At 35.3% G+C, this 144,179-nt stretch overlaps 1 protein-coding gene across 1 annotated transcript; it reads left to right on the top strand.

The window, feature by feature from the left end:
• The first annotated feature begins 43,281 nt into the window (after positions 1–43,281).
• Positions 43,282–114,322, top strand: LOC149554615 (uncharacterized). Its single transcript, XM_089828665.1, has 10 exons — positions 43,282–43,371; positions 45,071–45,226; positions 69,419–69,604; positions 69,783–69,959; positions 70,048–70,114; positions 70,210–70,298; positions 70,599–70,724; positions 70,835–70,969; positions 112,888–113,106; positions 113,596–114,322. The coding sequence occupies exons 2-10, from the start codon at positions 45,092–45,094 to the stop codon at positions 113,698–113,700; spliced, it is 1,239 nt and encodes a 412-aa protein (XP_089684791.1). The 5' UTR covers positions 43,282–43,371; positions 45,071–45,091; the 3' UTR covers positions 113,701–114,322.
• The last annotated feature ends 29,857 nt before the right edge of the window (positions 114,323–144,179 follow it).

The following is a 144,179-nucleotide window of genomic DNA, read 5'->3' on the forward strand; positions in this document are numbered from 1 at the left end:
GGGTGTAATAATATTTATTTAATTTAATAATAATATATTTAGGAGTTCATTTTTAAATAAATGCTAAATATTATTATTACTTAAATTAATAAATATTATATTAAAAATGTCTTGAATATTTATTTAAAGAGATAAAGGAATTATTTAATTAAGATATTTTGTAATTAAATATCTAAAAGAGTTGTGCATGAAAATGTAACAGATAATAAAATATTAAAAGTAATTGATCAGCGAGTTCCCTCTTGTGATTGCACAATCAGAGCCCCAATTTTAGGGGAGAACTCTTTATTAGAGATCTAGAGCTCATTTTGCGATCACACAGGTTTTGGAGGAGCAATTTCAGAGAGGAAGGTTTTCAGGAAAAAAAAGGAATTGTTGTGTGTTCTATACGTCTGTTGTTTTAGCATCAAATCCAGGTAGGATCTTGTGGGTTATTTGTATAGTGGATTTTTGTTCTTCAAACTTCTGTCTTCTCCATGTTTGTTATGTTTTCTATTTTCAGAATTCCTCTAGGTTGAAACCCTTGTTTGCATATTTATTATTCTTTATTTTCGAAGACATCTATGAATGAATTTCATTCTTTTGAAATCATTGTTTGTTAATTTAGAATTGAAACCCTTGTTTGTTGAAATTATTGCTCTTTGTTTCTTGAGAATATCTTTGAATGAATTTAATTTGAAACCTTTGTTTGATTGATTGAAAAACCAGAATGTGGGTTTTGAAAGGAAAACCAGTTTGTTTTATTGTTTTTGACTGTTTGATCCAAGTTTGTATACCAAGTTTATTTTGTAAATTTATTTTAAAATATATATATATATATAATAAAGTAATTAGATAGTAATTTGTAATTAATATATAATTACATTATTATATATATTAAAAGATGAATTTGGGGGGGTTTGTTTGCTATGATTTCTTGTATAAAAAAAGGGGTTTTAAAATAAATAAATTATTATAAAATAAATTTGGAGAGGGGCAATGACTTTCCCCCCCTGTCGATGCTTGGTTGGATGCTTGGTAGTGACTCACGTTGCCATGGCAGTCGTGAGCATTGCTTGACAGTGGCTCATGCTACCATAGCAGCGTTGAGTGCTACCACAGGAGCCTCATGCATCACGTGAGAGCCCTTTGGGCTTTTAAAATATTTTTTATAGTTTTTTTTATTTACTATTTTTTTGTTATAAATTATAATTATTATATTTTATAATTATTAAATGGTTAATATAGTTAATTCTATAATATTATTTTGATAATATTTAATATTAATAATTAATAATTATATTGTTATTTAATATTATAAATGTTATTAAATTAGTATTTTATTAATTGAATAGTAATTATTTATTCATGATGTAGTATAAATTAATAATTATTATCATTATTAAATTAATTGATTATTGTGAGTTTTAATAATATGTAAATTGAAGAATTTTATTATTAAGACTTATTAGAAGATAGTTTAATAATTGAAAATGGAGTTTTATTTTAAACAACTATTTATGGAATGTTGAATCTTCTGAGATTCTTGTGAACTTAGAAGCCTTTATGAGTCTGGCATCTAGAATATGGAAACTGAGAGCTCTATCAACCCAATATACTTGGAAACAAAAACTAAATCCCCACTTATTATCGAATCTTGTTTTTTGGAAATGAATTGAACTATGAAACCATGTTTAAACTATTTTTTATGGATTGCTAAAACGTCTAAGATTCTAGTGAACTTGGAATTATTAGCAAATTAACACTACAGGGAATTTTATGATTTGGAGAACTAAGTAGTTAACATACTTTGATGAAAATGAAAACGTGAACTTGAATTGGAATTGAAAACTCTGTAAACAATAATACTTGGAAAAGAAAATTGAACCTTGGTTATTTAATTTTTGTGTTTTGAAAACGAAAATGAAAACTAAAATCTTGGTGGTTTAACGAACTTTTGTGTTTTCAAAAACAAGATGATCTATGAGAACAATTGTTAAACTTTTGATGAAATGTATGATGTATCTTGTGTTGAGTTTTGGGTTTAACTTAGTATTTATGGCACTTGGAAACAGGAATGGAAACTTGAAAGCCTATAAGTGAAAATCGAACGTTTATGTTTTCAAACCTAGGGAATTACGATAATGACTTTTGTATGTACTCTTTTTATGATGTGTGATTTTACTATTGGGTGTCAGGTTGACTTAGTATTTTGACCAAATCAGGATGTTTACCAGAGGCTTAGGAGTTTTGTTTTGTGATATCATGATGATGTTTTGATCACAATATTTTATACTCAACCATGGTAATGTGTCTTGTATGCTCTATAAGGTGTTTTAATCTATTGATTGTTATTGCTTTCCAGTGTTCTTGTGTGAAACTGAGGTGAATGGTGTGAACTTTCTTATATAACTTTTGAGTCTTTGATCAGTTATATTTGGATTGCTTTCCAATCACTTGTATAGGACTGAGGTGTTTTGTATGATTTGTTCTTGGTGATGTCATTTTATGACGTGGATTAGTTTATGTGTACTTTCTTGGATCGGTCCAATTAGGATGATCATTTTGGTAATGCTTGTATTTTAACCAGTGTTTTCGGTACTTTCCAGTTGCTTGTTTTAAGAATTGATGTGTGGTTTGTGGTCTTTTGGGATCTTTTTGCTTTACTGAGATTAGGGTAGGTTATTTGTATGTCATGTTGGAAAGTGTCTTGCAATGGAGGTTGAGGCCCTAAAGAGGGTGATGGGAACCCATTGTAGGTTATGTTAATAAGTGATAACATTTCATTATGGGTTTAAAATGGATTAACAAGATATTGGTACTACAAAAAGTCACTAGGGGGATGGAGGATTAAAAGACTAGTCGGGTAACCTTAGAGCTGACTCGTTAGTATGCCTTGTTAGTACAAAAGGATACTAGTGCCACATAGAGTCACTAGGGGCTGGAGGATTAAAAGACTAGTTGGGTAACCTTAGAGTTGGCTCATGTGCTGACACTTGCCTCCATGCATAGTAGATTCCCTACGTGTCATTGTTACCTTTGGGTTTAGTTGATACTTGTGTCTTGGTACCCTTTGAGATAGTTTTCTTTCAAGTGATTCCTTGAACCTAGTTGTTGGTTTTGACTTTTGAGTTGTTATCCTGTTTGGAACTTAAGATTATCTCCTCAGCATGATGGGAGTGGACCTTTTTTGGGGTTAATGCAAGGTTGGGTGGTAGTGATTTTTTCTTATAGCATTGAGATCTAACCATCAAATATAATTGTTGTATGTGTTTCTGTAGATGTTCCTTTCTATCTAATCTTGTACTGCTATGATGGATGGTTATGCTCTAAGTGTATTGTATTTGATTTCATAGATCTTACAAGATGATGTAATCTATTTCATGATGTATATTATTTTAGCCTTTCATACCCTATGACTTGTGCAATGGATGATTGTGCATTCTGTTTATTGCTAAGTGGCATCCTATAACTGTATATTATTTAAATGGAATTTGTACTTGTAATTATTCTTGAATATGGATGTTTTATATATTGGAGTTAGTATTAATTAAATTAAAAATGATTAAACGTCATGGGACCCTTAAGAATTGCAATCTATTTTATGGTATGTGTTTATGTGTTGTTGATGCATGAGTGTATGTTAATTGTTTTCACCATTCTATAACTGTTGGTGTATCTTTATCTTTTAAAAAGGTTAATTTCTTTTGGGTTCCCTAGAGGGGCATTACACTAGGTGCTCCCACACTATGCTCTCGACAAAATTAAATCATGTTACTCCTATAGAAAAGATGTCATCAAAAAATCCCGACTTCTTGAAGTTTGTAGCTACAACCCATGTTGCCTCTAACTCTAGTCTAGCTTTCCACTTGATGAGGTGTTCCATGTGTCTAGTTGTCTTCTTGACCCTTGAATCTTATACTTTCTCTACCTATAGTTCCAAATAAGGAGGTAAAACATTAGGTTTTACATCCATTCCAACCTCTTGGTTTGTTCATATATACTTCTGTTAGAGGTCCCTTAAATTTGGTTAGGTTTACCACATTAAAGATAGATGAGATGTTCAAATCACTAGGCAGATCCACTTTATATGCATTAGCTCCAAAGTTAGCTATGATCTTACAAGGTCCCACTTTCTTCATCTGTAGTTTCATGGGTACTCCTTTCTAAAACCTAAACTTATTCAAGTGTACCATGATATAGTCACCTACTGTAAACTAAACATCCTTCCTTTTCTCATCCACTTTAGCCTTCAATCTTTGTGTAGTCTCTTGTATAGTCTTCTTCACCTGTTCTTGAATCTCCTTCATGGTTTGAGTGAAGTATTCTGCCTGACCAACCCTATACTCCATAGCTCCAAGATCTCTAAGTTCACACATACCCCTTGGATGCATCCCATAAACAATCTCAAATGGGCTCCTACATGTGGTTTTGTTCACACTATCATTATATGCATACTCTACCTGAGTAATAACCACATCCAATGTCTAACCATACTCTTTGGTTAGGCATCTTAACAAGCTACCCAACACCCTATTAACCACCTCAGCTTGGCCATCAGTTTGAGGGTAGTAGGTTGGACCAAAAGATAGGTTAGTTTCCAACCTATTCCACAAGGTTTTCCAAAAATGGCTCATTAGCTTGAAATCCCTATTTGATACAATGCTTAGGGATAGTCCATGGATCCTCACGATCTCTTTAAAGAACAGATGTGCAATATGGCTAGCATCATGGGTAGTTTTTCAAGGCATAAAATGACCCATTTTACTAAATCTGTCCACCACAACATAAATACTATCACAACCCCAATTTTTTTTAGGTAACCCAACAATGAAGTCCATGCTAACATGCTCCCATGGCCTATTGGGGACTAGTAAAGATTTGTACAAACCTACATTGCTAGGTCCTCCTTTTGCCTTCATGCACACTACACATTTTTCCACATATCTTGTTACATCTCTTGACAATTTTGGCCAATAGTAGAACCTTCGAACTAACTCTAGGTCTTATTGATGCCAAAATGACCATTAAGGCTTCCATTCTATTTTTCTTGGATAAGGTTCTCTCTCATTGAACCCTTAGGAACACATAAATGGTTCCCATTAAAAAATAGCCCACTTTGCAAGGTGTAACCAACAAAAGAACTATGAAAATGATTCTGAAACTCAGAACATACCTTATACACTTCAACAAAGTCTTAATAATCCTTGTAGAGGTCCTTGAAACTCTCTATGCCAATGTTATATATTTTGACTTCTTGAATGGTCAACATCCTCCTTTTTAGTGCATTTGAAACCTTATTCAATTGCCCCTTCTTGTGCTTGATAGTGAATGTAAATGCTTGAACATATTCCATCCACTTCAAATGTCTATTGCTTAACTCTTCTTGGGTATTGATGTAGCTAAGGGTTTGGTTGTCAGTAAATACCACAAACTCCTTGGGTAGAAGGTAATGTCTCCACTTCCTTAAAGATTGAACCAAAGCATGCAATTCCAAGTCATAAGAAGAATATTTCTTCTTGGCTTCATTTAGCTTCTCATTAAAGAAGGCTACTGGCCTACCTTCTTGGCTTAACGCACCCCTTACTACCATCCCACTTGCATCACACTCTAGGGTAAACAGTTTGTCAAAACTAGGCAGTTTAAGAATTGGTTGTGTGGCTACTTGTTCTTTCAACTTTTCAAATGCATTTCTTGCTTTAGAAGTCCACCTAAACTTGGTCTTCATCCCATCCTTGATGGTGTCTAGTAATGGTGCACAAATATCACTGAACTTCCTGATAAATTTCCAATAAAATTGAGCTAACCCATGGAAACTTATTACCTCTGTTGTTGTGGTGGGTGGTGGCCAGTTTAAGATAGTTGCAACTTTGTCTTGGTCCATCTTCAAAGACCCCTTGGATACTACAAATCCCAAGTATACAAGCTCTTGCTTCATGAATTCACATTTCTTCAAATTGATTGCCAACTTCTCTTCATGCAACTTCCTTAGCACCATCTCCACATTTTCAAGGTGGTCTTCACTTGTCTTACTAAAGATGAGTATATCATCAAGATATACCACCAAAAATCTTCATGTATAATCTTTCAACACTTAATTCATGAGTCTCATGAATGTGCTAGAAGCCTTTGAGAGCCCAAATGGCACCACAAGCCACTCATACAATCCATCTATGGTCTTAAAAGTTATCTTCCACTCATCACCTTCCTTTATCCTTACCTAATGATAACCAATTTTGTAAAATATTGAGCTCCTCCAAGACAATCCATCAATTCTTCAATTTTAGGTATGGGAAACCTATATCTTATAGTGATCCTATTTATGGCCCTTAAATATGTACAACACCTCCATTTTCTTCCTTTCTTGGATACCAAAAATAGTAACACTCCACAAGGGTTGATGCTCTTCTTTATTAGACCCTGGTCCAAAAGCTCTTGCACTTGCCTAACTACCTCTCTGTTCTTCTCTGGGGTAAGCTTATAGGCTGCTTTATTTGGCAATGAAGCACCAGGTACAAAGTCAATCTAATGACTTATTACTCTCCTAGGAGCTAAAGTTGAAGGTGTCCCATCACTGACAATATCCTTATACTTCACAAGCATCTCTTGGATTTTAGTGGGTAAGGGATCCTACTTAGATTTCTCTTCTTCCTTAGGCTTAAGAAGGATAGCATACCCTTCACTATCTTCATTCTTAAGGGAATTTATGAACTCCTTCCCACTACTCAATAATACACCAGGAGTCTTGGACTGTGATTCATCTTCCTCCAATAAGGACTGAATTATGAAATTTCTCCCATCTTTCTTGAAGGAAATGGAATTTTCCTTCCCATCATAGACAACACCTCTATCATATTGCCAAGATCTACTCAATAATATATGACATGCATCTATAGACATATCACAAATCAATTTGTCTTTATAGCCTACAATTGAAAACACAACCCAATTTTGCTCATTCACCAACACACTCTTTCCTTTATTCAATCATGTTACCTTGTATGGATTAACATTACCAACTTGAGCTTGTCTAGTACTTCCTCTAATATGATGTTATTTGTGGAACCTAAATCCACAATAACTTTACACACCTTGGCCAAAATCTTGCACCTAATTCTGAACAAGGCCCTTCTATGCTTGGGTTCATCCTTGGCTAGTTGTCTAATCAATAATCTCTTGAACATCAAGTTCTCTCCTCTCTCTAACTCATTATGATCTACCTTAGATACCTTAGAACTCACTGTATCCTCATGAGCAATGCAACTCTCTTATCATTGTATGAAGAAGTAGGTTTGTTAGGACATCTATAGACAGGGTAACCCAACTGACCACAAGTGTAACACTTCATACTTGAAATGTATGAGCTACTCCTACATTCACATCTTCCTCTATTTGAGTTACCTTGAGTACCTCTTCCTCTTGTATAACCTCCCCTTGAAGTAGTTTGACTACCCTGCTCAGCAAGTTCATACTTGTCTTGATTTCTTTGATCATTACATTTGCCTTGGTATACACCTCTATGCCCTCTTTGGTCTCTTCCTCTACCTCTTCCTTTGAAATTAGAGTCCCACTTCTTCCTATTCTTTTCTTCCACCTTAAGATCCAATTGATGGCACTTCTGAATAGTGGTAGGGGTCCATAGGCTTAATTCTTCTTGGATGTTCCACTTTAGTCCACCCAAATAGCTTGCCACTTTAATAGGTTCCTCTTCTTGAATCTTGGACCTTAGTCATAGTTTTTGAAATTCCTCTAAATAAGAGGCCACATCTAAGTCTTTCTACTTCAGACCTTACCTCTTCCTATGTAATTGTACCTCATAGTCTTCAAGTAGATAATTCTCTTTTACTTTAGTCACCATGGCATTCCAGTTAGCTATAGGCTTTTTGTCCATATTGATCCTTTCATCCTACATGTATTTCCACCATGTCAATTCTAAACCTATGAGTCTTGATTTTTCAACCTTTAACTTTTGTGCCTTTGTGACACCTTCACACTCAAAGTGATTTTCCATTCCCTCAATCCATTCCATCACTGTATTAGTGTCCATCTTCCCACTAAACAATGGGATTCCTACTAGGGATTTTCCTCCTAGTGTCTTGATGGCCTTCAAGAATGGTTCTTCATTCAATGGAGGATCTGGTTCAGGTATGATGTCTTCCTCATCAATCTTTATTTTTCCTTTATCACTAGCTTGACCTTTTTTGTCTTTATTCTTAGTTGCTTCAACAACTTCTTCTACCTTAGTCTTCATTTCTTTTAGGGCTTCTTCAAGGACTCTATTTCTCTCCTTTTGGTCAGCCATTTCTTTGGCTAACCCTACATTAGCCATCATTATGGTTTCACCTATTGATTCTTTTGCAATCTAAAACATCTGTCCACAATCCCAAATCTTTTGGGGCTCTGATACCACTCTGATGTAAAGACAATTCTTTCTCTCCAACCCTACCTTCTTCTAGGGTCTTCACTAGGCCACTTCTTTAGCCTATTAAGATGTTTCCCTAGCCCTAACTCAAGAAGATTCTATTCCCAATCCTCCACCTCTTCAACTTGTCCACGCCAATGATGAAATCCACTCAATCCCTAACATGCTTCATGGATGCTTTCTTACTTCACCTGAATCATGTGTTCAAATATGACCAAAACCAATTACCAATGGAGAGGGAGCTTTTTTCCTAGGGAATTGAATCCCTCTCAATTCTCAACAACCTAAAATGCAAAGAAATCCCTATCGATTTCAAGAAATTGCCCCAAACTAGGCCTAATAGGGCTCCAAGGAATTAGGCCTCCAAACTCACCTTTTGGCATACGACTTGGAAAATTTTTAACAAGGTGGAAAACAAACTTCATATCCTAATACACTCTTGGAATACCTTTGATATTCACCTTGTCTCACTTCCCCAACCTGTCTATACAATGGGTTGTTGATTTTATGCCTAAAATTAAGGGTTTTCCAACATGCTGATAGAATTCACAAGGGTTTGTTCAAATCCCTAACAAAACATGTCATTGGGACTTCTCCTTAGGCATAGGACTTATCCACCCTCATATCCTTCTCTCCATCTACTTGGATTAAATTGACCAATGCACTCAACCCCATCAAATGTAGTTCCAACCACTGTAATCCCTAACCATGCTCACTTGACTTGCCTAGGGCATCACTGTAAAAAGGCCAAAATTTCTTTCTAGGTCCCCCACACTTGCACACCTATATCATAAGGATTCATCTCACACATTCCAAGAGACTATACAAATTCCACAGTGGAAAGGCGAGTTATGATTCCATCTTCCAAAACTGCCTGGTTCAGGCCAACAATAGTGTAAAAACCAAAATATTTACAAAAGTGCAATGAAATGGAAAAAAAAACCTATCTAATATCACACATAATTAATTACTTACATCTTCCAACTTTGAAACTAGTTATAGTATAGGTTTTAATCCATTAAGTACCCTAATGAAGAAAAAGACTCTAACTGTGGGAAAACAACTCAACAAAAATGCTTGTTCATTAACCAAATTTCATCAAAGCGTCATCCAATGCCTATCACAAGTTGAGGGAGGCCTTATATAGGTCCAACACACATATTACAACTACTTTGAGGTGGTTATTCCACCTAGTGCTCAAAAATGCACTCTTTGCAATAAAAGTTGTCATGCAACTTCACAACTTTTTTCCTAGTTAGACCAGACTTGGTCAAAATCCAATGAAATTATACCAAGTGCTAGGATATGTCACTTATGACATAAAACCATCATTCCACCCCTCATTTTTTCAATCTAGCCCTCTAAATGTGCAATTTCCACCTTTAACAGTGATGACATCAAATTTCACATTACCTGGCAACTTTGGACAAACAAGTAGTATTGAGAACCTAATTAGACCTCCTAATGGCTAAGTCATACTCTAGGACTCATTAGCCTCTTTATTACACTAGTGGCTTGCTTAAGGCCACTACAATCCAAAGCTAGGCTAGAAACCCTAGGTTACCAAGTAGCCTTACGTAGGTGCTCTTGCACCAAGTAGCCTTACGTAGGTGCTCCTGCACCAAGTAGTCTATGTTGCTATGAAAGAAGAGTTTGATGAAGATGAGAAAATTGCATTAATCTCTTATGTAAATAAAAGTGATAGATGGATAATTGATAGTGGTTTTTCTAATCACATAACTAGTGATATAAGGAAATTTGAGAACATTGGACCACACAAAGGTAGTTGTGTTAAATTTGGTAATGATGTTCTATGTCTTGAAGAGTAAACGATCAATACAACTAACTGATAAGATAAAATGTGATAATATTTATTGCATTGAAGGACTTAAATATAATCTACTAAGTGTTTCATAGTTAAACAAATCAGGGTACATAGTTGAATTCCATCATAGAAAGGCCAAAATATTTGATGCTAATGGTAAACTGATTGGAAGTGGTGATCAAACAAGAATTAATTTTTTCTATCTAAATTTATCTAATGAGACATGTTTGTTTACACAACATGAAGATATTTGGTTATGGAACAAGAGGTTATGTCATGCAATTTTTGACAATTTGGTTATCATTAGCAAAATGAAAAGAGTAAGAGGTTTGTGAAAACTGAAGAAACCTGATAATGCTATTTGTAAAAAATGCCAATTGGGAAAAATGAAAAAGTCTAGTTTCAAGAGCAAGACATACTCATCTAATGATATTTTGGAATTGGTTCATACTGACCTATGTGGACCTATTTGTGTTCAAAGCTATTTTGGAGACAAATATTTCATTCTATTTGTTGATGATTATTCTAGAATGATGATTGTGATATTTCTTAAAGAAAAATATGATATTTTTTAGTTATTTAAGTGATATTTAGCCAAAGTGAAAAATGAGATAGGGAAGAGTCTGAAGTGTTTAAGATCTAATAGAGGTGGTGAATTTGTTTCCAACAAGTTTAGCACATTCTGCAATGACAGAGGAATCAAAAGATAGATGTTTACACCGAGGACCCCTCCTCAAAATGGAATAGCTAAAAGAAGAAGTAGATCAATCATGGACTATGATAGAACATTGATAATGGAGAAAAATGTGTCACAAAAACACTGGTGATAAGCTATAAGTACAATTGTTTATACCCTAAATAGAGTGCAAGTCAAGAAAGGTACAAATGTTACACCTTTTGAATTATGGTATGGTTATGCTCCCAATGTTAAGTATTTAATTTTTTTTGAAAGCAAATGCTATATACTAAAAGGTAATAGAAATGGAAAACTTGAAGCTAAAAGTGATGAAGGAACATTCCTAGGTTATTCCACTAAGAGAAAAGCTTATAAGTGTTTGAAATCTTAACACTAACAAAGTTGTGGAAAGTACAAATGTGAAAATGGATGAGTATAGAGAAAGGAATGAAGTTGAATGCAAAATAGAACCTAAAGACTACAATTCATTCATGTATATGTGAATGATAGTGCTTCCAGGACTGCACTTGAACAAGAACAAAGTTACAAATCTACAATAGACTGGGAATGCCAAGTTGCAATAGGCAATTACCGAGAAACAGACTATGGGTTTCGAGTAATAGGGAAATGATGTTGAGTCACAGACAGAGAAAGTCAAACATTAGGATCGTAAGAATTTGCCTTAGGGCAAAACAACACCAAGATCAAGAAGCTCAAACACTAGCACAATATGGACTAAAAAGGGATGATCAGAATAACAATAATGGAAATATCATATGTGTATACACACTAGAAGTGCTTGTATATAAAGGCCTCTAGAATTACTAGGAGTTAGCAAAGTGATAAGCCTCACAACTAAGTACCTGTCCACCAAGAGTGGATTATCCTCCATTGAGCACAGAAGTTAGTGTGATGATGAGAGGATAAGAATACCAAGGTGTATCTCATAAAGAGATGCTATAGACACCATGTGCTTAATTAGAGTGTGAACAACTGTATTGTCTACATGACAACTCGGATGATTATGCAAACTCATGTGTTGTCAACAAGACAACTCATCTAACTATGCATACTTCTAGGTGTCTATATGATAAATAATAAAATAATGTATTTAACCTAAGTAAACTTAAGTAAAGTGTAATAATAATTAATTATTTACACTAGCACCCCTCCTTAAGTGCAAATTAGGGGAATGCACTTAAGCTCACAAAAGCTATGATAAAAATTCATAATGGGTCCCAGCTACTAGGCCATGTTAGATACCCATGTACAAATGTAATTCGATGCAATCCCTCTGAAAATGGAGAAAGAGGGAAAACTTCATGGGAAAAACCCTCCCCTAAAAAGAGAGATAAGTACAATGAAAAAGTATGAGAAGGACAAAACCTCATAAGAGGAAAAGGTCTCCCCCCCCCCCCCCCCCCCCCATATGAGAGAAGAAGTAGAATAAGAAAGGCGACAAGATAGTCCCCCCCACAATATAGAATGCCCATCAATGATAGCTACTCCAGGATGAATGTAGAAGTTGATCCGTGACTGCTTAATAATATTCCTCCCCTTAGGAAGAACAATATCATAGGTACATATGAGATTCTTCCCCAGTGTGTAGAAAGAATCCTAAAGATGAATGGTGTCTCTGAAAACTTCTCAATTGTCCCTATGTTGATACTAACAGTCTCCCCTTCCAACACTACTAAAAAGAACAAGTTTGGATCCAACAAGGATGGATGTAGAACATATCCCAAATAATCATCTCCTCAAATGATAAAGAGACCTCCTACAACTATTGTACATAAGGATCCACAATCATATCAACTGTGAAAGACTGATCATGTAGAGAATGGACAAGAGGGTCAAAGTGTTCCCTCGCAACAACTAAAGAAGGGTCATCTTCATCAAAGAGAAGATGTATATCATCATTAATGTCTACCAGATTTGCAATGTGGGACTCTACAAACAAACTTGAAATATCTATCAAGTAGTCATCCCCTGATGCTGGAACTAGAACACAAGGTGTACCCAACTATAATAAATTACATGAACCTATCACTATAGCAATGTATGCATGCAGAATTTGCTGATGTTGTGATCGTTCCTCTGAGTATATGAAGGATTCCCCACCAATGAACCTATTAAATCAATTGTTTGTTGTGCCCAATGAGGTCTAGTGGAAGAAGAAGAAGGAATATTCTCAACTATTTGTGGACCCTGTGAAGGTGGAGTCCTTTGAGTAAACATAGAAGGAATATCATCTTCCAAGTCACTATCATCACTATTATCACTTTCCATGAATAAGAAAGAAGGAGTTGAAGGAGCCAAACTTGCACAAGTTTCTTCAAACTGAACACTCCTCTCAAAGAAGATTTCATGTGTCTCTAGATCCATGAGTTTGTATACCTTAAGGTGGTCAAGGTATCCAATGAATATTCAAGGTTTTCTTTGAGGTTCCAATGCCTTATGTCTTTGTGGAGCTATCATTGCCCATGCTAGACAACTAAAAACTTTAAAGTGTTTTACACTTGGTTTTCTTCCACACCAAGCCTCAAAAGGTGTAATTCCATATAAGGCCTTATGGAGACTTCTGTTTTGGATGTAATTGGCACAACGCATGGCTTCTACCCAAAAAAATTGATCTAGAGACTTATGTTGTAGCATACAAGTGGTCATCTCCTTAAGGATTCTAGTCTTCCTTTCAGCAACACCATTTTTTTGTGGAGTGTTTGCAACTGAATGTTGAAGATCAATACCCTCATGAGTACAAAAGTCTATAAGCCTTGAGTTCACATATTCCCTTCCATTATCTATTCATAGAATCTTGATGGCTTTCCTTGATTACTTCTCAACTTGAGCTTTGAAGGTGATAAACTTATCAAACACTACACTCTTATGAGCAAGAAAGAAGACCCAAGTGTAGCGTGAAAAGTCATCAATGAAGGTGAGAACATAGTGAGCCTTTCCAAATGACGGTACTAGAAATGGGCCAGCTACATCACTATGAACCAATTCAAGAACAACAATAGCTCTCCAAGACTTCCCCTTGTCAAACTTCTCTTCAGGATGCTTGCCTGCTTTACAACCTATACATACACCCTCTGAATACTTGACTTGAGGTAGATATATGACCATATCCTTGTTGCTAAGTTGTTGAAGGTAGTGGTAATTGAGATGTCCAAACCTATCATGTCATAGTTTACTTTTTGAATTTGAGTGGGTCAACAAGGCAAGGGAAGTGGACTTAGGCACAAAATGAGAAAAATAATAAAGTCTTATCTCGTGATTGGCCTTTCCAATTGCCACCATAGAATCATCCTTTAGATTTTTCACCACAACTAAATCAGGAAAGAACTCCACTTTGTTGCCATATCGATAGTGAGTTATTTGGTAGATTGAAAGAAGATTGGTGCTAAGGTTGGGAACATGAAGAACATGCTTGAAGACTCCATTGTCCAACTCAACATTCCCTTTTCCTTCAACTTCCACCTGTGTGTTGTTTCCCACATAGATGTAAGGTACATTTGATGGTTTCAAAGAGGAAAGATGCTCCCTTTAAGCACCCATATGATGTGTATCTCCTAAATCAGTAACTCATTCCTCAGAATTGTTTGTACTTGCTATCAAAGCTTGTCCCTTACCTTTTGAAGTGGTTAAAGATCCCTTATCCTTATAGGCATTTGGTACATCAATTTTATGTTTCCTCATTAAGTTTAGCAACTCATCAATTTGCTTATCCTTACACTCATATTCATCATGACCATTCTTCTTACAGTAGGCACAAGTCTTCTTCTCCCTTTTGTTGAAGTTGTTTCCCTTATTATTTTTGTAAAAATACTTACCTTATTGTGAGGAAGATTTTTGTGTGAAGGAAGATTGATGCAAGAAGGTAGATTGATGTGTAAAGGAAGATTGTTGTGTGTCATCTTGTGGCTTAGCCTTCCACTACTTTTGCTTCTTGTTGGAATTTTTACCACCTTGATTCCATTGATTAGCTACCAAGGCTTTGATCTTTGAAGACTGCAAAATTCCCATACTCACTAACTTTTCATGTTCTAAGACCAGCATTCCTGAAAATGACTCGAATGAAGGTTTAGTGAAGGCACTACCCATTGTTAACTTGTGAGTATTATAACTGGAAATAAAAGTTGCATATTTAGGAGGAAGATGAGTCATCACATGTTTGATCAACTTCTCATCCTTGATGGGTTCACCACAATCCTTAAGTTGTGCCCTATACATGTCTACATGGGTAAGATAATCTTTGATGGTGTTGAAATTCCTAGGATCCAATTTGAGAAGATTGTCCTCAATGGTATAGGCCATATCTTCATCGACTATCCCATACAATGCTTCAAGTTTATCCTAGACTTCTCTTGGATTGTTAAGGTTCCTGATGTGATATTTGACATGATTTGAGATATTCTTTAACAAGGTTCCTAGGGCCATTTCTTGTTTGGATGCCCAGTCTTCTTTACGAGACTCGTCAGCATCATCATCAAGTTTCTTTGCTGCACTAGTTACATAACGCAGTAAACCTTTTTCAACCAATGGTTCCTTTATCTTTTCTTTCCAAGTAGCATAATTATGTGGTGTTAACTTAGAGAAAGAACCCATAATGCAAAAGAAAGAGCACAATATCAAGGAGACACAAGAACACAAGACACACCCCCCTTTTCACTCAATCAAAGAACCCCCCCAAAATGAATACTTTTGGCACTTTATACTTAGTGTGATTACAATAGGCCACTTGTCAAAAAAGACAAAAGTGGACTTTTGATTTTGTTGTTTACAACCTCCTCTTGGAGTTCAAATCTAGTACTTATCAATGTAGCTCAGATATACAACAATTTTGAAGTTTAATTAAAGCAATACAATGCAAAAAAGGACCTATTTTTGAAAGTGGTATTTTTGTCTACACAATCCTATAATCTAATTGTAGATCTGGAAAGTAGACGAAAAATTATGCACTTTCAAAAAAAATGGAACTTGAATATGTGTCCAGATGAGCCCGAACTAAGCCTTTGAAGTTGTAAAAATTGGGATTTGCAATTTGAAGAAAAATTCAAGAACAGAGTTCTCAAACATCTTGCACCAATGTGTAGATCACGAAATTCTACCCCAAAAACAAAGAAAAAATTGCTTGGAAAAAGGAGTCTGTATGAGGGAGACATCGCTATTTGAAAATCACCTCTGCAATTATTTTTCCTGAATCACCACCATCGCACCTCCAAAAATCAATTGACTTTAGATTTCACCTCAGATGTCCAATTTTACTGGAAAAAAAAAAAGGCAATTTGGGGGGTTTTTTGACCTTTTGAATATGATGCCAATATCTGATTTGCACCAGCAAGCTCCAATCTTGTCCTACAAAAAAAAATCTTGTACTAGCCTAAAAGGCCAATTTTTTTTGTAGAATTTCAGAAATAAAATGCAAATTCGAAAAGCAAAAATGTAGATACACAAAAATATTCAAATTTGAAAAATTAATTGCACAGATCTAAAGAGATCATACTAATTTCACAAATCAAGCCTTTGGGTCTCGGTTTGCAAAAAAAATTTGCCTCAGATTTGACTATGGCCTAGGGTAGGCAAATTTATAGTTTCAATCCTCTAAATGCAATGGTGAGGTCCACTTTTTCTCTAGATGCTCCCAATAATTGCAGATACTCCAGATCTAAATCGTGGTCCTCTGAGAGGTGAAAAAAAAATGGTCTCCAATCAGCTCTGATACCATGTAAGAATTTGGCATAGCTCTAATACCATGTAAGAATTTGTCTTAGGGCAAAATAACACCAAGATCAAGAAGCTCAAACACTAGCACAATATGGACCAAAAATGGATGATCAGAATAACAATAATGAAAATATCATATGTGTATACACACTAAAAGTGCATGTATATAGAGGCCTGTAGACTGATTAGGAGTTAGCAAAGTGATAAGCCTCACATCTAAGCACATGTCCACCAAGAGTGGATTATCCTCCATTGAGCATAGAAGTTAGTGCGATGATGAGAGGATAATAATACTGAGGTGTATCTCATAAAGAGATGTTGTAGATACCATGTTCTTAATTAGAGTGTGAACAATTGTGTTGTCTACATGACAACTCAAACGATTATGCAAACTCCTGTGTTGTCAACAAGACAACTCATCTAACTATGCATACTTCTAGGTGTCTATATGATAAATAATAAAATCATGCATTTAACCTAAGTAAACTTAAGCAAAGTGTAATAATAATTAATTATTTACACTAACAAGGATAATAATGCCAAACACGCAAAACATGAACTAGAGCCTGAACAAGAAAGAGATAATGAGCTTGAAACAATCTTTCAAGATGAACCTCTTGAAGAAAAAAGAAGAAAAAAGCTTGTATTAACAAAATATGTAAGAAGAAACAAATCATTGGAGACAAAGAATCTAGTGTTATGACAAGAAAAAGACTCATAAGTGATACATGCTCATTTTGTGAGTTTGAGCCCAAATCTATGCAAGATGCTTAAGATAATGAAGACTAGATACAAGCAATGAATGAAGAAACTGAACGAATAAAAAAGAATAAAACATGGACCCTAGTACCTAGACCAAAAGACAAAAATATTATTGGAACAAAGTGATTATTCAAGAGCAAGCTGAATGAAAATGGTGAGGTCACAAGAAATAAGGCTAGATTTGTATGCAAAGGATGTGCACAAGAAGAAGGTGTTGACTATGGGGAAATATTTGCCCCTATAGCAAGACTAGAAGGAGTTAGAACACTACTTTCATATTCTACTTATAAATGATTTAAGGTATATCAAATGGATGTCAAATCTGCATTTCTGAATGGGATACTTGAAGAAGTAGATATAGAGCAACCTGAAAGATTTGTGGAACCTAGCAAACAAAATATGGTGTTTAAGTTGCACAAAGCTTTATATGGTTTGAAAAAAACCCCTAGAGCATGGTATGAAAGACTACATAATTATTTTGTGAAGATTGGATTTGCAAGAACAAATGATAACAACAACCTATCCTTGAAGATTGGTAAGAATAATGAGATATTACTATCTGAAAATTTTGTTGATGATATCATATTTGGAGACAACAAAGCATTATGCAAATCATTTGCTGATGAAATGAAGGAAGAATTTGAAATGTCAATGTTTACCGAGATCAAATTTTGTGTTGTCTTACAAGTGTATCAAATGAAGCAAGGTATCTTAATTACTGAATCGAAATATATCGAGGAGATACTAAAAACTTCTAGAATGGAAGATTCAAGACCAGTTAGTACACCTATGGTTATAGGGGAAAAAAAAAATCAAGAATGATGATTCTACTAATGTGTACCATACATTATACAGATCAATGATTGGTAAACTGCAATATGTTTTTCATAATAGACCTGATATTGCATTAGCAGTTGGGATAGTTGCAATATTTTCTTCAAGTCCTAAGAAAAATCACATGATGGCAGTAAAAAAAATAATGAGATATTTGAAAGGAACAAAAGACTATGGATTGCATTATAAGAAGAACGATAGGTTTGAATTGAAGGTATTCATTAATTCTGATTGAGCAGGAAATGTTGATGGCAAAAGAGCACAAGTGGAGGTGCATTCTTTCTAGGAAAAAGCCTAATTTCATGGACAAGAAAGAAACAAAATTGCATTTCTCAATCAATAGTTGAAGCTGAGTATGTGGCAACAACAGTGAATTATTTAAATATCATATGGGTCAAGCAATTGTTGAAAGGCATGAAAGAAGAGAGCATAGATCCAGTGGTTTTGTATTGTGATAACACAAGTGCTATTAACATATCAAAGAATTATGTAATGCACACAAAAACCAAGCATATTTCTATCAAGTATCATTTCTTGAGAGAGTTAGTTCAAGACAAAGAAGTGAAATTTGAGTATGCGAACACTAAAGAGAAAATAGCTGACATATTCACTAAAGCTTTACCTAAAGATTCACATGAATATCTTAGAGGTAAATTAGGGGTGATTCCCCTAGATAAAGCTACTTAAGCTAAAGTGAAGCTTTGCATCAAATGTGTTGATTAGGCTATCTTATAGATTGATGCAGACAATTCTACTTTAGGAGATGTCTAAGGTAGAAGTGAAGAAGAATAATAGAATAACATATTGGTCATACAAAGATGATAGATGAAGAATTCAAACCTGACATGAAAGTATCCACATGAAAAAGATGCACAAGTTAAAATGTCTTTGGCATTGTTGTCAAAGAGGGAGATAGTGATTATCCAGTAGATTCAAGGTTATTCAGAAGAAGGATCAAGAAGAAGAAGACAAGAAAAAAGAGGGAGAGATTAGAGAGATGGAAATTAGAATGAATATCTAATATGTAGAGTGAGTTGCTCAAGTTAGTAAAAGTTTTGGATTGCATGGTAACTAGAGGTGTTGCCATCAATGCCAAAGAGGGAGATTGTTGGAAACTACAATTGGAACAATTGTTGTGTTATCACTGATGTCAAACCTATTGGTGAGACAATTTTCTATCCGATCTAAGTTCCATATCTATTTGATTAATGAAGAGGATTTGAGAAGTTGTTCATAAAAAAACTATCTAGAGGAAAGGTTGAGTTATGAAGGGGAAACTATGAATGGACACTTGATTAGTTGGACTTTGACAAGATAAATTAATTATTTAAATCATGTTGCAAGAAGAGAAGATAGTAATGCTAAAGCCCTGAAGATGTGATCAAAGAAAGATCAAATGCATAGGCTTGACTGAGTAACAGAGCAGAAGATTAAAGAACTTGAAGTTTATGTTGAATAATGCTAGTGTTGACCAAGCACCAAAATAAGTTGAGTAGAATTAGTGTTGACCAAGCATACGTAGCAACTGAGTCACAATATATATGTCAATCAAGACATTTAGTGATGACTAAGTAACCCAATGATGAATGAGTGTCAAAAAATAGTGTTGACCAAAGAACACCATTTTAACAGTTTATGAGAAATCATAATTTCCAATAGACTAAGTCGATTTCTTGGGATATGGAAAGCGTGTTGAAGATAAGGATTGATGAGTTGGATCATTTAATGCCAAGAGAGAATTAGGTAAATGACCCAAGGAATGGATTTCAAGAGAATTTTCTAGAAAAGAAGAGAATAAACTAAATGGTGATCAAATTTATTGTATGTGGTAGATTTAATCATAAACCTTGAGATCTATGGTGATGTTTAAGAAGAAAAAGATCAAAATTACCTATTTACAAAGGTGAACTTTGAAGGCATTCCATAGAGTTTGAAGGTTGGAGCAGTTATTGATGTTATTGACTGATGAATCAAAGTAGAAGATTGGAAAGAGGTGAATAGTGATTGGTTGAAGGGTTGCCAAGTGAATTAGAGATAGAGATGAGAATGGAGGCCAGACAATGGTTCAGTGCATGAGAGTCGAATTGAGATCTGTACATGCAAAGTGAGTTGTACTTGACAAATCAAAACCTTTTGTTTCTTTATAACCATTGTAAATAGTATTTGAAATCCTTTTAATCAAGGTTGGCCTAGTAGTCATATTGACCTAATAACCATATGAAAATCCTTTAACAAGGTGATATTCTAATGGATTGTTCTAAAGTCCTCTAATAAGGCCACTCCTAATAGGGTGATTAAATCCTTTAATAAGGTCACGCTTAACAATGTGTTTTGTAAACCTTTAATAGGGTTGGCTCCTAGCAGAACTCACTTCAAAGGAGTGAAAATCGGTGACATGTTGCTGGTGGTTTTTTCCAAATTGGGTTTCCATGTTAAATCCTAGTGTCAAACTTGTGTGGATGTTATTGTTTTACTGATTAATTTTTACATCCTGCAAGTCTGTTATTGTAGGACAATGAACAACTAGTTGATGTTGCTAATAGTTGAATACAGAGACTAGGCTACGGAATGATAAGATCTGAAGTTGATAAGTGTTTTTTTGTTCAATTGGTAGATCTAGACCTTGGATAACTTATTCACCCCCTCTGAGTTATTCTAAATATTCTAACATAAAAGATGCTAATGATGGGAGAAATGTATTTCACACATTGCATTACAAGTCATTTCAAGTTTTAAATGAGTTTATAGTCAAGATTTTGGGAACGAGATGCAAGACATTTTGTTTTTTAGAAAAAATGACTACATTTAACATTATCATCAAGCATTTTATATTACAATGCATGCTTATCAATGTTTTAGTTTATGAACTCATATATGTAGCTAGGCTTTAAAAGCCCAACTAAATTATCAATGTCATTTTGATAAACACATGAAACACTTTGAAAAACTAATGCCTTAGAGGATGAATGAGATTTAAAACATTACTTGCAAATATTCATGTTTTAGAGAAGTCATGCAATTGGGCTTAAAAATCCCACTTACATATTTAAAATTCCACTAAATTTTACATATTCCTTTAAAAGATGCGATGGTAGACTTTAATTCCCTTGTTGCAAGTGAATGATACCCAAGGCAATATATAATGAGTCATGAAAAGCCCAACTAAATAACTTAAGAGGACCTTTGATTCCATATCGTTGGCTTTTTAAACAAAGAAAATAGAATTACAATCAAGCTTAAAAGCCTCACTTGCATGTAGCTTAATTCTCTATGATCTCTTAAAATATTGCTTCAAATTAGGCCTATAAGAACTCAACACATGCATAATTAAAAAATAAATAAATCCAAGGCAAAAATAAAACAAAATATCCAAGAAAAAATAATCAAGGACATGAAGATTATAAAAAAATGAGTACTTACAATAAAGATGAAAAAACCTGTTTTGCAAGAGTGATGAAGAAAAATTTGACATAAACCTTTAAAAAAATGTTTATAGGATGAAAGACCTAGGAAAATTTGAGTGATAGTTAATTGGTTATACAAAAAATTAGTAGGAATTCCTAACTCAGAGAATTTGAACAACAACTTAATAAGAAATTGTGTATGGTAGTTCAATTTTATGAATACAAAGTTGAGGACAACAAAGTTCACATCTTTCTTATTTGAACTAAGTATTGCAAATGGAAGATGATGATAACCATTCGTGGGATCAATTAGATTGAATTAGTGGGAAAAAAAAACCATACCATATGGGTGTAATATATACGAGGTGTGGGAAGCCTGCTATATAATTACATTGAAGAACTCAAGTCATATTGACATGGTGGTGTGTGAGTGGAAGTGGATACTATAAAAGTGGAGATAAAACTTGTATGAGTATAGTAACATTGTAGTAAGGTACAAGCCATGTGTTGAAGAGTAGTGCCATATAATATGCTTTGTGTATGGAAGACTAGGGAGCTATACAAAGGCATTGACACATTAGACCATACTGATGACCAATGTGTGGAGATTTCTCACCAAAGGTAGAATATTTAGTGATGCTCTAACACTCACACAAGGGGGGCCATTAACCCAATGCTGACATAATTCTTTCAAGTGGGACACCTTGTTATTAGCTTGTACTTGAATATGCATTATGACATTATTACATATACATGCATTAACATATAAAGAAACATTAATAATAATAAAGTTGTGAGTAAATAACACCACATTCTACATTTCTATAAATTGAAGAGAAATTCCATCTTGAAAGCATGCCATATTTATGAGAATTTATAAGCAAGTCCAAGTGAATCTCTCAAAAATACAACATGTGAGGAGAAAGGTTCAGTCCTAAAGGATCGAAAAAACCATGATCCTAAACCCATAACTATTAGGCTCTCTTGCAATACCTGAAGAGGTGTATGATTGTCTCTAATTGTCCACAAATAGTACAAAGAGGGTCTGGCACACCTAGATGCAAATAAAATTATACTTAGGTAAAATGAGTCACTTTAGGCTAAACAATGACATGTTATATGATAAAACATGATCCCTTACATATTAAATAAAATCTATAATTATTCTTTTTATTATTAAGTAATCTTATTATTAAAAGATCTATTTTAATCACTTAAATACATATTTTTATGTAATTCTCTACATCTAGTTGTTGGAATTCTTTAGAATAACTAAGAGGGGTGAGGGGGGTGAATCAGTTATCCAAGGTCTAGATGTACAGATAAAAATTTTCACAATATAGTGAACCCATATCCATAAAACATTTTCATCATGCATGCTTCCATTAAATCATGTAATTACTTAAACTTGTAGGCTATTTTCAAATCAACTTTGCAGGAATGTAAGCATGAAACATAACATATTCAATAACACATTTAACATAATGATTTAATGTGGAAACCTAATTTGGGAAAAACCACTAGTAACATGCTACTCATTCTCACTCTCCTAAAGTGATGCCTTGTAAAAGGCCAACCCTATTAAAGGTTACAATGCACACTGTTAAATGTAACTTGGTTAAAGGATTTCAATCACCCTATTAAAAGCGAACCTTCTTAGAGGACTTTAGATCATTCACTTGGAATGTCACCAAATTAAAAGATTTACAAATGATTGTTAGGTCAACCTTAATCCAAAGGATTTACCCTAGACTGATACAATAATTATAAAGTAATAGTAAGGCTTGATCTAATAACAACTTAGAACTCCATTTTACAAATTACAAATCTCTTTTTTCAGTCCTCCATTTTTCTTGGCTTTCACAAACTTCAACTTTGACAACTTGTTCACCCTTCAAGCATCCATACCCTTAAGCCTTCTTGCTTTGCTTGCCAATAGCAATCTCTTCTCTTAGGTCACTGAATGAAGCAATACCCTAGACTCCTTATCTTCCTTAGGTTCTCGCACATGACAAGCTTTGCTTCTGACCAATCATCTCTATAAATAGAAAATTAAGATATTTTTTCGTTCATCCTCCATCATCTATTTTAGGATTAGGTTGGATAAGGCAGGATTCAATGAATCTACCCATCATTTCATTTTATTCCCTTCTAGAAACTTCTCCTTCATTCCTCTTTGAATTCACCTCAAAATGGTTCACCTTGAATTCTATACCACCAACTCATCAAGCTTATCTTCCAAACATTTCACACAAGTCGAGAAATCAAACTTGTTGGCTCAGATTCATCACATTCACAATCTTTCTCATAATGTTGACACTCAGCATTAACTTTCTTTTGATGCTTGACACATACTACGTTGCTCGGCATCCACTATCAAAACACTCAACACAAACTAAAGTTTACATGCTACTCAACATCAAGTAAACTTTACTCAGCTTACACTATATCACTTGGCATACAATGAACTTTGACTTTGCTCAGCTCCAATTGATTTTCTACTCGACACCTACTATGCAAATTGTTAAACTTGGAAGACATACTTCATTTAACTTGTTCTTCTAAACTTAATCAATGTATCCATTCTTTGCAACCTTAAGTAGATTATCAATGAACTATAATATCACTATCTTAACTGATCCTTGTACTCCTTTTCCATATCATAACTCAACCTTTCCTCTAGGTGCTATTGTTACCTCATTTGATCAAATCCTCTTCATCAATCAAACAAATGATAGTACTCAAATCATCTGAGCAATTGTCTTATCAACAAGTAGAAGGTTTGACATCAGTGACAAAATAATGATTAAAACACATCTTCACACTTATATCAATCTGTTTTCAATGCTAGTATCATCTATATTTTAATAAAAAATGCAAAATAGTTCGCACAAAAAAGAATTTCTAACTAAACTAAAATAAAAATTAAAAATAATATCTTATTAATCTCTCATAATAAATAAATTTAAAAAATTAAATAATTTCTTATATTTTTTGTATGTTATTTTAATTAAATAATTTTTTAAAAAATACAATTCTCTAGAACTAGTATGATCCATACTTTAACAATGATGCATAACGTTGTTGGAAATAACAATGGGAAAGTAAGTTTTGAGCGGGGAGGAGGGGTGAATCAACACTTAAAATTTTTGCCTCTTAAAACATATCACCAACATCAATCTCATAACTTAACATGTAAATTGAAATAACATAACGTGCATCACATCCATAACATAAAGTAAATAAAACATAACACAATAAATTTGGTTACCCATAAACCCTCCAATGAGAAGGTAAAACTGGGGTGGGGATGACACCCACAAATCTTCACTACTGCAATTGTAAAGTGTGGCCTATTATGGCTACAATGTGCTTGATCATAATCTATGATGTACCCTATGAAAGGTCTACCCTGTTAAAGGCTTACAAAGATTGTTAGGTCTCACCTTGTTAGAGGATTTAAACTTACGATAAAGTAAGCACTCGGTTAAGAGATTTACAATAACTTGTTAGGACTACTCAGTTAAGATTTTTTCTCTATATCACCTGTTAGAATGATTCAACACCATGATCCTTCGGTTAGCACCTTTTTGCTTAATGTCAGATCTTCCCCTTGTTGTTTAAACCTTGATCATTCTGATCATATATGTCTCCTCTATCCTTTCACTTCTTTACTCTATTCTTCTCAAACTGATTCTGCAATGCATAGCTCTATCATAGCCATCTCAACTGCCATGAATGCTCTTTGAACTCTTAGCATTTGTCTCCTCGCTCACACACTAAACTTCTTAGGGTTTAGCCTTCTTTTGTAAATATTGATGGTGATGGATTAGGTAAGAATCAATGGTTGTGGTTGATCCTTATTGCCGCCTAATGCTTCCCTCAATCTGATTGGTTGCATCTATTACATAGGGATTCATACTATGACTCCATACTTATCTTTCATAATCATAAAATATGATTATGTCAGATCAAAAATGGTTTACATAGAAGTTTGTGCCATTACAAACATCTATGTCATACACTGTGCACTTGGCATCCAAAGGCTCTGATGCTCAACCTTCATTGTGCTCTTAATGTTGTAACTCGACTTTTGAATAGCTCGGCACACTCTATTTGCTTGACACCTGAATCACTCGACACATACTATTTACTTGACTTCCTCTACTGGCTCAACACCTAAATGACTTGACACACACTAATTGCTTGACACCTACTAGTTTTCAACACTAACTTTCAAATTGCTCAACATGTACTATCTAAACAATTATGATCAACATGTACTCTACTCTTGCTAGATAATTACTAAGTGTTTTGTCACTACTTTGTCAAAACCAATGTGAGATTAACAATCTCCCCCTGTGACATGAGTGGAAAAAACACTTTTTCATGGCATATACATTCTTATCTAATGCATAAGTCAAATAATGTTTCTTTGTTACTTGGCTTCAATGCAAAACTTCAAAATTTGCAAAATTTACTATATATCCTTATTACTCCATTACTCCCCCTTATTAAATGCTTCATTTTTGTTTCTCTATTGATTATTCCTTATGATTAGATATCCAAAAATTCTTCATATCCCAAAAACTTAATAATCCCCTTTTTTTGACACTTATGTCATTTGGGTTGTACATTGATAGTGTGTTTATCCAAGAATGGTTTGTGTAATTCCATGATAATCTTTAATGTTTCATCCTAGTTATCACATGCTACATCTAATGAATGAATATGTATTTCAATAGTAGTAGCTAGGTCAACTAAGCCTTCATGAGTAGAAAGGTATGAATCTTTCTTCATCAAAGTATCAACAAAGGCTAGTTCCTTGTGTAACACATCCATGTGAGGAGATAACATTGACTGGATACTAATCAAAGTAGATATGGTATTAGCATATATTGCTTGCAACTCGGCAAGCCTACTCTGAGTCGTCAGTAACCTCTGAAAGTGTATCTGACTATTAGCAGGAGATAATTTTAAAGTACTACTTGCGAGTTGTAGATCTCTTTGCAGTTGGTCAATAGCTTATTAATTTTCCTTAGTGAATAGATCAATGTTGCATAGCTTTGTGTAGATATTGAAAATGTTCTCTAACACCTTCTTCACACTTTCCATCTTGGTTGCTAAATCAACCTGTCTTAGTGCAATAGCACTAGATATCTTCTCTAAATCCTTGGTATGAAACATTATTTGTAACCATTCTAATAATTTGACATTAGAATCTAGGTCTTCATCCTTTATCTTGTCCACATTAGTGACAAGTTGCTCTATTATAGGCTTATCATCATTCATTTCTGGGAGACTAAAAGCATCAAAGAATGTCTTTAATTTCATGCAAAACTTGTTTTTGCTTATGCTCTCTCCTTAAGATTTCTTGCCTATTTTTTCTCTGTAAAGTGTCTTGTAGAATGCTCATCTCTTCAATAGTGATTATATTTAGACCAAACTTTGGTAATTCAATCACTTCATCTAAACTTACATCATCAAATAATGTAACTTCAACACTCTTGGGTGTGTTGGAACTTGGCCTTGAGATTTGTAGTGGTGTGACATTTGTACTTGGCTTTTGAAGAGTGTGATTGCTGAGAGGAGATGTAGATATTGGCATTGTAACCAAATTCTGTATTGCAATTTTCTCCTCAGACTTAGGAGTCAGCTTTAACTCTTCAGTCTTCCTTCCTTCCTTGTGGAATTCACCCTATGATGGTGGTATAGGTACAAGACTTTATTCCTGACCCTTATGCACTTCACTTCCATCCTTCTCAATAGTCACTACTACTGCTAAACCTGAACTATATAGGCTTGGCACTGATGTGTCTAAAGGTTGTGCTTCTACCTCTTTCATCTAAATGACAATAGTTGGCATGACAAATGGTGTTTGAGTTGTATCATCCTTCTATTCCAAATTTACACTTTGATATCTTAGTATATCATGTGATTCCTTATCTTGTATCTTTGTAGTAGATATGGGCACAATTGATGTATCTTTTTGTATCTACCCTATAGATGTAACTTCTATTTGTTGAATTTCATTTAGTCTCACCAATATAGGGTTACTACAAAATAGTGTTGCATTGGTGGAGTCTTGCAAAATTTTCTTCATGTCATCCTCAATCAAAGGATTTACATTCAATGTTGTTTCATTAGGAATATCCTTGATTCTCACTGAATCTTATTGACTCTCTTGGTCCTCGTATGGGGGACTGGCACTTGGCATTTGTGTGTCCTACATATCTTGTTGCTCTTCTCCAATTGTTCCCTCCTCTATTAGTTTTGTTGTTTCTTTAGTACCCTCCACATTACCTTCTTTGACTGGGTTTTCCCCTTTGTCTATCTCTTCCTCATTCTTCTTAGGTTCTTTTTCATCATGCTCACCTTTCTCTGTAATGGTTTGAGTGGATAACCCATATATTGATTTGCAAATTGATGTACTTTTGTTTACCATGTCTTCTTTATTTTTCTTCAAAATATGGAAAGCTTTGTATTTAGGGGTAAATTTACCTTTATGATTCTCCACAAATGTGGCAATCATCCTTTATCTAATTCAGGCATGACTTGGGCTAGTATTGTTTCCCTGATTTGTCTCTCAGTTTGTAACCTGAATTGCCACTTTTTCTCAACTCTGTCATAAATACTTTTAGGTAGAGAGTTGGCAATCTCTAGTGGAGTATTCTTGAAAGTAGCCACTATATCATATATGGCCTCTTCAACCTTATTCTTATCAACACTTCCTAGCTTGTCAAAGTCAACATGTGTGAAACTTGACAAATCTACATTAGTTTTAATGTTTTCACACAAGTTGTTAATGTTATAAGAGGGATTGTGGCTTACCACTTTGTATTGACTCAAGTCACCAAACTTAGTCTTCTCCTCATCTGAATCCTTCTGAGGTGTGTACTTCTTCCTTAATCTTTTGAATGTCTTTGTAGTAGGCTGGCTCAACTTTGTTGCAGTGCTGGTTCTCTTTCCTTTAGCCTTTGTCACTTCCTTAGTGTGTATAGTGGTTGCCCTTATGCTTGACCTAGTTATAGGTATAGTTGGCTTTTGCTATGACTTCTTCATAGGATTTTAAGTTTTCTCCACTATTTGAGTCTCTATTTTCCTTTTCTTTTCCTTTTCCTTAGGTGCTTCCTCGACTTCTTCTCCCTCGACACCTTCAACATCTTCACCTAGGCCTTGGGTTAGTTTTAATGGTGCTTGGCCTTATTCTTCATCATCATCTTCTTCTTCTTTACCTTCACCTTAACCTTCACCAAATCTCTCCTTCAACTTTTTATCAAATTTATTTTTATTCCTCAAAACTATAGTTATTTTCATTGCTCGACTTTGTTGCAGTGCTAGCTCTCTTTCCTTTAGCCTTTGTCACTTCCTCGGTGTGTATAGTGGTTGCCCTTATGCTTGACCTATTTATAGGTATAGTTGGCTTTTGCTATGACTTCTTCATAGGCTTTTAAGGTTTCTCCACTATTTGAGTCTCTACTTTCCTTTTCTTTTCCTTTTCCTTAGGTGCTTCCTCAACTTCTTCTCTCTTAACACCTTCAACATCTTCACCTGGGCCTTGGGTTAGTTTCAATGGTGCTTGGCCTTATTCTTCTTCTTCATCATCTTCTTCTTTACCTTCACCATAAACCTTCACCAAATCTCTCCTTCAACTTTTTAACAAGTTTATTTTTCTTCCTCAAAATTTTAGTTGTTTTCAAATCAATAGTTATTCTAGATTTAGCCTCATCATAGTTACCAAAAGATGTAGCATCTTTATCAATTTCTTCTGCTTGTAATGTTGTGATTGCTATAGAGGCTTCATCCACATTGATCTCATATGGAAATGGTTTTAACCATCTAACCCTAGGTATTGTTGCTTGCACATATGTATGATCTTCATCAACTAGGAAACACACATCATTGTAATGTTGTTCCACTAAAGATACAAGAATCCTCAATCTCCGTTTCACAGATTTCTTAAAATCCTCAAAATAACTAGTCATCATTGACTCAAAGTTGTCTCTAGGTTACTCAATAAATTCTGAAATATGTTGTGTAATTGACCTATTGATCTTCCAAGTAACTTTGCCAAAGGTGGGGAATGAGTTTTGCACATAGAAAAATATGCAAACAATCAAAGAACCAAACTTGCAAGATGCACTTTTGGATTTCCTAATAGCTTCCAAGCTTTCAAATATTTGTTGTAGTTGTAACTCGACAAGGTTATAGGAATGGTATCTCTTCACAAATTTGTAACCTAAGTCCACTACCATACATTAAACATTGTTCAGTCGACTAGATTGAAAGAACTTATGGGCAATGACTCTAACTACAAAGGCAATAATGGGATATAAAATAGTATCTATTGACATCCCTCTCTTATTCCACACTGCACCTGTATTCTTTTCTATAACCTCCTTTGCATCACTATGCATGCTCTTAGGTCAATCAAGGGTAGGACACCCTGATACCCTCTGCACAATCCTCTTAGAAATCTTGATTGGTCCACCCTCTACCACATATGGGTGTCATGTATGCAACTTAGAACAATTTGAATCCATTCAGTTTAAAACATTCGAGGAAAATCTAGGGCACGCATTAACCCTTTTTGTTCAACATAGAAAAAGCACAAACCTGTGTCACCTTTTATAAAGGAAAGTGATATCAGAATTTAAACTCTTCAACTTTAACGACATAAAAGTGGCATTTGTGTTTAGAATTTGAAGATGATGTAAACTAATGAAATGTGTAAAATTGGATGAAGTTTATGTTTGTAATTTTATTTTTTTTAAATTGAGTGAATTTTTTTTTAAAAATTTTAAAGTCTATTTTTTAATTTTTTAAAAATGCTGAAAATATAGAGTTTTTTTCCCTTCAAAAATATATATGCAAATGATCATATTATGGTCTAATTATGGAATATGTTAGAGTTGACATGTATACTTAGTGCACCAAAAAAGAAAAATTGAAATTCGGCTAATATTTTTCAAGTTATAATTGGTCAAAGTCAAAGTTATCAGAAATTGACAGCTTTTTTCTCCCATCAAACTTTTTCCATCAAATCTACATATTTTTTAAAACAAATTACATAATCTTGGAGAAGACTCTCTCCTCTAGTGCAACATTAAAAATTAATTTTTTTTTAACATGATTTACTATTTTTTTTCTATTTTTGAATAGACATCTTCCTGAATCTTAAAATACCTACTTGTAATATTTTCAAATTATAACATATTATCCATAATCAAAATAATAAAAAAATTATATGATCCTAATCTTGACTCTTTAACCTACAAAAGTATATTTTTAGTTTTTTTTTAAAACTTCATTTTAGTAGGTCAAATTAGCCTTCAAAGTAAGATGTTTGCAAAAGTTCTTATTTTTGCTTATGTGGTTGCCACTTAGGATGCCACATAGACAATTATGGCCGAAACGTTTCGGTCATAACCCTTTCAGCCGGAAGGGTTTCGGCCATAACCCTGGTCAGCCTATCAAACTGCCAGTAGTTAATTTGGTGGTTTCATATAAAATAAAATTTGTCTTTTTTTTTTTTTTCAATACATATAGAAAATAGTGAAAAATAAAAGAGCATTTTCAGAAGACAACAATTTTTGAAGCCATTTTTAGCAACTATTTTGTGGATTTAATCGGAACTGCAAAGGATTGAATATTTTTAAGTTGTTTTTTCCCGTCTACTTATTTTTATGTATTCTATATTGAAGCATAATCTAAATTAATTTTTTTGTTTCTATAGCTTAAAGTATTCAATGGGCAATAAAAGGAAAAGATCAAGGATATATGATAGAATAAGAGATGACAAAGTAAAAGGTCATACAAAACATAACCAAAACCAACCTACTGAAATTCTTGAAGAGGATCAGATTCATGAAGAGAGTGAAAGTAATGAAGAGGAAGAAATTGGCACTTCTAATGATAGAAAAAAATTAGAAGGCATAGCAAATTTGATGGATTTGGATGAGGAACTACTTTTTAATCAAATTCCATCTAAAGATATGATAAATGATAACACTATTACAAAGCATTATCAAAACATGTGGGATGAATATTTCGAAGATAAAAGTATTTTTACACAGGCACAATTATTTGTCAAATTATTTAGGAGATAAGATATGAGACTTGTTTTGGAGTTGTTGGGTGTTGATAACAGGAAAAACCATGCACCTAATATTAATAAAACAATAGTTGAAAACTTGCAAAATGCTTATAACAAAATTGACAACACAACTCGAGGAGGTGATTTGAGTAATGCAAGTAGAGCATTGATGACTACTATATCTAGTAGAAAATTGACACATAGAAAATAGGTATGTGCAATTTCCGATGTACTACATATATTTAGAAGAACTGTTCAGATATACATCAAGAGGAGAAATATGCTAGATGATAACATTAAGAATAATTGGGTGAATATTTGTAGAGTTCCTCAAAAAGATAGAATTTCTGAAGATGTAAAAAGACAAGTTATTGAATTTTGGACCACACGTTCTCGTGTTTCTTTCAACATACGTGGTACTATACAAATTAAAGATCAAGAGACAGGGGCCAAAATTGAACATCCAAAACATTTCATAGATATAACTCAAAGTGAATTATTTCAAACATTCAAACAAGAATTTTCAAATGTCAAAATATATCAGAGAATGTTTGAGAGTTTGCATCCTTTGTTTGTACACATAAATAAGATGTGTGAAACTTGTTGTTGTCGAAATCATGTTGAATTTGGTCTACACTTGCAATCATATAAAAAAGTTATGGCAGTACTTGATCCTAATTTGGTCATCCCTAGCAGTACAACGCAATTTGTAAAGTCCATATTATGTGATAAATTAGAAGATTCAAATGAGTTCAAAGTGCAATGCATCAAAAATCAATGTAAAGATTATGGAGATTTACACAAATTTTCAATGCAAATTGAGAATATGAATGAATCGACACTAGTTTCATGGATGAGATATGAATATGAGACATACCCAAATAAGATAGGAGATGAATCCAAAAAAATTGTATTGAAGGAGAGTGAATTGCGTTATGATGCATTTATGACCAAGTTTCGTCCATTGATATATCCACATATCCAACATTGTCATGGTGCATGATGGCAAGCTAAATAGTTTCATGATTCCAATAATTGTTTTCCACCTGGTTGTATACTTTCAGTTGTAGATTTTTCGGAGAATTATATATTTGCACCTCAAAAAAAGATTCAAGGGAAATATTATCATTATGAACAAGTTGCAATATTTGTGCAAGTGACCTATAGATATGCACAATTTGAGGTGGATGAGCTAGAAAGGTTGGATGAAAATGAATGCATCATCATCAACGAGGTTCATTTCTATATTAGTGATGATAGAGTTCATGATAGGAATTATGTGGCTCATTGTTTTGCAATGGCCTCTAAAGATCTTAGAAATCGTGGAATAAATGTTTCAGAGCACTGAATTTGGTCTGATGGATGTGCAGGTTAGTATACATGAGCTTACACATTTATTTAACTTTATTTTAACTTATATTTATTTATACATGCCTATTTCAATTTGATACATGTACACAAATAATTGTTTCTACTTATCATTTCATGTTCATAAGAAAATTCAAATTTGCAAAAGCATTTAATTGGTTAGAAATGCAACATGCTAGAACCAATGTTAGGTTTTTATAGAATTTCTTTGAAAGTCAACACGAAAAAGGGAAGCATGATGGAGCAGGAACATGTATAAAGTGTGAGCTTTGACAACATGAACTTGTAGGTAAATATGCATTTAATTTGCATGTTTAATACCAGTAGCATATATTTTAAATTATATATATGCATGTTGTATGTACATAGAGGGAATAGGATAGAGAGTGCAAATCAAATTGTTGAATGGTGCAAAGTTCATTTTGCTACTCGAGATACTGAATACAATAAGTGTTACTTTTGGGAAGTGAAAGGTGAACTTTATGTTTATTTTTAATGTATTTTTCAAATTCTTGAGTTTTTTTATTAAATATTTATTTTGAAATATGACAATTACTTTTTGTATTTGTAACATATATAGATCGATCTAATCCTTACAATTGTCAAACGATTCCTCGTATTAGAAGTTTACATCAAGTGATGACTATAGGAAACCATAAACCTCCAGTAATTAAAGTAAGAGAGAAAACATGTTTTTGTGATGACTGCATTAAGGGCAATCCAGTGAGTGTATGTGAAAATATTGTGAATGGATATGTTTCACATTGGGATTTGAAGGAGATTGTGAATGGATATGTTTCACATTGACATTCATGATCTTGTATATTCAGCTGATTAAGAGCGCATTTTTGATTTAGTTATGGCAGATTTGTGCACACACACACACACATATTAATATACATGTACATTCATTTTAAAATTAATTTATATTTATCTATTTTTATATACATGCAGGAGATATTTTTGCAGTTCAAGCCTTACTAGATAATGCATAAAATGTGGACTATTATCTTTTAAGATGCACAAAAGCAAAACACAAGTTGCTAGAGGGAACTATAGAAGCTGATGAACAATCATATCCAATTGGATTAGTTGTTATTGAAGGAACATATTATCAACAATAACTAATAGGGGTATTGAATTTATTGAATATAAGCCTGGAGGAAAAGTTTTGCATTACAGTAACCATGTTATATCAACAAAGTTACAATTTGAAGCAATACAAAGAAGACGATGTCATGGAAATCAAAAGTGGAAACTGTCTATTGAAGAACATAAAAAACTTCTAGAGATAATAAAAGCTAGAGAGGATCCTAACAATGCAATGTTTGTGCCGCTCTAGTTTACCAATGTACTTATTGTGGAGCTCTAGTTCAGCTATGTCTATATAGCTCTTATACTTTCACATTTAATGTTGGTAGGATATTTGTTTTTTAAATTTGTATACATTGGATCATTTATCTTGGATATGTGAAATTAGACATGTTTTGTTATTTTTATTTAAATTAGACATGGATATCTCATTTAAGACAACCTCTTAGGACCTCCCCTTAAGACAACATCTTAGGACCTCCCCTTAGGACTACCTATTACCTAATCTCCCCTTAAGACCACCTATCAAGACATCCCCTTAGTACCACCTTTTAAGACCTCTCCTTAAGACAACCCCTTTAGTATTTGTATGTATTTGTATACATTGTTTATGTTTTCTTATGATTGTTAATGCTCTTATGTATTTATGTATATAATCTTTATGTTCTTATATGATACATTCTTTATGTTTGTATATAATCTTTATGTTCTTATATGCATTAACTTTTATTAATTAAATGTTGTAACATGCATTCTTTAGGTCATACTCTTTATATGTTCTTATGTACATGTATATGTTATATTCTTACCTGTGCATTAATCTACATTCTTATATATGTATACTTTAGGATCTCCCCTTAAGACATGTCATTAAATATAGTTAATTATACTTAGATTAAGGCATTAAAAACAATAACATCTACATAAACATGAATATTGAAAACATACATGTCTCCTTTTAACATGAACATATATACATACATCTATGAAATAAAAAATACATTTTAATCTACATTCTCATGTATAATTTAGGATCTCCCCTTAAGACATGTCATTAAATATAGTTAATTACACTTAGATTATGGCATTAAGATAAATAACATATACATAAACATGAATATTGAAAACATGAATAAGGCATTAAGATGAATAACATATACAGAAACATGAATAACAAATACATAAACATAAAAGATTAAGACATTAAAAGATCAATTTAACATGTACATAAGACATTAACTAGTACTCTTTATGTTCTTAAATATGTATTAAATTTATTGATTAAATATTGTAAAGCATACATTAAAAAATAACACATGATCTATGAAATAAAAATATGAATATTGAAAACATACATACATTCAACATGAACATAAGGCATGAACATAATATGTACATCTATCTAAAATAACACATCTATGAAATAATGTATGTACCCATGTAAAATTTATCCAAAATACCATATAAAATGTCTCCAAAACACCACATCAAATGTCTCTAAAATACCACATGTATCAAATGTATTTGAAATAACATGTACATCCATATAAAAGTATCTAAAATAACATACATCTCCATATCAAAGTCTTTGAAATGACATGTGTGTGTGTGTGTGTGTGTGTGTGTGTGTGTGTATAATATCCCAACATCAATGAAGTAGACATGTGTAAACTAAGATCAACCACATCCCCCTCTTGATCCCTGATCCCAAAAGGTTCTACGATTTATATCATATGTACAATATATATCTATCAAATATATAATTAAAAATTCATAACATACCTGTGACTCATGTTGTGCAGGATCTGTCAGGGTGTGAAGATCTCTAAAACACAACAGACTATCACTAAGAGCCTATATGAGTCACTCAAGAATAGGTATGTATAGACCTAAGTACATACATATAAAAGATCTTGAGTACGCTAAACAAACTGTATACATGTGTAAATTATAGTAACAAAGAAATATAAACATATATAAATTTACAATATTTACCGTAGCATCATGTAATGCTCTGCCAATTTGACTGATATCTGAATCATGTAGTGATAGAGTAATATCTGAATCACGAATTGTAGGTGCTCTAAGGCCAGGCTGTGTAGAAGCAGGTGCTACAAGATCTCGAGTAGGTGTGGGGACATGTGTTGTGGGGACAAGTGATGTATGACCCTCTATAGGAGAAGGTGTTGTAGAATGTGTAGGGATATCCTCCTGCCTCTATGAGGGCTATGATCCTGTTGTCTGTGACAAAATATGGCTAATGTGTCCACCAATGTCACGAAGAGGAATCTTCATGACTGTCGACAAGGCTTGATATGAACCAAGAAGATCAGATGCTAAATAAGATGCCATATGACGCAATGCATCCACATCTAATATAGCTAAAACCTCTAGTGGTGATAGTATATCTACTCTCATACAGATCATCAACTCCTGTGCTAGAGGATGCACCTGTCGAAATGGGACCACGAGATCACAACATATATCTGCCACATCTATTTGAAGATATCTCCTATAAGTGTGTGGCAATTATGGCAATGTTAGAAAATATCTGACTCCTAACTACATCATCAAGAACAGTCGAACTCGCAACCGTCATCTGTGGACCTCTCAACATGACCAAAAGGGTTGGACCCACCATTGCCCATTTATTAATGGGCACAGGGGTGTCCATAGGTCTAAATCTCCTTGAAAATCGATCGAGGCCTTGTCTAGCATGACCTAGAAAATCTGTATAATTGACATCATGATGTAAATGAAATTCTGCAAACAATTGTTTGCAGAAATAAAGAGAAACTCATCCTTCTGTGGCCACCTGTGATGCGCAACTAACCACTGAGGATATATAAATGGAGCAACAAACTGATATGTACACTTCATCGCTAAATAACCTCTAACCCTAGGCCTATTTGTATAAAAGGGAAGCATAGTCTTCACCATAGCGGTGTAGACCTCACCATCAATTTGTGTATACTTCACAGTGCTAGTGACACTGTGAGAAAGGGAAGAGTAAAATGTCTCAATACTAATATCATCAAATGGGTTGTACTTAGAGATCGTCTCAATCATCTAGCACAACTCATCTCTAATAGAAATAATCTTCTCCCTATTAGGGAGAGTGGTAGAAGCCAACAATGTAGAATCAAGATAGTTGAGAGCATGAGATAACCTAGCAATAGTATCTGCAAACAAACACTGTCTCTCCTCAGAGGATGATGTCAGTCTACGTGCTGTGCCTGACTCAACACTATGACCCCCTCCTTGAACACTAGCCTCCCCTAAGGATGTAAGTGCTCTACCAGTACCAGATGCCATAATGATATATGCAAAGATCTCTATCTATAAATGCAGAGTTAAGATTTACATAAATAAGTACATATAAAATTGAAAGTTAAATTTAATTTAAAACATGTATGTATATAAATATGTACAAAGTTGAATGTAACTAAAAATATGCACGCTATTTAGTACATCTAGCTCATGTATGTGCACATCTAGCTCAAATATGCACATCTAGCTCATGTATGTGAACAAAAAATATGCATGTATATTATTTAGTACATATAGGTGTACTATGTTAATGTTTTCTAAAATGTAATTAATTTTAGCTATCTTGAGGTCTTAACAAGTTTTCAAAGTTTCATGTACATGTTATTATAGTTTACAAGTTTTCTAAGTTTGAAGTTGGTTAAATTTTAAGTTTTCAAGTTTTAACAACTAGAACTTATTATAGTTTAGTTCTACCTAATGTTTCAAGTTACATGTTACTTATCTATATAGGTTTGTACTATGTAAATGTTTTATCAAGTGTAATTACTTTAGTTATCTAAGTCTCTACTTGAATTTTCTATGTTTGATCATATAAAATCTACATTTATGATTAAATGTAATATTTATTTAAAGAATACTATATAGTTTTTTATCTTGAACATATCAAGATCTAACTATATAAAGAAAATTAACTAGTCTAAATAATCAACTACTAAAAAAACTTAAAATATAATTAATTTAATTACTAAAACACTTTAAAATAATTAATTTAATTAATGCTAACATGTAATAACTAAAAAACATTAAAAAAAATGCACTTACTTGTTACGGTCGAAACACTCTAACCACTTGAAAACTGCAACAGTGAAATGACTGTCGACAAGCGATTTTTTGGTATTATAAATCCATCGGGTTACGGCCGTAACCCCCCTACCACGCTGGCACGAAAAAGTGCCATGTCTATATGGCTGTAGTCATTTCGGCCGAAACTATTACAATTGAACCCTTTCGATCATAACCCTGTCGGATATCACAAATGGTGACCCAAGTTTGTGCTTTTACCCAACAATTTTATTCTCTTCCCTCAAAACTTCATTGTCACATAGTTTATTGTAGGCATCGCTAATCTCCATATCTCCTACCTCTCTAGTCTTTCCAGTATAGCAACATCTAAAATCTTGGATCATGAGAACCTTTGGTGGTATCATAGATAGCGCACTAGACAAATCTCCCTTGTATGCAATCTCAGGAATTGCTTGAAATGGGGGTTGCCTAACATTATTACTTAAAATTGAACATTAAAAACCTCTTTCCCCTCTTTTCTATCATTTTGTGAAGAACTCGTTGCCATTTTACTTTACTAGGGTTTGTGATAAATGAAAAAATGTAACTTGACAAAAGTTGAATACCTCTTGAATTCGTAGAATCTTGTCAAGTAGTAGTTTGCTCTGATCAACAAACACTAGAATCTCTTTTCACAATTCTCCTCTGTGCTCTTCAAACTCTAGTAATTGCAAATGAGCCAAAAATCAACTATATAACCCTTCAAATTCAACATTAATTACTCAGTGCTTACATAGTTGTAAGCTCAACCAATATAGGATTTTCAACACGCTTGGCTAACATAGAATTCTTAATACACTTGGAAAACACAATGAGCTCGACTTATACTAGCCTTCACTACTTTACTCAGTAATAACTACAATTTCTTCCATGCTCAGTAACAACATAGAAAATGATATATCTATAGAATGACTCGTACTCTTAACTTCTTCATTGCATCTTGATTCATGCATATTTATTCTTTTAGATCCTAGATATTTGGAATTGATGCAAAATATGTTTTTTCAAATATTAGTTCCACACATACCTTTTATTGCCTAGTTGGGGGTGATGTGATCACCTGATCCATTAGATGAAGTGACCTCATCTGAGCTTGATGTACTACATTCTTCCTTCTTTTTCCATGTCTTGCTCATCTGCACATTCACTTTCTCAACATCGACCTTTTCTTTGCCTTTACTAGTTTCATTGCTCAATGCTAGTAACCTAGTTGGACAATTTCTGTTGACATGACCAGTCATGAGACAACTAAAGCATGTAATCTCATTCAACCATCTATTATAGTTGCCTCTAAAATGTGTCCTTATGCAATTTTTAGGAACATGTCCATATTTTTGACAATAATGACAACTATACCTTGTGTTGTAATCTCAATCATAGGAGTTTCCATTTTGGTGTACCTTTGTCTGATTGTTTGATGTCCACTTGGCAGGTTAGATCTGCATTCATATGCTTTATGTCCATACTTTTGACAATTGTAGCAATATCCTTCAAATATCTGAGTGCTCATGGTCTTGGTCCTACATTCATTTGCCTAATGTCCTTGTTTGTTGCAGTTGTAGCAGTATCCTCTGTATTTCTGCTTGGGGTTCTAGTTGATAGTTTTGCTCCTGGAAACATTTATTGTATGACCCAATTTTCCACAATTATGACAAGTGGGTTTGTAGTTCTTACCTTTTTTATTCCTTTGCTCACCACTTCTAGATGATTATCCTTCCTCAATATTAATGTATCCCAATCCAACAATATTATTATTAGGTCTTGGTGATTCCATTGATTTCTCAAAGTGTTTAATGACTTCACTTGGTTTGTTGAATCTTTCAATGAATTCCTTTTATGCTCTTAGTTCATTTTTTAGTAGATTAGTTTATGACTTTAGGGTTGTGATCTCAATGTCCTTTCCATTCAATTCATGGTTTGCAAACATTAATTGATTCATTATATCCAATTGTATGTTAGCAAGATTTTGCACATTTGATGTCTTCTCTTCAAGCCAGTCAGTCAGTATTCGTTGTCCTCTTTAATCATGACTTTGTCTTCCTCAGCTTTTTTTTTCTTTTTAGTTACCTCAAATAGCAATACTGATTGGACTTCTTGTTCTCTTTTGAGATTCTTGACCTCTTTAGTTAGGGCATTATTCTTTTCCATCAGATCTGCAACTATTGTATCAAATTCATTTGAGTTTCCATCCTCAAACAATCTAGTAGTGTCTTCTTCTTGGTATTGAGTGCCATTCTACTGAATAACCAGTTCCTTTATTCTCCTTAATGAATGTTCCAATTCATCTCTTGCCTCCTCGAGTTGATGTAGGACAAGCTATATTTCAATCTTCTGGTTTTCAATAGTCTTTCCCAAAGACTTCCATCTTCAAGATCTTGTCTCCAAAGTTGTAAAACTTTCCTTTCTAGAGAACAAAGCTCTGATACTAATTGTTGGAAATAACAATGGGAAAGTAAGTTTTGAGGGGGGGGGGTGGTGTGAATCAACACTTAAAACTTTTGCCTCTTAAAACACATCACCAACATCCATCTCATAGCTTAACATGAAAACTAAAATAACATAACATGCATTACATCCATAGCATAAAGTAAATAACACATAACACAATAAATTTGGTTCCCCAAAAAACCTCTAATGAGATGGTAAAACTGGGGTGGGTATGTCACCCACAAATCTTCACTACTGCAGCTGTAAAGCTAAAATGTATTTGACCATAATCTATGATCTACCCTATGAAAAGTTTGCCTTGTTAAAGGCTTACAAAGACTATTAGGTCTCACCTTGTTAGAGGATTTAAACTTATAATAAAGCAATCACTCGATTAAGAGAGTTACAATAGGCTACTAGGACTACTTGGTTAAAAGATTTGCGCTGTATTACCTATTAGAATAATTCAACATCGTGATCCTTTGGTTAACATAAAGTAAATAACATATAACACAATAAATTTGGTTACCTAGAAACCCTCCACTGAGAAGGCAAAACTGGGGTGGGGATGACACCCACAAATATTCACTATTGTAGTTGTAAAGTGTGGCCTATTATGGCTACAATGTGTTTGATCATAATCTATGATCTACCCTGTGAAAGGTTTGCCCTGTTAAAGGCTTACAAAGACTGTTAGGTCTCACCTTGTTAGAGGATTTAAACTTACAATAAAGTAAGCACTCAGTTAAGAGATTTACGATAGCCTATTAGGATTACTTGGTTAAGAGATTTGCTCTGTATTACTTGTTAGAATGATTCAACATTGCAATCCTTCAGTTAGCAACTTTATGCTTGATGTCAAATCTTCTCCTTGCTGTCTAAACCCCGATCCTTCTAATCAGACATGTCTCCTCTATCCTTTCACTTCTTTACTCCATTCTTCTCAAACTGATTCTACAATGCATAGCCATCTCAACCACCATGAATGCTATCTGAACTCTTAGCATTCATCTCCTTACTCACACACTAAAATTCTTAGGGTTTAGCTTTGTTTTATAAATATTGGTGGTGAGGGATTAGGTAAGAATCAATAGATGTGGTTGATCCTTATTGCCTCCTAATGCTTCCCTCAATCTGATTGGTTGTATGTATTACATAGGTATTCATACTATGACCCATACTTATCTTTCATAATCATAAAATATGATTATGTCGGACCAAAAATGGTTTACATAGAAATTTGTGCCATTACAAACATTTATGTCATAAACTGTTCACTCGACATCCAAAGGCTCTAATGTCCGATCTTCACTATGCTCTTAATGTTATAACTCGGCTTCTAAATAGCTCGGTACATTGCCTAGTTCCTACTGATAGAAGATAAAGAATATGAGTTATCTTTCATATACAAAATATAAAGTATGTTTCTTAGGTAGCTTGAAAGACAAATTTGAGTCAATTATTTCTTTCTTGTGTTGTATGTTTGTACTTGTAAATGTTTTATCAACATAGGTGTTAGTAGATTTTGCATTGCAAGTGACGAACACTAGAATAATAGTACCAAGTTGAGCTCTTCAATTGAGTGTTATGAGAGCCAATCACTTTAGGATAATTGAGATGGATTCTGTAATTTACAGCAACGACAAAATATGAGATCAAATATTATGTCGGGTTGGATGTAAACAATGAAGAAGAGAACAACGAAATGTGATACATAGGAGAAAGAAAACTCCCATCCACAATTTGTCCATGCCCAAAATGATTTTACCTCTGCTGTATGGAAGCCGAGAACACAAGAAAAACTATTCATTTGAAATATTGAATCTTAAATTAAAAAATCGACAAATCCAGAGAGTTCTATTTGACAATCAGTTTTTTTATAAAGAATATGTACAAAATTGGCAAATTTTTTATTTCATATTATCTTTTGTCTTTTTTGCAATTGTTTAATTTTGTGTACAAAAATCCGAAAGTCCTAATTGTCAATAAATATATATATATTTTTGTAAATAATTTCAAATACAATATATATTAAAACTTTATAGTTGTACAAAGAAATGAAAAAGTTGCACTCCCCACAAAACAAGCAATCAAATTGTGAACAAATAGATTACATTGAATTATTTTAAATACAATAAATATTAAAACTTTATAGCTTAAAAAAGAAAAAAGAAAAAAAAAGGTTGAATAAAAACTGTTCTAATTGAAAAACAAATTAAAAAGTCTATAGTTCCCTCGCAGGACAAGGAACTAATAAATAAAAAATAAACAATCACCACACTTCAAAAAGCAAAACTTTAAAAAAAACAAAATAACACAAATTTATAACTTCAATGGATTGCGGGTTTCAAGTAGCCTAATACATGCTGAACTTTACCTTCCCAACTGAAGAGAAAAAAATTTAACAAATTTCCCAACCGAAATGATCTAGGAGACCCCACTTTGCAACAAACGAAGAGATAAGATAGAGAATTTAAAAAATCTTCTCAGAGAATATTTCGGCACGAGAAACTGCAACCTGTAAATATATATACAGAAACCTAATATGCAAATCTTGATAGTGGCTTGTTAAGTTTTACGGTGTCTATTAATGCGCATATATCTCTTTGAAATTCCCGATATTTTCTTCGAAGGATCTGTCCAAAGGTGTGGAAAATTCTCTGCGAAAGTTTTTTCTTTTAAATTAAATGCTGTGAAAAAGCAGGAAACATTCTGTAAAATGGATCCCAAATGGTACGATAGTTACTACGAAAGGAAAAGAACTCTGAAATGGATCCGATTGTTCCATGTTCATAATTTTACGAAAAGATCGCTCTAAAATTAATATTATTTCGGAAGAAAGTCGCTTTGAAATGGGTTGAATGACTTAGGTTTTCAGCATGTCTTTAAATTAAAGAAAGAAGCTTGTAAAAGCGATCAAATACTTCAGGTTGATGTTCTTTCCAAATAAATCATTTCTTAAATGAATCGAATGCTCTGGTTTGATGTTTTGGCGAAGGTATTTGAAATGAATCGAAGTTGTTAATGGTAAAATAGCTCAGAAATTCATCAAGTAGTACAGGTTGAAGTTTTTGCTTTGCATAATTTCTTTCTGAAACGGATGAAAAAGCTGAAGTGTAATGGTTTTGGAAAACAGATTTCTGAAACGCATTGATGATAAATGTTCTAGCAAATATAAAAATGTTGAAATGGATCGGATAGTTAACGTTAATAATTTGGCGAGAATCGAAAATGATAGCTTAGATTGGTTTTTTGAAATAAAATTAGTGCCATGGAATCAAGTAGGTTATAGATCGATCCTTTTTTCGGAAGTGTAGCTTGCAAACAGATCAAACTGCGAAGTTAATTGTTTACCAGGAATTTAGGTCTAAAATGGATTAAATAGTTTAGGTTTTCTTATCTTTCTTTAAACTTTCCAGAAATTTAGCTTTAAACCGGATCACCTGTTTTGTATACTCGTTTTCTAGAAATTTAGTACTGGAACTGATCAATAGTTCAGGTTATTTTGTTTTCAGAAATTTGGCTCTGGGACAGATCATATAGTTTAGCTTAACGATTTTTATTGTTAAAAGTTAGCTCTGAAATGGATAAAATTGTCAGATTATTTCTAACCCAATGAAGTTCGGTTTGACACGCATAAAACATCTTAATTTTCTGATCTATTTTGTCAAAGATTATGCAAACACGGTGAAATTTATTCTTCAAGCTCGATACTAGATTTCTTTTCACACACAGGTACGAATGGCTTTATGCTGAAAATTTTGGACTTTAAGGTGGAATCTTGAATTTACGAGAGCTCATAAATTAGGACAACATAAGTTTGCATGCTGTTCGGCAATTTTATCAAATTTCATGAGGTTAAACATGTCAATCGAGCGGGACAAGAACAGTTGCACATTAATTAACGTGTTATGAAATATTGTTGAACTGAGCAAGTATATAGATTGGCACGGCAGAGCTTACATTGATCAGCATGTTTTTTGCGTCTACTGAATTTATGACGGTTCATAGAGTAGGGTGGCAAAAGTTTGCATGTTGATCAACAGGTCTACGGATTTCTTGATTTTATGCAAATTTATAAAGCAGAAAAGGATGAATTTGCACGTTCATGCATGCATTTTATAATTTTACCTATTGTTGAATGTAAGTAAGTTTGTAGAGAGACTGGAGGAATTTGTGTTTTGATTGGCAGTTGTTTTAGAAGTTTTTTGAATATAAGAGTTTGTAGGGCAGCTTATTTGTTTTAGCGGTTTTTGAGTTTTGAATGTAGGATATATCATATTTTGTTGTCAAGATACGAGAGGAGTGTTTTTATAAACTTATAAATTTAAAGCTGGTGGATCAGGGTTTGATTTAGGTTTGCCGGATGGAAAATGAGCTTCCGCACATGTCTACAACTGAAATTGTGGATATTCTCAAGAAAAAGCCCTTAAAGTTCCAGTCCCTTTCATTAGCAAGTTTGCTATCAGAATTTATAAGGAGATCGCTTCTTGCCTTGCAGGTAAATAAAACATCACTTCTCTGAAACTTACTTTTGTAAGGGACGATTTTAGTGACAGTAGTCATGAATGATTATTTTCATCCTGATGATAGGATGTGATATTGGAAATTATAGTTTCCTTCCATTACACAGGTTTCAGCGTAAGATTTTTATTGTCAGAAAAAAGAGAACTGTTGAAGCTTGAATACCGTTTTAAATACTGTTTCAGGTTAAACTTTATTTTCGAATGAGAAATATTGACCGAATTAATTGCTTTGTCCTAAGATTGCTTGAAATACTCACAAATCCTTTAATTTTTTTTAGTCTCCACATCATAGAGTGGTAAAGTTCTTGGTCTGCAAATTTATAATCTTGCAAGTTGTCATATTTTTAAAAAGAAAGTGAAAATCAAGTGTTGCTCTTTTAAATTATTATATTTTTGATATTAGACAACCCTCTCTTTTTCCCTCCAGTGCTATGATCCTGCCTCAGCATTTGTTTTGAACCCCTTCCATCGACACACAAACCTGGGACCTCACTTTCATCGGGGCATCATTTTTTAGCTGTACCGGGTCTGGCCTTGACATGCTCTTTTAATTTAAACATAAAAAAATTGGAAATCCATTTTTTAGCAATCTCCACACTCAGCCGTCTAAAATACACAATCTTTCATTATTCTAGCGTAAATAAATGTTACTTGTAAAATACTGCTTCAATATTGGCGGCAAAAGTTACGCAGAAGCCTTAACATCCAACTTCATTATAAAATAGTCTACTTGTCATTGAAAGCCTGAATCCTATAGGTTCTGATTTTACGTTTTAGATGCCATATTCTAATTAATAATTTAGCTTGAATTATCTTGCCAGTTTGGATGTCAGATTTCATAACATTAAATCTTGTCCACCGCTAAAATGTCCCGTGTTGTAATTTTACTGTTGCCCTCTCAATTCTGATAAACTTTCCTTAAAAGTAAGTATTACTTGAGATTGAAATCTATTGTTAAATTATTATTATTGCTCTTAACTCTGAAATTTTCTGCAATGCACCAATCTATGAAAATTATTATACAATCCTTAAGCTGTTCTAATTTCAAATGTCATAGACAAGTGACATATAGAATTTGAGCAATACAAATTCACAAAATCCAAAGAACGCTTGCATGCAAGAATTTGTCACAGAGAAGTAGAGAGAAGAAAAGACAAAAGTTTGTGCTCTGAAAATATGCAAGATTATGTTATTAGACTAAAAGAATGAGTAAAATATACAATGGAACAATCCTTATAGAAGGAGATAAAAAATCTAAAAGGAAACCCTAAGAGGTAACGGTATTTAATAATCAATATAATTATTAAATGAAAGAAAAGGTAGTAAAGTTAATATAATTAACACAGTTAAATTAATACTTTACTCTAACACCCCTCTTAAGATGAGCAACAATGCAACTACAAACAATGCAAGAAAGATAGCAAAGGAACTATAATGCTAAAAGCAAACTTGGGTCCCGACAAATGGCCTGATGAGGTGCCCAATCACAACCAAATCTCTATGAAACAGAGAAATAGAGCAAACCACATGGAAAAGACCGTACTCCGAAAAAAGATAGAATGTTGAATGCTAAAAAAAGAAGGCAGGTCTCACTGAGACCCCCCAAGGACAACTTCCTTCACCCTAAGCATAGACTCCAGCAGAAGATATTGCAAGGGTGCAAAAGGTTAAGTGAAGATGTCAGCAACCTGCTTTATAGTGGGAATATACTCCAAGCTAAGAGAACCATCCTGAATCAAATGCCTGATGAAGTGCAATGGAGCTCAATGTGCTTAATCCTCTGATGCTCAATTGTGTTGCAGGAAATGTGAATAGTACTTTGGTTGTCACACCAAACAATAGTGGGATTGCTAGGAAGGAAACCAAACTCTGTCATCAACTCCTGAAGTCATAAAACCTCCCAACTAGCTAGCACTACTACTTGGTTCTCTGCCTCTGTAGATAATAATGTGTGAGGTGTCTACTTCTTGCAAGACAATGTGATAGGACTAGAGCCAAGATAGAAGACAAAGCCAAAAGTGGACTTTTGTTCATCAATATCACGAACCCAATTTGAGTCTGTGTAACCAACAATGTGAGGAACCATAAAGTGTAGTGCCCCATATGTACCTCAAGATACGTTTGGTAGCTTGCCAATGATTCTCATGAGGATCATGTGAGAATCTAGAGACAAGTCCAACCACAAAGGAAAGATCAAGATGAGTGTATATCAAGTACAACAAACTACCCACAAGTTGTCTGTGTAACGTGGAATCCATTGTAGGAGTAGAGGAAGTGGTAGATAAAACAACACTTAACTGAAAAGGTGTGGGTGCAGCCTTGTAATCAAGCATGTTGAATTTCTGAAGCATATCAAGTGCATACTTTTGCTAAAGTATTAAATCCCATCCGAACATTGAATAATTTGTTGGCTCAAAAAACAGTGCAGAAGGTCAAGATCTGTCATCTCAAACTGCTCCATCAAAGCTCGTTGAACACTCTGAATCATAGAGGATGAGCTACCTGTAATAATGAGATCATCAACATATAGCGCAAGTATCAAAAGATCAGCATCCATGATGCTAAATGTATACCGTAGGATTGGAATGACAGCGTGTGAAGTGTGAGGCAAACAAAAAAGAGTCCATTTTCTCATACCAAGTTTGAGGGGCTTGTTTGAGACCATATAATGACCTCCTAAGTCAGCAAATCATAGAAGAGTCCTGCACAAATCCTTGAGGTTGTGCCATATAGATCTCCTCATGAAGATTCCCGTGCACGAAGACACTTTCACATCCATTTGATATATTGTCCCTCCTTGAGAAGCTGCAAGAGAGAGTACAAGGTGAATAGAAATCATCCTGGCGACAGAAGCAAAAGTCTTGGAGTAATCGATACACCTCCATCTGTGAAAACCCCTTCGCAACAAGATGTGCCTTATCTACATTAGAACTATCAATGACAAACTTGGTATGGTACACCCACTTGCACCAAGCCAACTTTCTTTCTTTCGGAAGATGACAAAGATCCCAAGTGTGATTCTTCATCAAAGAAGAGTACTCCTCATCCATAGTCCTATCCCACTCAGGGTGTTGTGTCGCCTCTGAAAACATCTGAGGATCATCTGAAATGACATGACTCAAAAGACCAGTACTAGATGTTTGAGCATGAGTATGATGAGAATTTGAATGATCTGCTAAAGGTCTAGTTGCATCAACAGTATCACAAGCCCACTCGGGCACACGCTGAATATTTGGTGGAGGTGGATCATCATCTAAATCATTGTCAAAGGATATGGAATATTGAAGAAGAGAAGAGGAAGTACGAGGCAATAAGGGAGAAGCTGGTGATGGAGGCTTCATTTGAGGATAGCACTCATCAAAGTGGACATCTCGTCGAAACAAGACTTGTTTGGAATCAGGATGAAATTACCTCTATGCCTTCACATTCTCACAATAGCCAACAAATATGAGTGGTCAGTTCTTCCTCTCCATGGCTTCCTATGAGCATCAGGAATAAATGCCCAAGCCTCGCTACCAAAAGCTTTGAAAGTAGAGTCATTAGGCTTTGCATGAGTCCAAGCCTCCTCAGGAGTCAAATGTTGCAATGTCTTGTGAGGCATCCGATTCTGAATATAGTTGGCACAATTGATAGCCTCAACCCAAAATGAAGAAACCATAGCTCAAGACTGTATTATACAATTAGCTATCTCTCATAAGTTCTTTCTCTTAGCAAACCCATTCTATTGAAGGTTATATGGAAGTTGGATCTGAAAATTGATGTTGTATACCATGCTCAGTGCAAAAATCTCTGAAAGCCTTATTCACATATTCCCCCCATTGTCAATGCATATCCGCCTAATAGAAAGACTTGACTGCTTCTCCACAAATATCTTAAAGATTTGAAATGAACTAAAGACATCAAACTTGTACTTCAAGAAGTACATCCATGTGCGTCTGCAAAAATCATCAATGAAAGTGAGCACATAACGAGCACTAGAAAAAGAAGTAGGAAATGCCATAAGATCATTGTGTATCAACTCCAATGGTGCCTTAGCACGTGAGGCTCTACCTATCGGAAAAGGATCTCTATGATGTTTGCCAAGAGCACAACCTCGACAAACACCATAACTACAAGAGATCTAAGGTAGCCCAATCACTAGCTTGTGTACTCATCTACTGTAGATATTTGTAATTGACATGGCCAAAATGCTCTTGCCAAAGCTTGCTCACAGTGTCTGCATGAGCAACAAGAGAAAGACCTGTAAGCTCTCGAAGCCATCAAACTTGTATAAGCCAGTCTCTGAATCAACACTCCCTGTAGCAACAACCAAGTCAGGATTGGGAGGTCTTGAATAACCACATCATGTCGGGAGAATTGAATTGTTTTACTAGAGCCAGAAAATTTGATAAACAAATAGGAGGTTTGTAGAAATGACAGGAACCAAAATAACATCTTGTAGAGAGCTACCATTCGATGAAATAATGCCAGAACTTGTAATTGAAACCTGTGCTGAGTCACCAACTGTAATCTGTAAAGTAGTACTCTGAGCCAGTGAAGTAACTAGATTAGGTAAGTGTGACATATGGTGCGAAGGACTAGAATCAATGATACAAGTAGCAAAAGAAGACAAAACTCGTGCAGAAAGAGCATGTCCTTTCCCTAAGGGAGGAGGTGGTGGCTTCGGACTCCTTTAGGGCATCAAGATGTCTCCAACACCTAGAAACTGGATGCCCTTCCTTGCCACAAAAACTACAAGGATCACATGTAAACTTCTTAGTCTTGGAGGAAGACTGACCAGACTTAAAAGGTTTACCCTTCGGAGTGGATTTCCGAGTATCTAATTTGGGTGTGGCTTGGAGGAATTCTCATTGCCAGCTGAATTTGATTTGGGCTTTGGTTTCTACTTCTGCTTCTGCTTCCTTGCAAATGTTTGAGCAACCAATGCCTTGTTGTTTGATCCTATTAGAGAGTTCAACTGTGTAAGCTTGGCCCGCTTTCTAGTCAACCAATCACAAAAGACCTCAAATGTGGGCATGGTAAATCTAGGACCTAGAGCATTTATAGTGGAATGGAAGGTAGATGAGAAAATTTGAAAGTTTTTTGAAGCTTTGGCAAAATGAGTTAAATACATTCCTTATCAGTCTTAACCTTTCTAAAATTGTGTAGCAAAGATCTATGTTGTTTAAACTTCATTATAAAGTCCTCAATGGAGGGATAAGAATCAGATGCAAGTGATGTAAGCTCTACCTCAATTTGAAGTGCTCTTAACTCATTGATGGTACTGGACAAGTCCTTGAACTTGGCCTACATCTCTTGCGGATTATTACACCCATCAATATGAAACTGCAAGTTGTCTGAAACATGCAAAGAAATCAAACCCATGGCCTCATCCATCTTATTCTTGTGCTGCATGACCTCAAAGGGCCTTTGTAACACTTGCTGCACTTCATCAAAACAAGATCACAAACCCTTTGAATGGAAAATCTGTGTCACGATGTCTATCCATGTATGATAGTTATGTCAACCATTTTTAAGAAGGGGTTTGTTTTGGTGTATTTCTGGTTTATTGATGTGAATGACAAAAACAAGAAAGAAAAACACCCCCCACAATGCAAATAACCGAATCCTAGAAGCTAGATAGAAAGCTTATACAGGAAAACAACAAAAAAGCTTCAGATGTGAATCACGTGTACCTTGAAAAAATTGTTATGAAAATAACAGAGAATTTGGATAGTGCTTGAAAAGAGTTTTTTGACGCTTTTTCCAGATTGAAAATTAGAGCCAAACGCAAAAGATATGCCTCCTAGAGTGCAAAAAAAACTTCTGATTTTGACTATGAAAACAGATTTCAAAATGGCAAAACTACAAGATCCATCCTGCACCATTGGATAGGTTTCAGAATCAACTTTCTGATGATATTTTGTTTGCCCAATTTTGACACTGTATGCCCAAGATATGGCCAAAAAACCCAAGAATGGCTCTTTATGACAAAAAAAATCAAACACATGACGATTTGAAGGCCTTAAAATTTTGGCATTGACTTTGATGACATTAGCACTTGCGCCTGGAAGTGTACCTGCATACCCCTAATGTCAGATCTGAGCAGATGTACCTTGATGATGTCATCTTTATCTAGGCCTACCTTTCATGAACTTTTGCAAATAGATAAAGTGCCCCTTTTTCAAACGAAAAGGTGAGCGCTTTCTCAAAGGTGTTTTTTTGATTGAATTCTTTTTCAAAACCTTTTTCAAAAAAACTTTTCCATTTTTTATTTTTTTATTTAAAAAAATTGCTGCCTTGGGAAGCGTACACAACTTTAGGTGAAAAAAATGTGTCTCAAAGCAACATTGACCAAGTGTGATGTGCCTTATATCATAATAGGGGTTTTTGTGTGCTATGAATTCAACGGTGAGGTCCGTTTGAGCTCAAAGTGCACCAAAAAATTGTGACCTCTATTGCAATAAAAAGAGCTTAAGAATTCATAGTTTGATCCACACAAACCTTTGTTTCTCTGATAGCTTTAAAATCTGACCAAGTTGCAGCAAATCTACTCTTTGATACCATGTAGAATTTGAGCAATACAAATTCACAGAACCTGAAGAACGCCTGCATGCAAGAACATGTCATAGAGAAATAGAGAGGAGAAAAGACAAAAGTTTGTGCTCTGAAAATATGCAAGATTATATTATCAAACTAAAAGAATGAGTAAAATATACAATGGGTCAATCCTTATAGAAGATCAAAAACCTAAAAGGGAGACCCTAAGAGGTAAAAGCATTTAATATAATTATTAAATGTGACTAATGCAAGTCATGAAAGTGAAACCTTAAAAAGGTAGTGAAGTTAATTTATTTAATACAATTTAATTAATACTTTACTCTAACATGACATGCTTTGTTTTATTTGATTTTGAGGCATGTGAGAGACATTATCATATTTCTCTTTAAGTGAACAAAACTATGAAAGGAAGGCAGAGGAGTGGAAACAACCTTCCTAATTTAAGCTTGTAGTAGAGTTAATGAAAATGTTATAGATAAAAGAAAAACCCAATTTTTTTTTTTCCAGGTTTAACAAAAATACACAATACAAGATTTAATGTGGGAGGCATCTCTTTTGCATCTGTGGTAGACTGTACTACACCAAAGGAAAGCAACGATTATTTTAGGTTTAATAGAATTATATAATGCACAATACACCAAAGCAAAGATCAATTGTAGTACACTAAGGGGCAGACTGTTTTTACACCAAAGCATTCCATTATCGATCATGGTGTTACACTTAGATTCTTGGTTGAAAAAAATGAACACTCAGGGGGCTAAGGCCTTTTGCTGTTTTGTAGACTTTAAAAAGGCCTTTGAAACGATACCACAGGACAAACTCTGGGATAGAATGGAAACTAGAAATTCCTAAAGAGCGTAGGGCTGCGGTACTTAGACTTTATGGACAGGTCAAGACTAAAATCAAAACCATAAATGGGATGTCAGATTGCTTTGGCAAAGATATTGGGGTCAAACAGGTGTGCTTGCTTTCTCTAACTTTGTTTGGGCTCTATATTGATGAGTAGAAGAATGGCCAAACAAAACCAATGTAGAGTGAGTTCAGTTAGCTAACTATGTAATAAAACCACTTTTATATGCAAATGATCTTATTTTAATTGCCAAAATGGTTGATGTGCAAACTCTTGAAGGCGCTTGAAACCATTTGTTATGAGATTGGGATGCAACTGAACACCAATAAAACCATTGTGATGATCTTTTCTTTAAAAAGAAATAGGAAAACTCCAAATATGTTTCTTTTCAAAAGAAATCTTTTAGAGACATTGAATGAATACAAAATATGAGGATTGATTTTCAGAACAAAATCAGTTGGGATCGTGCAAAGCAAAAAGAATTCAACATGGTTGGAAAGTGCTGCACTCCTTATAAAATAGGTGTAGGAATACTGAGCTATGGGATTGTAAGACCCAAAAAATGTTGTTTGGGTTGTTGGTTACCCTACTGGTCCTTTATGGGTGTGAAATTTGGGCTAGTAGCATGTCAGATCAGAAATGGGGGCAAGTAGAAAGAATTCAGAAACATCTTATCATGAGCAACCGCAAAATTGAAATAGTGGTGGCTTATGAGATCTTATTAATGGAAATATGTATCTTCTTGTTAAAGGCTCTACAATGATCTGGATGTTGAGTTAGCTAAAGAAAACCCAAAATATGGAAAAACACCAAAGTTGATTATGGACAAAAGACTAGATAGGTGAAAGAACATGTGGATAAAGCAAAATGACAAAAAACTGAAAAATCAGATGTTAACATTCAAGATTGTCCATTTAACAATGAAGAAAGAAGAAGTTTGTATGGGAAAAGTTAGGAGTTTCATATTGTCAAAGCAAAATGGACGAAACAAAATACTAGGTAAAATAATCTAACCCCAAGGAGATCATGAGGAAAAAGCATGTGTAGGAGCATTATATACTTTACATTAGCACTAGCTCTCATCATTTGAGGTGCAAAACAGGTAGATGGTTGGCACCAAAGGAAGATTTGGAAAAAATAATATGCATATTCTGCAACATGGATGTGGTAGAATGAGGCATCATTTTATACTAGAATGCTCGACATTCAATGACATCAGTTCTGAATATGCAGAAACTTTAGAGGCGAACAACTTAAGTTCCTTATTTGAAGAAAAATATAGTTGGACAAAACTAAAAACCTAGAGATCAAAAGCCATCATCAGAGAGCAGATTTAAATAAGAGGTTACAACTTGGTTAAGGTACTTTGCTCCCTTGTCTTGGGGTGTGTGCTAGTTAGTGATTCCATAAGCTGCTTTGGCCTCGTGGTTGTTGTAAAAAGTCTTTTACTCATTCACAAAAAAAGCTTTTACAATGCAAAAGGAAGCAATTGCTCAAAGAACTATATACTTCCAATGTATCTACATTAACTTGTATGTAGAAACTTCCTTGTTGCATATCTCTTGCATAAATAGCATAAAATAAATATTCCACACATACAAAATTTCCAACTTGAGATGATCACCTTTGCCAAAATATATCTTTCTATCTTACTCAAGCTTTTTAGGTGAAAGATTTTTGTTGAGGATTTTCCAAAATTGTGATAAGAACGCCACTTGTTAGTTGAAGGGAACTTTGGGCACTCCTTGAGGCAAGTGTCTCAATCTCTCTTTCTCTTCAATGCTGATTGTGTCCAACTTCCATTTGGCCTCACAATTAAGCTATGCACTTTAGAAATATTAAATATAGCATTAATTTATTAAAAAGAGAACAGCATAGGACCATTAATATCATTTGCATTAATTCCATTTGGGACTCCTAAGCTTGAGGCACCTTAATACCAACAATCTCCGATTTGAGAAAGATCTTATAGAAGTCAAAAATTCTGTCATTTGCTCAAGGCCTCAAGGTACCTAGAAATGACACACAATCTATCTGAACTCGCGATGCTCATTGGCTTTGTCAATAACAATGAAAAAATGAAAAAATTGTGTGGGAAAAATTTAGTATCATATGGTCCAAAGAAAATGGGCACAAAAAAGACTACTATATCAAAGAATTCAGCTCCATTGGAGATAATGAGGAGAAAGTATACATAGGAACAAATATTAAATGGAGAGAAAAAATGCTTATAGCATAGCCTAGGACAAGTTTCATTACTAGAGGTGTGAAACAAGAAGATGGGTGATACCTAAGGAAGAGTAAATATGTCTATTCTACAACATGAGAGTGGTAGAGATAGAGCAAAATTATCATGGAGTGCTCAACATATGACAACATCCACTCCATCTATGAGGATATTTTAGAAGCAGACAATTCAGTTACTTATTTGAAGAAACACAACTAGACAGAACAACAAACTCAGTGATCAAAATTTATCATTGGAGAGTAGAATGAAAGTAGTTTTGACACCCTATTTTGAGGTGCGTGCTATTTTAGGGGGTCCCATAGGCTGCTTTAGCCTTACTGACATTATGAAAATCTTTCATTTATTCATTCAATTCATCTGCATTATGTACCAAAGTGTCAACTTTTTCCAACTCCACGTTTCTATCTTCCACCATATCACGAACAAAATGAAACTGTTTGTCAATATGCTTTGTGTTGGCATTGAAAATCCGGTTTTTCACTAAACAAATAGCACTCTAGCTATCACAATAGATAATAGTCTAACTTGCATCAAAGCCAATATTAAAACACAACTCCTGGAGCCCAATGGCTTCTGTACAAGCATGAGTATCTGCCATATATTCTACTTTTCTAATAGATAAAGAAACTACAGTTTGGTACTTATCCAACTAATTGCACCACCTAACACGGTGAAACATATCCGCTGATGGATCTTTTCTGTCATTGTCACTTGCCCAATCAGAATCCACATGTCCACCAATGCAAATTGAATGTTGAGGTCCAATAGGGTAACCATGGAAACACAAGGAATGAAGTACCCCTCAAATAGTCGAACACTTTCATTACCACATCCACATGGACCCTGCTAAGATGAGCCATATATCTATTAAGGACCCACATTGGTTGGACAATGTTTGGTTTTGTACATACCATAGCATACATCAAGTTGCCAACAACACTTGCATAAGGTATACTAGACATTTCCTCTACCCTAGTAGGAGAGTTTGGACAATCCTGCCCAAAAAGATTTGTCCCTTGTATTAGTGGGACAACTAACTACCTGCAAGTTATCGTGTTGAATCTTGGCAACAAAGAGTTTGATGGAGCCTTAATTTTTGTCTCCATTTTTTATTGTGAAGAGTCAACAAAGATGGAAAGTTAGTATTAACATCTGAAATAAAGCAGCAATATTGTACCACTGAAAATAATAAACAAAATGGGGAGTTGACAAAAAAGACTCTAATATGGAAGAAAGGAATGGAATTCAAAGCCGACGCTGCCCTCCTGCTCCTAAAGATTGGTGGGTAGAAGATGTTGCAGAGCTGGAGATGAATTTTTATTAGAGAGTAATGGTGGTAATTAAATTAACAGGAAACAGAGGCTCTGCTGCCTTTGTTAAAGGTTTTCCTTATTTACCAGATGAAAAAATGATTTCCAAATACAGAACCTTTATAAGGTCACATGCCATGGTTTATCTCTGTAATATATGAAGTCCATCTTCCAAGTTTGAGTCTGCTAACTCATGCAAGAATTTACCATTGTCCATTCCTCATTCAGTGTAATCAAGAACTCCCGTGTGCTGATTTTAGCAGAGTTCTACTTGTATCTGAAAAGAATTAATGACTTTCAAGAATGACTCCAAATCATGCCCTGTGGAAGCACAGATGATCCATTGCCACAGCACAGTGATATCCTAATTCACCAAATGGGCAAGTCAGTACAAACATAAACTATTGATCCCATTCAATTTTTGATTCATCTTTCTTTTGCACAAATGCACTACTGCTCCGAGTTTTCATTTGATTCCCTCATACTAGTGGTTCCCGATCAAACCATTCACAATCAGCAAAATTCAGACATTTCCTCTCATAATCACAACACTGATGTTTATTTGGCACAGATAGGATTAATAGGCCTTCAGACAATGGCAAATCACTTTTGTCACGATTCTACAAACAATTGTGTCATGTGGTCAAAAAAATGGGCACAATTTCAGGCTGTAGCTGACTTGAAATTTACATATTTTGTTTCCTGCCGACTGTATGGTATACAGAAAAGATCCAGTGATCCTCATGGAAATGACATTTTAAAACTTACGGTGACATATCCTTCTTTACATGTTGCTTACATTGATAAGGCAGAAGAGAGGGAGAAAGACAAAATGTAAAAGGTTTACTATTCTGCTCTTGTGAAAGCATATAACAATCTTGACCAGGGCTGTCACAATTCACAGCACTACTTCTACAGAATCTTCTTTCAACTCACATTCATGGGAACTTGCAACACTGGGACACCAGAATGAGAGCAAGAGAATGATCAAAAGAGCGAGCAGGAACTATAGACAAAGGCACGACTGTGTGGGAAATAATTCTAGAATTGAAAAGGAAACTGATTATCCACCAAAAGCAGGGCATGTTAAAGCTAATGATCCAGATCATGCCAAGAAGCTGTATAAAAATGGAGTGTTATTCACAGGCGCAGGATCCAGGCTTGCACGAAGTCTTGGGTACTTCTTTCTTTGCAGCTCTTCTGGAGTTCACGGGCCATCTGCAGAAATTCTTTATATACTTAAGAAAACAACACTAATGAAATATAAGCAGTGGCGTTAGAGATTTACGGAGACAACTAAATAATAAAATCAATCAAATGAAGGATATTACTGTCAAATTGAGACAGAGAATAAGTCCCACTCCAAAGATGCGATGAATCTTGATATTCAAATATATGCCATGTTGTGTTCCCAGAAGGGAACTGCAGAGATATAGCCATCAGATGAATATGGATGATATCAATATCGAATGATAAATGTTTTGATGTGATGAATAATTGACTCATGATAATATCAAATTGTGGCAAAATTGAAGGAAAAGTGCCGCCGATAATAAGCCAGTGCTATTAATAAATTTATTTCCTTATTTGATTATCATGGCTAAAGAGAATCATGCAATTATGATATATTAAAATAAAATAATGAAGTTAAAGGAAACTATTTAAAAACAAAAGGTGCGATTACTTTTGAAGAAGTGAACTATTCATTTAAAAGGTCACGTCTATAAAGTAAAATGGATGTAAATAGGGGAAGAGATAGTCAAAAAAGGGGTGGTGGAAAAACAAGAAGAACAATAGCAATAAAAAATTACTAAGGATTATTCAGATTTTGTAAGGAAGATTGCAGATCAGAAGGCATGGCTTTAACATAGACTGATATATTGTATTTTAATGATAAAAGACCTCTATTTGTGTTTATTTAAGGTAAAGAGAATAAAATACAATTTGGATTTGTCCTTTGAGATCAATAAGGTGATTATTGGATTATTTCCGACAATGCTCATGTATTAGATTTGTCGTAGGATTCTTTGTTTGATAATTAGGGACAGTGTGAAATATATATATGTTTCCTCATCCATGTCTAATTGGACTTCCCTGTGAAGAAGTTAGAATCCTTTTGGACTAGCATCAAAATGCATAGGTGATATAACTTCTGCATTTAGAGCATAGGAACAATTGATGATATTTTAAAGTATATTGTCTGATAAAGTTATACGTAAGAATCTTCATTGTGGTAGACTCAATTGCCCAAATAAATAAGGAACTAGTCTTTGGAATATTGAAATACAATCATTGGAGTTATACTTGAAGTCAGCGGTTCTTTTCTATATCACCTTCTTGCAACCATCAACTCAATTATTGATACAACCATATATACATATTCAATCATTTCACGCATTCATATAACTTTTATTTTAATTGAGTTTAAGAATTTTTGCCAACTTAAGAACTCACAAGATTTAAATTTGCTATAGAAAAGTGTTGAACCAAGTCATAAATGTTTAAGGAAGGTTTACCTGCCTAGGTTTAGAAATGGCTGAAGTTCAGGGGAAGTGAATCGGGAGATCATACCCGTTCATTGGCCAAAATTGACTGAGTAATCCTATTGGAGAATTGGCAAAGCTCTTGGTTTTCCAATCTGTGGTTTTGGGAACCAACAGAGTTAACATACTTACTCTGGTCATGCTAGCTCTATCTCTAACAATCTCAATCCCAAGAACATCTTTTTCTGCATGTAGATTTTTCATTTCAAATTTTGTTGCTATCAAAGACTTCAAATCTGCAATCATTCTTTTACCATTCCCAATAAATAACTTATCATCCACATGCAAAGTTATGATAAGAATGTGCCCATTTTCAAATATTAACTATACTCAATGGTTAGATTTAGATCTTAGAAATCCCAAAGACAATACATAGGTGTCAAACTTTTCATACCACATTGTAGGAGATGGTTACAAACCATACAACAATTTCTTCAGCTTACAGACAAGGTTCTCTTTACCATTTCAATGAGATTTTTGCCAAACTTTTCATATCACATTATAGTAGATGGTTTAAAACCGTACAAAGATTTCTTCAACTTACAAACAAGTCTCTGTTTACCTTTTTAATGAGATGTTCTAGCTATATCATTTAAATTTCCTCCTCCAAATGGAATGTTGTCTTTACATTGATTTGTTCGACTTCCAAGTCATAAGCTGTTGCAAGTGATAACACAAATCAAATGGATATCAACTTAGCTATAGGAGAGAATATCTCATTGTAATCGATTCTCTCCACGTGTGAGCACCCCTTCAAAACCAACTGTACCGTGTGCTTCTCAGCACTACCATTTGCACCAAATTTCTTTTCTTCAACACCATTTACATTTAACAGGTTTTCATCCTTCAAGCAAAGGTACCATATCCCATGTAGCATTCTTCTTCAATGCAACCGTCTCTTTATTAAGGACTTACATCTAAGAATCTGTATCATGTATACCCATAGCCTCTCTGACAATATACGCAACTAGAATCCAATAAAGAATATTGATACCTTTCTGGTGAACAACCATATCTATTAGGTTGTTGCCTATCACAAGGAGACCTTAATTGTTGAGGTTGAGGTTCTTGCTCTTCTTCAGAACTTTCAAAGCTGCTTAAGCTTTCCTCATCAGCAGGTCCACTGTAATAAACTCTGCTGGAATTGGAATAAACATTTGTCTTGGGGCCAATAAGAATTTCGTCAAATAGTTGCTCCGTATACATGTCCTCAAGCGATATTATTACTAAACCATCAATAAACTTATTCTCCCAAATAATACCAATATGGATTAATGGAGTTTTCAGAATACAGTACTAAACTTTCATGCGAACTTTAACATCAAATCAAACAACTAATGTCTCAGACTTATCCTCTACAGCTCACTACCTATGGATTTTCAATATTGAATAAATCATTGGCATACATGAGTCTGGACGCAATATGGTTCAGTCACATTAGATAGTTAAAGCACAAATGCAGTGGCAGATCAAAACCTGGTACACCGCAGCTAGTCTGAGTTATTGGCTCGTGGTGAAGTGCTGCTATAGGAGCTCACGCACCAGTGAGGTCAAAGTAGTCATGTTGAATCCAACATACTGTCACGTCTCGACTAGAAGATGGACTACTGCTGATGAGCACCTTATTTACTTGTTGCTGAGATCACTATTACTGCCGCCTGACTTCAGATGTTCTCCGTGCCTCTAGGTAAGTCACCCACACACTATATTCATTCCAAACGTAAGCCACCTAAATACTGGCACACCATATTCATTCCAAACGTAAGCCACCTAAATACTGGTCTATGGCGTTGGCACCATCTTCTTCCTGTGACCCATGAGATCACTGCAGATATATGACCCGCAGAACCTCTGTGTTACAGCTGTGTATTCTCCTCCACTTCAGCAGTCAAGATACTACGTCCTGCACTTGCTCTTCCTTCTTCACATGGCTGCTGGTGAATGCAGACTTCTTGGCAGCCTAGAAGGATTCGGATTTGACAGTCCAGAATTATCTTTCTTTTGCAAAGTCGATTCCAAGAGCAGCTGGAGGTTACGTCCCACTACTCGATGCCTTAGAGATTTCGTCCTTTGGCAATCCAGTCGCAAGCAACCATTCAACATTTTATATTATCATATATTCGTTGTGTCTTTCCCAAGACTGAGCCTCTTATTTATAACCTCGAAGTAAGGTAAGAGTGTTGGAATAAGAGATGTGGGATAAAACACCAATTTCGTCTTCTAGTGACTTAAGTCACTTTATAAAGTGAATGTCTTAATAAAACATAAAGTAACTTTATTAATGTACTTTAATACATTAAATGACGAACTTAAGACAAATCTTCCCTTGTGATTGGCAGGCATCCTTATTGGTAATGTCGTTAATCTATCCAGATGTGGAGATAGATCAACCAGGTGCCAAAAGAACTAGCGCGAAAGAGGGTACATGACATCCACTAGGTGGCATGTAATGTCCTTGGGAGACACAATCTCGTACAAATATTTGACCCATTACGCGGTGACTTAACACTAATTAGGTGTGCTCGTACAACCTTTGTACGATGGCTTATGCCTTCACCACCCAAGTCGGATATGCGTAATCACATCCAATTTGTCTGTACAACAAATCCACTTAGCATGACGTACAAAAGCCCCAAACAACTGTATGACTACTCTTTCCTCCTTAAAATGTAGTGCAAGGCTCCTCCAGTTAGCCCGTACCATGAAATCAATGTGATTCGTACATGATTAAATTCCGTACAATAGGCTTCGATCTGTAGCTATCAACCTATATAGATCACCTACCTACCCTATGTACTTAGTTTGTTTTCTGTTGAATGAGAGCACGACAAACCCTCACCACTAGATTCAGATTTTAAGCTCTTGACTTCAATATGCAACATAATGATTATTGGGGATCAAAACATTGTATCATGGAAGTTGGAATGAATTGTCAAGAACAAGAAGTGATCTATATTTTCAAAATATGAATAACTGACAATAGATATATCTTCAGGAAGGAAATGTTGTATTAAATAATGATAGCACTTCAGATTACACAATTTCAAATTGAGAGCAAAGCAGAATAGGGCAAGGAGTTACTCCCACCAAAACTGCGAATGCCAAGTAGGGATGATCTTTCACCTTCAAAATGGCAGACGATTGAACTCCAACATGAATTTGCACATTTAAGAAAATACCAAATTCTCATACCTGCAACAACTAAGCTGACCTTATATATGGCTTTGGAGAAACTTCTTGAAGGATTACAAAAAGTGTTGACACAACCATAATTCTATTGACGATAAACTAAAAAAGGGCCTGAGAAATGATAATTTTTATTTTGGGGCCATACAATTTTTTAAAATTAAATTATTTAATAGTATTGGGGACAATACAATGCTTCCCCCTAAAGAATTGCTTGCCCTCAAGCAATTGCAGACTTGGATACTATAGGATTTCTTTGCCTTCCTAGTTGACATTCTTGACTGTCAAGTGCTTTATTGTAATAGAAATTCCTCAACTTGTCTCTGAGGTTGATGATCTCAGTTGGTTTCAGAATTCATTTCCCCTATTCGTCAATAGGTAGTAGTTCACTGTGACATGCTGCTTGACGGCATTTTTGAGGTACGGCACATAAAAAACATTGTGAAGTCATCTCCCCTCAAGAAGTTCCAAAACATTGTGAATTCCACTTCCCTCAAGAAGTACCAACTCGTAGGCTGCTTCGGTCACCCTTTGAACTACTCTGTAGGGTCCATAGAAGCGTGACTTCAACTTCTCGTTACCACATGTATTCAGGGAGGATTGTACGATTGAAGCTAGAGGTATACCAGATTGCCAACCTCAAAACTCAACTCAACCCTGTGTTGGTCAACATACATCTTTTGTTGGTTCTAAGCCCTCTAGAGGTTGTCCTTGAGAGATCTCAAAATGTCCAAACTTTCCTATAGCCAATCCTTGGCCCTTGGTGCACGTCTGTCACTTGACACCAGATCCATGAATGATAAAGTCTCATAATTATACAATGCTCTAGAGGGTGTCATACCTATCGATATGTGGTGTTGTAACAATGTTTTGCTAAGTGTAACCAACGGACCTACGCCTTTTGCCGGTTTGGAATGTAGTTCACCCCCAACCATTTGTTCACAGTATTTGTCTAACCATCTGTCTGCGGGTGGTAGCTAGTGCTTGGCGATAACTCCGTTCAGGGAAATTGAAATGACTCCATCCATAACGTGTTGAGAAAGCAGCTATCTCTATCACTCTCTATGTTCCCCATAAGGCCATGTAAGAGAAGTACCTCACAAAAGAACAACTTGACCACTTGAGCTGCCTCGCATCTAGTGGAGATGGCAAAGAAACGGGCATATTTAGTCAAACAATCCACCCTTGTAATCCCTCCCTTGTACTTTGGGAAGTCCCATAATGAAGTCCATCGAGATGCTACCCCACTTCTGATTGGAGATTGGCAACAACTGAAGAAGTCCTACAGGTAAGGTTTGCTCGAATTTTTTCTGTTGGCAAGTGGAGCATATCCACACGTACTGCAGTACATCATTAAGGCTCTTCCAAGAGAACCTTTCTCAAATTTGTCTATAGGTCTTCAAGTATTTTGGGTGGCTGACCAAGAATGAGTCATGTATTTGTTTTAGAATTCTTTCCTTCATCTTGGGACTCAAATACCAAATAGACTATTCCCTTGTAGTAAATGATGTTGTCAACCACTTTGTATTTGTCATCCTGTACTTGACCATCCATTAGCAGGCACGTGAATGTATTCTTAGAGTATTCAACCAACATATATGCCTTCTGATCAATCGAAATCTGAGATAGTGAACATATGCCAGGTCTTCTTGATAGGACATCGACTACCACATATTTCTATCCTTTCACATACTCGATATCAAAGTCAAATGCTTGGATTTTGCTCACCCATTGTGATTGCTGTTAGGACAAATCCTTCTCCAAGAATTATTTCAGGCTATTGTGGTTTGTCTGTATGATAAATTTTGCTCCAACAAGGTTACTCCTTGTCTGTGGTCTATTTATGATACCATTGCATTTTCCCCAGGAGACACAATCTCATACGAATACTTGTGACCCCTCACGTGGTGATTACACACCAATTAGGCGAATTTGTACAACCTTTATACGGTGACAACCTTTGTATGGTTGCTTATGCCTATTCCACCCAAGTCAGATTTGCACAATCAGGTCCAATTTGTCTATACAATAGATCCTCAACATGACGTATGACAATCCCAAACAATCGTGTGACTGCACTCTCCTCTATATGATGCACTATATGGTTCTTTTGATTAGCTTGTAGGACAAGCAATTAGCTCATATGAAAAGCAATCAGCCTATATGGCGAAATCAGTGTGATTCTTACAATCATTTTTGTTTGGCAAGCTTCAATATGCAGTTGTCAATCTATACAGATCAGCTCCCTCCCCTACGCACTTGGACTTGTTTCTTTCGTACGACAGCAAGACGAACCCTCACCACTAGATTTGGATTTCAAGCTCTTGACTTCGGAACACAATGCAATGATGATTGGGGTTCTAAACATGGTACATGCAAGTTGGAATGGAATTTCGAAGGACATGAAATAATTTATATTTTCAAAATATGATTGTTAAAGTATTTAATAGACATGTATATATATCAATATACATGTCCTATATGTCAATATACTTATGTGTACAATAGATCCACTCAACACGACGTACGACAATGCCAAACAATCATGACTACACTCTCCTCTGTATGATTCATGGAATGGCTCTTTTAATTAGCTTGTATGACAAGCAGTTAGCTCTTATGATAAGTTGTCAGCCTGTACGGAGAAATTAATGTGATTCTTATAGTCAATTTTGTATGGCAGGCTTCAATGTGTAGTTGTCAACCTGTATGGATCACCTCCCTACTCTATGCACTTGGACTGTTTTCTGCCGTACAACAGCAAGAGGAACCCTCACCATTAGATTTGGATTTCAAGCTCTTGACTTTGAAATACAATGTAATGATTATTGGGGATCAAAACATGGTACATGCAAGTTGGAATGGAATTTCAAAGAACATGAAATTATCTATAATTTCAAAATATGATTGTTAAAGTATTTGATATCCATGTATAAATATCACATATATTTAATATGATTGTTCTATTCATTGACATGTCACCGCAAGATAATATATGTATTAAATCTGATCGGTCAAAGATGCAATGTACAGAAAACAATAGTGCAAAGTATCGTAGAGTTCGATCTCTCTTACTCATATTCAGACCTGCACTACAATAATCAGAATTAAAATATTATTGTTTCAGAATCATAAACAATTGTGAAGTATTATTATCTCATCATTGTCGTATCAACCTGCGAGAAATTAAAAGATCAGTAAGAGCACCATTCAAGAGGTAAAGAAAATTAAACAATATCTATATATTAATCTACAATAAATCTAATCTACTATGACAATGATTAACTGCCAACAAACATATCTTCAAGAAGGAAACTTGGTATTAAATAATGATAGCACTTCAGATTATACAATTTCAGAATGAGAGCAAATTAGAATAATGTGAGGAGTTACTCCCGTTGAAACTGCGGATGCCAAGTAGGGAGGATCTTTCACCTTTGAAATGCCAGACAACGAAACTCCAAGAGGAATTCGTAAATATAAGAAAATACCGAACCCATCTAATTTACTTTAACAATGATTAACTGACAACAAACATATCTTTAGGAAGGAAACTTTGTATTAAATAATGATAGCACTTCAGATTACACAATTTCAGACTGAAAGCAACTTAGAATAATGTGAGGAGTTATTCCCATTGAAACTGCGGATGCCAAGTAGGGAGGATCTTTCACCTTTGAAATGGCAGACAACTGAACTCTATTAGGAATTCACAAATATAAGAAAATATCAAATCCACATACCTACAACAACAACTAACCTGACCTTATAAATGGCTTTAGAGAAACTCCCCAAAGGATTACAAAAAGTGCCAACATGGCCAAACTGTTATTGATAGTAAAATAAAAAAGGGCACGAGAGATGATTATAATTTTGGGGCCATACACACAAAATTATTAAATTAAATTATTTGATAATATCGCTGACATTATATTGCATAGTTCATTTCTTTCAAGAGTAGATGGTTCCTGAACTACTTCCCTTAATTGTTTCTCTTCCTTTTCTAGCTTTAAATAAATATTGGAAGGTTTCAACTCAAATGATCATATTTCTATTTTAAAGCACCTTCTTTGTAACTGGTTTCTCAAATCTTGTAACCTTTCACAATGATGCAAGGCCAATAAAGATACATTTATCCACCTTGTTTTACAATTTTGATCTTTCCTCACTTGGCGCATGTGCAGATGCCTCACAACCAACGAGTCTAGGATTTCTCAATGCGGGCTTCTTCCCAGACCACACCTCAATGAGTGTTTTGTCAACAAGTGCTGAAGTAGATCCATTAATTCAATAACATGCAGTGGCTGCAGCTTTAAACCAAAAATTCTATTCAAGCCAACACCACTTAACATACTCCTAGCCCTCACCATTAGCGTTTTGTTCATCATTTTTGCAACTCCATTTTACTATGTATTGTATATAGTTGTCTTCTGTCTTTCAATCTCATGGTCCTTATAAAACTTGTCAAATTCTGTTGAACAAACTCAGTGCTATTGTTAATCCTCAAACACTTATTTTTTCTACCAGCTTTGTTTTCAATCAAGGATTTAAATCTTTAAACCAACTAAAAACTTCAGATTTACTTACAAAAAAATACACAAATGTCCTTCGACTATAGTCATCTATGAATGAAAAAATGTACAAATCTAGATATTGAAGAAACAATAATGGGACCAAATACATTTGGTTTAATATAATCCAAAACCCTTGATATTTATGAGAACTAGAATAAAAAGAAACACGATTTTTCTTTACCATAAACATAATTTTTGCAGAAGTCAAACTTGAGATTAAATCATCAAGGCCTTCAACAAAGCTCTTATTTTTCATCTCACCAATGTAATCGAGCCTCAGGTTCCATGTGATTGTCTTTTCAGTTGGAGCTTCCTCCAAAGCATGTACACCCTTAGGTACCGAAAAGGCATGATCATCAGATGTAAAAACAACAATCTTTTTCTTTACTTGATTTGATGGTAAGGACAAAGAGTCCAAGGCCCTTTTCTTGGATTTCACAAAAACACTTTTACATTGAACTCTGCATGCATCGATCTTATACAAAGTGCTAATCCAAACACCCTTAGTGAGCACCATTGAGCCTCTTGTGATCTTGCATCCATCTCACAAACCAAAAATATGCAATACACCCCTTCACTCTAGTATCAGGTTATCAAAATTTGACTTGACCATGATCAACAACCTATAGGTGAGAGTTATGACCACAATACACCTTCTCAACATCAAACTCTTCATACCTTGAAAGACAACTTCTATAAGAGGTCACGCGGAAAGAAGCATCTGAATTCATCACCCGCACATCTTATGATGCATGTGTTGCCAAGGCTTTGACAAAAGCTTCTACTTCATTTGTGAGATGATTTATCAGAGTCATACCAAGGAGAATTATTATTACCTTTCTTTTTCTTCTCCTCCTCGCACTCTTCTCCAAGATGACCAGGTTTGGCACAATTTCAACATTTTGCTTTGGACTTGTTACCAGGAGACTTAGATCACCCCAAACACATAGATTTAGCCTTCTTGCCCATTTTCTTTCCTATTTCTATCATTCTACTACGAGCAACCGGGGCCTCTTTAGCCATCTCAAAAGACTTGTTTATCTTTCAAATAACAATAAACCAAGCACATCCTCCATCATGAAAGTAGTTCATGTGCTTTCAATGGCCATCACAAGGTAGTCCCATGAGTTCAACAAAGAACATAACAAGAAGTTAAGAACATACATTTATCTTGAATCAAGTTTGTCACCAACAGAATTTAGTTCAGCAACTAGCATATTAAATGCATTCTTGTGATCTGCAAAAAACCCTCCTTCCATGCTTTGAGAATAGAACTCCCTTATCAGGAATAATTAATTGACCAAAGACTTCCCTATAACACCAATATTTTTACAAAGTGTAATTGCAATCTTCTCCTCATGGACATTTAGTAGCACTGAATTAACAGTCAGAGGCTTATCAAACCCTTGGCTTTACGATCGATTTTATCCCATTCATCCTGCAATGTAGTTTAGGGTTTTGCTAAAGAAAATGCAGCCCATTGATCTCTATCTACAAGCATGTCCTCCATTTTCAGTTCCCACAATTAAAATGTCCTGCCATCAACTTTATCCATTTCTATGCTGTTGGATGTGCTTGCCATCTGGAATCTGCAATGAGGTTAAGAAACTTTTACTTGCAAAAACTTCCACTGAAAATGATCTACACAAAAAAACTCTACAACCCACCAAGGATAACATAGCTGGCCAGGCTCTGATACCAAATGAAAGGAAAGCAGAGGAGTGGAGACAAGCTTCCTAATGTAAATCCCATCAGAGAGTTAATGCAGTTTTCGTTGCAAACCTCTGAACATTGTTATAGATAAAAGTAACACAAAAACAAATTTTCAGATCTAACAAAAATACACAAGCAAAGCACAGGTTAATTGTATTGCAATAAAAAACTGTTACAAACAATATGCAAGTCTATGGTCTTGCAGGTGTCCAGACTAATTCTGGCAGCATCATGACTTCTCTCAAAAATATTTCATCTCTCTCATCTTCTATAAGACTTTGTATTTATACAGTTTACATGCAAAAGGAAGCAGCTGCCTAAAGGACTGCCCACATTCAATGTATATGCAACTACTATCTAAACTTTTCCTTCGTGCATATCTCTTGCATAAATAATATTCGATATAAATATTATTTATTTAGCACATACAAAACATCCAACATGAGATAACCAAGCTTTCTGCCAAAATTTACCTTTTTATTTCACTCCAAGACTTTCTGGGTGGAAGATTTGGTCCTGTTGAGAATCTTTCTAAAACCATGCATAAGAAAGCCACTTGTCACTTAGGAGAAGTTTTGGGAACTCTTTATTAATTCTTTTCTTAAAACATCCCTCCTTGTGAAAAGTGTCACAGCCTCTCATTTTCCTCAATGCTAATGACACCCAACTTCCATTAGGCTCTGCAATTAAGCTATGCAATTTGGAAACATTAAATATAGCATTGATTTGATAAAAAATAAGAGAACAACATATATAATATTAAATCCATTTGGGACTCCTAAGGTTGAGATACTTCAATCCCAACAAACTTATCATTTCTTAAGCTTGAAATGTATTTAATTTTTAAATTAATCCTTTTGCACCATTTTCAAGTTTTAAACCTTTAAATTTTTTTCTTTCCTTGGTCCCAGTTATTTGTTATTTTAAAATAAATTATGGATTTTTTATTGAATGGCAACATTGCAAATCTAATTTTTTTTTGTAAATGATCAAACTGTTAGGATTACCTTCAGGCTCTCTGAACCCTCAAAAGTTAATTGTAGCATATAGCTTGACTTATTGGGAAGATTTAGTATTACTTTTTGGTTCTCAGTCTTCCATTTAAAAAAATAATCTTTAGAAAAATATTTGAGATGAAAGAATACTGCTTTGTAAATACAAAATGTTTTCTTACATTTTGTTGGGGAAACAAAAATTAAACAGGACAAGTCAGGAGCTTGTAACAGTGAAAACGAGCTTTCAGCACTTTATGATGAATGGATTTGTACATGGGTTCTTCATATCCTGACATCAAATGAAGTCAGTTGCCGAGCTTTGGCTGGAGCTTCATATTTTCTTGCTCTTTCTACTGCAGGGGGATCAAAACATGCTGAAGAATTTAGAGACAAGGTATGCTTAATAGTTCTCAATCCAAATAATCTATACCAACAAAGAACCTCTGCTAAGGGCAAGGTTTGAATATAAGCATTTATTATTGTTATAATGATTATCTTGAGTTGCTCGAGTGTTGGTGGCATTTCTATTGAATAAAGACATATTTACATAAGATGAAATATTTGTGTTGCAGCTCATAGATGTTCGGGGAATTCACAAATTAGTTGCCCTTCTCTCGCATGAAAGTGCTTCTGTACGCTTTAATGCATTGTTGGCTTTAGGAAATTTACTTCGCCATTGTCCAACTACACATTCTGAAGCATTGCGACTTGGAGCTCTGAGAAAGCTGGCATTAATCTTCAATGAAGCAGTGAGTAAATTCAATGCTATTCATTATTCATATGAAAAGAATTCATTGTGTTCTACAACTTCTAAGTTTGTGAGTTATGGTCTTTCAGCGAGAAGAACCTCAGCAGAATCTGTGCATGGACACTTTTCTCTGTCTTTGTGACTCTGATTTACCTGGTAAGCATTTTCCAAAGCGCCTCTTATTATCTGCTTTAATTTTTTTAACATTTATTTGGATAGGCTTTGAATTTTTTTTCACTTGCTTGGAGCAGGAATATTTCATGAATTGCATGACAATGGATTAATTAATCAAGCATTTGACTGGGTACATTGTACAACCAGCAAGAGGATCTGCAAAAAGGCAAGCTTTGAAAATATTGAATATTGGTGCAGTTAAGTAGGCCTTTCCTTTAGCTTAATAAAACAGGTGCCCTTATCTAATAACTTGCTCTTTATTCTATTTGACACACTTTCAGCAAATAATTTGAGATTGATTACCGTCTTTCCTGTTTGTGATCTATTGGTGATACTTGCCAAAATGCAAGATGTTCTGCAAAACAAAACCACGCTGTTTAGAACTTGTATATTTTTCATATAGTCAGAAGTATTACTCTTGATGATACAAGGTTTCTACAGTGCTGAAATGTTATATTTTCTGCAGGTTATTGAGTCTATTAATGTTTTAATAGATAAAACTTCAGAATCTCGTAGTGGATTGCTTCAACTTCATCTTGTTCAGCCTCTGCTTTCTGTTATAAGAACCAATCAATGCAACAAACTCCGTCTGGTGAAGATCTTATTGGTTCTCACTATTGTTTTATTTTATTTAATATTATGCTGTCTCGTGGAAGCATTTGACAACCTTATCGTATCTGAGACATTTAACCTGTTTATCAGGTTGCGCTTATGGCCCTGGAAAGTGCTTGCTGCAAGGAAGATGGTGAAATGCAAAGAAATGATTTTATATGTGATGGAGGAGTGAAGACACTGATGCAAATTATAGAGTCCAAGAATGTTGTTTTGCTTGTTCAGGTGGATGCATTCTATGTGCTTTCTTTCTTAAACAATTTTAGTAGTCTATATAAAATTTATACATTTTCCAAGCCATGTGTTTTAGGATTCTACAATGTTACTTTTTCAAGGCATCCTAATCTATAAATTTTACGTGTCACTACATATCACACATTTTATTTAATGCCATGATCAGTTGCAATATCACTTCTCACTGGAAAGTGATTTAAGTCAATGCCTTCTTTCTTTGTTGAGACTAGTGCTAGTCACATGGAAAACTTGTACTATTGACCAAGACCTTCTCAAGGGGAGGACTGGGTAGTGGTACAGTTTCAAATTTAAATGAAGAACATTATTGTCTGCATAATGTTACTGTAAATACACCATATGTTATGACCTTAGTTACCACGGTACACCCATACCCCCTTTGGACCATGCCTAGGTACGAACTGGTACCGGGTCCGGTTATAGTTTGCTACTTGGCTTGGTCAGGGTTCAAATTCTTGGACCCAAGTTTGAACTTGTTGCCCTGATGGACAGATCCGCACGAACTTATCTAGCCCAGATCAAACCAAGGTTGAATTTGGGTGAACTAGGCCCTGCGGACGGCTAAAATGTGACTTTTTTTTTTGCAAATTTTATAGTATTTTCACATCCTTAACCCGAGAATGTGCAAGTGAAAGGCTTATGTTGGATTCTAACTCTCATTTGTGGTGTGTAAGTAGGTTATTTTCAATTGAATGAAACCAAATGCAATGGAAAAATTAATTCACTATTCTAACAACCTCAAACACGTGCAGAACATTGCATAAAGGTGTAGTCTGTACAAAAGCAAGAAATCAGATTGCAATGTGTGAAAAACACAGTGAATACACCATATGTTATAAGCTTAGCAACCATGATACAGCCATACCCCCTTTGGACCATGCTTGGGTACGAACTGGTACCTGGTCCGGGCATAGTTTGCTACTTGGTTCGGTCAGGGTTCAAATTCTTGGACCCAAGTTTGAACTTGTTGCCCTGATGGACAAACCCGCGCGAACTTATCTAGTCTAGATCAAACCAAGGTTGAATTTGGGTGAACTAGGCCCTGTGGACGGCCAAAATGTGACTTTTTTTTTGCAAATTTTATAATGTTTTCACATCCTTAACTCGAAAATGTGCAAGTGAAAGGCTTATGTTGGCTTCTAACTCTCATTTGTGGTGTGCAAGTAGGTTATTTTCAATTGAAAGAAATTAAATGCAATGGAAAAATTAATTCACTATTCTAACAACCTCAAACACGTGCAGAACATTGCATAAAGGTATAGTTTGTACAAAAGCAAGAAATCAGATTGCAATGTGTGAAAAACACAGTGATAAGAGGCCTAACCAGCTATTTCTTCCTTCTCTAACATGCACATTCAATACATATTTATGCGTTTACAAGCATTTCCAACTGCTCAACTTACTACTAACTTCCCATACCAAAAAATGCAACTTTAATATGATAGGATTGCATTTCTTAATCCATTAGTTGAACTTGAAACAATGATACTTGAACTTGCTGTTATGATATAATTTTTAATGTTTTCAATCTTTGATGATAAACTTGAAATATATGATTCTACAACCACAATTCACGATGCTTGGTTACATGTTTTAAAGTTTGGTGTTTTGTTATTTGTATCATTGGATTTTATGAAACTATGTGACATTCTAATTCTAACTTATGATTCTAGGCTTCGTAAATGTGTGTGTGTGTGTGTGTGTGTATATATGCTTTTGTACGAACGAATCCAAACCCCTTTCCAATTTTTTTTGTATTGGCAAACTAGTTCTTCAAACTCGAACTGGTAACTTAGGGTATGCACAAAATTTAGAGCCGGGTTTATGTCATTTTTTGTTGTCTTAGTTTTAGGGAAATTCAAAGGGTTGGGAGATGGCAATAGTGTGTGTTGTCCAATCATAACATAACAATAAGCTTCTTGTCCAGATCTTGGCCCGTGTGAATGTTAGAGTGGGCTTGCCGTTGCACCAAAAGACTGATTTGTCAATGCTCGATACAACCACTCAACTTATAGCATATAGGAGGCGGTTAAGCCCTTGTCACGAATCTCGAGGGGAACACAAAATAAATTTCTAACTATCTCCCCCTCAGCGTTACCCGAGGGTTTGAGGATTTGAACCTATGACCAAGATTTGATACCACTTGTTAGAGCAGGGTTGCCGTTGCACCAAAAGACCAATCTATCAATGCCCGAAACAACCACTCAATTTATACTACATAGGAGGTGGTTAAGCCCATTCCACGAATCCTGAGGAGAAGGCTGAATAAATTTCCAATAGTAAATTGTGAAGATAATTCATGCAATAGATAGAGATAAGACAAATCCAATAGAAGTGTTGGCTTGTAATTTTGTGTTAATCCCTTCTAATAATCTTATAGATGGGTGATAAGATCACTAAGATATATGTTGCATATGGCAGTATACGCCAAACACTTAAACCTATAGCATGCTTTAGGGTATTTGTAGCCAGCTTATGGCTAGCATAACCTTAAAGTAAAATTATAATTTTTTATTACTTCATGTTGGTAGTAGGGTCAGTCTAGGTAGTTTGCCTGACATGTGTAGGATATATATGGGGAGGTAATGGATAGTATTTGATTGTCATGTATAATTCCTAATACATTCTAAAATATCCCAAATGGATATTGACCTGATTCCTTTCTCAAAATATCATTCATAACATAAACATATGAAGTTGCATTCTTAAAATCTAGTAATACAAACCATAGGAAATATCCCCAGTAGATATTTATCTAGTTTCTTCCTCAAAATAATATTCAGGATTCAAGCATATGAAAATGCATTACAAACCAACAATATAAAACCAGTAAACTCTTATAAAATTCCTTAAAACATGTTATTGCATTATACAACAACATTACAATAACCAGCATTGAAAATCCAATCTTAAATACAGTTTTACAGTCAGATTGGAACACTAAGAGAAGAACCTGTAAGCACACGCGAGACACCTGATGTGATGTCTCTGCGAACAATGGGTTTGTGTCCACTGTCTACCGGCACGAGGGGCTACGTCCTCACATTGGCTAAAAGCTGAAGCTTTCTAAATAACTCTCGCAAGAGAGAAACTGAAATCTGAATCATAAATCAAGCATATCAAATGAATGAGTCTCTTCTCCTTTTATCCTCACAACTGTGACTCATCGACTTCCTACTTGGCTTTTCGTCTTATTTCTCCTTGTCATTTTTAGCCCATTTTATAATATTAAATTGACCTTTTATATTTTGAATCCACGCTTTCATAGTCAATTTTTAATGTCAGATGAATACATCCTTAAGTTTTCTAATGCCCCAAAAGGGGACATTACACATTCATCTTGTATGCAAGTAATTTTGTTAGTAGTGGTCTTAGAATTCTAATTTCAACATAACTCTAGTTAGATGTATGAGATTTTCACAGTCCATCATAATTAGTGCAACACAGTCAAACCCAGAAGCCATAGGCTAACAGCTCTAGTTTCAAAAATTGCCTGTTTCTTGCAAACCATTTTGAAAATTTCAGCCTTTTATTCCACTTGAAGTTGGATGGTCATTCATAAAAGCTACAATCCAAATTTCACTTTGAGTGTGTGATTGGGACTCTGTTTTTCCATAAATTTTCTTTGTAGGTTGAAATTATTTGAATTCTTCTGGTTTCTTTACATTTCAGAAAGCTTTGGATTTTGTTTTAATAATGTGAAGCTTTATAGTGATAGGGCCACAAATTAGAGGTGAAGGGAACAGTTCCTGTACATCATGGAATATTTTTAACAAAGGGGATATTGTTTTGGATGATGATCAAGTGGGACTCTGATACACGGTGTCTTCTTCCTTAGATTGCAATTTAATATTTGGAAGAGGGCCTGTACAGCATGGAATCTGAAGTGAAAGGAGAAGTAGTTAGCACCAATTGTTATCTCTTGTAGATTCCTTTAATAAGCTCTCAATCTTGCAGCCAACTTTGCTGCACCATAGATCACTTATCACCTTTGTTAAAAATGCAATTATAATGAAAGCACTTTGATTATCAATTTTGACTTGCTTTTCTTGATTCCCATTGATTCTTATAACTGCAATTTTTTGTAGTTCAAAATGCCAAACCCACCTAGCTGCATAATAGTTTTATTGGCAGGGTTTGTACTTGCATTTTGTATTGTTTTTTCACAGCGTGATTTTTTGTTGACTTCATAGGGTGTAGTTGTGTTTTTTTTTTTTCAATTAGCACCAAAAGCTAGATTGCAGTCTGTTAGCTTGAATGTTAGATTGTTTCCCTATCTATGCTTTTCCCTTTTCTATTGAATGTGTTCTGTTTGTTTTTCTACAACTTGTAGGTCATTCAGTATTTTTAATTCTGTCTCTAAACTATTTAACCATATTCTAAAAATTCAATCAAATTAAAAATAAATTGATAATGTCTTTATATTGTTTGATCATGGGCACACAGAAAGACATATCGGTAAGGTTTAAAGTTTAAAGTTTAAACATTCCATTGTGGCTATTTTAGGAAATAAGAATGCATTTGATTAGGCATATAGACATTAGAAAATTCTTTCAGGATACAACTTGTAGTTCATTCAGTATTTTTTAATTGTGTCTCTAAACTGCTTAACCATATTCTAAAAATTCAATCAAATTAAAAATAAATTGATAATGTCTTTATATTGTTTGATCATAGGTACACAGAATGACATATCGGTAAGGTTTAAAGTATAAGGTTTAAACATTCCATTCTGGCTATTTTAGGAAATAAGAATGCATTTGATTAGGCATATAGACATTAGAAAATTCTTTCAGGAAGAAATTATTTTATAAACAAAAAATTGCTAGTTACCTAATTTCACCCTAAAGTGATTAAATTATGAAAATGACATCGACATGAAGGCTTATATGGGTTTAAAGGCATTAATTTTGTGTTCTCCTTAAGTTGACATTGTCCCCAAATCTCCATGAGAGGTGTTGCCTCTCAACCCCACTGGGGTCTCCACCCCTAAACCTCTACTAGCTATTAGGATTTAACTCTTGAGTTTGTTGACTTAATACTTTATTGTTGCACAACTTGCTAAAAGTCTCTTTGAATGAGTCTGTTGACCTAATACTTTATTGTTGCATAATATGGCTGGTGGAAGTGGCATTGTAACTCGTTATGGCTTAGATGAAATTGAACGAGTGTTGATTTTGATGCCCTTGATGAAGGGCAATATGAAGATTATTGAATGTTATTTTCAGCATATATTGACATTTAATAAGTCAATAAATTATAAATTTACAAGTCTATTCTCCTTTTTCCGAATTATAAGGGATATACATATTTTTTTATTGGCAATTATGAGTGTTAATGTTTTGCCTAGAAATAAAGATAAACAACAATAAACAAAATAAATAATAGTAAGATGCAACAATTTATCCTGGGGATCTCCAACTCAAGGGGTGTTAATGTTATAATCTGTTGGATAAATTAAATTATATTTATGAGACATATAAATAATTTATGGTAAATATTATATATGCAGTAATGAGCTTATGTTAAGAGTATATATAAAATATATATGTATGCTATATATATATATATATGAGATCTATTATATTTACATACATACATATATTTAAGATTGTTTAATAACCATTATAATATATTGAGAAAATATTATTTGTGATATAACAATAACTAATGTGAGGTAATATATTAACAAGAGACATGTCTCTACATTTATATCACACACACACACACACACACACACACACATATATATATATTAGAATAGTAACTTGAAACACACATAAAACTCTATAAGCGCTATTACAAGTTACAACATATCCAAGGCCTGGGATCTTTAACATGGTATCAGAGTAGGTTGGAAGGAGATTTGTCATTCCCTACAAATTGGTAGATGGTGAACCAAAGCTAATTATGTATGGGAATAACTTGGCAAAGGAGGAGGATGTGTGCTAGATGTGGGCTCAATGTCAGTCGATTTGGGTCTTGCAAAATGAGCTCTGTAGATTGTTGCTTTTTGGCTCATGCCATGTGTCTTTGCGATCGACAAAAGGTCTATGCTTGCTGGCTTATTTCAACGATGTTCGATGATGATGATGACCCTTGATTTGGATTGATTTCAAACTGAGAGAAACAATGTGAGGATGTGTTTTTCGTTTTGAGATTGTGTTGACCACTGTGGAAAATGAGACCCGCATAAGATAATTAACTATCGGATCTACACAGTGACAATGCAATGTCAGATCAAGTCTTGTTCTTGTTTCCTTCATACAACAGATCCATATTGGGTAGGATGATATGTGCGGTGTGGAAGAATAAAGGTACACATACCTAGCATTGCTTGATAAGTGGTGATGGCTGGAGAGTCAGTGGAATATTTTCTGTAGAAGCTGAGGATATCAAAGCTGTATTTGGATGGCATGTTGATATTATATCTTGGAATGAGATTTATTATTGTGTTTAGAAACAAAAGGGCAGAATCTCCATTGTCATAGGGACTTCCAAAACAATGTTTTAGAGAGGCCTTGTGCCAACACATGCATAAGTTCGTTGTTGTCTTTGTTAGCGCCCAATAGTTTTCTGTTAATTTGAAATTTCTGCTCACCACTACGTCAATGATTTGAAGGCATCCATTTAAGGTGGAAGATATTTGCAAGAGAAATTAATATATCAACCACTCACACCAATATCCATGACCAAATTTAGTTTCAGTGTGGATAGTGACACGACTAAAGGAATACTTATGTATATAATACATTTAGACAACATGAAATGTGATATATTACATGTGACATAGTAATATTACTAATAGTGATAATTTCCTATGATGCTAGGAATATATCCGTCTCCATTTTGGAGTTATGTTATTAAGCCTAAGGCACTAACATCTATACAAAGAAGTGATTATGAAATGCATAAACACAGTCAACAATATATATGACCAAAAGTGATTCAAATATGATAAAAGAAAACAAGAGAATCACATGATTGTTTTGAAAGCATTAAATAATACAAGGGTAGCAATTCCATGGAGCACGATTACAATTAGAAGCTATGAATAGACAGAGGCAAATGTAATAGAATATGAAGTAATGAATGGAGTATCAAGGAAGCAATTAAATTCCTATATCATCAGCGATATACTATTATAGATTATTGTAGGCTCAACATGTTGTTTGCATTGATCTGAATTAGTGTTGCAATGAAGAGTGGCCACTTTTCATTGTGACGGGGAAATGAAAAGGAAAGGCGGATTCCATATATATCGTGGAGAACGAAGGCTATTGAAAATTGTCTTGAAGTTTATAATTATAGTCTATTGACTATAATTTGCTGGTAAATATAATGACAGTGCAAATGAAGGCATTCAATCTGGTTGAGCCCGTGTTGGGTTGTTGCTCTTAAAGGTGGGGTGGTTTGGATTATGTCGTGTGTGGATCACAATGTGATTATGGTGGCCCAAGAAAGCAATGGTGCTTGATGAAATTGTCTAAACAACACCATAGGGAGTTTTGAGAGGTGCATAGTTACAGTAGGGTGGCATCCCAATTTGTTGAAACATGCTCGAACCCGTGGTTGGAGTGTTTGAAACAAAATAGGATGCCAGATGTAAAACTTGAGAGTGTATTTGACCATCCATTGAAATCCTTGATGCAAGCAATAGAATTTTAGAGCAACATGTTTGTATGTACCATATATGTGTTACTGAGGAATCCTCGAATTGGTAATGACTGTCATGCATAAGGTTGTCATCATGAGTTTATATTACATAGGGATCCTCCCTTTCGAAGAGACAAGTGCAATGCAATATCAATGACACAGACTCCACATAGACAAGATCGAAGATAAAAGTTTGTATTAAAGTTAACCAGAAGATAAAATGATGATTTCTCTATCAGTATGGCATTAGTGTTAGGCAAATATTTTTATTTGTTGCTTCTCAATATTGGCATTCAATCATTCGGGGATGACTTTTGTGATTAAATCATTCTTGAATTTCATGATAACTTAGCATTGGGATGCCTAGTAAAAGTATCTCATGGGTACCATGGGCTGCTAGAAGTTGTGTAAGATATGGCAAAATTTAAGCTCAGAGCATGCTTGGTTTAAAGCTCAAGAAGGCTGGTGTAATTTTTTTTTTTTTTGGTTCTAAATAAAAGAATAAGTTGGAATTTTACAATGTGGGGGGAATAATAACCAATGTTTCATTCCCACTTGAACCATCCTTAGTGAGGAGATGATTCAAATATGGCAAATATTTTCAGATTTGATGGACCTTCATTAAAGCAACTTGTATCAAGGACACACACATAAGAAAAGAAGGTTGGTACTTTACACATGCTTCCAAATATTTTGTAGAACTCAAACTTATGACAAAAGCTCCAAAGAAGTTCTGATCTAGAATTTATTAGTCATTTGATGATCATATTGGATAAAGTGAGGCTCTTGAGGCAAATATCTTTGATGATTGAGATTATGAAGTAATCTTCTATATCAAGAGGTAGTTTGACAGTTCATTAGAGGCAATCCTGGACTAAGAGAGGGTGTAGATAGATGATATGCTTTAGTCAAACTTTTGATAATCTTGATCGTATTGATTCAGAGGGAGTAGACCACATCGAAATGGATTCTCTAGTGATCAAAAACTATAGCACTTAAAGGACTATGATTCATGAGATAAAGTGTCATGTATGTAGGCTGGAAAAGGATACTTATTGAACTAGGGAAGCATGACATGACTTGCTGCGAGGAGGTTAGAAAGATGATAATATATTAAGAGGGAGTCTGACACTGCATTGGAAAGAACCTTGTACTAAGAGGTCAGAAAAGTTGATATCAAACTTAGAGGGAGTTTTGACACCTTATTAGTAACCTTGACAAGGAGGTCTAAAGGTTAGTGTTTCTTTGTGAAGAAGAATTTCCAAAAGCAATCCCTTTTAATACATTCTTATCTATGAGAGATAAGTTTGAGGTGAAAACCTTATTCTTTGATATGTTTTATGATGGATGTCATTACAACACCACATTATAGTATTTGTGGTGACCTCATGTAAATTTTTGATGTCATTTGTGTATGGGCTTGCTCCTTGTGTTCATATGGTAACTTTCAAATGATCATCACTTGTATTTGCAGAAGTTATTGGAAGGTGACGATCTTACAATAACTTAAATCATGATGTACAGTTTTTGTAGATGTTGAAATAGATCATGAAAGGCATTCTCTTGTAAATCAACAACTATGTGTTAGATGCCATTAAGTTGACTGTCTATAAGTTGTTTGTATAGATATATGATAGGTACTTGGTGAATATCTTGCCTTGATATTCCGATAGGCCATTACTGCATTGAGTACTTGGTGAATATTATTTAGTTGATGTTCTAATAGGCCATTACTTAGACTATTTGGCGAATATCATTTGAATATCCAACCTTGCTTCATTGACATTTATGTAGTGATTCATCTTAATAAGAGGAGTAACTTGATTTTGACAACTACTTTTTCCAACGAATACAAAAAAAGTGTAGAATTAACAACTAAGTCACAAGAACTGAATGTCTTCTTTTTTGGTGGTAATCTTTGTACTGAGCCAATATCTACTTTCACCGAGGGGTACTCAACCCTGAGAGAAGTCTACACAATTGCTACCCTTCTTGGTTATCAGAGTTTGAAGCTAGTCCAAGAGATTAGTGTTAAGAACAGTTGAGTCAATACCTTATAGAGTTGATTCCAGACATACAGTTTCTGGCAAGAATAAAACATTTCGGTCCCATTTCCTAATCTTTTCTTCCAGATCTTTTTCTTCTTGAAGTCATTAAGGCCTTATATTTCTGTGACATCAGAGTAATCAAGATCCTACTCTAAGGCCTTCCCTAGCCTTCTTAATGGCCTTGTCAATTTGTGGCTGGTTTCCTTGAGTTGTCAGATAGTTTCCTGTTGTTTAAAACTCTAATGTAGGATTCCCTGCACTTATTTGATCCTATGTTTATGTTCCTCTTCGTAAATTTCGTTCGCTTAATTGAGGTCATCATTTCTGCCATGATTAGGACATGTTTTTCATACTCCACCTCCATATCTGTTTCTTGTCTGTCTATCATACATCCATCCATGGTTGACTTGAATGGTACAGATTCTTTCTCAAACATTGGCAGGTTGGATTGACTCGATTTTCTAATGCAAGGAATGGCTTCTGTTAAGTCTATACTTATGAAAGATTTTCATCGGGAGGTGGGATCAACTTCATCTTGTTGTTTGTCCTTTCGGTATCTAGTGTCCTAGTGATCTGGGATTATCTTCTCTGGGACAGAATGCTGCTATCATCCCTGCCAAGGTTTTTCCAGATGTACCTCTATTTCTGCATCTTTCCATATTGACCATCTGAAACCTGTACTTGTCCACTTATGAGTTCTGGGGTAATAGTGGAGGTGCCCTAATCAAAATGAGGCAGCCCTTGTGAAGTGTGCACCAGAGTTGTGCATGCAACAGTGAGTTGAAATATATGTATAGTCCAACTCTTGGATGCATGGGTCAACTAAGTTGGTTTTCAAAATGATCTTCTCTGGATGAAGCTTGCTGAAATCCTCGAGGAGATAAATCCTTGGTTGAGAGATGTATAGCTGGCATTTTGGTATGTCAATTAAGCAGATGAAACTACAGTCACATTTTTGATATCTTATAGAAAAAAATATTTTCAGAAATAAAGAGGGAGGTTGGCTAAAATTGAAACATTCTTGGGAATTCCTTCCATAGCTTTGAAGTTATTATGGATTATCCCACATTCATAAAAGACCCTGCTTCCTAATGAACCATATTGGCTGGCATTAAAAACCTGCATTATGGATTATGTCCATAGTTAATCTTAAAAGGTTTGAAAGGTATCAATGATCTGCATGTTGGTCTCTGCTGAGTTTTCTCTTGGCCGAAGACCTGATTGGCAGATAACATACCTAGACAGAAGTTGGGTGAATTCTTTTCTTATTTTTCCCTATAGAGAAGTAGATGATTTTGTCCGTGTCCAGTGCTTGAAAGGTGCCTAACTGGGTAAGCCCCATACCAAGTATCCTTAACAAAAGAGTTGGCTTACTGGAGGAGGATTGATAGATACAGGGCCAGGTCAGAGGGCAGAAATCTATGTTATCGGGTTCGCACCCTGAGCCCTTGATTAGGTTCGTTTATGGATTCATGCTGTGTACGAATAGGGTGCACACCCAGTACTTTGGGTGTGGGTGCGCCCCAGCACTTTGAGTGTGACCAGGTTCGCACAACTGCGAATCTGTACGCATCCACAGTGTTAGGTGCACACCCAGCATGAACCCGGGCACACCCACTTAGTACCTGGGCACCTAGGCAAACCTGTGAGAACCCACAGCCCAAAGTAAAAAACGTAGCCTAAACTCAAGCGATTTTTGTAAAATTATATTTTATTCCTAACCGCAAAACACCCTAATATGAGGCCTTCAAGAAACACACTTTCATTTCATTTTTACCTCTCATTTTGCTCTCTCATGATGAAAATCTACTTGCAGCCGCTGAAAATACCATAGATGGTTTTTTTGATGATCCGATGAATGTTGAACATCGAATCATGTTTCATGAACTGCATTTTCATTATGTAAAAAAAAATTCAATGCAATGATTTTCAGTGGGATTGTGAACATAAATCAACAATCAAGTATTTAAAATTTTAATGTATATCTTTGACATTTGGCATTGACCAGTGATCTAGCATCACACTATGAAATGATTTAGTTTTACAATTCTGTATGTTTCTCTTTCTTTTACACACACACACATGCACCCTTATGTACCCATACCGGGTTCTCGTACCCAATCCCATCTCCGAACTTGAACTGTTAACTTAGGCAGAAATGGAAGAGAATTGACAAAAGTTGTGAGCTAAGGGTGAGAAAGCCAGGGCTCTGGTGCCACAGAAGGGCAACAAAAGAAGGATCAGTAAGAGGGAAGAGAAGTTGGCTACCACTGTTAACTATTAGTAAAATAGTGTAATAGTGACACCATCTACTTGTTGATGTTTTGTGGCTTTTGTCGGATAAATCCAATTGAATATATGTATATATATATTTAATATGTGTGAGATGTACATATATATATATATATATATATATATATATATATATATATATATATATATATATATATATATATATATATATATATATATATATATATATATATATATATATCTTTATTATTTATATGTTAGAGAAATATATATATCTATATATATAAATATAATTTGTGTATATATAATTATAATAATAATAATTATGAATGGACATGTCCTTGAAGAGACATGTCTATTCATAACTCATTCTCTATATAAATATAATTGATCGCTGCAATTGAAAAACACGTACCAAACATTATGGCACTGCTATTACATTTGCTGCGATCTGGGAATCACAAGATGGTATCAGAGCCAAACTGCAAGTGTAAGATAAGAAATAAAAGATAAAATGAGAAACATAATTTCCTTGTGAGCTACCTGTTGAAGATTGTGGTTGTAGGAGATACTTGCTATGAATAGAAATGTGGCATGAAGAATTATAATGACATCAATAACTCAAATCCTTGCCCTATTTTATTGTGAATATAATCCAGAAGTGATTAATGATTCTGAATTATACTGAGCGTGAGAATTTGGTATTTCAAACTTTGCCACACAAAATCTGAAATGAATACCTTCTCTACAATAGCCATACATCCAAATTGAGTTCTTATCAGGATTTTGGGCAAGCAATTATTGTCGTCGTTCTTTGTTGAACAATAGTTAATGTGGCCGGTCTTTAAATGAAGATGGGTTCAAATGCTTTGACCACAAGGGAAAGAGTCAAATCCTATAAATTATATCTACCAGAGTGCATAAGAATGGCCCATAAAGGATATTGTTGACATTCTAATAGATATTCAAATTGCAACAAATAACAAAATCTGTTGTTTGGAGTGTTCATATTAATATAGTGATCCCTGATGATCGACAAGTCAGCCAAATTAATTCATGATTTAGTTGGCCACTTTGTCATGTAAAGGAGTTCGTAACACATGAAACACAAAATCATGGTGAAGATGCTCTATTAGGCACGTCAATGGTTTGGCAAATTCCAAATAATATACTGGGGAATTCATCAACATTCATCATAAGATTTAGAGCCATCGAATGGAATGGTAATAAATATATAAACCAACAACCCCTATTCACGTGCTTGCGATCACGAAGGGTCGCACCACCAAACTGCAATATCAAAGAATGCATAACAGGAATCCTATTTAAAAGAAGAAAGATATAAGGAAAAATAAATGAGGAATAGGAAGTACTTGGTGTAAGTACGGGGGTTCCCAATGCCTGATTAGTTTCCCATAGACTTATGAAGGCTAGGGTATATCAAATGCATACCATGTCAGCAAATAAAGACATAAACGAGCCCTACAATTATAATTCCATAAGGAAGATACTGATAAGGTATGCACTATATTAAATGTTTAAATTCTTACCCACATTTCATTATATGATATGGATATTATAATTTGAAGTATGATTGGTAATAAATAAAATTTCTATATATATTTAATGAAATATGATTTTTTAAAATAGATAATTGTATATTATGAGATCTATTTATACTATAATATGTTGTGGCAATATATATATTGCATGATAATTGATATTAATGTTATTTGTAATCAATTAACTACATTGGTTATTGGAATAGAATTAATTCTTGTTTAGCTTGTGGCGAACAGGAAAGAAAATAGATACTTAATGCAAATCACTATTTATTATCAAAATCTTTCCGTACACAGCAATCATATCCATACAATGACAATGACTCTGATCATGATGCCAAATACAAAAGTGTTTGCAACATTTATAATGTACGAAACAGTGCAATGAAATGACACAACCGTTGCCACACCGGTAACTGTCTAACTACCCTTTTTCCGGACATCATTCCCCCCAAAAAAAAAAGTCGTCTCCTGGCAACTTCAGAGACTAACAAAATAGGAGACAACAACATACAACATAGAAATAACATAGACTAGGGATGAGGTTGCATCCCTGAAGAGCTCTGTTGTCGGCGCAACTCGTACACTTGATTTGTCTGTATTCGTAAATCCTTCTGAGCCCGCGTATTAATATCTACTGTTTCCTTCAGAAGAAGCGTTGTGTCCATAGCTTGGGCCTTAGCTGTTTGCAATTCCTGCTCGGCCCTCTGTAGTCTTTGTTCGGCCATCTCTTTGTTTTGCAAAAGTGCTGCGCGCTCGGCTGCCCATGCTGCTTGTTGGTTAACCAAGTCAACAACCAGCTTCTCTCTAGTCTCCCTCTCAATTGTCACAGATCTCTTAACTGCGATCCTTTTTGATGCCCTGTTTGCCTCTGCACGCCTTTGAGCATAATAAACACCTTTATATAACCCCACTATCTCGTGCGCCAGCTTCTCCATCGGAGTGTTGCATGGTCCCAGCTCAGGCACTGTGGCCCAATCAGCTAACATCTTTGGTGTCTCAACTGCTCGCCATCCCCTGTCCTCAAAGCAGGAGCGAAACCGCTCAAGACAAACCCCTCGAATATAAGCTTCGATCAAATGCAACTCTCCTACGAGTCAAAGCCCGACATGCAACGACGTGTCCTTTCTCCACCATGACCCGCATAGCTCTGAGGTATTCCCTGCATGTATCCTCATCCGACCCGTAGTGCTCCTTTGCCACATCGTCCATCATCCATTCCCCATCACTATCCATCTCTGCCTCGCCTACGGTAGTCACGTCCACATCTGGTGTAGGCTCCTCTTAGGGCGCATCCTTGGTCTGTGGAACTCCCACCTCTTGTGGCTCCGATATGACAGCTAGTCCTGGGGATACCCCTCCATGCCTCAGGAACTGAATGGAAGGATTGACCTCTACAGGAATGAGTTAGAATTGTTGTCACAGGAATGCACTCGCTTTGTCCATCACCTCCATCTTCTCAGGCTGTGCTGCCTTTGTCGGCTGCATGCTCTCATCGGGATGTGTTGGCTGTACTGGTGAAACTAGTTGTACTGGCACAACTGGCTGGGTTGGCTAGGCATCGGCCAACAAGGAGGAAGAGATAGTGACCATAGCATCCGAGCCAATCACATCTAATCGAACTTGAGGTTCGGACTCTGGAGCTAGCAACTCTACTGTCTCGGTGGCTAGCTTTGTTGGTGCAATTGAGTCTGGCGAAAAACTCTGTGAAGGCATACCATCAGTCATGGCTGTCGGTGGAACATCTGTCGTGGCCATCGGTGGAACATCTGTCGTGGCCATTGGTGGAGTCATAACGACCGGCACATGTCTTTGGCCAAACAGAGGAATGAGCGTAGTGGTGGTGGTCAAGTGTACTGAAGTTGGCAACTGAGGAGGGGTGAAGAATGTGGACCCGCTGGCCGTCGTGTTGCTACCAACTTCCGCTGAAGTACTTTCTTTCGTGGATTTGACCCCATTGCTCTTTGTAGTGTCCTCCCTTCCGCTATTAGTGTCTCCGTATGCCTCCAACCCTTGTAACACCTTTTGTTCGGCAGTGGTCCCACCTGTGTCTAAATGTCTCCAATAAAATATCGGGGCTTCTCCTAGCGCCAACTTCCCCCTCGGTGGGACTTCAAAATCGTCAAGTGGAACTTGATGAAGGGCTGCCTCCAAAAACAAATTGATGGCATGGTGCAGCATGAAGAATGTTCGATGCTGGAGTGTCATAAACTCCTCCATCCCGTCGATGAGGACTGTGGCCCAATCGTACATGGTACCATTTATGATGCTGTTCATGAATGTAATCTGCGGCAAAGCTATATCCGAGGTTCGACTTGCTCCCGTCAACCTGCTTTTAATTACATCCATGATACACCTCCAGTGGCCCTCCCGAATAAAATCTCTCAGCTGTCCTCGGCTCTTGCCACCCTTTACCACAAACTCCATTTCCTCTGGTGTGAGGTCACAGCCTACTAATTTCACCTAATAATCTTTTCGTTCCTGTGATAACTTGCGAGTCTTGGTCTCCACTTTCTGTCCTCCTTAACTACGAATGCCAAAGACCCTATTGAAATCCTTGATTTGAAGGAAACTGTCATATGGTGCTGCTTGTAAACAAATGTACTGGTTTTGCTATTCCTATTGTGCAATTCTATCATAGTTCATAAAATTGATTCAAACAGCCAAATGGAAAATACTAGAAGTTGTATTTGATGTAGAGCCTCACTTTGGAAAACTCAGGAGGAAATCACTCACTTAACTGAGTTACTTCAAGGGCCACATACACCCTCTAGGATCAAACCTAAAACCAAATTCCACAATTAATTAACTATTTTCTTTATATATATATATATATACATTCATGAGAATCTTCGATGTGAACTTCATGAGCCTCCTGTCACTACCCTTATATTCTCTAACCGCTCAACATATTTGCATAGAACTTGTGACATAAATTTTTGGGACCTTCTATCGCTCCACTGAAATTGTGCCCCACTCAATACAAATCGACCCAACTTTTTCTCTTCTATGATGGAGAACATAGACCAAGATTGAACATTCTTCCTGAACACACTCGAATATTAAAACATTTAGATACATTATCCTTCAACATTAAGACATCTTTCTATTCCCCATATTCGGTATCACATCTCTGCCGTATTACTCACAAATCGATGAATAAAAAATAAAATATTCAATTGATTCTCATATAGAATCCCGTGTGGATACCTATGTTACTCATAAAATTGGCAAAACACAAACAAAAGCAATAGAATCTCGTGCGGTTGCCTATGTCGACCATAACACTAACAAAGAAAAGATCAACTGAAGAGAATGCTTTATATACATACTCTCCTGCAATCTCAGAACCGATTGCAGGGAGTTGAATCGATCTCCATAACAAAAGAAATGACTCTCAAAATGATTTAATTTACATACACGATCGCACAGATCGGTTCCTTGCTAAGAAAGTTAAGAAAATCTAAAGTTTGGAGGAGTACAAAAGATAAAAAAAAATGGCTTACATCCAATCTGTCGTATCAATACATTCTTGGGTTTCCTTTTTTTTCAGAATGTCGGCTTGTAAAGGATAGAATGAATAGTAAAAATTATCGTCCAAATTGAAAAAGATACAGAAAAAAACCAATCAACTCCAAAAACAAGAAAACTTTCTATTTCCTTTGATCCCCTTCACCACTCTTTCCAAAAAAAACCGACTTTCCTCTCCAACTGGAAGGAATATGAAACGTTTTCTTTCTATCCAGAAAGAATTAAAAAACGTCTTTTGTCCAAGAAGAATAAGAATCATTTTACCATCCATACTATGCAGTTATTGCAGCAATCATGGATATTCTAAAAATTGTCACCAACTTCCTGATGGGATTCTTTTAATTATTGAACACTCAAACTACTAATTAAAAACAACTACTCTATCTGAAAAATCCATCACTCCTGGTCGTTGGTGGCTATATCTGGAGAGCTCATTGAATTGCTACTCCAGTTATGCCACCACATGTAGGACATTATTGAAAACATTTAAAATTAAAACAAACATAAAACATAACATTAGTTTCCTATTGCATTTCAACGATGTTGCCTCTGGTAGCATTTTTCTGCTCTGCCACTGCAGCAGTATTGCCCAATGTACTTGTGCTCGTAGCATAGTTTGTTTAATTACCTATGTGTCTGGAGTTTCTTGCCACCATTTCCGACACTCGCTGCCATTTAGTCCTTCAAACTGGACCGTGAGATGTGAGAGATCAGCCTGCACTTTTTGCTTCTTACTGCTGGGTGCTGTTGGCCCGACAACTCATTCCAGAAGCCAAGACTTTTGCGTTCTTTTCCATATTTGCTTTGAACTGGTTTTTCCACTGCTTTCTTTTTCCTGCAGATTCCATAATAACGGTTTCTTGCTTTATCTTTTTAATGTACCAAAAAACGGTGAGGGTTTCTCCTTCTCTTTTCTTCTTCTGTCTTCCTGCAGATAATATGCCTCCACATATTTCTCTCCTTAGCTTCTTTCTTTTCCTCCAACACTGATTCTTCTTTTGGCTTCTTCTTTTTGCTTTCTTACCGGCATTAATGGTGATTACCGCAAATTGCCCTTCTCCACAGTAAATGCCCTAAGCTTGCTGCTCTACACTTGGTGGCTCTCTTTTCCTTGTTCTCTTGTGGACCTTCTCTGCGGCTGCGATTTCCCTTTACAACCTTGGTTTGTTAGCCGGCGTGGTTCCCTTTTATCCTATTGAGCATTTTGTTTGAACTTGTGGCTAGTATTTTATTGATTCCATTGTTTGTAGAGGCTTATAACATGGTCTGCGGGACTAGCAACGGTGCGAGTTACAAGTTTGTAGATACTGCCCGCGGAAGTTAAAACACTAACCGCGGAAGTTAAAACACTGCCTGCGAAACCCTTGCCGCGGGGCACAGCTGTTCGTGGCCATGCGTCTGCGGGACACTTTGTGTTTGTGGGATACCCCTGAGTCTGTGGGGCAAGTGTTTGTGGGACCTCTCTCTTTTTTCTTTCTTTTTTTAATAATTTTTTTTTAAAATTAATTTTTTAAATCTTAATTTTAATTTTTTTAACTCGGTTTGATTGGGCGATTATTACTTACTTCGCCTCCTTGTCATTCCTGATAGATTTTTAGCTTCGATCCATTGATGGCCTCAGGAATCTCGCGCCTGTCCAAGGTCTACAGTTTGATGGATCCGTTCTCGTCAACTTCTCTTACTTTATATGGTCCCAGCCACTTAACCTTGAACTTGCCTGATTTTATCTCGTTATGGCCATTGTACCGAAGCACGAGTTGGCCTAGCTGGAACCTCGTCCTTTTCAAATGTTTATCGTGCCACGCTTTCCAATGGGTTTGTGCCACTTCTGTCGCCCATTGTGTTGTTAATCTACGTTCGTCTAGTTTGTTCAATTGGTAGACGCGTTCTCGTAAACTCTCCATGTCTCCTAGTCTATTATCGATTGCAATTCTCAGGCTCAAAACCATAAATTCGGCTGGTGCCACCGTTCTTGACCAAACATCAACTAGAATGACCTCTGTCCCATTGTGACTTTAAATGTGGTACGATAGGCCCACAACGCCGAAGGTAGCTTCTCCTCCTAGTCGGCCTGTTCGACGCCACACGATTTGTATATGATGCCCACCAGAATTTTATTTGTGGCCTTCGCCTGACCATTGGCTTGTGGATAATAGGGACTTGACAGTGAATGAAAATTTTGAATTCTGTTAATAATCTAATCATGTGGTTGACAAAGTGCTCTCCTCTGTCACTCATCAACTGAATAGGTATACCGTACCGGGTGATGATTTGTTTGTACAAGAACTTGGCCGTGTTGATTGCAGAATTATCAGGTAGTGCTTGTGCTTCCACCCACTTTGTTAGATACTTCGTGGCTACCACTATGTATTGGCAACGCTGAGCCCTACTCGCCTTTAGGGGACCCACAAAGTATAGTCCCCAACGTTCAAACAACTCTTGGGCATGGGACGGGTTCAATTGCATGAAGTCCCTCTTTAGCGGTTTGCCAGTTCTCTGGCATGTGTCGCAACTTAACACCCATTCCCGTGCGTCATTATAAAGAGTGGGCCACCATAATCCGGCAAGCAGAACCTTCCGTGCTGTTGTGTCCGGTCCCATGTGGCCACTTGTCGGTCCTTCATGTGCTTCCCTTAGAACATTTTGCACTTCTTCCTCTATGACACATCGCCGTAGTATTTGATCAGGACCCATCTTATAGAGAAGACCATTTATTAACTGAAACGTCCGGCTTCTGCGAACTAACTTCCGCCGTTCGCTTGGCGGCATCTCTCTTGGAAATTGAGACGTTGACAGGTACTCTCCAATAGATTTGTACCATTCTGGAAGAATGGCGATTCTGAATAGATGTGCATTTGGAAAGTCGTCATTGACCCCTTCCGGTGGTTTCTTGGACTTGAGCCGGGAGAACTGGTCGGCAATAACACGACTCTTCTCGGGTCGTACAATGATGGTGAAGGTAAATTCTGGGAGCAGCAACAACCATTTGCTGATTCTGCCTTGGATGATTGGTTTGTTTACCAGGTACATCAACTTCTGGTGATCCACGTAAAAAGTAAATGGTGTAGCCAACAGGTAATGTCTGAACTTTTGCACCGAGTACACCATCCCAAGAGCCTCCCTTTCAGTGGTACTATAATTTCTCTCGGCTTTTGACAGTAGGCGACTTGCAAAATACATCGGTTGATCGAGATTATGATCACCAGTTTGCGCCAATGTTGCTTCGATAGCAAAATTTGATGCGTCCACATGGACATGGAAGTCCAGTGTAACGAGACTCGGACTCGGCAAGGGTAACTTGACTCGTGACCCGGCTCGGCGGTGACTCGGCAAAGTGAAAAAAATCTCAAAATTTTGAGATTTTTTAGGATTTAAAGAACATTCCATGCACCCATTATTGAATAAAGCATAAAGACACAATAACATCATTAAATAGAAGATAATTTGATCATAATGCACATGCCACATACTTAAAGTTAAAAACTTAAAACTTAAAAGTCAAACATCGATTACATATGTACAATACTACAAAGTTACAAACTTACAAAGGTAAATTGCTAAAAGTAAATACTATATTACTAGTAATTAAAGTCAAACTAAGATAAATCCATGCAAACCATCAAAATGTATATGTATTATCATTTATGCATTATGAAATCCAACACATCACTATAGACTGTTATGGGAGCCCTTTTAGGGTTATATGAGTTGTTTACCGCATAGGGTAAGAAGTTAACGCATGTATAACACGATTCAATTCAGAACAGGTACTTTATTCATGTATGCACTTGCAGATTACAATCCGATTCCAATGACTACAATGATCTATCGATTCTTATTGATGATTCCAAAGTCCACCTCGGACATGTACATATACCTTTCTGAAGGGGTGACTCAAGCGTCATGTGCCCGTTCGGATGCTAATCTACCCGTCGGCTACACTATACATTTTACTGACAACATCATCCCCCCACAAAAGAAAGGTCGTCTCCGAACGACAATTACACAATATCTGAGACAAATTAACAACAAAATATATTAATTGACTAACTACAACAAGATAGATCTGTTTCTGTTGCATCACTTTCACATTCATCCCATGCCTGCACCAAATTGGTCTCCAAATCACGTTGCATCTGTAGCCTTTGCTAACACAATACTATCTCCTTAGCTGACCTTGATAGCCACCTGTGCTTCTTTCTCTGTTTCCAACTCCTCGGTACCCTGAGCCAAGTGTCGTTGCACTGCCTCCAACTGGATGATCAGCTTCTCCCGAGCTCTCTATGCATCCACTAAGACAGCCTCACGAGCAACACCTACTCTCAGTGCCTCTGGTACACAGACACTCCATGCCTGCAGCAGCTCCAATTCTTCTCAATTGGTCAGCCTCCCACGACTGATATCCGCAACGACTAGGGGTCCAGGGGGCAACGCCCTCGGCGGGGTCGAGGGGCAGCGCCCCAGGTGCGCTCCCTGTTGCAATACAGGGCGAGGTCGCCAAGACCAAATTAGCACTCCGAAACTCACACGAAACTGCATGGAACACACTATTTCTGTCATTTTCTTCCGATTCCACACTCTTTTTGGCAACTGCTTATGTCTACCCTTCCCTTTGGCATCATGCATTACTTATTCCGAACTGTTTCAATTTGTCGTGTTTTTTTTTTTTTTTGCTCTTCCACTTCCTCTTTCCTGTAGACTTGCTTTGTGAATCGACTACAGCAATTCCTCTTCCTTTCCTTATACCATTTGTCTCTGAAATGTAAAAAAAAATCATTAAAAAAAATGTAAAAAATTATATTGTAAAGGCCCGGTTTCAAGCCTGTTGTGGCCGAGTCAAGGAGGCCGGGTCACGCGAGTCACTCGGTGACTTGTGAGTCACGCGAGTCACTCCTCGTGACTTGCCGCTCGCGGGTCACGAGTCATTGTGACTCGGCGAGGTCAACGCGGCTCGCTGACTCGCGTGACTCACGCGACTCGCCGTGAGTCACGTTACCTTGCATGGAACTCCTTGTCCCAGTTTGGATATGCCAATATGGGCGCTCCCAGCAATCTATTCTTTAGTTCTGAGAAGGTGGTCTCCTGCTCGGACGTCCACATGTATGGTTCTCGTTTTCATGTCAGCTTGTCAAGGGGCAGAGCAATTCTGGTATAGTTCTTTATAAACCGCTTATAATACTCAATGTGCTCGAGAAAGGACTTTACTCTAGATACATCCGTCTATGACCCTTGCTTTATTCGGGTCGATCTTTAATCTCGTCTTGCAGACAATATGCCCAAGTAGTTTCCCTTGGGGAACCATGAACCGACATTTCATTGGATTTAATGCATGCCAGCCTCACCCGCCGACACCTCTCCATACATTCTTGAAGTGCCTTTAAATGGGTGTCTTGTCCACTGAAAATGGACCAATCATCTAGAAATGTGTAGAAGTTGCTGATCGACATTTTGTCAAATATATGCAAAATTATCCTCTGGAACGTGGCTGGTGCGTTACACAATCCGAAGGGCATTTGGTTGTATGCATACACCCCATCCTCCACCAGAGAAGTAGTCTTTAGTTTGTCTTCCTCCGCGATGGAAATCTGGTTATAGCCAGAAAATCCATCCATAAAAGAGTACATCTCATGTCTGGCCACTTCTTCCAGAATTGTGTTGGTAAATGGAATTGGAAAAGGATCTTTTATTGTTACCGCATTGAGGCACCGAAAGTCCACACATATCCGGATTTGGATCCCATCCTTCATCGATATCACTATTGGTGACACCCACTCGCTTGTTTGAACTTTGAATATTATGCTAGCCTCCAACATGCGCTGTATCTCCTCCTCTACACGGGCGGCATAGTTTTTGTTCATCTTGTATGGGCATTTCCGCACAGGAATGGCTCCCGGTACTAATTGGATGCGATGGACACACATCTCCGGTGGGATTCCCTTCAAATCTTTGTAAGTTCATGCGAATACATCCTTGTATTCCAAGAAAATTTTGAATGCCGTGGCCTTCAGTACCGGATTCCAGTCGTCTCCCACAAGTATGTTCTTTGGGTTCTCGGCATCTCCCAGGTTGGTAACTCTTACAGGCGGCTCTTCATATCTTATCTCTTTTCTCTCAAAGCAATGAGCAAGACTCATTGATCTCTGCGTTTCCCTTTTTGTACTCCACGAATTGTGGTGGGAATACCTCCTCTTCGGGTTCTTCAACACCAAGCATGTACGTATGGAAGAGTTCATAATCTTCCATTTGCTAATGAAACAATCCATTCAGTGAACTTGTCTCATCTTCCGAACATTCCTCCAATTCTAAGACGCCCTCGTCATTTGGATTCATTCTACCTTCATCTCTTTGATGCTCTCCGTCAGACTTGGACTCCGATGATGAGGCCATTTCTTCGCTTACCATTTGTGTTTGAAGATTGATTGCAAACTTCCGCCCTGCACTTTCCATTGTTAGGGTATTCTTCTTCCAATTATGATTTACTTTGGCGGCCACCAACCATCCTCTTCCTAGAATGGCATCATATCCCTTTTTCTTCAATGGGATTACTATGAAGTCCAGCATAAATGGCTATGTCCCGATAGTTACTTGTTGGGCCACCAGAGTCCCGAGGGGTTTTATCCCTTGCTAGTCAACGCTGAGTAGGTTGAATGTAGATGGCCACAGGGTTGGCTTCCCCAATTTCCTCCACGTCTCCTCGGGGATAACATTCACCCTAGACCCACCATCCATGATGGTGTCTGTTAGGATGGTTCCAAGGATTCCCATCTTGACCACCGCGGGATGTCGACTGTTGCCTACTGTGAGCAACATGGGGTCTGTCGCAGATCCTCCTGGTATCGTTGGTTGTCCTTTTGTTTTCGCTATGGTTGCATGAGTATTTAACAATGTCGTTCTAAGTTGCGGTACTACTTGTAGTAGATCCTGGACTTTGACGGGCACCTCCATTTGTAGATTTGGTTAACCAAACTATTGTCTCCCTTTGATCGCCGAGGGATAGCATCTTTACTATCTTTCGTATCCTTCATTGCTTTTTCTCTGTCCTCCTGTGCTTCATTCAACCTTTGCTTCTTCGTGCAGGGGTCAGGATAAGTGGCCTACTTAGCTTGATTGTGGGTGACGACTGGTACTTTTTCTTCGTCAATGTTAATGAGATTTACTTGTTTCGGGCAATTAGCATCTTCGTGATCTCCTGGACCACACTATCGACATAATTTTTGTGGAGCGTCGCTCTTTGGACACTCTTTGGCAAAGTGGCCCCATTGGTTACATGCTCGGCATTGGATTATGGGCCTTCCTTTCGAATCATACTGAATTCGATTTCTATTGTCATTTCCACCCCTTGATGGTTGTTTCGGTAGCCACTAGGTGTGGCATTAGTGTTGCCCTGATTCTCATTGTTTGTGCCGGACGTGGATGGTTGTTCTTGCGTGAACAATATCTGTTGGCTCCTAGTCCTCATGTTGAACAGACATTCCTTCGTAGAATGCCCTAGGACCTGATAGATGTCACACATCGCCTTCTTTGGACACGCTCCTTTTGAATGGCCCTTTTCCTTGCAATCCGTGCACCAAATTTCTCCTTCCTCCATGCGGCCACCCGTTCCCATCATTGATTTGAATTCCTTGCACATCCGCTCCAAGTCTTTCTGAAGTGCTTGCACTTTCTTGCTGAGCTCTTCCTCGCTATCGACATTGCTTCCCTTGTCGGAGGATTCATCACTTTTAGAGGATGATGACGATTTACTTCTCTTCTTCTTTTTCTTTGTCGTTTTGCTTTCGCTTTCCAGATTCAAGGTACGGTCATATGCGTTAGTGTATGACGTGGGTGGAACAATCTTCATTTTTCTTCTTAATGCCCTGCGGAGGCCTTCTACAAACCAATGTTTCTTTAACTCATCTGCCGGCCGAGTTTCCATTCGGCTCAGAAGATCTTTAAGCCTTTGATTGTAGGCTCGAACCGTATCCTTCTAACCTTGTTTGTAGTTGTAGATTTCTACTACAACTTCGTTATCATCACGGAGCAGTCGGAATTCGGCTTGGAACTCCTTCAGATCATCCCATGTGGAGATCTTTGCTTTGTCCATGTCGGAGAACCAATCTATCGACACTCCTCGTATGCAGGCGGGAAATTGATTCAGCCATTCATTTGCATCTGTGACTGAATTGGCCATCCATATCATTTCACACATACGGTAATGGTGCATGGGGTCCTTCCTGTCACTTGTGAACTTCGGAAGTTTTTGTTTTTTAGACATTGTGCTTCTTGCTTGTTGATTACCACTACCACTTGATCGTGTCGCCGAATTGTTCGAAGTTGGCCCCGACAGGTTACTTTGACCATTGTGCAGTGCCACTTCGACACTTCCTCCTGCCCCAGTGTCTTCTGTTGGCCTCGCCTCCTCTCCTACTTCATAGGCTCCTTCCTGTATTCGTGTACGTGATGAATGTAAAAATTTCTCCTTCGTCTCCTCAAGCACTACTAGTCTATGTTGAGTTTCCTCCAACAACTCCTCGTTGCTTCATCCTCGCAGCTTTGGTGAACTGTGGCACCCTTTGTTGGTTCCTGTGAACCCTGCTACGACCACCACACTAGGTGATTCCTCCGATTGCCCCTCAGTTCGTTCCTTGGTGACTTGTCTTATTCTCTGCCGACGTTTGGCTTCACCATGCACAATTTGTAACTTGTCGATTTCCTCCCTCAAGTTTCTATTCTTATTCAAAAGATTGGGCATCTCACATAAACCATTATAAAATAAAACAAAATAGGACACTTATTTATTTACTCTGTATACATAGTATGTCGACTTATGTGACGACAGTTACAGACTTGAGTGCCCTATACACCACGGCGCAACAGCTCATGGTTCAGTTTTCTGCCGTTGTGCGGCTCTCTCCTCATAGAACTTCTTGAGGATTTCCTAACAGCGCTCCTCGCGTTCTGCTTCCTCCCGGCGCCGCTTTTGTGCCACGTAGGCTTGTGCAAGCAGACGGGGGAGTTGGTCTATAAATTTGGTCGCGATAGGGATCGCGTGCATATCATCCCACACATTATCTGTGGTAACCGCATTCTCCTCAGCTTCTTGTCGTATAAATGTTTCCAGCCCTACGCGATGCAGGGTTCGAAAGTTCTCTGTTGCCTCGTGCTCTCCTTCAAAAATTTCAGTTGCGTTCATCATTTCTCTTTCGGTTGTCTTGCGCTGTTCTTCCCATTTATCTTTGTGCTTCCATACTACTCCGAGTTCGAACTAGCAATGACGACAAATGTTCAGCTCGTGGTGAATAGGAAAGAAAACAGATACTTAATGCAAATCACTATTCATTATCAAAATGTTTCCGTACACAGCAATGATATCCATACAATGACAATGACTCTGATCATGATGCCAAATACAAAAGTGTTCGCAACATTTATAATGTATGAAACGGTGCAATGAAACGACACAACCATCGTCGCATCGGTAATTGTCTAACTACCCTTTTTTCGGACAACAATTCCCATGAACTAAGTATTGAATCAAATTTTCTAATGTTTCAATAATAATAATAATATTATTGAGAATAATTATTATATGTGATTTTTATTACTATAAGAGCTATTTGCCGTGATCTTTTTCTTTGAGAATGTTCTTGCAGGAAGAGGGAGATTGATATTAGATTCAGAGGGAGTCTGACACTTAATCAAAGGCAACTTTGGATGAGGAGCTCTGAATATTGGTACTCAGAGGGAGTTTGAAAATCCATGTGTGTGATTGCTTGATGGGCTTACCTTGTGTACATCATGAGGAAGTGATGACTTCCAAATGATTATCACTTGTATTTGTAGAAGTTATTGAAAGGTGACGATCTTTCAATAACTTAACCTTACATTTTATGATTTTTGGATCAGATCATAATAGATTGAAACTTGTATGGTGGATTAAGTTCCTTAAACAAACCATGGCCGTCTACTATGATGGACATCTTATGATGTCTAAGCAGATCATGATAGATGATATCTTGCATGGTGGATTAAGTTCCTTAAAACAGGTCATCACCTTCTATTGTGATGGACACCTTATGATGTCTAAGCAGATCACAATAGAAGTTTGCTTGCATCGTGGATTAAGTTCCTTAAACAAACCATGACTATTCATATGCTAGGCATCATTGGCATGCATGTGTACATACCTTATGAATATTTTAAGTTTTTGGTGAATATCATACGTTGATATTCTGGAGGCCAATACTTATGATATCAAAATGTTGAATATCTTCTGATCACAGATATTCTTATATCACATTGAGGTAATACTTAATCATGTGTTTATCCTCCCTAACTAAGGAGTGTTGATGTTTCGTAGCCCTTGTCGGATAAATCCAATTGAAGATACATATATATATATATATATATATATATATATATATGTATGTATGTATGTATGTATGTATGTATGTATGTATGTATGTATGTATGTGAGATGTACACACACACACACACATATTTCATCATTAGTTATATTAGAGAAAGATATAGATATAATTATAATGATTATTATTATGAATGGACATGTCCCTGAAGAGACATGTCTATTCATAACTCATTCTCCATATAAATATAATTGATTGCTGCTATTGAATAACATATACCAATTATTATGGCAGTGCTATTACATCCGTAGTGATCTGGGAATCACAACACTACTCTCTATATAAGAGACTATTAAGATACAAGAGAGACAGACTACATGTTCGGAATCTATGAGTTGCTGGTTTCTGATGCTAACCATTTTTCCAGTGATAAGATTGTGAGTGATAATGACCGAGTGTATGTTTGCAAAGGTAGTCTTAGAAGGGAAATGGTTGGAACTCATCCACAGCTTCTGTCAATATGTAGAAAGAAAGAAAGAAATTAGATTGATGTACTTGCATGATCAAGAATAGGTCAAAGGGAGTGGAAAATACAACTGTTAATATAAGAAGGATCTGGATCAAGAATTTGTTGTTTATAGGTTGTTGGGTGATATTGCAAATTTCTATTTAGAAATCATTAATTTTCATGCAGGCATCAAGGGCTCTGTAAGAGGCTTTTCTACATAGATATTAATTTCTACATAGATATTAATTAATGTTCATGGATGGCCAAGAACAGGTCAAAGGGAATTGCTATTTTAATAACAAGGATGTGTTCATGTATGGCTGGGTGATATTATTACATATTACTATATAGCAATTATACTATTATAATTTTTAATTTTTCATGCAAGCACCAGAGACTTTGTAGTAGGGTTTTTGATTTATGATTTGTTACCAGGTTTATTGAAACCAGGTGTCAAACTGCAAAATAATTTCATTCGGGTATTCTTTTAGGGCTGGGTGGCCTAGTAGGGTTTCTGTTTTGTGAGTTTTTACAAGGTTTATTGAAACCAGGTGTCAAACTGCAAAATAATTTCATTCGGGTATTCTTTTAGGGCTGGGTGGCCTGGGGTTCACCCAAGGTTCTGTCTGTGCACCCATGGCACAATCCAGCCCAGGTATCCTGAGGTTTCTCCAAAATTAAGCATCAAAATCAGAAATATGAGAAAGGCCCACAGGGTACCCTGGGGTGCCCAGGCTGAAACTTAAGCAAAGCCACATTGTTCTCGCATCAAACTCAGATAGGGGCTGGTCTCAAAATTAGAAATATTTTTGCATGTTCATCAAATCAAGATAATTCTTCTTCCAATCAGTCTGTAGATTGTCTGCCAGGTGGACAAGATCCAGGTGGACAAGATCTTTAAGCCGGAAAGCTATGATTATTTGGATGTTGATAATTTTGAGGTAGCACAATCTCTAATTAGCAGACAAAAACAAGAACAATTAATTTTCAGGAGATTGAGGTGGAATTTGATGTTGCATCCACTTTATAGTATAATTCATTAAGTTCGTATTAATGTAAGAAGTATGGATTTATATTGCATGTTTATATAAATGAAATATTATGTTTATATACATATTGTAGCTATTGTTATATTGTACATGTTGACTTTTATTATATATTTATAATTTATTAATAAAAATATATACTGTGAAAATCACATTTCCTTCTCATTCTCTTATACATGCTATTTTGAAAAAAATATTTATATGTTTTAAGCTCCAAAATAATTTTAATAACCAATATTAAGATTAAATTGGTAAGTTCTATATGTTGCATTATCTTAGGTTGGATATTCACTTCCTGGTTTCCATGGAATGCTCAAATAAATGATGTACTTTTTCTGATAGTCAGCTTTCTATTATGTTTAATTCAGTTGTAGTTCCTTACACATTTGTCTGACAACAGGGGTTACCTTCATAGCAAATATAAGAAGAGCATCTACAATTGCCTTTATAAGTGTTGATCCAAGGTAGTCTTCAGATGCATCCAATTGAATTGATAGGGGGCATAAAGTATTTTTTTCTGTTAAAAAACAATAGGTTTTTGCACTATAACTTTTGAAAATTGTTATCATGGGATAAGTGAGGGCTCCACGAAACAATTTTATAAGGTGTTAGATTTGGTAGAATTCATTTTGTCTTTGGAAGCTGTTCAGTAGTTAATTAATTATTATGGAAGTATTTGTTTGAGGATTTAATAATAAATAATATAGTAGAATTAAAATATAAATATATAGATTAGTAATAGTAGAATAAAATCTAATATAATTACAATTTATATAATGTAATAAAAGTTAAAGAGATACACAATGAAGAATTGTGACTCCCCCAACATAAGGTTCAAAAGGGAGGAGAGTTCATTTGAAAGGGAATATGAGGGAAGGAAGAGGAGAGCATAGGAATTAATGAATAATTAATGTGACGAAAACAAGGAAGGAATGTGAAGAAAATTAGGAGGTGACCCTTTCAAAGGGCAGCAATGATGAAAGGTTGTAACTGTTTCAAAGGGTTATAAATATGAAGGGCTATGACTCTTCAAAAGGGTTGTAATTATGAAGGGTTGCAATTCTCTCAAATTTGTAATTATTAAGGTTGTGACTTGCCAAAAGGAAGACATGATGAAGAGGTGTGTCCTCCCATTCACATTGGAAGATATGAAGGGGAAGAAGGATCAAACAGAATGTAGAAAAAGAAGAATGACAGGAATTAGAGCAGATTCAGCACAGAAGTATAAGGAGGGATCTGAAATAAAAATTGAGAAGGAAAGAAGAAAATACAATATGTAGTTCTAGAGGAAGAGGATATGTAAATCCTAAATGGGATATGTGCAGATTTAAAAGCAGAAAAAATATTTGAGACAATGAAAAGTGAGAGATAGGTGAAGATTAAATAAGAAATGACGGGCAGAAGCTCTCAAACAAATGTATCCTTCCATAACCAAAGGGTGCGACCCTTTCATAAGGGCATTAACAAATGGAAGGGTGTGATTTCCTACATTCAAATTAGATCTAAAAGGGAAGACTTCATTAAAGAACATCGAATTACAAGGGGACACAATATCCTTCAGGAGATTGAATTCTTTGTACCAGGGAGAGAATAATCAGTAATCAGATCTGAACGTAGGGAGTGAATATTATTCTATATTAGGTAATGCAGAAATAATTATTAAAGTAGCCAGTCTCAAAGAAATGGGAGAGAGCCTGTGATTAAGATAGACCTGCTAAGGGCATCCTATTGCAGTGACAGTTAAGGGAGAATAGTTATGATGACACCATACTACACATGATTAAGGGAGAGCCACTAAGGGCACCTTGTTGCAATGCCAATCAAGGCAGGACATCTACAAGGTCACTGTATTGCATTGGGATTAAGGGAGAACCACTAAGGGCACCCTACACAGTGGCAGTGAAGGGAGAACAACTATGAGGTCACCCCTACCGTATTGTGATTGAGGGAGAACTGTCAAGGGAATCTTATTGCAAGTGCCTTCCTAACTTCTATGTAAGGATAATATTCATGAATTGTAGTTATAACTCCAACCATAAAAAAATGGAGGAGCATATGAATGGAAAATTGTGATTATAGGACACCCTACAATGCTTCCTTACTTATCATCTATTATAATTGGAATTCACATATAATTTAAGGACTGCGTAGTAATGAAGATATATTCTCTTTGCTCTAATCCTTTTTTTTAATGACTAATGTTTGTATTATTGAATATATATATATATATATATTGTTGAAGTTGATGAAAGATCAACCTCACAGCTTCCAAGAACGACCTGCATGCAAACGCCTATCACAGACTAAGAGAAGCAAAAGCTATGAAGGCTGAAATTCATAGATCCATAGAGGAGACATTCTTGATAAGCAAAAATAGAAATTGCTATTAATCAAAAAGTGAATGAATTGTTGTTAATTACAAAGAGTGATCAGTCCTTATGAAGGAGATCAAAAACTTAAAAGGTAACACCTAGGTTGCATAATAATAATTAATAAAATAATTAATTATTAAATGCCTAAAGTTTAGCTTAAGTAAAATAGAGTTAATAAAAAAACACCTTATTACTCTACCCCCCACCCCCCCAAAGACAAACTTAGGGAGTAGCTAAAAACCTAGAAACTATTATTGAAAGTAGATTTGGGTCCTGAGGACAACGCCTGATGAGGTACCCAAGCACAACCAAATCTCTGAAAATAGGAGAAATAGTAAAAACCACACGGGAAAAACCCTACTCTAAAAAGAGATGGAAAGAATGTTGAAAGCACTAGTGAAGGACCATATAAGCCTCCAAACTAGAGAATGTCGCAGAAGATAGGAACAAAAAGATGATCATGAAGAACACCATTGAAGTATGTAGAAGTTGTAAATCTTTGTCGAAAAGTAATTGCTGATCTAAAGAACTTCCACTAAAGTACAACCTGACAAGATAGAGAAGATTGTAATCTGCATGAGTGCTCTTAGAAGACACTACTTCAATCAGGAGGCACACAAAGGTAAACAACTGAACTCGAAGATACAATTGGCATAAAATACCAAAGTCTGAAGAGTTGATCAATCAAACATGGAAGGCAACAACCAAAGTAGGAATGAAAAGAAGAGTGTTTATATGGTAAATGATCCATCTCATTGAAATGCATAGGTTCATAGCTACTTCATCCATCTAGTACATAGAAACAAATACTGAATACATTGCTCACTTCATTGAACCAAGGAAGCATAAGAACTTACAGAAGAATCCCTCCCTAATGCAGACAAGGATGAGGTGACAGGCAACTGGAAAAGTGGCCCAATAGAACCGCATGTCAAGGAGCCACAATCAAGATGCACAAAAGAATACATATGTGTGTGTAAAGGTGATCAATCTCAAACATGTCATGAGGCTAATGTCATGGAAGGAATACTCATTGACAAAGGAAGATGGCAAACAAGGCAAACCATCAACCCCTGATGGCACTTTAATCGGAGTAGTGCTTGTACAATAAGAAACAAGATATGGTGAATCCCAAGAATATAGTAATATGAGTGTTCTCAGATGACATTGCTTGTATCAGAAGATAAAACAACTGAAATGAAAATACAGATGCAATGTTGTACTTTATCTCAATATTGCAATTTATCATTTGCAAAAATGCATACAATAGATGTCTACAAAGACAAGAAGAGACATAAGGTTGATACAACAGATAGTACAACCCATGACGAATCATCTGAAGCAACGGAATCGATCCCTGGACCTCAAACAACCAAGATATCTACTAGAATGCAAAAATGCTAAAAACTGAATAGAATGTGCTTGAAGCAGAATTTGGAAGAACAACCAACATCACTGGAAAGAGTGCAGAAAGACCTTTCCAATGATATAAAGAATTCTCAAATTGGAAATTGGATGCTCAAGATATATCTCCCAGAGTGCAAAAAAGAACTTCTTACTTTGACAGCAAAAAAAGTATCAAAACTGAAAAATACTTGCAACACTGTGATGGGCTTGAAACTAGCACTCCGATGATATCTTGTTTGTGGAGAATGGAGTCCCGTATGCCCAAGATATGAGCAAACACTTGGAGGTAGGTCCAAATAGAGCAAGGAGGGAAAACAAGTTGATGATGCAGTGTTGACGTGGTGCTGACATCAGCAAATGGTGGGCATAAATTTGACAGCCATTTGATTTTCATGGCAAAAAAAAAAAAAAACCAAAAAAGTCCCACTTGCCAGACAAAAATATCCAGCTACTAGAACAAAATATCCACTTGTCGGAAACATATTGTCGCCGGTAAACAATGAGGCCAAAAAATATTTTAGTGGGCAAAATAATAAAGGATTTTTTTATATTAAATTTAGCTCAAGTAAAATAAAGTTACTAAGAAAACACCTTATTACTCAACACACACACACACACATATATATAGTTGTATGTTGGCTTTGTGTTCATGTGGTGAAGGAAGGATTCAAGTTACAAAACACATAGTAAAAGACATTATTTTATTTGGCAAACCCTAACCCTAATTGTGATTCAGAGCAATTTAAATAGAAAATTAGGAAGGCGGCAGTACATCTGTGCTAGGTACTGATAGAGTTCATTTTTCCAATCCATGTATATGCTTCTATTGTAATGCACACTTGCTTTTAGGAACACTGAATTTAAAAAAAAAGTGTTATGTGGCCATGTTCAGGATGGTAGGCACTGTCTTCTACTTAATTTCTTATTCTACATTGTTCGATTGTAGTGTTCAGTTGAAAGTTGAAATTAAAATTGAAATGCATAAGCTGTTAAATAGACTTTATTTTTTAAATAACTAATTTCTTTCTCATTTTTAATAAGTTTGTTCATGTTAGTAAATGCTTTAAGATGTAATTATAGAATCTTCTTGACGACCAACTTCTTGAACATACTTTGTTATCCATTTTCAAAATCAGGAGAAGCATTATTGGCAGATTGCAGCACTTGTTCCATGTAGAGATGAACATGTAAGTGAGATGGAGTGGAAAACAAGAAAGGAAAATAAAAGATACCACAACATGGTTGAATCACAAAAGAAACAAAATAACAGAACATTATTAAGAAAGCAAACACATAACCTCAGACATATTAACAATCGACACTGCAAACAAAAGAGAGAAGTCAAGAAATAACTCAATTAAATTAATAACTTTATGATTGACCTTATAATTCTATTAACAATTAGAAGCTACAAAACTAGAATACATGATTATCATGTGTGTGTGAGAGAGAGAGAGAGAGAGAGAGAGAGAGAGAGAGAGAGAGAGAGAATAAAAACTTGATATTTAACAACAATTAAAAGAGAAATAATTTACTATATTATAAATACTATTTTTATATTATAACGATGTATATTTAACAACAATTAAAAGAGAAATAATTTACTATATTATAAATACTATTTTTATATTATAATGATGTATATATATAATTTTATAGCATCCTATAAGATTAGATTAGAATGTTAGATAGTGAAAGAATTACAACAAATTTGTAACACTAGAGTCCATGGGAATTTAATAATTGAATTCAATATTCTAGTAGAATTTAGCATTTTATATGATCACATTGCTGGATATTTTAATAATAAAAATAATAATTTAATAATACAAATAGTCATGAAAAGGAAAAAATTTGGAACCAAAACTACAATTACAATCTATAAGTAATGATTCTCCTAATTTTTCTGATGGATTGTGGAGTTTGGAAGAACTCAGGAACAATATAATGAACTGTGGGAATTTGGTGTATCTTATTGATGCCATTCATGGGAGAACTTTTTGAGAAGATAACGATTAGATTGTCAAAGAAGATTGCAAATCTTGCTTTCTTGAAAAGATGGTGGGATTTTCAATTGTTTGTCTTTTTTTTTTTTTTTGAATTTCTCAGCATCTTTGGACCATCACATTGATCATATTTTTTTAACTATGCTTGCCTCTCTCCTTCAAGATTTGTCATCCAAGCTTCTTGAGTGGCCATTAATCAAATTTCTTCTAGGCTCTTCTACTTGCCATCTAGAGGTTTGAATTTTTCTATATGCATTTCTCTATGGGAGAGCCAAGAGTTTAAAACTCACACAGAGATTCAAATGAAAAAACAATTGCTTCTTTGGTTTCCAAACAATTGTGGGCTATTTGATTTTGTATGCTAACAAATGGTACCCTCTCTTGTGCTAGGATTTTTTTGTTTGATTTCTCTTGGTTTTGTGAAATTGTGAATCACGTTCTCTCTTTGATAAAGTCTTGAGGTTGATTCCCTCTTACAAGCCCTCGTTTTTCTTTTGGGAGCCATGTTCCTTTCTTTGTTAGGGCTTGCTTGTCACCATTGGTGCTACAACCATCACAAGTGTTCAACACCTGTGGATAACAGCCTTGTATGCATCTTCTGCATGTGTTGGAGAGTAGACAATTCCTTTGTTAGTAATGTTCCTGAGAAGCCTTTCCTTTTTCTTGAGTAGACCTCTTCCCTTTGTTCCAACACCTTGGATCACAAGTAGCTGAACTAAACTTTTCAGAAAAACATTGAATTGTAGTTGATGGTAGGGAATGATGCTACAAATCTATCTTTTGGTACAAATCTTCCTTGAGCCATTTCTCCATTTGGCTTCATCCTTAATGTCTACAGTGATGGTGATGATGTGTCAAACTCCATTTGTTCATGTTTTTCTTATCATATTGACTAGCCTATCTTTCCTCATGTTGCCACTTGATTACTGGCTAATTATTGGTGATGATATAGTTTTATCCTCGCCTAGTTCTGACACATAGAATGATCCTCTCAATCTCCAATCTGGTCATCTCTCTACACTTTTGGTTAGCCAGTCAACTAAAAAGAAATCCAAACAAGGAAAATGAGTTTTAAGTGTCTCTTTTGTATGGATTACTTTTTAGTTGGCTGCAGAGATGCTCACTCCCAGTCTGTCTCTTCTATAACATGTAGCCTTTCTATCAACAATCCCCCTTTTCCTAATAACCTAAGCGCAACCTTCATTAAACCAGTAATTTCTAGACATCACCTTTATTTCCCCCCCACTGGTTTCCATCAGCTTGATTTCCCCTCGTGTTAGAAGTGTCATCTAATAAACCATTTATAACCTACCTCCATATTGAGACCCTAGCCTAAACTTCATTCAAAGGGGCCTTGGCTTTACTATCGCTTTGTCTACTATTCCTTGGTTTGACTATTTTTTCTGAAATTGTAAATGATGTCAGATCTTTATTTAAGGATATGGCTAAGGAGGTAAGGCAATATTCTACAGTTTTCCAAAGCCAATCGTTATGCATCCAAGAGACCATTGAAAATCAAAGACATTGCCATTGCCAAAGTCAAGTGGAACATTGGTCCGCATGAACAAGCAAGACTATGTTGCTAAAATGCTTGACCACCCCAGAACTAGTCGCAGCTACATAACTGTGTACCATAATCATATTTCTAAGATCTTGAGAAAATTTAAATTTGCCACTGCCCATTCTTCTTTTGATGATCTCACTAAGTGGTAGCTCATGCCAAAGAAATAAATCACCTAGTACATTTATGCAAACTAAAACTCAGAAGGATGTCCCCTTTTGCTTGATAGTGAACACCATTAATGCTCCTCTTGAAGATGTCTTGGCTACGTTGCTAAGTTGATTTGCCCTTGTGTTGTGGAGTTCATCAAGGACAACAAGTTTGAAAAGGGTGTCATCTTAGTCATCTTTGGTGTGCCCTTGTTTACCAAAGTCATAGTTAATGACTTCATTAAATTGCTAGATACAAGACCAGCCATGAGATAGCTTCTCTTGTGGAGTTGTTCCATAGTTCCACATTCTTTACTTTTCAAAATATGTTATGTGATAAATTTGAGGGGGTCGCCATGGTCATCATTGTTCCTTGTTGTGACTAACCTTTACATGGAGCATTCTGAAGAGTTAGCAATAATGCTTTTCCTCATTAGCCTAAATGGTAGAAACGACATGTTGAGAATACCAACATATGTGTGTTCCCATGGAATTGATAAATAAGAAGACTTCCACTCTCATATAAATGACATTCCTAAGTGCATTAAGTTCACTAAAGGAGCTTGAAACCTGCCATAATCTCCCCGTCTTAGCAAGATTACCCCAAGTTTCTAGGGTGAGTATGGTTGGGGACAGGGGGATGAGTTTTGGGATGACAATTTTGTTTTTCCAATTTTGAGGAGGACAAAGGGGACAACTATATAACAATAGGGAAAATTAAAATATGTAGAGAAAAAATATTCATGTGCAAACATGGAAAAAACATGCAAGCATATGTAATGGAAGCTTAAACTAAAAGAATGAGCAGAATTCATATGCCAAATTTGTGTTATTTTGAGAGTCAAAGTCAACTTTCCTCAAGAAGTCGAAGTCCCTTAGGCATCCCGTGTCCAGGGAAAAAAACTGTGGATACATCTTTTGGGAACACTACTTCAATATCCTTTACTTTAGAAAACTAGATGTTGCCTTACCTCGTTGAGTGTCTAGAAAATTCAACTAGACCGATCTCTATCTTGATGCATCTTCTCACAACCACCCCACCTAGAAAAATGGTGTTTTAAAGATTTGACCATTGTGGCCTTTTGCCTTTGTGATGCGTATCACATTTATCAATAACTGGCTCACTTGATTGACAATTTCAAATTGAAAAGTTATTGCACAAAATATGTCTCTAGAATGTCTATAAAAGCCAAAAATGTGCTGTTTCTCTAAAGTTAAGTATGTCATATCTAGTTGTGTTGCTATTGCCACCCTTCCTTGCATTGGAAGACCAATCTCTATCTTGATGCATCTTCTCACAACCACCCAACTAGAAGAATGGCGATTTAAAGATTTGACCATTGTGGCCTTTTGCCTTTGTGATGCGTATCACATTTATCAATAACTGGCTCACTTGATTAACAATTTCAAATTGAAAAGTTTTTGCACAAAATATGTCTCTAGAATGTCTATAAGAGCCAAAATGTGCTGTTTCTCTAAAGTTAAGTATGTCATATTTAGTTGTGTTGCTATTGCTACCCTTCCTTCCATTGGAAGAGTCCTCATTAAGATTTGCCAAATCCTGTCCACAAAGGACATCAAGTGTGCTTTCAAACTCTTTTCCACTAGATAACCACAACCTTTCTACCAAAAATGTTCTGTCTCCTCAATTTTGGGGTTTATATGATTGATTGTTCTGGTGGGGTGCCCTATATTGGTGACTAGCCATTTGATTTAACCGAGGATCAAGGAGCACACTACTGTTATTAGGTATCAATGGGCCACAAAATGTTCTCTTTTAGAACACTTGAACTATGAATACCACTTTGCATAGAGATTACTCAAGTCCTAGTGAATGAAGATTATTCTATAAGAGTAGAATGAAGATTATTCTATAAGAGCAGAATGAAGCAGTTGAAATCAGTAGCCACATGTCAGAATTTAACTGTGATGAAGTGTGGAGCTTGCTTAGCTAATGTTTGTTGGTTAACAGATTTGTCATAGTAGAATTTGCCCAATGGAATGTGTGGCAAACCGTTCACAACAGTTGGATAGGCCTTTGAATATTCGGCCTTCCTTTGCGTTTAGAGGGGAGCTCCCTTGTAAGATGAAATTTGTGATTTTTCAATACAGATGAGAAGAACTTAAGAAATAAAAAGGAAAACCATTGATAGCGAATGCACCACACGCCTTCAACGTTTTCATAAAAATGATGTAAACTATTAATGAGAGCTATCAAGGACTACGCTTGAGAACTTTCACCAACACAATGCTAATTCAACCATCCACAAATACTCACATCATACTATGAAAGTAATCATAGATGAACCAACACTTTAACAATTCAAATTCCTTGGAGAGAGAACGCCAAGTGTACTTCCTTTTATTTCTTGCACTAAGAAAGAAAGAAATAACTGATTACACAAAAACAACAATTGTACACACTTTCCAAAAATTGCTTTGTTATCAGAGCATAAGTGTTCCCTATATCCAAGTCCAAAAAGTCCCGTATTTCATTGATTTTCGGGAATTTATAGCTATTCTAGCATAACTAACCTTTCGGGTTCGTAACTACCTCAAAAGTTAGGATTTGAGAATTTAGAACACAAGTTACAACCAACTCCAACTTCTTAAGGAGTAAAAGAACAACATCTTGCATGCACATCCATCAAAACCATTAAGTTTGACTTGGGTCAAAAGCATCTTCTTGGTGTTTGGTCCATGTTTGGTCGTATTGTATAGAATTTATCTGGATCTGCTTCACGAGGTGGATGAACTAGCCTTCCTAATAACCAACTACATTTATTTGATAGTTCTGAGGCCTCGTAATTGCTCCATTAAAAACGTATCATCTTGTTAAGCATCTCATATACTTTCTTTGTTCTTTTACATCACACCTTGGATGTTCTGATTATGTTTTCACATTTGGTGTGAAGTTTCATCAAACAGTTCACAATTTTTTTCATTATATCTGGCTCACATCAATTGGACATTTGATCAAACATATTGGGGCCCATGTGCATATGAAGCTCACATAACTATAATCTATTGATACTACATTATGTATGCTCCTTGATGAATGATTTCATGTGAAGAATGGTGGCAGAGGATGTACTTTTGAATATGAGGCAATATTAGCTGACAACTTCTATTGTTCTGGATTTCGCTGCTTGATAAGAGGACCACTGTGTCAAACAAGATTTGTACTTTGTCATGATTTCCGACCACTGTATTAATCTCCTCCACGTGAGTTGTAAGAACAAGGCCTTTGTTCAAACAGTGCATACACATTGCCTATCCATGTTTACAAATCAAATCTCATAACCGTAGATTGGGAAGTTCAAGCACCCAGTCACTGAATTAGTGACTCCTCTTTTGGCCTGCCGCTTGATGCTTATGTACATTCACACTCTGTGCAGCTGGAGCTCATCATTGATAAGATTGTGCCCATAGGAGAATCTGAAGCCTCTAAAAGCCACGACCATTACAACTGTGATTTAAAAGTATCATCCTCCACTTTAGCTACTGGCTTCAATCCCATTGGCAGAACTATGTAATCTTTTCACTTGATCTGCAAATTATTGCCAAATTTTCATTCTGCCAAGTGGAAAACACGGGACATGATCTTGTAAAAGAATGGGTTCCAGAGCAGCCAATAAGACATTCCATAATGATCATGTACAAGTATTGACAGTCACTTTTGAACAAAAATTGCAAAACCCCAAAACCACTGTGAGAACTGACAGTCAACTATCGACCAAATTCCAACGCCACACATACTCCATTGGGCCAAATTCTACTGTGACAAATCTGTTGACCAACAATGTTAAATTTTACTAGAACAAAGTCCTCTATTTGATGTCTTGCTTATTTTCTCATTCTTTCTAGTCCATTGGTTATCCTCCTCAACTCTCTGTTCTCTACTTTACTTGCATTAACTTTAGTCTTTCCTTTTCTTGTCTTCGGCTTCTTATTTTCTACATGTTCCCCCATCCATCATTGTTTGTTTTGTACTGTTTAGAAGGTTTGGTACGGTAGTTTTGGTTTCTTTTTCTCTGGGATCCTCCTTGACCTTGTTTCTTATGTTTCTGTTTTCTTTTAATCCTTTTATATACGTTCCATTTTGTTTGTCAGTATGATTTTGTCTTTTATATGGAGACGCATCTTTTTGAGATATTGAGTCTCTTTCTTAATCTAATTTCATTTTATTTTTTCTCTTGTGAGGCAATTCAGTCTTTCCATATTTCTTGGTATTGCTATTGTTAATTCTGAGAATCTTATGTTCTATCAAACTACTCTCTTGTTTACTTGGTATTTATTTCAATTTATTATATGTAGGTCCATATGATAAGAATTGCATATATTACCATCAACTCATACTCCGAAGAGTATTTTTAGTTCTATTAATGTTCTCTTTTTATGTTGGATTTTTTAATTCTCTTATTTTTGGCCTGGTTTCTGTTTCTTTCATGATGCTTATTTTCCGTAATCTAATAAAGTATTATATATTTCACTGTTATATAATATAATATGTTTTAAAAAAGTCATTGTTTTCATGATAAAATAATGTTGCTACCTGTTTATTATATTTTAGTTGATTTTTTTAATCTAGCACAAAATCTCTAATTATTGATAATCATATAATATAATACTATATTAAGACATTACTTTTTATTGCAATATAATGTCACAATCTAATATCATATTTGTTTGTCTTCAATTGTTTTCATTTAATAATTCTAATTGTTTTTAAGTGTTAAGGTTGTGTTTTAAGTTCAACACTACAGATTCTTTTTTTTTTTCACTACTTTTTGCTTCATAAGCTTTTAGCTTAATAATTATTTTATTATAATTTATATAACAATATAATCAAATATTGTAATGCAAGCGTATACTAAGACAATGTCATATTAAAATATAATACAATCCTAAATTTTACTAAAATATTATATTCTATTATTGTATTCCTATATCTTTGTCATGAAATTCTAAATTTTTTAATTTTCAGCCTGAAGAGCTATACAAACTCTAGACATTTGTTAGATTGAAATTAAGAGACCCCCTGTCCACATCCCAAGCAGATTGGCTAGCTATGTTGAGGCCTCAAAAGAAACATGCTTACCTTTATGCTCAACATTAAGCCCTGTTAATACTGACTATAGTTCAACCCTTATTTTCCTATTTGCTTATAATGTTTCTCAAACCATCATGCAGCATTCCTTACTCTTAAGCTGAGGTTGAGTCTCTTTATTTCATTGCAATTTGTATTGTATAAAATTAAAAACACCTTTTGCATTTTCCTTAAGGACTTTATGTTCTTCCCTTTGACGAGGTCTCTAAGTTTGCGTTCCTAGTTTCCCATTCTAACACAAGTCTTTACTTGTAGACTTCTCTTTGACTATATGAAGCTAAATATTCTTGTATCTGCAAATAAAACCTAACTTTTGTCTTATATTATGACTTGCAGGCTATCCAAATACTGGCGTTACTTGCTGTCTTGGATGATAAAGCAAGACAGGAGATTACAGGAATGAGTTCGTGTTTACAGTTTCTTGGAAACATTCTACCCTCGTCTACTGTTGATTTTGAAGCTTATCTGATTGTATTGTCGTCTGAAGACAATGAGGAGCCTGAAGTGGTGCCGCTACTAAAGGAACATGCAACAGCCATTCGATTGCTTTGCAAGGTATTTTTTCTGCTATAAATTTATTTGTCTGGTTGTGAGTTCACAACTGAATCAATTGGGAATGGCTCCTAAACTATACAATGTTTCCATATTTATTTTAGCCTTCTCAAATGAGCTGAGAGGTAAATTACATGTATTATTTGGGTTGATTATTTATTTATTTTATGTTAAGATTTAATTTTGAACAATGCTGGATGTTTTTCTATTTGTTATTGTTTACCGCTATAGATAGTGATATGCTTACGCTCATTTCTCTGCATACATAACTCTAAGCAAATGGATTTACTGGGTGAGGGTGTTTATGTGTTCTGGGTGAGAGTTTTTCAGGGGTTCCTAATGGGAAACTCCATTGAGTTTATCTTTCAATCAATATTTTGCTGGAGCTCTGTTTTTAACATGCTTAATAGAAAAACCAAATTTATTTGTTTATGTCTGAAATATTTATGCATATAATTGCAGCAGTCTTTGTTCATGATATTTTTTTTCCAGGTTTGCAATATCAAGCTACAAGGACGGCAGAAGCATCATACATGTGCCCCAAACATCATTGGTGCTACTTCTGGAGTAGTGGCTGCTAAAGTTGGAGCTGAATAGTGTTTTACACGCTCCACCAAAAATAAGTAATTTGTCTGAAGCTTGTACACAGGTGTAAATAATAGTGCAGAGGCTGAGGTCCAGTTTCCAATATATCTTCCACAATCTAATCACAGCCTCAATTATGGCAGCAAGTTGTGGTAGAAAGTTTTGAAAACAACTGAGAGGTAGTAAGAAATTTGATTAGGATGTAAATATAGTATAATGGTAAATGAAGTTTCAGCTTTAAGATATATGACTAATATTTTCTGGATGATGGAAGTTGCTGCCAAATAATATGTTGGTATTGTAGCAATCTTTTATATTTCAAAATGGTTAGGCTTAGGAGAAATGCTAATCCATGCGTACTAGCAAGGCCGAATCCAGGTTCAAAATCTTGGCCGCAAAGACTCCCCAACAGAGGATCCATATAAATCACAGGGACTGGCATAATGACCCTGGAATTATGCCTATTGTAGGTAGAATGAGCCGAGTCCTGTGAATGATAAAGGCTCTATTGTCTCACCTTTGTGTATATTGCAAGAAGGTTGGCCTTCGCTTTTTGGGGGTTTGAAAGTCGCCTATTTTTAATATGTTTGAACTGTTTTGGTATGGAATAGCATAAAATATCATAATCACATAATTGCGCCTTTGTATTTGGATTTGAATGGCAATTTCCATCATAATAATTTTAGGCGAATATGTTGTGCATGCTTATTGAGTTGCCTTTGAGCTTTATGTTATGTGAATGCAGGTTTGCTCATTATCTTTTGAATGCTTATTGTGGAAATGCTTCAGTTCCATTATGACTATCCGTGATTCGTTGCATTGCTTTTAGTACTGGCAATTATGTAAATGCTTATGCCACAAAGGCCATGGCTGGAGCTATCTAAAGCAGTTTGTCTGCTATAATTCTCTTTTAGTGCTTTTGGTCAACTGTTTGCACAACCCAGGCGAGGTTTGTTGCAATATTTATGCAAGTTGATATTTATAGCGAAGGGCTTTTAAATTTGTCTTTCCTCTCATTCGCACCATGCTTGAAAGGATGCATATAAAAGAAAGTCAAACCAAAAGTTGTAGACCGCCAAACACGTTTTTGGTGAAAGGACTTCTTTGCACTTGCCTGTAAATTAACATAAAACAATACTGAAAAAAGGGTTGCGCTGCATCTTATTTTTGCTGTAAAGTACAATGTGGATGAGGTAAATATTATTGATGATGATTTCTGATTTCACTATCAGCGTGAATGTTACATTCCCAAGTGAATGTAGCTGCAAGCAAAATAATATTTATTTAGCGAAGGTCATTTTGTGTGGAAAAGTTGAATGAAATACGTTTATGCTTTCTAACTTAAGCTTAATATAATAGGAGAGGAAAGGCTCTCCGAAAGAATTATGAAATAGATAGGAGGGAAGTAGATTGAAAATATTGGCGGCATTTAGTGTATAGGAATCCGTTAAAAGAGAAAATGGTCATGCCAGATCATTCCTTAATATTTTTGAGATTAACAGGGATAATTCAGACAATAATCATGTCACAAGATTAACATTATCACAACTCTCGTTCTCAACTCTCAACATATATATTAAAGTAAGTTTCCTATCATGTGTATGAATGTAATTATCTAGCAATACCCTTGTATTCATTTTTTTCCGGTAATAATAACCAAACATAGTTTAGGGTTCAACATATTTATTAAAGTAAGTTTCCTATCATGTGTTTGAATATAATTATCTAGTAATACCCTTGTATTCATATTTTCTCGGTAATAATAGCCAAACATAGTCTAGGGCAATAATAACAACAAAATCAATAAGATCCATTTCACTAGAATAATTAGCGTAGATGACTGGTTCATAAGATTTCGTTTCACCATTGAAAAACAGTAAGTGATTGACTAAGGCCTCTAAGCATTGTAAGGAGACATATTCATGATTTAAAGCCATTAAAAGTGCAATTATATCAGGCAACAATTTTTTATATATATGTATGTCCGGGAATGACAAATTTAGACGCTTGTATATTAGACATAACATTTGAATTTTACAGTGTAGCTTGTTGATAGGGCCATGCATTCTTTATTGGTTGAGATTAAGGACACATGATGGATATGACATTTTAAATTTGTGCTGTCGACATTTACGCCTCACACAAATCTTTTGACAAAATTTAAGACAAGAAGATTGTCCAATGAAAAAACCAAAGAAAATAAATCTTTTAACTAATGGAAAGAACTCGAATTCAATCAAACAACTTTTGAGTATTTTGTAATAGAAAAATAACAATATTAGACTCTGCAAACTTTAGTAAGGAGAATCGGACCCCTGATCGGTGATATCGATGTTCAAATTCCACAACATGATCATTCTAGAAGAGGGTGAAGGTCGGTTGGAAGAGGGTAATCGATTGTATTTGAGGAGCTCAGAGTATTTATGTTGTTTATCATTGAAATGTAAAATAGTTGCTGCACCAAATTGAAGTTGGGGCAATTGAGTAAATGCAATTAAATCTATTCAACTAGCGCTCCCACCCAGAGAGGGTGCAAGGTATAGTCGAGAGTGCAAGGGTCTAGTCGACAATAGCATTACATGACGTGAACTATTTGGAAAATGTGTATACTAGCTATCATAGATGAGTCTCCTATTGATTATAAAATAGTTCAAATTTGAAGGAAGGAACATAGATAGATAGATGGATAAAATTTTAACGTCCACGAGGCTAAAAATAGTCTACGGGACAGCCAGACAACTCAAGCAGACTTAAGTAGCATTGTTCGCTTCTTGTGCGGGATAATGATGAGTCCACCCAATTGTTCAATGTACTTTTCGTTGAATAAGTTATGCCAAGAACTGTCACATATAATATTTGCAAATTTATCTCTGCTGCTCTTGTAGACTTTATATTCTAAAATAAAGTGCTGTTCAGTTTCCACTTTCTCAGATCTACAAATTCTCTCTTCCCAAGCCTCCTTTGGCCTCATCCAACGCTCAGTCTCACACTGAAGTTGGTGAGAGTTGGTTCTCAGCTGAGGAAGAAGAATTTTAGCCCTCCAAGAAATGTTGGCTCTTATGTATGTTTTTTGGAGTTGATCACAAGTGGGGTTGAACTCATTTATATAATATAGTTTCTTCCTTGCGATCTTGCTTCCCCAATTTCTCTTGTAGAATTTCTCCATAACAAAGACCTTTATTTCTTTATTATTTGTGGGGTACATATTGAATTGAATATTCCATGTACTCATCCATTAGATGTTTTGTTGCATCCATGTCCTTTTTCGCTTACATAGTGTGTCACTAAAGACAACTTTAGGCCATCTATCCTCTTTCATTTTTTCAATTCTTTTTAAATAGCTTAGAAGGCGAACCATAGCAAGTGCCTCAATAGGAGTAGCCCCCATTTCACTTAGCATGATATCGTACGGAACAATGCTTTTGATTTTAAACTTGCTTGTGATCAAGCGCTTTTGGATTCCTTCGATTTGTTTTCATTGTGCTATAGTAGTGTTGCTGGCCCATAAATCACACCCGTAAAGAACAACCGGCAGCACAAGAAGACCGAACAAGGTTTGAATAGTTTTCCAATCCCACAACTTCGCTTCACGGCACCTATTCTGAAGAGCATAAAACGCCTTCCACCCACCTAATATCCTTTTATACCTGTAGCTAGACCAGCTTAGTTTTTTGTTGAAATCGATGCCAAGGTATTTATACTCCGCAACTTCTTCAAGAACACTTCCATTGTAATAAAATTCATGTTGATTTTGTTTTTTATTATTAGAGAAAATCATAACCTTAGTCTTTCTAATATTGACTTGCATCCCCACCATTCCACAAAAACGCTCAAGAGAAGATAGATGATCTTGCAAACCATTGGCATATTTGGCAATTAAAATGAGATCGTCCACATATAAGAGCAGCTTTCTAACAAATTCACCTAGCTGAATGTCTTCACCCTTTTGCATGTTTAACCAGTCTTCCAATTTGTCAATATATAAACCAAACAAAGTAGGAGATAAAAGACAACCCTGTTTGACTCCGATATCGCTTCTAAAACATTTTGAAATGCCATCTGAAGTTCTGATTTTGACTTTCACCTCTTCGTACATCCTATGAACAACAGCTCTGAGATGCATGGGAATCCCCAATTCTTCCGTCCTGAACCAAAGCTTGTCTCTTGGGACGGTGTCAAAAACCTTTTTAAAGTCAACAAAGCAACAAAAGACCTCTTCCTTTTTCTCCCACTCTTTTTCAATAATGTGTCTCAAAGTGACACAGTGATCCACTGTCGAGTGCTTTGGCCTAAAACTAGTTTGCCCTTTAGCACATTTATGGTTTTCTTCTGCCCATTTGCTGATCCTAGTTTCTATCATGCTGCTAGAAAGTTTAGCAAAGAGGGGATTGATCATTATAGTCCTATAGTTGGAGGGATTGTTAACATCACCACTCTTAAAAAGTGGTATTGCAAGGCTGATTGTCCAATCTTTCGGAAACCCTTCTTGGCAGATTTTGTTGAAAATTTCAGTTATGTGCGGTGCAAGAGTTTTCATACCCCACTTCAAATATTCTGCTTGGAGTGCACCAAGATCTTTTTCTTTACCTCCACCTAACTTCTTAATCCCTGTATCTATCTCTTGCACAGTGAAAAGATTTGTATCATCGTTGACCAAAGGTGTCTGTCACACTCCACCCTCTTGTTCATAAAGTTTCTTAGCATATTCAAACCATTGGGTGGTAGTAATATTATTTTCAGTTTGCTTTCTCCTTGGTTGGAGATCTTTCCAAAAATGTTTGGGGTTATTTCTGCCCAAGAAAATTAGCTCCTCTCTCCTTGTGAACATAAAATCGATTTTTTTCTTCTTTAGGATCTGTTTGTAGGCCTTAATGTCAAGGTTAGTTTTATTTGACTCCCTTAGGTTTCTCTTAGCACTTTTGCATTCCTTATCAAACCAAGCATTGGCTAGAAAACAATTAGTTTCAGATTTTTTATTTTTCGCTCTCTTGCATTTTGAGAGAGCCTCATGAATCAAATTTAATAAATCATGACTATTAACACCATGTTTATACATAGGGTGTCCCATATAAAGTTCCTCAAGAGTAGCTCTGAAAGTGTTACTGTTTTCTGAAGTTAATAAAATTTTGCCCTGAGAAGGGGGGTATTGAGGGCCTTTGATTTTTGCCCCAATCCGCCTATCCTTTGCCTAATACAAATTTACGTACAACAGTCTATGATCTGATTTGAGATCCCAAATGTGCTCTCCAATTTCAACTTCTTCAATATTTTCATATAAATTCTGCGAGCAAATTACATAATCTACCACACTTGCCCCGTTGTATGTGTTGCAAGTGAAATTGCCTGACTTAGCCCATCTAGCCAAACCATTACAAATTATGAGATCAAATGTGCCACATAGAGTGATCAATTCTTCCCCAAAATGATTGCAGCCTTTAGCATCTTCGGATATTCTTTCCCATTGATTTCTTTCTTTCTTCTGTGAGCCAAATAGGGTTATCATTTACTTTAGAGCTGAAAATACTTGCTTGCCAATTTGCTATCCTAGCATTGAAATCTCCAACAAGAAGAACATCCCCACACTGCGAAAAAATAGCAACATCTTTCTTTAACGCAGCATAGGGTTCATTGTGATTTAAGCCACACTTTTTATAAGTTTTAGATACTTGTGGAGCAAAGTAACAGGTTGCAATCCTGAGAAGAGTGTTATTTTCTACGATTTTGAGCCATATAAATTGTTTATTAGAATCAGTCTTTTCCAACTGAATGACACGACCTTCTCTTTCTTTTACTAGAACCATTATACTTCCATGACCTTTACCATTTCCCACTGCCTCATTCCACACTGCCATCTTCCAGTAGCCTTCAAAAAATGGGGTCTTACATCCCTCATGCTCATGTGTCTCTATGAGACAAATAATGTCTTTGCCTTCTGCGATAGGCCCTAACCCAGGCCCACGTCTCCACGAATAACCTCTGCAATTCCAACAAACTAAACTTAAGGACGCTTGGGTTAAGCTTGATTGCTATTTGTTTTGATGTGAAAGACTCAAAGTTGAGTTATTATTGCTAAGTGTGATTGCTGATCTTGTTGTATCGTTGCATGCTAAAGTGTTTGTTGTCACACCTTTGTTGCCTTCTTGCTGCCCTTCATTGGAGCGGTGGCCAAAATGAGCAATAATTGCTTTTCCCTTGAACATCCAAGCTCTTTTGCCTTCATTTCTAGCTGTTCTGATTTTTTCCATTTCCATTCTTCTTTCTACTTGCTGTCTCATGGTTAAATCCTCCTCTAAAACAAAGCAAGAACCCCTCAAGAGCTGTTTTTTGTTAAGTAGATTTTGTTTGTCGCTAATGCTGGGCATGACTACCTTAATTGGCCTATTTCTCTCAACGTGTGGTTTGCCAACCCTCCAAGCTTGACAGATTTGTCCTTTCCACAACAACACATTTTGTATGAAATCTCTTGTTAAGTCGAGGGTGTGTTCGCCTTCCCCATAATTTTTTATCCCTTTGATAATTAAATTGGATGCCCTACGCTGCCTTTCCTTGACCTCTTCATCTTGTGTGTTCACACAAATCTTTGCCTCTTCTCTTGCCATATCAAGGTGTTTGTTGTTTTTGTCCCAAGTTTTGGTGACTTCTGAAAAACTTCTCCTCTCCTCTTCAACCTTTGCCTTTCCCAACGAATTAGTGTGAAGAATCGTTCTCTCCTTATAATGAGATGACTCGATATTTGCTGTGACCTTGTTTGTTTCCAATGTAGCATTTAGGTTTTTCCATTCATCCTTCATGTTCTGCCATTCAAGCTTCCCTGCTAAAAGTGTTTCTTGGAGCGTTGAGATTTGAGCTTTTAAAATGTTGTTATTATTGGCAAGAGTTTTATTTGCTGCAATTAACACCTGCATATTACGGTAACTTTCTTGCTCCTTAGGCTCTAGGAGTTCCAACCTCCTCTTGGCCTTCAAAAGTTCTTGCACATAAAGATCTGGGCACCAAGCGAGAGGTGTGGAGGTAGGGTTGTAAGTGACAGAATCAACAAAGTTGCTGCTACCACACAAATGACTGTCACCATCTAAGTGTGGAGGAGGGCACATTTTGACAACATCTTTCTGTTTCTTCTCTGGTTTATGCAATCTCTGCCTGTGTTTTTGCTTTTCATGTGACCCTTTCAAGCGAGCAAGTCTATGTTTTAAAATGCCCTTGAACTATTTAACGTTATAGAAATATAAGTTATCATATTATCATCTTGTACAAGGAATTCTCTAAATGATTTGGATGGGAATGTAGTGATCTACAAAATTATTGTAGAAAATAACCAAAATACGATGAAACATATTCAATTGAGGAGAGTTTTAATTTTGTCTCTGGTCAATAAAGGTAGTCATGAAAGGAAAACTTGAGAAGGTGTTGAGACTTAAGTATGCATGGTCATAAAGAATAGTTACAGAGATGAGCCAATCCATACTAGAAAGTGTCCAAATGAACCAATATCTACATGCAAAAAATGTGACCTCAAGAACTTTCTAAAACCTACCATTACCTTAGTTATAATCATCGACAAATATGCATTCTATTTTGTAGGTGTTTGTTTAGCATGAAACCATGTAAATCAAGTAGGTAGGGGTAGGGGTTGGGGTTGTGATACTCTAAGAACCTTTTTGGTTGTAGGAATAAGAATGGAGAATATGAATGCATATTGGGAATATGAATGGCTATTCCAATAACAACTATTTCTTGGAATGGGTTAAGTTTATTCTTGAGGCAAAATGAGAATATTTATTCTTATTCCCTAATCCAATTGACGAACTGAACAGAAAATAGAAAACGTATTCCAAAATTTCTATTCCTATTCTAGCAACTAAACAGGCCCTGCGAATTTGAATAAAGTGGATATGACCTTATTTCATATAAGTCATAAGTACATTTTTATACAAATAACACTCCCATCCATTTCTTTGGTTTGAGTGAATCATCTATTTATACAATATCAAATGTTCTAAACAAAAGATTGTGCCACTAATCCTTCTCATTATCCCATTGCCAACATTCCCTTATTACTATTGTATATAAAAAATAAAATCAAGCACACCAATGATAAAAAATAAATTATGAACATAATTTTAAAATAATAAAATATATATGCATTTAATAATAATAAAATACTATATAGGCAAGAGCCTACAACACAACGATAAATTGTGAGCCTCTTATCTAAGAGGTCTTGGGTTCGACTTTACACAAGTTTAATAAATAATAATAATTAATCACATCACATAATAATAATGAATCTTGGCTTCGGCCTCTTACTAATCCAAAAAATAAAAATAAAAAAATACTATATTAAATTAATAGATATAGAAATCATACGAAGTATACAAAGTTCTTCTTAAAGAAAGGAAGATGGGTCTTTGCTTGCCTCTATTTTAAATCCTTCGTGCTATTATAAAATGCTGAAGGCTTTAAGCAATCCAAGATGTTATGTATTGATTCATTTTGCAAAAGATCATAATATGGTTATCAATTGAATTTTTTCAATAGAAGCGTGACATAAAGAGATGATTCCACATATTTAGCTGTAATATAATCACAGTGGTGCCCTTGGAGACTAGACTTCAATGATGGGTATCTACACTCCATTCCAAATTTATTGGAATAGGTTGTCGAATCTAGCTTTACACCTATCAATTGCATTTCCTTAAAAGTTAAAAAACCCTTTTTTAACAAATCCATTATGCTTATTTTCTGCAATTATTCTCATATTTTCTTCAAACATTTTGTCAAACACTTCACGTGCCTAGTATTTATGTCCTCAATTTGCACACATGGGTACTACATCATTTCTAGCCTTACTTTTTAACTAAAATGTCCTTACTTTGGGAGTTCTCCATTAACATTTGGAAAAGCCTGCAAAAAATATTTAGAGGTGGGACTAAACAAGAGAATTTTCTATTTTTGATTGAGGGAGGAGAAGAGGACATAGAAAAAAACCTAATCATGGGTGTGGCTCAAAATGGGCCCATTGTTAAAGCTCAAGAAAATATATATTCGAAGCTCAAAAAAATCTACTTGGCTTATCACTATTGCATTCTAAACCTCAAGTGTCTCTCCTCCAACACCTCTAGGAACCTATTTTCCTTATACCAACCTTTGTATATTTTCTTTGCTAATTCTTAAAAAATATCTAATATTTATTAAAATAGGATGATTTCTTCATTATTCTCATCAATAGTGTTAGCTACACCTATGTTACTCTCAATAACAAACTAAATGGATGAACGAAAGATTTTATAATGTCCAATATAGATAAAAGCAATCTATAGGCATGACCCTCTAAATGAAGAATCCTCTAACGTCTGTAAACTTTTTTCGAGATTAGATCTTCTATAGGGGATTAATAGAAAATTGATTTATTGACACTGAGAATATATTTAATTTGGACACCTCTAAAGTTTTCATTGCACGAACTATATCAAACACATGTCCAATTCTTCAAATTCATGAAACATAGAAGCATGTATAGATGGATAAATGGACCAAGATTGTGTGCAAAAAAGTGGACAACATGAAAATAAAGTCAAAAGTACATCTAACGTGATTGTGTTATGTGTACTTCCAATCAAATTTCAAAATGAGCATTGGCTTGGTAATGAGCCAAGGAAAAAACATTATAAAATTTGAACTTTTAAGTAACATGATTGAGTTATAAACGCGATTGCATTATGCTTAACAAAACATGATCACATTATTAAGAAATAAATGCATCACTTCTAGTTCTCTATAGGCCCATCGAGTAATGAAGAACTAGGAGCAATGATAGCGAGTTATATATAAATATATATATATATATATATATATATATATATATATATATATATATATATATATATATATATATATATATATATATATATAGAGAGAGAGAGAGAGAGAGAGAGAGAGAGAGAGAGAGAGAGAGAGAGAGAGAGAGAGAGAGGGGGTGTTGGAAATATAAGAGGAGTAATTGAGAGGGGAGGGGTGAATCAATGACCACTAAACCAATTCCAAATCCCTTAGATGTCAATACAAACTTTATTTAAACTCACAACTTAGTTAGAACTAGATATTCACTGTAACTCGGGTAACAAAGCAATCTAATATATTAATGTGTATTAACCTTTAGTAACTTAGTTGCAGAAAGATAAAGCAGTAAGGAAATAACATGAACACATGAGACACCAAGATTTAATGTGGAAACCCAATTTGGGAAAACCACCACTACAACTAGTTACAACTTTTCACTCTTCTCAAGTGAGCCCTGTTAGGAGTCAACAATGTTAAAGGTTACAAAACACACTGTTAGGTGTGACCCTGTTAAAGGATTTAAATCACCTTGTTAGAAGTGACCTTTTTAGAGGTCTTCAGACACTTCAATCTAGAAATGCCATCTGGTTAGAGGATTTACAAAATGACTGTTGAGTCAAATCTGTTAAGAGATTTCTCCATTGCTACAATTGTTAGAGAGTAACAATGATTGACTTGATTTATGAAGCAACTAGATTGCAGACTCAGATCATTGTTCTAGCTTATCCTTCGGATCCTCCCTGATCAAAATATTCTTTGCAGCTCCTTGGATACTCTGCTCTTAATTATATATCATTCTCTTTTCACATCTTATCTTCTTCACCACTTTCTCATATTCAACTTGACCTTTCATATATATGAAACCCAATGTCAAGTTAGCTTGAATACCCTTTCAAACAAACAAATAACATCCACTGAGTTGGCTTTCATAAACCAACAAATGGATAAAACTAATTTACTGAAGGTCGGCTAAAACTGAGTCACTCGATTACCACTAAGTTTCTTGGTAACTGGCCTGACTCGGTTTACACTGAACTCCTTTGGCAACCAACCTGACTCAGTTTACACAAGAATTCTTGAACTTCTTTTTTTCTAAAATTTTGCTCAACGAATACTGGAGTCTTCTAAACTCAGTTTCAATTGGCAACGCTTAGAGTATAACATTTGTGTAACATCAATGACAATATAAAATTGAGTAATTTTTATAAACAACCTCCCTCTTTGGCATTGATGGCAACACAACATGCCATTAAGCAAAAAAAACTTAGAGTAATCAAATGATTTATAAGATTTTATAATATCCTTATTTTAATTCTGATTCTTTATCCATCCATGAGAACTCCCTCTGAAATTCTCCCTTTGCCATCTTATCTTCAGACTCCACCAGATCAAGTTCTCCCTCTTGTAGATTACTGCTCCCTCTTGCAGTTTATTGCCTCTGATTCTTCTCTGGTTATACCAATCTCTCTCAGTGGATATATGACATGATTCTCTCCCTCTTTGACATCAAATGCCAAAGACTTGACATAGTGATTTTACAATGTACCTAATGTAATGATTCATATGCAATGAGCTCTAACTTCTTTGCATCAACTTAATAAATCTTCAACATAGCTTGGTTGATGCATCGCTAATCTGTACTCTAGTGTGCATTAGATAGGGGAATGACCCCTAGCTTTCCTATTAGATACAAAAATGAATCCTTAGGTAATGGTTTGGTAAAAATGTCAGCAACGTTCTCCTTTGTGTTAACATATTCCAATCTAACCTCTTTGTCTTGAACTAATTCTCTTAGAAAATGATACTTGATTGAAATGTGTTTTGTCTTGGTGTGCATCACTAGATTTTTAGATATGTTGATTGCACCTATGTTATCAAAATAGATAACCACTGGATCCTTGATTAATTTGATTGTTCCTGATAACAATTGCTTGAACCAAATTATGTTGGAGCAATTAATTGCTGCAACAACATATTTTGCCTTTGCTGTAGACTGAGAGATACAATTCTTCTTTTTAGTTGTCCAAGATACTAACCTCTTTCTAAAAAAGAATGCTACTCCACTAGTGCTTGTCATCAATGCTTCCGGCCCAATCAACATCAGTAAAGGATTTCAACTCAAAGTTCCCTCCTTTCTTCTACCATAGACCATAGGCTTGTATTCCTTTTAGATACCTCACAATTTTTGTGATTTCCATCATGTGATTTTCTTTAGGATTTGTAGAGAATCTTGCAACTATACCAATCGCTAATGCAATATCAGGTTTTGTATGAACAACATACTGAAGTTTCCCAATCATAGATCTATGGTAGTCTAATTTACCTCTTTTGAACCATCATCCTTGGATAACTTATGTCCAGTAGACATAAGTGTTCCAACTGGTTTGGAATCTTCCATTCCAAAGGTCTTCAATATTTCCATCACATATTTTGACTGAGTAATGTAAATGCGATCCTTCATTTGATGAACTTGTAAAGCAACAAATAATCTTATTTCTCCAAACATTGACATTTCAAACTCTTTGCTTGTTTCTTTAGAGAATGACTTGCATAAGTCATCATTACCTGTAAATAGGATATCGTCCACAAATATTTCTACTAACAAAATCTTGTTCTGTGGTTCCTCTTTAATAGATAGACTACTATTATCATTGGTTCTTTGAAAACCAATATTTACTAGATTTCCATGAAGTCTGTCATACCATGCTTTAAGAGCTTGTTTCAAACCATATAACACTTTGTGTAACTTACAGACCATGTCTCTTTTGTTTGGATCAATGAAACCTTCAGGCTGATCAATGTAGACTTCTTCTTCTAGAATTCCATTCAAGAAAGATGATTTTACATCCATTTGATACACTTTGAATCCTTGAATGCAACATATGCAAGTAGTGTTCTGACTCCTTCAAGTCTAGCAATAGGAGAAAATGTTTCTCCATAATCTATTCCTTCTTCTTGAGCATATCCTTTGCACACTAGCCTTTCCTTATTCCTTGATACTTCACCATTTTCATTCAATTTGTTTATGAATACCCACTTTGTAACAATTACATTTTTATCCTTGGGTCTACGAACAAGAGTCCAAGTATTGTTCCTTTCAATTTTCTCAATCTCTTCTTTCATTGCCTCTATCCAACTTTCATTTTTCAATGCATCATTAACAGTTCTAGGTTCAAATTTAGTGAGAAAATAGGTACCTTTTAGTTTGTTCCTTTTCATTGTGCATCTGCCTAATCTCCAATTATTTTCCTAGGTCCATGATGCCTTCTGACATATCTATCAAGAACAAGTATCTTGCTTCTAGATTCTGGATTAGATTCACTTGGTTCACCATCCTCAAAGGTTCTATGAATTTCCACATTTTTCTTCGTGTCAGCTTTTTGAGACTCGATTCCCATAGATCGTGACTCAGATTCCTCTATCTGAGACTTGGTTAGAATAGTCTCCAATTCAAGTTGCACTAGCTGCAACTCGATTAACATTGGATGCAACTCAGTTGACACACCAGACTTGGGTGACTTGGGTGGGGTAATTTGCTGAATGTTGGGTAAGGTATTAGGTTCAAAGTAAAAAAAGTTTCTATAATCCTTAGGTTCCTTGCTACTTTGTTCTTCATTCTTTTTTGCAAACTCATCATCTTTTACATGTGCACTTTTTATAACCTTGTGAGTAGTAAGATTCAAGCATTTATATGCTTTTCTCTTATTCGAGTATGCTAGGAAAATGCCTTCATCACTTGTCACATCAAAATTTCCTTTCCTTGACTCTTTTAGGATATAACATTTTCTTCCAAATAATTTGAAATAACATACATTAGGTTTATAGCCATACAATAATTCATAAGGTGTTTGATTTGTAGCTTTCTTTAGTTGAACTCGATTTAAGGTATGAACTGTTGTGTTGATTGCTTCCTTCCAGTAATTGGTTGCAACATTTTTATCTATCATCAGTGTTCTTGCACAATCCATGATGAATCTATTTCTTCTTTTTGCTATGCCATTCTACTAAGGTGTTCCAGGTGCAGATACCTGTCTTTTGATTCCTCTTTCAATGCATAACTCATTGAATTCATTAGAGATGAATTCTCCTCCTTTGTCTAATCTTAAGCATTTTAACTTCTTATTTGTTTCTTTCTCAACTCTAGCCAAACACCACTTGAATTTTTGAAAAAGTTTTAGAGTTATCCTTGAAGTACATTACTATCATCATCTTAGAATAATCATCAATGAACAAAATGAAGAACTGTTCTCCAGTATAGCTCTCTATACCTATTGGTCCACAAAGATTTGTATGAACTAGTTCCACGACTTCTTCAGTATTGAAATTTTTACTTTTGAAGCTAGTTTTATCCATCTTTCCAATATGACATTATTTTTAAATGGCCATTTCAGGTTTCTTCAAATTTGGAATACCTCTTACTCTTCTATTTTTTCTTATAGTAACCAGATTATCAAAGTTTACATGATACATCTTTTTATAACATAACCAACTTTCCTCTACATATGCCAAGAAGCATGAACTATCAGTGAGATCAAGATATAATAGATTACCTTTTGTTTGATTATCAGTTCCAACTAGGTTTCCTTTAACATCTAGAAGCCTAGCCTTCCCATTCATGAATTCTACCTTGAATCCAATGTTATTTTGTTGTGCCACACTTAGAAGATTATGTCTCATTTCTTCAACCTAGTAGGCATTATCACATCTGATTCCATCAGTCATTGCAATGCAACCTTTTCCCTTCACGTAATATGATTCATTGTTTCCAAATTTAACACTTCCACCATCATAGTGCTCTAAGATTTCAAACTTAGTTTTATCGCCAGTCATGTGATGAGAACAACCACTATCTATTATCCATGTGTCATTCTTGTTAACATGAAAAAAAAATACCATATTTTCATAATCCTCATCATTTGATTCATCTTTAATAGAAATATATACCATTTCATCTTCATTATCACTGTCAGAATCTTTACCAATATAACAAGATTTCTTACCTTTGTCTTTTTAGTCTTTGTAGCTCTTGAAATGTTTCTTGCCTTTGAAATTGCTAGATTTTCTGTCATCTTTACTTTCCTTGTTTTGACACCTTGCAACAATGTGACCAACTTCTTCACAAGAAAAAACAAATCAATGGAATTTTTCCTTTATATTTACCTTTTCCTTTTGGTGACCTCCTTGCAAGTAGGGCTTCAATAGATTCAAAATCATCATGAGATTCTTCTTCATTGTCAGGCTTTTTCTTTTGAGTTTCCTCCCTTTCTACCAAGGGTTAGTTTCTCTTTGAATGCTGATTCTATATTGCGAGATCCAGGAAGATAGTTTTTGATTAGGTAAAATAGGTTTTATAGGGATCCTGAAACCCAAAAGTTTTTACAACATATCTGAAATATAAATATTAAATAAAGTCTAGCTACAAAAGATCCAGGAAGATAGTTATCAAAGTTATCCAACTCAAAAGCTGTTAACCTCCCCACTAGTGCATCCAAAGTTATATCACTTTCAGGATCACATCTCATTTTTGAATAACTAAAACTCTAATTTTATAAATAATAAGAAGAGTTCTTAATACCTTGCTGACTATTGTTTCATCTTCTATTTTTACTCTCGAGGATCTGATTGTACTCACGTTTGCTTTGATTCTCTCAATACATTTTGTAATGTTTTCATCTTCTCTCATCTTCATCTGATCAAATTGACTTCTTAAACTTTCTTCTTTGGCTCTCCTCACATTGTCATCTCCTCCATAGATCTTTCGTATCTTGTTCTAAATTTCTTGAGTAATAGGACAATCTTTGAGTTCATCAAATTCGACATAATTGAGAGCCATATTGGTTCTCTAGGATCAGGAGGTGACACATATTGGTTCTCTAAGAATTTTAGTCCTGTGTCTCTGATGGTTCCCAAATGTAGCCTCATGAGTTCCTGCCATGCTTTGAAGTTTTCTCTGTTCAACTTGGGAATCTCTCTTCTGTAAGACATTTTAATCTTTAGCTTAGGTCCTTGAAATCTTTTCTACAAGCACCAATGACTCTAATAACAATTGCTGGAAATATAAGAGGAGTAACTGAGAGGGGAGGGGTGCATCAGTTACCACTAAAACAATTCCAAATCCCTAAGATGTCAATACAAACTTCCTTTAAACTCATATCTCGGTTAGAACTAGAGATTCACTGTAACTTGGTTAACAAAGCAATATGATATATTAATATATGTTAACCTTTAGTAACTTAGTTGCAGAAAGATAAAGTAGTAAGAAAATAACATGAACACATGAGATACCAAGATTTAACATGGAAATCCAATTTGGGAAAACCACCAATGCAACTAGTTACAATTTTTCACTCTTCTGAAGTGAACCCTATTAGGAGCAAACCCTATTAAAGGTTACAAAACACATTGTTAGGTGTGACCCTGTTAAAGGATTTAAATCACCCTATTAAGAGTGGCCTTGTTATAGGTCTTCAAACACTTCAATCTAGAAATGCCACCTAGTTAGAGGATTTACAAAATGACTGTTAAGTCAACTCTGTTAAGAGATTTATTCATTCTACAATTGTTAGAGAGTAACAATGATTGACCTAATTTATGAAGCAACTAGATTGCAGATTCAAATCACTGTTCTAGCTTATCCTTTGGATCCTCACCTATCAGAATATTCTTTGCAACTCCTTGGATACTTTGCTCTTAATCAGATATCCTTCTCTTTTCACATCCTTCTTCTTCATCACTTTCTCATATTCAATCCACAACTTGACCTTTCGTATATATGAAACCCATTGTTAAGTCAACTTGAATACCCTTTCAAAGAAACAAATAACATCCATTGAGTCAGCTTGCATAAACCAACAAATGGATGGAACTAATATGCTGAATGTTGGCTAAAAATGGGTCACTCGGTTACCACTGAGTTCCTTGGTAACTAACCTAACTTGGTTTACACTGAACTCCTTTGGTAATCAACCTAAATCAGTTTACAGAAGAATCCTTGAACTTCTTTTCTTCTAAAATTTTGCTTGGTGAATATTGGAGTCTTCTAAACTCAGTTCCAATTGGCAATGCTTGGTTAGAGTATAACATTTGTGTAACTTCAATGCAAATATAAAATTGAATAATTGTTATCAATAGGAGAAACAATAGAGTTCACATTGCTCTATGGATAATTCGACAATACTTGTCACTTCTCTATTTGAAAATTTTGTTTTTGAGTGCATGTGCAATGAAGACCTTCTATTACTATTTGAGGTACTAGTAGATGATGAGTATTCATCATTATCATCATCTGACATATGCTTACATGCATATTCTCTATAGCTAGTTTTCTTCTTGATCACTGCAACATTTTCTCCTCAACTGAATATTTTGTAATCAATTTATATACAATCACAAATTTCTCTTGGCCAATCCTTTACGCATATGATTGAGCCTTTAGATCCACAAAAGAGTTAAAATCTAGATTTAGTAGAAGAGAAGTATTAGATCCCCAATTTTAAAACTTCACCATCAAATAAATTTTCAAGTTTTAATGACACCATTTGACAGTTTTTGTTGGCACCAAGAACTTCTAAAACAATAAACATTTTAAGGCAGGCACCCCCCATCATCCTCATAAGATAAATGCTTGAACTACTTTAAGGTTATTCTTTATCCAATGATTCTAAAGGGAGTGACATTCTTACCAGCTTAATCTTCAAAGAAATGAGTGAGCCTTCTTTCATGTTTTTAAATGCATGTCTAAAACTTTGCAATTACCTTAGAAATTTTGTTGCCAAGCACATCTTTTTTTTAGTTGTGGATCAAATTTCAGTATCAAAATCCTCTTGATGTCTTTTTCCCAACATACATGGGAATGTATAGTTGCTGTAATGTGCTCTGTTTTATCATCTTCAGTTATTATTGTGAGAGTGCATTGGTGTTTCTGGACTATCAGGTTGCTCTAAACCCAATATCAGGATGCAAAAAATGAAAACAAGCCTAAGGACTAGCTAGGTCCCATACTCAATGAGATTAATCTCAGCTGTGAACCAACTTCAACAGAGTACACTAGAATCTTTACACTTTAGGCTCTGTAGGGACAAGGTGGGTGCACCTTAGGGATATGAATGTGATTGGTTATTTTGATTTTCTCTTCAAACACTTGCTCACTAATACTTCTTCTTTCAAAATTATCCCTTATAGTAGATAATGGTCACAATTTCTTCTTAGATTTGCAACAAATTTTTTGATTACAATAGTTAGTTATAACCAAAAGGGAAGCTATTACAAATAAGGTCTGACCAATAACTTTTGTTGTTCATTACATAAATGGAAAATTGATTTTTGATTGATATATGTATTTTATAACCATATGAACCACCAAATTGCAAGTGAAATTAATTGATCAGTGCCTTATCCATTATTATATAGAGCCAAAACCAAGAACTTTAGACCTATTTAATTGACTTGCAATTAAATTTGTCAATTGTAAACTCTGAATCTCATTCTTATCATATTGCTCTCATGTACCCAAAACTCTATCAATTACTGAAAGCAATTACTTAACTCTTTGAATTAAAAACAATCAATAAGAGACATACAATTCATCCAAATCACATTAAACTGAAAGAACTTTGTTCACTTCAATCCCAAGATCACAAATATACAAGAAAGGAGACAAAACTTAGATACACATCTATGCATAACTTCATTTTGTATTAATTTCCTTTGAAAATGAATACAATACTAATATGAATTTGAAATAGAACTCAGAACTTGACAACTTGATCATTCATATTTACTATATCTTCAAGTTTACAAGACTGAATACATTCATAAAATAAACAAAACTAGACGGATTGTGAATGACATAAAAACTAAAATTTCTATAGATATACAACCTCTACTCCACATCTTGGAAATTATTATAAAGGATTTCAAGAAAGCTTTAGATGGGAGAAGGACATATGTCAAAACCCTAATGGAAGAGAAAGGTGCAAGATATGTACAAAAAGTTATAATTAAGACATTACTCTATGGTTGAACCAAAAATAGGAGTAGTTGTAAAGTTAGTAGGTGACTCTTTATTGCTGGAGCTTTAACTTTAATCCTTTTGTCTTCTACTATCCTCAGAAAGTAAATCTTCAAGTACCTCCCACCAGTAGAACTTAATCTCTCCCACTGCTTCCCAAACATAGATCTCTCTCTTGGTGGGACACTCATTTGTTTAAACTTCTTCTAAGTCCTTTGTGGCTTTAATCCACTTGGAATCTATTATAGCTTTTGATTCCATAGAAAAATTATTTAAATATATTTCTAGTTTGAACAAGTAGTCAATCAAAATATTTAATGGGACATCACTCTTATCTTCAAAAATTGTTATTGTGGTTTCCTGAGTTAATACTGCGTTTGAGGAATTAGACCACTCCTCCCAATCTCTCAACTTGCTATTTGCATCCAAAATGGGTATAATATAGGGCTCAATTCCCTAAGATAAAAGTTTCATTTTTCCTTGTATTATTTGCATTTTTCCAATAAAGAATTCAATTAATTCCTTTACCATCTCTAGGCCTTCCTTTACTATAATAATCTTATTAGAAAAGCGTAGATTTTAAGCCATCAACATAATAAGCCTCTCTAAGAATTGAATGTATGGCCTCCAAAGATTAAATGTGGGTGACAACCATGCACATGCTTCATTGTAAACCTGTTCAACATCTTGTAAAGAAACATAGAATGTATGGACCTGTTAAGACATATTCTTTAGAATTTCAACCCTGTGGCCTATAATACATCTAAGGACAATTGTCCTTACCTCATTACCTTTTTGTATTGGTGGAGTGTCCATGCTCATTCTTCTAGGCTTTGTATCCTCTGCCTCTAGCTTACTTGTCTATCTAATTATCTCTGTTGTGACCTTGGATGACTATTCTTGAACATCCTGTTCCCAGTTCTATTCTACAATGGTATCCTATTCCGCATTGAATAGATGCTCTCTGAGAGATGCAACTTCAGTTTCTAACACTTGAACGTTAGCCTCAAGATCTTTAATTTTCTCCTCATAAACATGGCTCTTGCTGATCTCATTCTCATAGAGCTTCCTGACATCAATGTAGTCATGGAAGGATTTGGCTAACCTTTTCTCTATCTCCTCCACTTTTGCCTTATTCATAAATGAGAAGTGTTTCAAGGCTTTGGAGATTTCTATCCTAGAGGTACCTTGTAAGCTCCATACAATCATGTTTCCCTATTCTATTCTCTGTACATATACCATCTTAGGCTTGTTTGATGCAAGAGCCATGATCCATACTGCTAGGGCTTTGGTATCAATATTAAACCTAGATCCTCTTTACAGTCTATCAACACCATATGTCTCATATGAGATAGAAGTCTCTTGTCTTCTGATTTGGTCAAGCATAAATAATTTCTCCAAATACTAGCTAGGCACTAGTAGCATCCAATTCCTTTGCACTAGATCCCTTGCCTCCTCAAGAGTCATTACTTCACTCTCAAGATCATAAGCATGTAGTTTATCAACTAATTCTCGCTTCTTTTCATCTGACTCCCTTGGTTTCATTTTTAACACCAGTTTACTCTATTTGATTTTATACAAGAAGCACTTGAACTCAACAGATTTGATGAATTCATCATCTTCTATGAATTGTTAGGCACTTGAATTCAATAGATTTGATGAGTTCATCATCTTCTATGAATTGTTAGGCTTGGATGATCCTGTCATCCAACCTTGCTGCTGCTAGCTCCAAGTCAGTCAATGTATTTTCTACTATAGTGACTTTGTCTTGGATGTAACTTTGTCTTAAGTCAGCAAAATATTGACTTTTACTAGGAAAGATCTGTAGAGTTCTTTGTTTTACTTTCTCAGGGATGTGCACAACCTTTTGCCTCTTATTTCCTTTGTGACCCATGATACCTCAACAAGCTCATCCTTTTCTATTTCTAATGTCACATCAGGCTCAGGGCTATCAGGGTTTACCCTCTTCTTCTCCACGTGGTTATGTTGGCATTTGTGCCATAATTTTAGCATGGTTGGCCACCATCTTCCTTATCCTCTATGGGTAAGGTACATCCATGTAAAATCCTTGAAAGTTTCTCTTCAATTCCATTTCTACCCTCAACACATCATCAAATTTGAATAATTTGTTAGCTGCCTCCTCCTCAACAACAATGTTTGGAATGAGGTCCTCATGGGGAAATTCTTTGGTACTTGGTAGTACATAGTTTTTTATTTCCTTAAGGGTGTTCCTTATCTAGTTATTAGGGTCATACATCCTATATGGGTCAGTTGATAGATTATAGTATTTGAGGAAAGAATGTATTTGTTCTAGGGTTTCCTTTCTAATTGAAAAGTCCCCTACCCTAAAGCACCTACATAAGAATGTGCCTCTATGCACCTTTGGTCCTATACTCCCTATTTACCATGAATAATTGCCACATGAATTCAAAGATGGTCAGTCTAGGGGGAATACATTTAGGCAATATATGAGGTGTTTGAGGACAACCATATAATCTCATAAGGGAAAAGGTAGGAAACATAAAGATATCTCCCCAATTGGGATCTAATCTTTTATTTTCTAGAAGCAAGCTTGGTCTCAAAAGACTCTTCAATACCTCATGTTCCCTAAAATAGCTTGGGTCTAACATTTTCATTATAACTATACTAAAATTATTGAAAAATGAAACAAAATCAGAGTAATGATAGAAACTATCCCATACCTATGTCCATAATTGAACTGGCAACTCTCCATTGGCATCTAATGCATGATCAATGATATCTGGGCTTATATACCCCACATTCTTATACATGGTTAGGTGCATCAACAATAAGTAATGATAGAATTTGAAGTTTCCCATTTCTCCACTCTATGCCAGTCCAATATTCTCCTTTATTTTCTCCATAATATAATCCACAGTCATATTCTCCTCCATGGTAGGAGTCTTGCAAATCTCTGGAAATGATAGATTGGGCTCCATACACCATGTTAGTTTCATGTATGCCAACTACCCTGTGAACACCATCTACTTTTTTCAAAAAATAATTCTTGAACTTGTCCAAAGGATTCTTTTTGTCCACCTTTTTAGGGTAATCACTTGCTTGCTTTAGGTCCATGGGGATATGTTGTAGCATAGACTTCCCTGTGTAATCTTTTATGTTTGTTTCAAATTTCTCTTGCAGGTCAACTAGGTCTACTAGTTCACTCATGGCACCATCCAATCCAAATGTATCAATAAAAGAGGCATGGTATAGTGTACATAGAATGGTTCCCTCTTGTGGAATGACTTGGTGGCTAGGTTGTATGATTTTATTAGGGCCTTTACCAAATCAACATCCATAAATACTTCTAGAAAGATAACTTTCGCTAGGTTCTTCTTTCAGGGATTACAAATATGAATCTTTACTTGATTGAGTAGAAGTCTCTAACAAGTTCATAACCAATGACTCTAGGGCATGCTGAATCTCTGTAAAATGTATAAGGATCTTTGAAATTATGATCATTTTCACTGATGACAGTAGAGGATTCCAGGAATAATTTGATCCATTCTTCAACAAACCTATTAGGTTTCTTCTACCTAGTTTCCCTCCCTTGGAAGTTGAAGTTTCTGCAACTTCCATGTCTGAAGCTTGTACCTCTTCTACTTCTTTGTTAGATATCTTGAAAGTGGACTGGAAACTAGAAAACTTCTACAATTAGCTCTAAAAATAATAATCTTCTCATACTGGAAATTCTATAACTACCTTGAAATCTCTTCTCTCTATAAATGGTAACAAATTACTAGATTATGGAATGTTTTATGTTGTGCATACTTTCATCAAACTTCTCTATGCATTGACACTATGCATGTTCAAGCTTTAAATTCAGTGTTATCTATCATCTTAGATAGAATATCCACATAGCTATCTAGCTCATGAACCTTTGTACTTTACTCAAATTTCAATGGCTGCGGGCATAAAGTTTAATTTTTTATGTCAAACTAGGGTTTTTGAAAATTAAGCTCCTTGTATCATCTTAGGTGAGGAAATTTGGTTGTACGATCTTATGATCCTTTGAATTCAAATCTTTATCACATTATCATAAGCCTTGAAAATGGATTTCATGATCCTATAATAGACCATTTATTGTGTCTTTGGAGCTTACCCTTAAGTCTCTTGTGATCTCACGAGACACAATTTATACACCTTGTCACAACATCTTATCTCACCTTCACTTGCCTTATGATCTTACGATCATGACTTACTGGACCACTTCATAACTTCGACAATTACCTTTCACACCCTTATGATGTTACGAGCACAACTTTGGCATAACATCATATCTCCACTTTTAATTCCTTATGACCTTCCTATCACAATCACTAAATTATCTTCGTAACATCAGAGGTTATCTTTAGCTGCTCTTATTGACCTATGACCACATGAAAATGGTTATCATTTCCTTATTGTAGCCTAAGGAGCAGCAATTTTCATCTTCACTATCTCACGATCTAACACTGGTTTGTAGCTTAGTAAAGGTATTAAATTACCCCTAAGATCTTATGATCTACTACCTCTCATAGCATTAGCAGATATGAACTACCACATTTCTCAAAAATTTATGCAAATGTGCCTGACCCCACCTTTCTTTATCATTTTTATCTTACGATCTTACAGATGCTTCCTTATCGTGCCATCAGACAACTCACATTTTGCTCTCATGATCTTATGATAATAAGGTTTTCTTATCTTTGGAGGTCTCCTTGAAAACCTTTATGATGTCTTGATCTCCCCTTTTTCGTAAGAACAAAACTCTCCACAACCCTTTGCACTTTTATGTCCTCACGATCTTACGATCACCACTTTATCATATGGTCAAGAGCCTCCATTTCTTCCTTTACGATCCCATGATCACCTACTTGTTGTAACATTGTACACCTTGATTTTAAACCCTTCCATCAAACACTTAAGATGACATGACAAAAGGGGAGTTAGAAGATCAAAGACCTCATTGAATACTTGTGATGCTATGACCTATAACATATCTTAAGATCAGGAGACTTGACATATTACCCCTACTATCTTCCCCTAGTCCTTACATCATAACATTGGGAGAGGGAAATCTTAAGCTTACAACTAGATGCCTAAACCCTAATCCTAAGATCGTATCACATGATTTTAATGAGTACAATTCCCCCTTTGAAATAAAACCTAGGGTAAGGGTAAAATGAATGTATATTTTAATGATTCTTTTTCATGACAAGGGTGAAGACACAACCTTAAGATATCCCATGATTCCACAACAAAAATATTTTGAAGATTGGGCTAGAGAAAAAATAACCAGGTCAGGGTTTCTTTTGGAAACTAATAACAAATAAAGCACAAACCCTAACAATGCAACATAGTTCAAAGTATTTTCACAAAAAATTTCAAATTTTCGGCATAGTGAAAACAAGGCCTATCAGAGTATACATAACTGCAAAGGGTTTATCAACTTCACAAGCTATAGACTTCAAAAGACCTCTAACAATTTTTTACCTTCTATCTACCACTAATTTGAATGATGGATGGGCAAGATATCCATGAAGAATCATATACAAACCTTTTTGAATAGACCTTCTCCCACTGGAAGCCTATGCAAATATATGATAGTTGATGGATATTCACCATCTACTAGTAGCTCAAGTAGTCACAAAAGGTCTTTAGTGCACATGTACTTAGAAATAATATTTTAAGGGATCTTATATGATCTTAAGAGATCTTAGGAGGTCCTATCATGACCCCTTTCAATACATTAGACCTACATAGTCTGTTCTTATTATTGCTCTTGCCACTCTGAAGAATTTTGTGAATTAGGATTAAATGGTTATATAGAAGCTTCATGATAAATCCAAGAGAAATATTTATTTCACAAAAATAAAAATATTTATCCCATATTGGCTACATTTTCATGCCCTCCAAATCTGGTGGTGGCATATTGAAAGACTCAGATGATTCCTAAGAATATTGAGAATGGGAGGACCTAGTTAATATTCACCTCGGTTGCATTTAACACATGATATGCATGCGAGCCTATGCTAGATGATGATGGTGAATTCTCACCATCTAGTAGTAGCTCAAGTAGTGATAGATACCTGATACATATGGTAATATATACACTATGGATTCTAAGGCTCATTCAGCTTCATAAAACACAAAAGAAAACATTCCATTATAGATCTAGTGATCATATTGTGTTGAAGATGGCTTCTGATGTTAGATTTTGATGATGATGAATAGTCACCATCTTGTTAGAAACAATAGTTCACCAAGATAATTGAGAGGGGGGGAATCAATTATCCAACAATTAAAATATTTATCTTCTTTAAAAAAACTTAACCATTCAACCAAATTAAACAACAACTATAATAAGATGCACATAGACAATTACACTAGATATGTTGACTAGAGATATCCTTGATTAGAGGGAAAACCCTAGTGGGAATGATGCCCACAAGATGATGTACTAATATAAATGTTCCTTGTTAGAGGATGAAACCTATTAGGAGTCTATTACAACATTTAGGACATATGAGTCCCTATTAAGAGACTTTGATTCCTTGTTAGGAGATTCCAACCATATTAAGAGTTGTGCCAACCCTATTAGGAGTTGTAGTACAATGTATGCAAGATGAGCCCACTACCCAAACATGCAATTTCAACTACAAGAAGAGCTCATTGCTCAAACATGCAATTTACTGTTATATGCTTCTTTCCTTTGTTCTATCAACCAAACCAATCACTTTTAGACCTTGTAGACTAGGTCACAAACCTCGAATCCAAATATCAAACCTTAGTTCACTCAACAAAACCTTGGCAATGAAGTTTCCTTCACTTCCATTCTGCTCTGCTCAACTTCTCATTTTGCTCTCTTTGCTACTTGCACTCACTTCACATTAATACAATTCCATACCATATGATAAAGGAAAATGTCCTTCCTTTATATCGAGTCCATAAAATAATTCCCTAATTTGGCTATTAGACCTTCTCAATTAATCATTATAAGACCACATTAAGAACGCATTACACTTAGCGATAACATTAATCTTCTGCCTTGCAACTTGAATATCTTTTCGTACACATAATATAATGATGAGCGAACTTAGCCACATCAACACCAATATTTCTTCTTCACTTCCTCAACCTCAACTCTTTGAATAACAAATCTGATAGGAGATATAACAAGTTTACTTGAACATGCCTCTATAAAATCTATCTCAGAACAAACATCACCAAAAATTACATAACTTCTTCCAGACTTATAATTTCTTCTATTGACATTAACTACATATACTAGATATTTAGAAGTATCTCCCATAACCTTAGATAGTTAGAATACTCAACTAGCCATTTGTACCAACTTTATCTTTCCTTTATTCTTCTATCAAATACCACAAAAAATTTCTATGTTGACATCAATGAAAAACTAAATCATGAATGTAACATATCATCATGGTAACATATCTACAATACTCTCCCATAGGAATATCATCAACATTCATGCTCCCACACATCTAATAGAAGCTCAAGTAGTGATAGAAGGTCTTTAGGACACATGTACCTAGAAACAAAATTTAGAGGGATCTTAAGAGGTCCTAATGTCTCTTTTGACACACTAAGACCCATCATGACCCCTTTTGATACATTAGAGCCAAAAAGTCTCTGGAAGCACTTGTATTTTTCAATTAAAGAGATACACCATTTGGATCTTAAAATAATCTTAGATATCTCACCTTAATTGATGTCATGTTATTTTTGATGCTTTCTCCCAACTAGACCTCCTTGTCCTTTTATAGTACACCTATATGAATAGAAATTTGAATTTCAATGATAAGCTCTACATACCCCATTAGCATGCAAAGTCATAAATACATACTTAAACCTAAATACTTATACAACCATTTGTTACAATGGAAAAAATCTCACGTTTAAAAGTGACAAAATGATTCCAACATAAGAAATTAAGTATACCACATATGATAATGATGGCTACATTTCCATGCCCTCCAAATTTGGTGGTGGTGGTATATTGACAAGCTCTGATGATTCTTGAGATTGTTGAGACTAGGAAGACCTATTTAACATTCACCTTGGTTGCACTTAACACATGATATGTATGTGAGCCTATGACAAAGGATGATGATAAATACTCACCGTCTACTAGTAGCTCAAGTAGTGATAGAAGGTCTTCAGTGCACATATACTTAAAAAACTTGTGATGAAGATGACACCTGCAACTATTGGGTTATCATTTAAAACTTGTGATGAAGATGACCCCTGCAACTACTAGACTATCATGGAAAACTTGTGATGAAGATAACACCTCCAACTATGAGACTGTCAAATTGGGGCACATCTAGAATTATAACCATACATTCACTAAAGCACTTATCAACATATTTCATTGTTTCAAGATCTAGACTAAATTGGTTATCAATGTTGAGCATCAATTTTTCTTTCATCTCATTAAGAGCTCCAATAATCTGTCTAGCCATTTGATAATAATATTGCTGTAGGTTTCCTTGTTTGTCATGGTGATGCACCCTTGGCTTAATTTTAGACCCTTCTTCCTCCTATTCTTGACATACACACAAAAAGCCATCACTAAATTTTTCTACATGATAAAAATCAAAGAGAAAGTTGAGTAAAATTAATCGATGTTCCTTAGAGCCTTCACATGATGCCTTTGTCATTTCTTCAGAAGATGATTTATCTTCTGGTTCAACCACAATTGCTCTCCTATATCCCAAAATTACATTGTATTATTGCATTGCAAATAGGTTTTCCCTATAAGGGTCATCATTTGGATGAATTTTTTTTTGAATGATTCCAAGACCCACAGTTTGAGTTCCATAAGCTAAACTTTCCTTGATAAAATTGGCAATTGAATCTTTGTATAAAACCCACTATGCATCAGCTCTCTAATCTTTTATTTGATGAAATTATTCCAGTTTTAGGTACTTGCTTCATTAATTTGGCCTAATTAGGCATATTAGGCCTTTGAATAATTGACTATACATTTACATAGACATAACACAATCACGTTACATCTAGTAAAGTTATACTAGACATAATGTGATTGCGTTATGTCTAGTACATGACAGTTTAGTCGTACAAAGAATAACACGATCCCATTTTGTTAGAAAAAAAGAGCAATCACATTTAGGCTTGGTAATAGGTCTGTTTAACTACCCAAAGGCTTGGGTTTATTTTTTACCTCCATTTTTCATTGGTTTAGACATTTTTTCAACTTCTCAGATCAACTCTCGTCTTTGACTTCATCAGGTTTGAAAATGGTGAAGTGGGTATCTCCAAAAATACCATCATAATCTCACATGTTTTCTTACCTTTCTAACCATATAAGTTCTTTATTTATTTTTTGGACAAGATTAGCACTGTGACGTTGGTTTTTCTCTATCAATGTCTTGACAGTCCTGTTAGACATATGTCAAAAATTTTTATTAATAAATTTTAATCTACTTAACCAAATGGAAAATAAATTACATATTATTTTTCTACACTTGATTCTATAATTTTTTTAAAAAAGCGTTGATTTTAGATCATTTTGATGCAAGTTATGCCCGACACATAAATAGGTCCAAAATTTTAGGATGGGGTCACTTCAAAAAATCATAGAAAAAAACTATTCGTGAGACAATTATGAAAAAATACAAAACTTCTAGATCTCACTCTTACCTATCATCGTACCAAAGGGTTTTTCAAAATACTAAATACAACTATATGTTTTGTAGAGTGCACAATAATAGGCATGTTATGTTTTTCAACAAAAAATAGGAATAATGTTTCGTGCGCGTGGGGTTTGACCCTCTTAATATTATCCATTTAAAAAAAATCTTAGTATTTTAGAAACTAGATTTAGAATACTACAATTTTTTTTTTGTTTTACACGGTTTCCCATTTTGAGTGTATGACCCTCAAATGGGTCTTCGAAGATTAAGTTTACCTGATTTTAGAAAAAAAGTGTTGACTTATACCCCCAATTTTGCACACCATCTTACTGCACTTATGCAGATATTAGATGTACATTTGTCTCCACATACATTATTAATTAGCTTGAGGGTCCTACATTTGAAATATACTTTTGAAAAAATGATGATGTAGGTAACATATCTCCTTCCCAAGCTAGATGAATCTAATCAAGAGTGTCATTACTCCAATTTTCAAGCCAAGTGAACATGTCACAAGAGGTCATGAATCTCAAGAACATAATTAAAATTAGATCTAGGGTTAAGATTGATGAAAATTTATGCATGTGTAGAAATTTTTAGAATAATTGAGAGTTGGGGGGGCGGGGGGTGGGGTTAATCAATTACTCAAGGTCACTATGTACCACTTGAACAATAAAACAATAAACACTTCACTATTCTGCTTATCTTGTTATTGCTCAATCTATACTATAAAATTATCATAAACATAACTTGCATTGTATAATGAAAACAATATAAAATGTAAATACATGTAAAGCATTCATCACAATTTTGACACTAGGATTTTACATGGAAACCTAATTTGAGCAAAACCACTAGCAACATGTGACTCTTTTTCACTCTTTCGAAGTGAGCTCTGTTAGGAGCCAACCTTATTAAATCTTACAAAACACATTGTTAAATGTGACCTGGTTAGAGGATTTAATCACCCTGTTAGGAGTGGCCTTGTAAGAGGACTTTGATCATTTCATTTAGAATGTCACCTAGTTAAAGGATTTACACATTCTATTAAGTCTTCAAATGACTGTTAGGTTAACCTTTGTTAAAAGAATTTGAATAAAAAATATTTACAATGACTAGAAAGAAAAAAATAGGTTTTGATCTATGTGATTACAACACACTTTTTTAGGTTTAGATCTCTGGTAGGTCCTTATGCTATTTTAATGATAAGCCTTCCATTGACATATCTGAAGTTGATTTTCTAGGACACCCTTGAAGAAATCAATCCACTCTTCTCATCAAAACTTAAGCCCTTTGCTCTAATGTACTTATGAATAACAACATTATATTTGAAAGCTTTCTCCTTTATCTTTGCTTTCACTCACACTCATGCCTTTCAGATCAAACTTGCCTCTCTTCACATACAAGCTTCACACATACATATACTTGTACTCTTCCTTGACACTCATTCACACTATTTGTTTAACTATGTACGTCTTTAAATAGGAAATTTTTGCTTTATAATTTTCTACATCCACTGTAGGTCTTGTTAGAGTAAATAATTAATTTACTAATTATTTATTCTATTTACTTAAGCTTACTTAGGTAAATGCATTTTATTTATTAGTTGTAGTCTAGGAGTTAGTTATAAGTTGTTGACAATATGGGAGTTTGTTCTCTCCTAAGTCATACTTATCCTCTCACATTGTTCGAGGACTTTCCACCTAATGTGGATGTATGCTTAGTTGTCACACTTATCTCCTAGCATCTTCTAGCTTGTTTTGGAAGATTCCTTGAGCTCTTTATATTTGACTTCCCTCATTGTATTTTCATAACAACATCTCATATTACTTCTCATTGTAAATACATTTTTTCTTGTGTTGCAATATCATTTCTCTCTCTCATGTCTGTTTAGGGTTTTTTCCCTTGCTCCATGCTCTTCCTTCCTTTGCTTCTCTTTGATAGGTTATTCACAT

This window comes from Cupressus sempervirens, chromosome 5, assembly GCF_028749045.1.
Source record: "Cupressus sempervirens isolate cs-2001-9-10 chromosome 5, ASM2874904v1, whole genome shotgun sequence".
In the NCBI taxonomy this organism is placed as follows: Eukaryota; Viridiplantae; Streptophyta; class Pinopsida; order Cupressales; family Cupressaceae; genus Cupressus; species Cupressus sempervirens.

Bases quoted from the DNA above. Each gene is read 5' to 3' on its own strand.
- LOC149554615 (XM_089828665.1), top strand. From the start codon at position 45,092: ATGGAAAATGAGCTTCCGCACATGTCTACAACTGAAATTGTGGATATT. The intron at 69,605-69,782 runs GTATGCTTAATA...TTTGTGTTGCAG, and splicing joins CTGAAGAATTTAGAGACAAG to CTCATAGATGTTCGGGGAAT. The intron at 69,960-70,047 runs GTGAGTAAATTC...ATGGTCTTTCAG, and splicing joins CATTAATCTTCAATGAAGCA to CGAGAAGAACCTCAGCAGAA.